Raw genomic sequence first — 144179 nt, 5'->3', positions numbered from 1 at the left:
AAATCTCCGTCAGTGAGTCATCTGCCTGCCAAGAAACACCATTCTCTCACCCACGCAGGAGAGGCAACTCTTGCTGAGACCAAAGGGACATCTCTCTCCAGAGGATCAAAACTACACATCAAACCCAGTGCTCTCTGTTGGTATTTATTCCTGACAGCTGCAACCAAACCATACCTGTGGCCTACCTTTCATAACAGATGTCCTCTCTGTCTTCAGCTTACGGAAATATTTCCAAAGCAGATGCCAGCAGTGTGCTGGTGCCAAAGCTTCATGTTTGCAAAGCTGTAAAGGGATGAGAAGAAAGCAGCCTCCTGGGAAGCAAAGGCCACTTGGGCTCACTTTGTTTTCTGAGGAGAGAAGAGTGAGTTTCAGGGAGGGAGGGGCCTCAGTGTGAGCCCCCCCTCCCCATTGCAGCGTCTGCTTGTTGGAAAGGTTCAGACCAAGTTACGACTATACTTCTACATTAGTGGACTTTGTTAACCAAAGCAGAGAGTCTGCCCAAGTGTCTAATGCCAGATTTAGAGGTAGTGTGTTCATCTGCAAGGCAACTTTGCTCTCTATTTGAAAGGATTCTGCCACTTTCATCTGTGCACAGGGAGTCTGGGAGGCCTTCCCAATACGTTTGGGTGTTACTCAGTAGCTGAGCTGTTTTAAATTATAGCTAAAGAGTACAACTCTTGGCTTCTTCTTCTCCTTCTTCTTCTTCCTCAATTGAGAAAATAGAATCTGGCCCCAAATCACTTGATACAGAATCTCTGGAGGGTCTGAGCTGGGTAGGAGACCTATTTGTCTGTAAAAATGGAGGAAATGACTTGCCTGTACCACAGTCAGGCTCATTAGGGCCGTTCTGCACCTCTGTACTACTACAGAATTTCAAAGTAGGATTTTCTGAGTGAGCCAAGACATCCCACTAGCCTGGCTTCAGCTCCATTGCTGTGATAAAATAACTCAACAAGAAGCAGCTTAGCGGAGAAAAGAGTTTTTCTTTTCAGCTCACATTTCCAGATTATCACGGAGAAATGTACCATGGGGATTATTATGAAGTCAAGGCAGCAATTTCAGAGAGTCCTGTAACACTAACAGTTAAGGATAGAGAAATGAATGCACGCATCCCCAAGGCCTAGAAAATGGTGCTGTCCTTGACACTAACCAAGGACATTTGTTGGCCACCTCCAAAGATACAGGGACATGAAGCAATTCTACCACCCCTTATCAGGTTTGGAGTCAAGTATTTTCAGCAGGTGTTCAATCCTTTTCATGCATCTAGTATTTTCATCAAATCAGTATCTTTAGTATGCCTGAAAAACAGACTTTAGAACATTTCCATTTAAAGTCTCCATCCCACCCCATCCTCAAGGTTCTTCATGACCAACAATATAAACTATGCCAATACTTGGTTTTAGAGCTCCACACTCTTCGTTATCTCTATCATCTAATTATCATCCAACTATCACTGTTATTTTTGTCCTAGAGTCGATGCTCCTTATAGTTGGCTCATATGGTTATTATTTGGCATTTTAAGTCTTCTTTACAATTTTTTTAATTGAAAAAAAAATTTAGAGAGAGAGTCCAGGCTGACCTTGAACTTGTTATAAAGCCGAGGATTAGCCCTTTTAATCCTCGTGTGCCATGGGGCAGGTGTGCACCATTACACCCAGGGTCAAGCTGGAGATCAAACTCAGAGTTTGGTATATGTGAAACACCCCCCAGCCAGCATTTCTTAATTCCTTATTAAGAGTCGGTCATCTTTATAAAGAGCATTGTGAGAGTTTGGGGTGATGATTTCTTAGCAGTAAAGACTTAGCACTGGGTCCTCCAAAAGCTGTCTTTTATGTTACACATATTCTTCAAAGTATTGCCGCCAGGTACAGAATTCAAAACTGAGTTTTTTTACATTAGTAGCTTATTTTACTATTTTTATGGTCCATAAATCACTTTCAATTTCTAGAGATTATGTAATTTACATAACTAATATGGAGGGAAACTTTCTATACATATGTATTCTATATATACACATATAAGTGGATAATACTTTAATATATTTCAGAATTGTAAGTTGGGATAGTCTACATGAAGTCACTTTCTGTCTGGTAATTGACCCCTCAGTGACACTCACCTCATCAAACTGACCTTTGAAAATGATGACGGGGTTCAAAACTTTCCAATACCTTGTATCCTCACTGAAAGCCAAAGCCAGCTTAGCATGCTGGGGCACAGAACATCGGGAATCTCATCATCTGGTGAGGTTTCCGGCTGAAAAACTGTGAGTTTGAAGCCAGACTGGGTTACATAGTTGAGACTCGGCTTTTCAAAATCAGAAGTCGCTGCTGTAGCCCCCCATGCCCATTCTATGCCCATCCGACTCCTGTCTATTTCACCTTCTGCCGTCTTCCTCATCTTTCTAAGATGACTGAGAGTCTGGTGGAATCACAATCCTGAGGATGAGTCCCCAGTTTTGTGGATCACTGAAAGGTGAGTCTTGTTGGTTCATCTCCTTTGCTGTCTGTCTGTTGTCATGATTTTATATTGTTACCAGATCCATGCGCATGATCCTGAACCACAGTGAGGCACATGTCTTCTGTCTTCTACAATAATTTTGCATTTTGGTTTTGTTGATATTTTTATCAAGTGATACATGGTAGCTCATTATGATAATAACCTAAAAGACTGAGAATTCTTGGGATGTTAGTTTGTAAATATAAGTTATGTCATTGTAAACCCTTTGTTGTTAAGCTGTACCCTGTTTTTGTGATTACCAGAGGGTATAAGCTTGTTGTTGCTACTTCACACATTCTTTCCATTGATCTGGAAACAGATGTGTTGTCTGTCTTCTCTGTTGTGACTTCTCTGTCATCCAGTTTCACCACTGTAATTAAGTGACCACAATTGTTAAGCGGATTGCCTATATAATTATCATTCCTAAGACTGTATTTTATGAATGAATCTTGACTTAGCAGCAAACTTCATAAGGAACTTTTTTCCTTTTTGTTTATCTCTATGCCGCTTAAAGCTAATATCTCATGTGTTTCCATTAGCTAACATTTAAAACATGAATATAAGAGCTTTGTCCAAGTCTTACAACTGGAAATATTCAATGTTTACATTGATACATCCAGATTTTAATCACATACACCATCAGACCAGAGCAAGGACAGATGTGTGGATCCTTACTGTCGAGCTTGCTCTCCACTGGCTTTCTCCTCTCTTATACCATTAGGACTCCCAGCTTAAGGACTGGTACCAGCTACACTGGGACGCAGCTTCCAGTGTCACAGTCAAGATGATCCCCAAAGGCCAACCTGAGCTAGAAAATGCCTCCTTAAGAATCTCTTCAAGGGGAGGAGGACCTCCCCCATCAGTAGACTTAGAGAGGGACAAGAAGGAGATGAAGGAGGGAGGGTGGGATTGGGAGGGAATGAAGGAGGGGACACAAAATAAACAATAAAAAATAATAAAGAAAAATATGACTTTACATTTTTTATCCTTTTTGAAGTTAGGCGCTGTCACTGTCCTACTTAGTTTAGTCAGCTTGACACAGCCTAGAATCATCTGAGAAAGGAGTCTCAATTGAAGAATTGCCCAGATCAAACATGCCCTGAAGGTATGTCTGTGGTGAGCTGTCTTGATTGCTAATGGATATAGGCGGGCCCAGGCCACTCTAGGTGATGCCATTCTTTGGGCAGGTGATGCTGGGATGTATAACCAAGCTCCAAGCTTGTTCAGCTTAAGCCTGGGTGTGAGCCAGCAAAAAAACATTCCTCCACAGTTTCTGCTTCAAATTCCTACTTGAGTTTCCCCTGACTTCCCTCAATGATGGACTGCAATCTTTAAGTTACAATAAACTCTTTTCTCTCTCTAAAAAAAAAAAAATAATCTCTTCTAGGTGATTCTAGGTTGTGTCAAGTTCACAGTTAAAACTCATTAGCACAGGCAGGAAACATGGAACAATGTCTGGGTGGAGGCAGGAGAACTTCAGAACTATTTCATAGAGTCAGGAGAGGTAGAACAAAGGACTGGGCCTCCATGGCCCAAGAGGATCACACCCTTATACAGGGAAGGCCTTCGTTAGGGTTAAGGCAGCCTTCTCTTTTGGCCAGGGATCTCAGTGGAGAAAAGATCTTCAAATGCTGCCTGATGTCTGGGACCCCATCTCTGCCTACCTTCACTTGACACAACATTGTGCTCAGTTTAGGGATTTCTGACTCTGTGACTGGATTTTTTTTCCTCAAAATCCACTTAGAGAAAGAAAAGAACAGACTCCTGTAACTTGTCCTCTGACCTCTGTGTGTGTGTGATGTGTGTGTGTGTGTGTGTGTGTGTGTGTGCATGCGTGTGTGAGGTGTGTGATACACTCCTATCCTACAGCAAGAAATAAGTGTTGTTTTTAAATAAAACTATAAAATTTTACTAAAATTACATTTTCTGCATGAAATCCATCACAAGTAAAGAATTCACGGGTGGGAAAGATTATCCACTCATTTCAAAGATTATGACTGTGAGTGAAAAAATAGTGTCTGTCTTTCTTGTTGTGTGTGTGTGTGTTTGTTTGTTTGTTTTGAGAAGGGGTTTCTCTGTGTAGCCCTGGCTGTCCTGGACTTGTAGACCAGGCTGGCCTTGAACTCACAGGGATCTGCTTGCCTCTGCCTCCCAGAGTGCTAGGATTACAGGCGTGTGCCACCACGTGCCCAGCCTCACTAATCTTAAGTAAGAATAAACACACACTTTTATTATGTTGATGGAGTCATCTTAGTACTTTTAAACTTCAGAACATTTCTGTCTTGAAATGAAGATCAAAGACTCCAGTTAGGCAAGAGTGGAGTAATTTGAACTCTCAAGGCCTGTACAGATGCATGCCCATGTAATCCTCTGAGCAAACACCTCTCCTTTGACAGTGTTTGGGCAATAACTCCCATAAGGCCAGAGGGGGAATCTATGCTTATGAAATGTCATAACTTTACGACAACTGCTGCCTTGGAGTTTCTAACATGAAAATTCTCTCTGAACAAACCCTATTCTCAAAGAGAGTAGATGCATTGTTAAAATTATAACTTTGAACAAAGGAACATCCATTTGGAAAGCGTTCCTCTATTCCACTATGATCCTCTAGAAGAGGAAGAAGAAGACAATAGACAAAGGAAACCTTTATTGTCTGAGTAGTTCTCACTCCAGTGCTAAGACTTTCTAAACAGTGGCAAGGGGAAACAATCAACGAACATATCAGACTATGTACCCACAAGGAAGAAACATAAATTAACAAAAATAACAGAACATCTCCACTGAAACAAAAGCAACAACTTTGTTCAAGGTAATCCACTGTGTTGCCTCCTAAAAACACAATGATATGCTAATAGAAAGGTAGGGATATCTTGAGATGAATCTTAAGGAAAATGTTTGAACTTAGCTTATGCTTGTTATTGTTCTTAAGATAACAGAATCAAGAAGAGATGTGTGAGGAGACTATGATCAAGGTTCATCCAGTTAGACTGTTTTAGATGAATTGAATCCCTTGCCCAAAATGTTCTGAAGACATACCTTCTAGTCCAGTGTGACTACATTTGGCAATAAGGTGTCAGTAGACATAATCCAATTGTAATGAGATCAAAGTTCAGTGATATTGGTGCTTTTATAAGAAGGGGAAACAGAGACATGGGCTCAGAGAGAATACCAGGGGACAAGAAGTAGACTGTAGTCACATGTCTGCAAACAAAGAATTGCCAAGAATTGTGACCACCATCAGAATATAAGAAGAACAATTCTTGGTCTGAGGATGGCACTGAGCTGACAGAGTGTTTGCCTAGTGTGTAAGAAGCCCTAGGTTGGATGCCTAGCATTGCATAAACTCATCATGGCGGAGCACGGCTGCAACCCCAGCAGTTGGGAGCTGGAGGCAGGAAGATGCAGAAAGATTCTTCCCACCCTTGCTGGTGCCTATTTTGGATTCACAACCTTTAGATCTAAGAGATAGTGGGTCTTTGGTGCTTTGAGATCCCTGGTGTATGGCTCTAGGCACTCTCTTCTATCCATAAGGACCCTGGCTCCTGGGAGAAGAACACCATGGGAGAAGCCAGAGCCAGGGTCTCTGCCATGTGCCTGGCTGTGCTGGAAGAAGCTGGAGCTCATGTAAGTCTGGCTTGGTAACCTTTCCTAAAGTGACGAGGATGATGGGGTCTGGGAGACCTTGATCTCTTCTGGGCACAGCTGAGCAGTGGGCAGAGGTGATAGATGTTGCAGGAGCCGGGGTCTGTAACAGTAGCAGCAATCTTGTACTTCAAATGAAAGTGGGGAGTGGCCCGGGAGACAGGAGAAACGGAAGGGAGAGGTGGTGCCTAATCTGTGCCTGGTACAGCCCTTACTTCCGATCTTCTGTTTCTCTTGGTGTTCGGCAGCTTGAAACCTCTTCCTAGTCCCCCCACCCCATTGTTGCATCTTTTATTCTTACCCAGATGCCTTTTTCTTCTCTTGTGTTACACGCAAAATTAAATTTTATTTTACAAACTTTTTTACAGTCTTTGCTAAGTATATCTAGTTTAAAAAAATAATAAAAGAATATATTCCAGAATAGTTTTAGTTGAGCAGCAAACTTAGGCTAAACGTAGAATTCCCATTCACCCTCCACCACACATTCACACACAGGGAGTCTTCCCTGTGCGTCACGCATCAAGAGTGTCACATTTTTAACAAGATCTTCTTTACTTTTATTTTGTGTGTATCACTATTTGCACACCACATGCATGCACTACCTGAAGAGGCCAGAGAGGGCATTGGATCCCCGGAACCTTGAGGTACGGTCAATCGTGAGCCATCATGTGGCTTCTAGAGATGGAACAAGGATCCTCTGCAAGAGCAGCAAGAGCTCCTAACCCCGCTGAGGCATTCCTCAAGCCCCCCCCCCCCCCGAGCAGCACATCTGTTACAAACTCACGGCCGTGCCATCACCCAAGGTCACTGATCCACGTTAGCACTGCGTTTGCTTTTGGCCGTGCCTGCTGGGATGGTCAGTGTTAGAGGCCAGCTTGACAGGGTCTGGAATGGCCATGGCCATAGGCCTTGGACAGTGTCTATGGGGGATTTTCTAAATTAGGTGAATTGAGGTGAAAAAGCCTACTGTAAATGCGGGCGGTGCCATTCCACGGGCTGGGGGTTCCCCCGCTCAATGAAAAGGAGTCAGCCAGCCAAGCCCCAGCTTTAGGTCTCTCTGCCTCCTAGCTGAAGCTGCAATGTGACCGGGCGCCTAACATTCCGGCCGCCATGCCTTCCCGGCCATGGTGGCTGCATCCTTAAGCCACAGGTCACAATAAACCGCTCCTCCTCCTCATCTTGCTTATATTGGGTATTTTGTCAAAGCACAGGAAAAAGTAACTTGACACTCCTGCTCGGCGCACACTACACACACAGTCATTATTACTAAGCTACAGAGAACAGTCCTCCTCCTCACTCCGCCTCTTCAACTCCCTTCCCCATCTGATGGTAGAAAACCAGCAATTTTTCTCTTCCAGAAGGTGAAATGGCAGGAACTCCACACTAACATTGCCTCTTCAGACTGGCTACTTTCACCAGCAAATGTACAACAGCCTGTCCTCTGTGTGTTCCCCTGGTCCCATCCTTCCTTTCTCCTTAGAATGACATAATTGTTCGTGGGAATCAATGGATAGCACAGCATGTGTCATATGTATTGCAGATTGTATGTAACCACGACCTGTGACTGTCCTCTCATTCCTGAGCAATTTTACGGGCCTGACTACCCTGTAGTTTCTTGGCCCTGATGTTTTTTATTGATATCCTTTCTCCTGTTAGGCTTTCTTGTGCCTCTGTCTCTGCCCGTTAGGCAATCGGCCTCCCTCACCACCCAACTAGTGTAACAATTAGGGGCCCGGGTTCTTCATCTGCATTCACTGCTCAGAGTGCTCCCCATGGCTTGTCTCTTAGGCTGTTTATTGAATCTCCTTGTGCTTCCTTGTCCGAAGTTCTAACATCATCTCCTTTCCGCATAAGGCTGTATTATTGGATTGTTCTTCAGGACCTACAAAAGACAACAGAGACCCTGGCTCCATCCATCTTCTATGTCTCACTGACAGACCTCTGCTAGGAGGTCAAAAATTGCTTAATTTTTCTCCCAAATGCTAAATGCCAAATGCTGATGTCTCCCCGAGATTTCTAAAAATAGCTAGGGGCCTGTAATATTATCACCTATAAACAAATAATTTATCCAAGTGTGTGTTACCACCTAGCAATGTGTGAACTAAAGAAAGGGATAAAGAACTCATCTTGTCCTTTAAAACATTAAAGAACAAATGGGTTTCAGATTAAATTTCCTTGTGAGAGAAAGACTAACCATAAAAAATTAATTTATTGAAAAGAAAGAGTTAATGAGCCTAAACATAAGCAAGAATTTCCCAGGCTTTTGCTGAACATCAGAAACTAATTGCAGCCCATTTCTATGTCTTGCAGACACGGCCCAGGTGTTTACATCAAATCAATAATGAGAGAATGTCATTTAGATCGCATCACCGTCTCCCACTGGAGCTCTGACAGCACTGGCTTCAGGAAGAAGAGCTGTCTGAGGTCTCTGCAGCTGGAAAGTCTCCTCAAAATATGTCTGAGTGAAGGAGCTCGACAAATAAACAGCCACAGAGAGTGTTCCGTGAGTGGCATCCTGCTCCGAGACTACAGATCAACTCAATTGACGCATCAGCATCTGCCCTGCACCTTGGCGACAAAACGGAACTGAATCCTAATTGTCTAATTTACTGGAGAAGGCTATTAAAGGGCCTCTCCAGAGTGTAGGATTCTGAGGATCTGGCGAATAAAACTGTTTAGCCTCTGGAAGCAATATATGATAGGGGCCTAGTAGGGTACTGGCATCCAAAAGCTCTTGCTGACTCCTAGGTGCAGGGTTCAAGCTCTTTTCCAAAAGCCTGTTCACAAAAATGGCGTAAAGAAATGGGAAGCATACCTTGACGTTCGAAAGACAGTTAGATCTCCCCACAGAGAGCACGCCCATCTGCGACAGGAAGCTTATTGAGAGACTATGCTAATGTGTGGACTGTTGAGGGTACAGTGGCGTGAGCAGCACATCCCTCAGATGAACTTAGAGGGCAGAGGGAGAGGACGGTAAATGCGTGTATCTAAAAGGGAGGACGAATCAAGTAGGTAGCAAGAGCGTTACTGTTTGGCAGGGGTGGGAGTGTGGTGTGTTTAGAGAAGAGAGCTTGACAGGGTAGTGATCTGGGAGGAATCTTTGAAGGTAGTGATGGGTGCGCTTAATGAACTTCTGTTATCAAAGTCAAACACACCTTCCCAGGGAATGAAATCCGTCATTTCAGAGGCTGTTGTGGAAGCCGGAGGAGTATCGTAGCATTGAACGGAAGTTGATTTTGAGTCATCCTATCTGAGCCAAACACATGTAGAGATGGAATGACTTATAGTACGTGTGGTGAAATTTGAAGGGACTCGGGAAAATCTTTCTTCTCTAACTCTCAAACACTGTATAGGACCAGACAGACAGCTCAGCTCCACCTCTGCTAGGGTTCTGACCAACTAGACTTTCATTCACACCACAGGTGGACTTGGATTAAGACCACCCAAGTCTTCCTAAGGACATGGAGCAGGCGACTAGCAGTCCTAGGCCCTGCATGAATTAGCTTATGCATCCTTAACATTCTCTAGTATATAGCTAACATAAGGTAAACTGAGGTAGTAGAGGGTCTCACAAGGCTACAATGGGGCACAAAAGATAAATTTGTCTATGAGAAACATAGAATTAGGGAGAATGTATGGACTTCTATGACAGGAATTTTATTCCACAGTTTGAGAGAGAGAACAAAGACAGGTTATTGGGATGGACAGGGAAAAGCCTAAGAGACCTCGGAAGAGGACTGTGCTCGTGGACTGATGGGTGGATAGCAGAAGCAAACTGCAGCCACCTACAACTTTTTCTGTAGTCACCTCTACAAATGTATACTGTAGTAGCCCCTGCTCTTCATCTGTGGTCTGACTTACCAGTTTTCACGAGACTATAAGGTCACCCGTGTTCCGAAGATACTAAGTGGAAATCCCAGGACTAGTGCCTGAATTTTACACTGTGCACTAGGAGCTGGTGAGATGGCTTGGCAGGCAAAGGTACCCGCTACATCAGCCTGATGACCTGAGTGTGGTTCCTGGAACCCTCTGTAAAGGTGGAAAGAGAGAACCAACTCCACCAAGCTGTCCGGTCTCCACAGGTGAACCGTGGCATGCCTCTACCTACTAATTATAGATCAAACAAAAATATTTTTAAAAGTTAATTGCACACTACTCTTCACAGCAGAAAAAAGCCTCACGGCATCCTACTCTGCCGTGTTCAGGGTATGAGCAGGGACCTTACTTGTCCAATGTATTCTTGCTGTATTCACTACCCACCTGGTGATCACAGTTACCGGATCAACGGTGGCTGCATCTGTGTTGTATAGGGATCAGTACTACCTGTGGTTTCATAAATCCACTGAAGGTCTTAGAATATTCCCACAGGAGATGGGGGACTGTCGCATGGAGGTCTAAATCAGGCTATAAGGAATGGCATGATTTGGTATTTGCAATAGTAGTAGTATTTGGGTGTCATGGCCTCCAGCTTGCTAATGTACCTGAAAAAGATGGTGGACTTCTGATATGTCTGCCTCCGTCTCTATAGATATGTGCCACCATGTCTGATTTTAGGTTGTCTTAGGGACAAATCAAGCACTGCATACATACATTCATGCTAGGCAGACACTACCAATTGAGCCGAATCTTTTAGCTAACTTTTCCCCTTCAGGCTTAAGATTTCAGTATTGTGTGATTAACAGAATTCCACAGCTAATATCCAGAAGCTTCCAAGTGGGGATCTCATGTCTTCTAGGCTATCTCCAAACCTGTACCGTAAAGCTTATAAAATATGATCCTTCCGGAACCTTACCAGCACTCTTACATGAATCATATCTCTGATCTTTGATGTCTGATTATCTGCCAAGTTAGTGTGACCATTGGAGAAAATAAAGGCGAAACTTAAAAGCCAGTATCGATATAGCTACAGGGCTGGGGCTCCTCTGGTGAGGGCTCAAGCAGGCTGGAGGTAGTTTTGGCCTTCCTTGCCCTGCATCCAGTAAAGCACTCACATTTCCTAACCATCAATGAAGAGACAGCGTGGTCTAACCAGATCCTCAGCCCATCACATGCCCAGACAGCCTTGGAGCTATCGCTTCACCCTTCAGGTTCAGGGTCTGTTTTTGGAAAAACAGCGTGGGAAGCTCAGACGCCCCAGGCTTCTCTGTATACATCACGTGCAAAGCCCACAGGAAGGACCATAGAGCAGCCAGGCACAAGGAAATTGTTACTTTAATCAAAGGGACTTACTTCTCCAAACAGCATCAACCATTATCCATCTAAAAACGAGAGCACCTATTTAACTGAGAACTCTCTCTGTTTAGAGATCACTTAGAGCCTTAAATTCTCTCTCTCACTTTCCCCCCAGTCTCTGGAAGCTGCTCCCCCATGCTGCTCGTCTGAGATAAACTCTCAGAGGCTCCACGCAGCGTTCATTGTCTGTGGCCGGCTTACTTCCCTTCTGCTGCTTCGATTAAACACCCTGGCCATGAGCAGCTTGTGAGGGCAAAGTGTGTGTTTCAGCTTACCATTCCGGTTTACCGTCCATCCTGAGGAGAAGAGGAGGAAGAGGAGGCAGAAACGTAAGCAACCAGTCATGTCGCATCCACAATCAGTGGCAGAGAGAGACAGACACACCAATATTGCTGGCTTCCCTGTTTCTATCTTGCTCCTGTTCTGTATGATTCCAGCTCCTCTGGCTAGGGAATGATGCCACCCACCCTAGGCTGAGCCTTTCTACTCAATTAACAGTCAAGACAGTACTCCACAGACATGCCCACAGGCCAGTCTGATAAAGACAATCACTCAATTGAGGCTCCCTGGGGTGCTGATCCCAGGTTGTGTCAAGTTGAGTTAAATTTCACTATGCAGACATGTACGGTATAATGCTACACAGCCATAAAAAGAATTGAGTAAGATCGTTTGTTTGACAAATATCTCCACTTTGACATCTATATGTTGGGGTTTGGGAATAACCCACACTGACCACTTGGACACCAGCCTCAGAATGATGAAAGTTCATTGAACGCTGAGGAAAGACTGATTGGTCAGTGACACAAGCCAACTCAGGAGCCAAACTGTGACACTGGTCTGTTTCTAAGGCAGGCTTTTTATAAAAAAACAAAACTTAACCAGGTAACCAGGTGTAAAAAGCAAGGTATAACCCTAATTACATCATTTTGACTAACTAAACAAAGCATCTTAAGATGACTGACCAGGATATAGGGTAGGGGAGTTGGGGACTTTCCAGTTCCCCACCGTTCTGGGAGAAAGGGACATAGCAGGGCATTGTGATTTTGTTTAAGTAAAACATATATCATTAATTCAAGCAGAACATTCAGTAAGTATTAAATTGTAAATAAAAGGCTATTCAAGTCCTCAGGGAGTCAGACCCTGAGAACTTGAAATTAATTTCACCTTATGATCAAAATGGTGACTTAAGAACAAAATGGCTGTGGTTATGCTCATTTATCCTAGGTAGTAAGGCCTCACCATGTCTCAGTATTGGTGTGCCTTGATCCATCTACAGCCACCCCCATTTTTTTAAACACCTGTCATTCTCAACAACATGGAGAGAAGTTGGCTCACTTCCATAGAGGTCCCATGGAGCTAGTCTCCTTTTCCCTGTTCCAGACACTGCTGTTCCAGTCCACTGGGCTGGATAAACCAGAGAAAAAAAGAAGCCGAGCTTCGTCGAAAGGTGGCTTTCATGTCTGTGGATGACACCCCTGGAATAGTAGTTAGGTTGCCTTTGCTATTTCTGGTTGAACCAATAAAGTCTGAACCCTAAAAAAAAAAAAAAAAAAAAAAAAAAAAAAAAGCCGAGCTTCAACCGAGGGCTCAACTATAGAAGATAATGGTGATGGGAAGGCAAAGGCAATCACTCAGGGACAGTCAGAGATACAAAACCATGGGGTGAAGTCGGTGGGGGAGGGTCGCTGAACCCTGCTGGAGCCTTTTAAAAGTCATACTAGTATATATACATTATACAGAGTGACGAGTTTCTTGATGGCTTTTTTTTTATTCAAGTATAACCTGTACTTTAACAGTCCCCAGAAGCTCAAGGGCCACTCTACCCCATTACCCTCTCCTTTTCCATCCCACTCATCCCTCCATCCTCCTCAAAAGTCTAACTACCCTTGAACTTCAAGAAGGGTTTGTGTTCTTCAAAGCTGAACATTTTATCTATCTCCAAAATCTTGTTTGTTTCCTTGTTTGCTTCTTTGTCCGTTTGTTTTTAGACAGGGTCTTGCAGTATAGCCCAACCTGGCCTGGAACTCACTTACAAAACACAAGCTGGCTTCAAGCTACAGGTGATCCTTCTGCCTCTGTCTCCCAAGGGCTTGGATTGCAGGCGTGCACCGCCATCCAGGGTCCCATGCTGGTCCACAGGAGCCTTTATCTATTTTGATTCTTTCCTTATGATAGAAACCTCTGTCCCTGACCGAATGAGGCTAACGGGAAGGCACGGCTGGGTGGAGAGTATGAACATCAGGAGGTACTGTGTGGAGGAAGCATGGGAAAGGGGAATAGAGGTGGAAGTGGAGCAAGCTATATGAGGCACGTGGTACAGCCTCCTGGGAACGCACCGTTTGAGATCTTGAGTAACAGCAATGGACTCCCAGTCTCTGCATCCTGGAACTTGGGGTGGTTTAAATTTTCTTCTTGAGTCTTTCTGTTTTCTGAGGAAGCAGTCATTTTGAATCTAGAGATAGAATAAATTGTTGTTTATCAAAAATAGAAAAAATAATATATTTATCTATTTCCTGTTACCATGGATGAACAGCACAGATTGAATAATTTATAAAGAATAAAGCTGTATTTGGCTCACAGTTCTGAGGGCTGGGAAGTCATTGGATATGTTGCTGGCATCTGACGAGGGTCTTCGGAGGCATCACAGCATAGCTGATAGGGTCCCATGAAAAGAGCTCTGAGAGTTCAGTACTTCCTCTGCCATCTTATGTAACCAATAATGCCGGTCTCACGGCTTCATCTAATACTGATCACTTTCCCACTGGCTTAATTCTGAATAACGTTGGGATTCAGACCCAGAACAAGCAGCTGAGGTGCCTATTTAACGTACAAAAGTGGACCTGGTCTCCAGGTTCTCCCAGCATCCCTCAGTGCCTACGTTATCAGCCCAGGGGTTGGGCTTCCTCTCCCCCCCCAAGAGGCTCTTCAATATATAATCAAGACTTTTGGGGTCTCTCTCTCTGAATTTCTCTCGCTTTCTCTTCCCCTTCCCCTCTATCTCCTCCTGCATGGAGACTTCTATGGCTTCATTCCTTGGGACCCAGCAACCTGCTTAAGAGCAGCCCCAATAAACCTGCCTTTATACTTTAATTTGGCTTGAACTGGCCATTTTGTAGGCAAAGAATACCTACCAAATACTATTAACTTTTAACTAAGTTTCAACATGAATTTTAGAGGACTAAAACACACCCTCGCCAAGGCTACAGAAAATTGCCCAATACCTTTGGAAAAACAGAAGAAGCAAACAAAAGTAGTAAGTGTACTCTGTGTATCAAGTGAAATGTATAAAACTCTAGAGCAGGAGAACCCACAAAATAATTTGACGCTATCAGGTGATTCCTGATGCGTAGAGGCTAGCCCGAGGAGGCAGCAGCTTGAGCTGAGGCTTGAGGTCTGGGAAGGTACTCTTCCTGGAGTGGGGACCATCAGCACGGTCCTCCCATCGTTGACCTTGACAGTCAATTTGACAGGATTTAGAATCACCTAGAAGGCAAACCTTCGGGAGCATCTGTGACAGTACCTCTGGGGAAGTTTGTCTGAGGCACCTGAATGGGAGTGAATAAAAAGGAGGAAACTCAGTAACAGTGTCCGTTCCTCCCTGTTTCCTGGCTGTGGACTCATTGTGACCATCTTCCCTGAAATCCCACTGCTGTGACTTCTTCATCATGGTGGACTATACCATTAAACCCTTCGTCCCTTAAATTGTTCTTGTCGGGTATTGTATCCGTAGTGAGAAAAATACCTAGTGCTGGCCCCTGGGGTGGCTCTGGGGTGAAGGCCATGGCTTTCTACACTGGGAAATTCTCAGGCTTTGTACTTCTTTCTGAAGATACCCCATCTGAGCCACAGTCCTCCAGCCTGCAGCTCTACTTCTAAATCGTGTCTGGGCTGCAGGAATTGTCCTGCTGCCTTAAGGACTGCCAGGGCCCTTTCCTCTTTGCAGTGTCTGCAGGGAAAAACACAAACATTTGAGAACATGCTAAAGGTCCAGGGCCAAAACCCGCTCCACATGGTGGTCCAATGATGATCCTGGAGCAGACTGCCTTCATTTTGTCACTTACTGATCAGGACAAGCTCGTGGAAGGAGAGGTTACTCACATCTGGAGGTGCTATTCGCATGTCTCCTAGGATGACCAGGAGGCTGTTGCTGTTGGTTTGTCAAAGGTCAATCTCTACAAAGGGGTATAAGCCTATTCTCTGTCCAGGTGTTCTGCATAGAAGCTGTGTACCAGATCACCCCCAGAGCCCTGTGCCCAGCAGCTATCTTTGCCACTACCAGTTTCCCAAAAGTATACACACTGAGATTGAAAGATTTCCCCGTGGATATAACCTAGAACCCCTGCTCAGATGGAGCCCGTGGCAGCTCAGTATCCAAGTGGATTCCCTAGTAAGGGGAACAGGGACTGTCTCTGACATGAACTCAGTGGCTGGCTCTTTGACCTCTCCACCCCCAAGGGAAGAGCAGCTTTGCCAGAGGAGGACATTGCAGCCTGTCTGAAGAGACCTGATAAGCTAAGGTCAGATGGAAGGGGAGGAGGACCTCCCCTATCAGTGGACTTAGAGAGGGGCAGAGAAGAGGGAGGGAGGATGGGATTGGGAGGGATTGAGGGAGGAAGCTACAGCTGGGATACAAAGTAAATAAGCTGTAATTAATATAAAAAATAAAAATTTAATGAAAGAAAGAAAGAAAGAAAGAAAGAAAGAAAGAAAGAAAGAAAGAAAGAAAGAAAGAAAGAAAGATTTCCCAAGAGACTCTCAGATGGTTTTTAGTGTACAGGCAATTCAGCTTGCCTGCCTTCAGGAACCTAGAGTCTTCATACGGTGTATTTGGGATAAAAGGTCCTACCCACCACCCCAGCTCTCTGGATCTCTCTGTTCTCCCTCTGTCTCCATGTTCTCTCCCTCTATCCTTCTCTTCCCCCCCCCTCTCTCTCTCTGCTCCTTCTCTCCCCCCTCACTCATGGGTGCCCCCTTTGTCTCCCTTCCTATCCTTCCTTTCTCTACCCTCACAGCCTACTCACTCTATTCCTTCCCCAGCTCCCCTCTCCCTTTCCTCCTTTATACCAGATTGGGGGGGGGAGGGGTTACACTTGGCATGGACCACCATGGTGTCCCCACTGCCCCATTATACAGCATGGTTAAAATACCCCAAACCATGACAGAATGATCCTCGGGTGTGAATATAGGTGAGCATCGGAAGAGAAGCCTGAGGCGCTGTTACAGAGAAAGGATCTAGCCATTGAAGATTGCTACACATTCATGGCCGGCACCACATATAAAACTGTCCACATTAACTAGAAGAATTGCAAGTTTATTTGATAATATCAATTATCTTGCTTTCTGGTTTAATCATAAAAATAAAGACTCACTCATGCTTAGAGATAGGGGATGAACCAAAATATTTCTTTAACTGCATTTTTAAATCCCACGCAACACTGTAGTGTTAGCATTTACAGCCAAAGAGCAGAACTAATTAAATTTACCAAAAGTAAGATGTATGCAGATAAGGGCAAGAATAAAAGGAAAATTGGCCCAGTAGATTGAGCTCCCGTCTTTTTCCAGGTGTGGTGCCATAAACATTTGATCCCACCACTGTGAAGGCAGAATCAGGGGTATTATTGTGAGTTCAAAGCTACAGGGCTACACAGTGAAACCCTGCCTCAAAAAGAAAAGAAAAAGGAAGAGCGCTGCCGTACCTCCTCTCTCTAATGAAGCCTGGGTCCCTGGGATCGTAGACAGTCTAGGTTAAGGATGTAGAAGCTCTGCCTGTGCCCACGTAAGGGAGGTCAGGGATAACAACTGTGTCTTAGTTAGGGTTTCCGTTGCTGTGAAGAGACGCCATGACCACGGCAACTCGCACAAAGGAAAACATTGAATTGGGGCTGCCTTACAGTTTAGAGGTTTAGTTCTTTATCTTTACGTCGGGAAGCACGGTGGCACGCAGGCAGACACGGTGCTGGAGCAGTAGCTGAGAATGCTACATCTTGATCCACAGGCAGCAGGAAGAGACAGTGAGCCGCCAGGCCTGGCTTAAGCTTCTGGGAGATCAAAGCTCCCCCCACCCACCCATGACACACTTCCTCCAAAAAGGCCATACCTACTCCAACAAGGCCAAACCTCTAAAACGTGGGTTTACAGGGGCCATTTTTATTCAAACCACCACAACCTGTAACCCCCATGCCTCAACACATCCCAGGACCAGAGTATGATAGCTTATCTCACATATCTACAGCTATCTGCCCATTGAGGAGGACTTCTGATGTCTTCTGACACCCCTCGTGTGCTCATAGGATTCTCAACGTAGGTGTCATTGCTGTCACCGTTTTTTTTTTTTTGTTGTTGTTGTTGTTGTTGTTGTTGTTGTTTTTATTGCTAAATGAATGCTAAAAATGATGACATGTCTGGATGCCATGGACCAAAGAAATATAAATCATTGATTGTGTCTGCTTCAGCCTCTGCTATTCTAATCCCTGGGCTGGGACCTCTGAGCCTGAACAACAGTGTATCAATCAATGTTCTCCAGAGAAACAAAGCCTAAAAGATGGGCAGACAGATGGACATGTGATTGGTAACAGACAGACAGATAGGTGATAATGAGAGACAGCTAATAGACAGGTAGAACTCTGTTATGTAGAAATGGTTGCTCAGACTGTGGAAGCTGAGAAGTTCCACATTCTGCCATTTGCAAGCTGGAAACACAGAGAGGTGATAGTGTGGTTCAAGCTCAAATACAGAAGTCTGCAGACCAGAAGAACAGATGGAATCCTCTATCACTCCCAGTTCAACGACTTATGAACCAGAAGTCGGTAATGGATGTTACAGTTCAAGGAAAGGAGGATCTGAATATCCAACTCAAAGAGGGAAGGTGGGAGTTAGGAAATGAGTCAGAGGGACAGAGAGAAGGGGGCGGGGGCTGGGAAGATGACACCTGGGTGGGAGTGGAGCATCTTCAACTCAGTCCACAAATCTGAAAGCTAATCTTTTTTTGGAAACACTTCTGTAGACACACTCCACTCTTAGCCAGATAATTGTGAACACCTGTTAGTTAAGTTTACACTAAAAACAAACCCATCAAACAGTCTCAGTAACCACGGGGCTTGGCACTGCGCAGTTCCAGTTCCCAGGAGCACAGTGGGAATTTAGGCATTGTACGTCTTCCAGGGAGAGAAGAATTTGTGTCAAGATGGGGACATCTGGTTAGAGACAAAACCCAGCCAGGCTAGATGCGCCAAGGATAAAGCAGGTCATGATAACAAGTGCGAGAGAAAATAACAGTAAGGGCTAGGGAGAGGGCTCGCTGGGGAAAGGCTCTGCCACCAATCCTGCTGAGGACTGGAGCGTAATCCCTGAGAGTGTACCAGCACACACACACACACACACACACACACACACACAGAAGAGAGAGAGAGAGAGAGAGAGAGAGAGAGAGAGAGAGAGAGAGAGGGAGAGGGAGCCCTTTGAGAAGCTGCTATAGGCCAAAGTCCATGCTGTGGATTTGTGTCTTACTTCATACCTAAAAGCACTTTTTCAGGAAGATATTTACACACAAAGGTGCTGGGGTCGAGGCTATTAAGTGATGAGGATTTGATTCAAACTCACAGCAGCGATATTCTTTCCTTCTGAAGACATCGCCTCTTTTGAGTACAAAATTGAGAACAAAAAAAAAAATTGTCGGTGAAATGGATATTCAACATGCCCTACATTTGCATCTCACTGACGTAAGGTCTGCGACAGGACCAGGAGGGAATGGTCCCCTCTGACTTGGTCTTGCCGGGATCTTAACTCAACTGTGTTAGCCTGTACCTCCGCTTTGAAGTCCGAAGATGTGAGGTGAGCGTGCAGGACCCGAGGGGGATGCTTCCATTTCCGCATTGTGCGTCCCAGGATGGGAGGAATTGGCAGCACATCGTGTTAGCCAGAGCCTTCCAGACAGCCTCGCATCTCAGGGCCAGCAAAACCCAAGCTCCCGCTGGCCAGAAGCATCACGGCTGACCTTGAGCTCGCTGTGGTTGAGTGGGGGGAACGTACACCATATGCTCTAGTTCCTCCCTGGACGTTAGTCAATTGAAGCTTGAGGGGACGGCAAAGGCAGCCGAGCCTCGGATCCAGGCGGAAGAATTACTCCACATTTGTTCCCACACAGCGCACGGTTACCAAGGAAAAAGCAAGCAAAGAGTAGCTGCCCAGTCGGCTCTGGGGGAAGTGTCTGCTCCTCTCTTGGACATTTCTTGCTGCATTTAAATTTCACTCCATTGTTGTTGTGCTGTGTTGTGTCGGTTTTCTTCCCCCTTTGTTTTGTTGGCACTTGAAGTGCCAACTTCTATGCAAGCATGGTTTAAAAGTAATTTGATTTTGTAACGTCATAATATAAAGATGGCCATTGAGGAAAAATATTGAAAAGAAAAGGAAAAAAAACGCCACCATTCAGAGATTATCTTTGAATATCTGTATTCCAAGATCTGTTGTGAGTGCATTTAAATCTACTGAACTGGCAACGAGGCTGCACCTTAGAGTTCGTGTAATTCCAACCATCATTCAAATTCTCAAAAGTGCACCATCCATGCCTCCGTCCTTCCAAAGAACAGCTGTGTTCCAAATCCACAAATACCGACTTTACCCTAAAGAGGCAGACGATTTGTTCCTCCAGGAAGCTGTGCTGGGTGTGAGGAAGACAGCTTTCGGTGCAGCTGATGAAACACGAGCTCAGTCCCCAGGATGCATGTGGAAAGCCAGGCGTGGTTGCTCTCATTTGCTATCCCAATGCTGAGCAGGTAGAGACACGTGCATCTCTGGTGCTGGCTGGCTGGCCAGCCTACCCTAGCCAGAAAAGTCCAGGTCAATGAGAGACCCTGCTGCAAAAATCAAGGTGGATCACAGCTGAGGAACGACGCCTGAGATTGACATCTGGCAGGCACTCATGCACACACACACACACACACACACACACATGAGAGAGAGAGAGAGAGAGAGAGAGAGAGAGAGAGAGAGAGCATATAGCAGAAACGTAACAGAGCAAGTACTTCAGAGAAGAAAACCCATCCGTCCATTTTTTTTACATGCAACAGTTCCTTCCTGTACTTCACTCATGATCAACAGCAACCATATGGTTCAAAAGATTTGTATAATTATACCCCATCTCGTTAAAGGAATGTTATTTTAAGAAACCATGGCTTCACATAATTTATTTAAATTTTTATTTGCATGTGTGTGCGCATGCGTGTCTGCAAGTGCACGCATTCGGCCTGCATGCTCTTCTTCATATGTTCCCTCATTATATAGGTCTCAGGGATCAAACTTAGGTGGTCAGGCTTGATTGCAGGCACCGTTACTGGCTGAGCCATGTCAGTGGACTGATTTTACACATTACACACGTAAATGAAATTGTGCTGAAGAATTTCAGTCCTTTGTGGAGTTCAAGCACCAGCACCGACTTCCTCACCGCATGAGCCTGTTTGCCAGTGAATGGCACAGGGAGTGACTTAGAGAAATGATGCCGTCTCTACAACATTCTCTCAGAAGCCCGTCGGCACAGTTCCTTCTCTCGTAGTGGCACCTGAGCAGACTCTCCACGAAGAGCAGACTCTCCGTGAAGAGCAGACTCTCCGTGAAGAGCAGACTCAGGAAGGAGTTCCCTCCTGAGGGCCACTTACCTTCAGAGTACCCTTCAGTGGACGCTCTCCCTTCCTTTCATTGCCATGGTGGAATTGAGGACATTCCGTGATGCATGGCGACATGGCATAACAAACTTCCTAATATTTGTCATTTATTCTACTATTTGGGCATTCTAATGCTCGTATCTCCTGTCAGATAAGCACATTTCGGTTTAGTTGGTTCACATATTTTCCAGTTACTATCTCAGCTGCTTTTACTGGAACAGGAAACCGATGACATATGATCTCCAACAACACAGAACTTTTTACCTTTGTCTGTTCAGTCAGAAACCTCAGAGCAACACGTGAAATGTTTATAAGCCACTTTTAAGTTTTATGAGGCCCTAGATTCTGTATGACATGCAACCTGTACACCTTTTTTTCTCGTGGTTAGGTTAACACAGGTTCTTAAATGACCTATCAATGCTGATAGCTTCGTACTTAACAAGAAAACACTGTAGATGTAATAAAAAGAAAGGGCCGTTACTAACGTGTAAGCAAGGTACTGGGGGAGGTGGCTAAGTGAGTAAGAGCACTTATTGTTCAAGCAGAAGGACCTTTGTTTTCAAACCCCCAAGATAGTCATAAAAAGCTAGTTGTAGCCTCACTTGAACCTGTGACCTCTGAGCTGTGGGGAGCAGAGACAGGATTGTGTGGCTTCCATAATCGCCAGCCTAACTCCAGATTCAGTGAGAGACACTGCCTCAAAGCAGTGAGGTGGACAGTGATAGGTAGGCACTTCCTCACACAAGTGTTCACAAAGAACACACACACACAGAGGAGAGAGAAGACAATGGAAAAAAATCATCACTAGTCATACTTTGAATGGTCTTAAGTCTTCAAACTGAAAAGTGTCACCGATGACTGGGAATGAGTGACCCATGAAAGTGCCCCTGCCAGTCCTCTGTGCTGGGGAATGCAGGTTTTCCCTCCTTTATAGGAGAGTCGGACAATGAGCATCTGACATAAGCTACAAACTGGAGCTTGAGTATCATTGCACATTAAGTGTTTAAGTCTTAATTCCTTCATTTTCAATTATTTTAATAGGTTTTATTGTAAAGGTACTTTTAGATTTACATGAAAATCCAGAAATTATTATGGAGAATTCTTGTATCCCACAGTATTATCTTTGATCATTACTTAGTCACTATAATTAATAGACCAATATTGTACTGTTATTTTTAGCTACATTAATTTTTCTTAAAATATTTTAAACAAAAATTGAATAGAAATATAAAAGCTTTTTCCTGCCTGTATTATAATAGGTTTCCACCTTACCGTTGATATAATATACTAAAACTGCGAATCCCAGAATGCACTGCTGATAAGACCCTCTGTTGCTTTCCTTGACCTTCCTATATGCACTTGGAATTTCTCTTATTGTTTTCACCATCTCCTCATCTCCTTCTGGAAATGCTAGGGTGTTTCATCTTGGCCTGAACATAGCAGAGTAATGGGCTGGAAGTAGGTGGGATAGGAACAGAATCCTACGTTTTCTGTCTGCCTTGTTTTAGCATTGCTTTGAGTCATGGTCTCTGAGCCAAGGAATGTTTGTTTAAAAGGTACTAAGCCCCCCCACCCCCATCTCTGTTTTCATGAGCCAGTCCTGGGTTTTCCATGGATTAGAGTACAGAGGATTGCTTTCATTCATGTTCCATCTACTGTGTAATTAGCGCCCCTCTTCTGGCATTCTGGCATTGAGCTGTCAGTCCTCATTTGTAAGTGGTTTTGCTGTGACTCTGCGGTCATCTCAGGGAGGTGTTGGGAAGTGCTTTCTGGGAGCTGATTGCCAGGTTGCTTAGTACCAGAAGTCTCTTTGGCTTACTGTGGAAATTCCCCAGCTAGCTCTGCTGGAGATGAAGAGAGCCTAATGAGATAGAGGAACTGGGTGGCTGACAAGAAGACTGGGCCAGAACAAATGTGTTGTAAGAAACAAAACAGACATAGAGTAGCCAAAATGACACCACACAAAATGAACCGTCTTCCCATTGAGGAAAAGGTCAGCGCGTTGGTTTTTCTGTAAGGAGCTGGAACATTCCTCACAGAACCATGGGATACCTCAGCCAGGATGAGCAGTGGGCTTCTCGGAGGTCTGGATCTGCTCTGGATGACTCTAAGGAGGTGCTACGTCTATGCAGCTTTGTTCTAGAGTGGATTTTGTGTAGCAGAGGGGACAGTTTGTTGAAGAAGCATCTTAATTAGTCTTTAGAAGATGAGAGCAGCGTGAAGAAGTGGAAGTAACGTGTTCTGTGACACTTTGTGTTTTGAGTCACAGGGAAGATGAATTACTCTTGCTGTAGTTTTAGCTCACAAAGTGGCAAAATTCTTTCCCTCTTGCTGAGGACACCACACACTTTAGATACAGGATGTGAGGGAAGCAAGATCCATCCGAGCTAGAAGCTTCCTCGCTGAGAACTCACTCTCAGTTTCAAAGAAGCCATGTATGTTGCCAATGGAGAAAAGCAGTAAAGAGCTCCACCCAACCATAACATCAAAAAATTTCAAGATGGCCAGCACGACATGATATTCCGAAAGCGGTCATAGATCAAACGTGAAGTGCATGCTCAGCACTGGAAAGTGGGAACCTGTGTGTGTGTGTGTGTGTGTGTGTGTGTGTGTGTGTGTGTGTGTAGAAATCGTAAACCATCAATCTTCCCGATGTTTCCATCCTTCCAGATGCCTTTCACAAGCATTTGTACAAGTGGCTAGAGGTGGGAGGCAGAAATCCTCTCAGCCTAAACCATGAAGAAGATGAAGGTCACAGGGGCCCCCTAAAAGCTGGGGAGTCCATTCCTGTGAACTCAGCCCAGCACTGCAGCTCTGCTGACAGCCAATCAAGCGCATCTTGGGTCAGCATAACTTTACCTCCAAACTGAATAAGCTTCATCCTAACCTTCCCACATGCAGCATGTCCCCTGGAGGTGGAGGAGGACCAAGGGGTTTGCTGTTACTGTTACCCTTTGAAACAAGTCCTTCCTTGACTGATTCCAAAATGCCTATGCGTGAGGACGCACTTGACACACAGACACAGACACAGACACACAGACACACACACACACACACACACACACACACACACACACTCCAGTCTCATTGTCTTCATACTCTGATATGCTAGTTTCTGGAAAGATTCATTTTGTTCCCTGAAAGCATCATTCCCTGCCAGGCTCCCTACGGAGAGTGGGAATGCCCATTACACATAAGAGGGATTACCTGGAAATTACTTTGCTTATTTATTACCTTGACTAATGGCCGATTTACCTAAACATTTGTACTTAAACTTAGTCATTTTAAATCATTTTAAGAGCATATCTGAACTGATTTGTTACTTACAATAATTTTAATCAATCACTTTAAGATTCAATTACTTATAGTTCTCCTAGAAATTGCCCACATAATATGGACTTTCTATTTTCCCATGCCTGGAGGTTCTTAGGCTCTTGGAAGTGAAGTCCTATCAAAACTTGTGTCACGTTTGTCCCGTTGCTTCTCGAAGATGCCTTCCTAATTTCTACCATTTGCACCTGTGCCCTTCATGTTTATTAATGAAATTAACACACGTTCACAATTCATTCTATTTACAAAGTACTGACGTTTTGACAAGGAGAATGATGATGGTGCAAATTGGATGGGCCAGAGCTTTTTTGAGCAACATATTTTTTTCTCCAGCAGCTTGATTGTTACAATCAAGTTGGAGTGGCTGAGGAGATGGCTCCTTGGTTAAGCATTTACCATGGCAAGCATGAGGACCAGAGTTCAGATCTACAGGACCTGTTTAAATGCCAGGGTGTCATGGCCAGTCTGCCTGCAACTCCAGCCTCAGAAAACAGAGACCAAGGGTGACCCCAGAGCAGGCTATCTAGATGAGCCATATTGGTAATTCTGGGTCTTATAGAGAGACCCTGCCTCGTTGAATGAGGTGGAAGAGGGATCAAAGACGACCCCCAACATCAACCTCAGGCTTCAATGCACATGCTCCCTCACACACACACACATGCAAGTGTGTATGTAACACACACACACATGCACGCACACAGTGAAAAAAGAAAAGTAATAGTAATGGCAACAAAAGATCCTGAAATGCAAAACATTTTCCAAGTGTGTGTCCTTTTAGAAAAGCTAGTAATGTCCTTCTGGTTTTCCTGTGCCCTTTTATATATATTTAAAACATTTGAAAATCTCCATGACGTTCCACCTTCCATCTTTGCCTTCCTTTCAACCCTGAATACGGTTTCTGAATACTGTCTATTGTTTCCACACAGTCTCTGTTGTTCATACATCTATCGCTCTCTCTTTTGCGCTTTTCTAGTCCTTGAATTACTTATGTGCTGTTATGGCTTTGTTTTGCTGTTTATACTATTGTATTCACGATTACAACAAGAACTACGGTTTCCACATGACTGAATTTTGATAAGTGCAAGTATTGTATAGCAAGACTCTCCAGTTCATTTTCTTCTGAAATGAAAGCTTGGGCGTCCCATATGAATTTGTGGTTACATTTTAATATAGTAGTTTTACTAATTCTTGAGAATTTCATATAGTCATATAATGTGTTTTGATCGTATTCATTCTTCTGACTCCTTCAGTTCCTTCAAAGTTTTACCCATACCCTCTCAACTTCTTTTTTTAATAACCCACCAAGTTCAATTTGTGTTGTGCACATATTCTTGGAAATGGTAACATCCAAAGGAGCATAGGGTGCTTAACCCACCAGGGATTACATTCTTTTAAAAAAATTATACATGTATATGTATATGTATATGTAGATAGATAGATAGATAGATAGATAGATAGATAGATAGATAGATTAAACATATATAGAGACTCTTACTCTCTGTAGTGGTTTGAATGAAAATGCCCCTACTGCTATACTTCCATAGCTACATAGGAAGTGGCCCTATTAGGAGGTGTGGCCTTGTTGGAGAAAGTGGTCACTGGAGGAGGGCTTTGAGGTCTCAGATGTTCAAGCCATGCCCAGTGTGGCACTCTCTTCCTGCTGCCTGCCAATCTGGATGTAGAACTCTCAGCTCCTTCTCCAGCACCATATCTGCCTACAGGCCCACCATACTCCCTGATATGGCAATAATGGACTAAACCTCTGGACTGTAAGCCAGCCCCAATTAAACATTTTTCTTTGTAAGTGTTGCTATGGCCATGGCATCTCTTCACAGCAATGGAAACCCTAACTGAAACACTCTCCCAGAAACCATTAGCTGTCGGTAGCTCTTCAGTAGGGATGGAAACTCATGAGCCTTTCTCACTCCATGCAATACTGACTGGCTTGCTCTTGTGCAGGTCTTATGAAGGCAGCCATGGCTGCTGTGAGTTCCTGAGTGCAGTGTTCCTGCCATGTTAATAAGACACCACTTTTTTCTCTGCTACTTCCCAACCTCTGGCTCTTAAAATCTTTTTCCCCCTTTTCCACGAAAGTCCCTGAGCTTTGGGGGGAAGAAGAAGGTGTGATACAGATGGCCTTTTTGTGGATGGCCACTCCATAGGTAATTATTCACTGTATTTTGGCCATTTGTGAAGTTCTGTGCATAACCACCATCCGCTGCACAAGAAAAGTTCTCATATAGGGTCTGAGAGCTGAACTAATCTATGCATACAGAGATATAAAATTAGAGGGCAATTTGATACAGTGTCCAAGCTAGCAAAATAACAGTAGCTGGTCTACCCTTGTGGCCTATGAACTCCCAACCATTGGTTCTTGGTCAGAATTTCAGTACCAAGCATGAATTCCATTCTGTAGAGTAGGCCTTAATTCTAACCATGTAGTTGGTTACCTACATAACATTTGTTACACCATTGCAACTATTTGAATCTTGCTCAACTGATCATTAATATAGCCCACAGGGTTCACCGATGGGTAAGATTATTGATTAATTCCCACCCTCGGCAACCTACGTAACACCTTCCAGAATATGGAAGCACCCAAGAGGCAAGAAGCTTCCTGGCCAGTATCCTCTTCTTTTATCCGTGTTCCGCTGCTGTGATCTTTTCACTTATACAGTCTTAACATCAAGTTATACTGGGCAAGTAAGAACAACATCAAAGGTATGGATTGTTTAGGGGGTTCTCCAGGGCACCCGTAACTGACATACTCAAGCAGAGGTACCCTACAACTGACACCTCTGCTTTCTGAGCAGAACATTGCCCATACGGGCTTGCAGAGACTAGAGCTGCAGTCATGGAGCCTGTATGGTTCTGCACTAGGTCCTCTGCAAGTATATTACAGTTTGTTAGCTTGGTGTTCTTATGGGACTCCTCACAGTGTGTGTTTGTGTGTGGGAGGAGGGGGTCTCTGACTCTTTTGCTTGCCCTTGGAACCCTTTTCCTCCTTTTGGTTTGCCTCACTCAGCCCTGATATTAGGGTCTTTGTGTACTCTTATTGTAACTTGTTATGCCGTGTTTGGTTGATATCCCTGAGAAGCCTGCTCTTCTCTGAAGAAAAACTGAGGAGGAGTGGATCTGGGGGAGGGAATGGGAAGAGGGGAGGATGGGGAGACTCTGGCCAGGATGTATTGTATGAAAGGAGAATTTTAAAAAAAGGACATAGAATGGATGAAATAAATTACCCCCATTCCCTACGAAAAAGGGGGGAAAAAGATTTTTACTTTGGAGCTGTTAAAATAGCCTTGTGAAATACCAATTTTTCTTCAAGGGCATCAGCATTGTATCATTATTTCTTAAAGTCACAACTCTAATGGTTATAAAAGATTGTGAAGTGGTGAGAAGGTATTAGAGTGTAACTCCATCACCCACAGTCCTGCAGTCCGGCCACTGCTGAGTACCCTAGCCTTGACAGATGCTCGGAACACACTTCACTGTCATTTAAATGGAAGGGTTGTGGTTCCCCCAGATAGTAGAATCTGTAAGAACGAAGAGCAAAGCCGTTTATCGATCGGTTGGTTCCAGTCTAGCAGTGAAGAAGCAGGTCTGGCTGCTCAGAGCTACATCAGCGCTGATCTGGAGATAAAGGTTAATTAGACAGGAGCTTATCTTGGGCTCTGGAGATGCCCGTTGTGAAGCCAGTACTGTTGACAGGGTACGGGCTTGAAGTCTCCAGGTGCCCTGGAGCTAATACAAAGACTTCAGACTAGACACCTGTGTCTGGAGCGCAGGCTCCAAAGCTTTCTGACTTCAAATCTCTGGTCAATATGCAGCCTCATCCAGCTGAGAAGAGAACCTAGGTTCAGTTGGGAAAACAACCCCAGGTCACTTTGCATGTGACATAAGTGTGCCCTTAATTTCTCGCATGCAGAAACATTCAAAATCAATTCTAGAGGGGATAAAACAAATCCAATACATAGAGCTATATTTTACACTTGATACTGGAGTGATTATAGCAACACGAATTGGAAGGGTCTTAGTACCAAGGTTTTAATTTACAAAATGTCTTGAGTAAGTTCATTTCCCATGGCTGTGTAAACAGGCTATAACGATCCTGGCTTCATAAAACACCCCAAATGTATTTCCCCAGCCCTTATACAGTAAAGAATCCCAACGCTGATGTCACTGCACTAAAATGATACAGCAGAGTGATTGTGGGAGCCCAATCCCAGTTGATACACCTACAACGCAGCCCATAAACCTAAGTCTCAGGGAAAAGTGTGGAACAAAGGGCAGAAGGATTATAAGAGCCAGAGGACCAGACACCTGATGAAAGACAGGATCTCCTAGACGTGACAGGGAAGCCACACCCATGAAATCTCAACAACGTGGCTGCCTACATAACACCTGCATAAGAACACCAATTGACATGCCAACATGAATGGAGAAATATCTGGGTGAAGAGTTATGGGCGACTGAAGAGGTCATCCTCTAACTAGACGGTCCACCTAGTGGAGCGATGGGAACACCAACCCATCCACAAAAACCTGACCCAAAATTTACCTTGACTACAAGATGTGCAGGTATAAAAATACCACGGAGACTGAGGGAATGTCCAACCGATGTCTGGCCCAACCTGAAACTCACCCCATGGGAGAGAGCCAACCCCTGACACTACAAAGGATACTCTGCTAGTCTTGCAGAAGGGATCTTAGCACAACTGTCCTCTGAGAGGCCCCACCCAGTACCAGATTGAAACAGATGTTGAAACTCACAGCCAAACACTGGGTGGAGCACAGCAAGTCTTGAGGAAGAGTGGAAAGAAGGATAGAAGGACCAGGAGGGAACAGGAGCTCCACAAGAAAACCAACAGAGCCAACTAACCAGGGCCCAGAGGGGCTTGCAGAGACTAAAGCATCAATCGAGAACCAGGTATGGACTGAACCTAGGCTCGCTATACAGATGTAGCTGAAGGGCATCTCTGTCATCACGTAGGTTCCCCAGTAAGGGGAGAGAGGGCTGTCTGTGACATGGACTCTGTTGCCTGCTTTTCGAGAACTTCCCCTGCCAAGGCCGCCTCACCAGCTCCACACCCCCCCTCCACACACACCACATACAATCAATGCTAAATGGGCTCAGGAGGTTCATATATATGCATGTATGAAGCAACAATAATCAGAGGGTATGAATTTGAGAGGCACAGAGTTGGAACACAGGAGGAGTTAGAGGAGGTGGGGGGAAGGGTAGAAATGAAACAATACAGTAATGCCAGCAGTCCCCATCCCTGACTACGGATCCTGATTCATGCCCCAGACTCTTGCAAGTCACCAGCAGAACCCGTTTCCTTGCTGTTGGCGTGAGGGTGGGAAAATAATATTCCAGTGTCCTTGCCGGGTGTGGGTGAATTTTCAGCATCACGAGGCCACCCATGTTTCTTGGTTTGTGGTCTCCTTCTAAAAGCAGTGGTGTGGGGAGCCCTTCCCACCCTCTGATCTCACATATGACCCACTATTTTTTTTTCTCTTCTACTGCATCTCTGCTCCACTTTCAGAAATTTCTCTCTATTCCAAGAGCCCAAGGAATTAAATCTGGCTGACCCAGATGATTTGGGATTATGTCCTCATATCAGAGTCTGTAACTTAAAGACATTTACAAGATTCCATCTGCCACTTGATATCATGTGTGTGTGCACACATGCGCAAGTGGGGGGAGATATATGCCATTTATGTACAGATGCCCATGGAGACTAGAAAGGGGCAGAGAGAGAGAGACAGACAGACAAACAGACAGAGACAGACACACACACACACAGAGAAAGAGAGAGAGAGAGAGAGAGAAATCTTAGAGGGAGAAAGCTGAAACTGAGATTCCGCATCCAAGGTTACTTCTAAGGCATTTGTGAGGTAGGGGTCAGTCCTTGAACTTATGCCCTTTTGTTCACTCCTGGTGGTGAAAGGACGCGGCTCACCTTAAGACAGATAATACACTCAAGCTCTCACATGAAGGGCCTTGGATGTCACACTAAAGACTTGCTCCTCAGTCTTCTACATCAGAGATATTAAAAGCTCCTGTGATCTGACCTGTGTATAAAATATATTTAAAAACAAAACAAAAAATAATCTTAGAAGTTGGGGCTAGAGAGATGGCTCAGAGGTTAAGAGCACTGACTGCTTTTCCTAAGGTTCTGAGTTCAATTCCCAGCACCCACAGGATGGCTCACAACCATCTACAATGAGATCTGGTGCCCTCTTCTAGCGTACAGGTGTACATGCAGGCAGAACACTGTATACAAAATAAATAAATCTTTTTTTTAATCTTGAAAGTGACTCCCAGAATACCTCAGAAGATCCCTGTGTTCCTTGGCACATCATTCATGCCTGTGGTCTCAAACTGAGATGCTACTTGGCTTCTCAGGAATCAAAGACGAAAGCTCTTTCTAATCCTTGACTAGAAGACTGAAATCATTCATCTGCGGAGCACCTTTATCACTTAATGGCGTCTTCCTTGGCGGGGAGGTGGGAGAGTCTCCGGGAAGCACAGTTGGCATTCTGAAGGATACTTCCCCTGTGTTTCATCTTATGGTTGGCTAAGTGCCAATCAAATGTGTGCATACTCAAGAGTGCTCCAAGAGGGTTTGTAGTGCTGTTGATGGCTTGGTCACACGATCATGATGTGGCCTCTGAGTTACATTTCCTGTCCTCTCTTTTTTTTAAAGTTTTTTTAAATTAATTTTTTTATTTATTCATTTTGTATCCCAGCTGTAGCCCCCTTCCTCATCCCCTCCCAATCTTTACCTCTCTCTTCTCCTCCCATCCCCCTCTCCCAGTCCACTGATAGAGGAGGTCCTCCTCCCCTTCCCTTTGACCCTAGCCTGTCAGGTCTCATCAGTACTGGCTGCATTGTCCTCCTCTGTGGCTTGGTAAAACTGCCCTAATCCTCAGGGCAAGGTGGTCAAAGAGCCAGCCACTGAGTTCATGTCAGAGACAGTCCCTGTTCCCATTACTAGAGAGCCCACTTAGACGCTGAGCTACCATGGACTACATCTGTGCAGGGGTTCTAGGTTATCTCCATGCATGGTCCTTGGTTGGAGTATCAGCCTCAGAAAAGACCTCCGGGCCCAGATTTTTTGGTTCTGTTGTTCTCCTTGTGGAGCTCCAGTCCCCTCTAGGTCTTTCTCTCTCCCCCTTCTTTCATAAGATTCCCTGCACTGTCCTCTTAACATCCATTTGCTTGTATAAAGTCTAAGAACTTATACTAGCCAACCAGGGTTTTATGAGATTAATGAGAATGTGTATGCATCTCTTAGCATGCTGCTGAACGAACACCTGACCGGTAAACACTATTCCCATTAGTAGACTGTTTCTATAGTCGAGAAGCCCCTCGTAATGTCCTCGCAGTGTCCCAGCTTACAGTACATCCTTAGCAATTTGTTCTAAGAAAATGAACCGTGACAAGCACCTCCTGCAGTAAAGGAGCCTTTGAGCTTTGGGAATTGCTCTGTGCTAAAACACAAATGCTCTGGGATTTGTTTTCCTTGTATGTGCAGTTAATCAGTGCTATGGAGAAAAAAACAGTGGACTTCATCAACTCTTGTTAGCAGTGAAGTCAGAAGTCTAAGAGGAAGGCCAAAATCCTTGGGCAGACATATCCAGTTCTCCGAGCCAGAAAATTTGACTCAGCAGAGGATATTTCATAGCATGTGGTTAGATCATTTTTATTATGCTTCTTCCCTGGTCCAGGTGCTTCTTTCCAGCTTTTCTGGTTAATTGTGGGACTTATTTACATGGTATGCTTAGGAGATCTCTCAAATACCATCATGGCTGCCAAGCGCATCCCTCCTGGAAATGGCTGACATTGAACATCTGTGTTCAAAGTTGAGTGGCAATTATCTTCAGGGGGCAATGCTGGGATCTGGTGATCTACACTCTGTCATCGGAAATCTTGACATGACTATTGACCTCTCTGTGTAAAAGCCATGTCTTCTCGTTTCCCTGGAGGACAGGGAAGCAACAGGGAACTGCCCGTGTGCCTGAACTCCTGCCCTACATGAGACACTCAACATGTGTTCAGTTCTGTCAGAGGCTAATTTGCACAGCATCTACAGCTCATCATTTTGATGCCCTGAGGTGCTTCTCTGGTGGGGGGGGGGCATTACTTTCATTATAAACATTTTCAAATCATTAGCCAAATGTTACTTGTTCCCAGAGGGTCACTGGGTAAGTCGGAACTGTGCTTTGGAAATGAGGATGGAGTGGAATGAGTAAGGTTTCAAGCTTCAGCAAAACCTATAGCTTCAAGCAAAAACACACAAATCAAAAACAAAAAGAGCCCCCCCCCGAAACAAAATAAAACAAAACAAAACAGTTTTGAGAACATCCCTCCCCCTGCCCTTCTGCTAGCTATCGTTTTTGAATGAAAGTGTTCCTGAATGAGAACATGGCTCACTGAGTTTTCCAGGGTATTTCTTTCCTGGTTGGGTAAACCATTTTCCATGAGCATCTTCACAATAGATCCACAATGATCACCAAGTTTCTCTAACATAGTCAAAGCAGAAAGAGCCATGAACAACAGTACATCTGGCATCTTAAAGCAAAGAACATCTCACACTTCCCTGCCTTAGTGTCTCTGTACTCCTAAGCAACCTGCAAACTGGAGCAATAGATTAACTGAAACTATCTTCGGTATTTCAGAAAGACAAAATGATGAAGACTTTTGAAAACAGAATTTTCTGGAATTATTCATTCCATTGGTGTGGAAACTGAAGGTAATTATAACCCCCTCTTCATTCCAGAAGGGGTTATTAGAAGGATTCAAGGTCAATGAACTAGGCATGGAAAAAAACAAAAGATATAATATGGCGCTGTGCTTTCTTATAAGCTCACTGAAAGTTTGAAATTATTTTGGTTAAACAACTCTAATGGCAACAGAAGACTTCCTCATAATATATCGCAGGAAAAAAAAGTAAATTCCATCACTAGCTCTCTTCATTTGGGCTGGTATCATAGCTGGCTCATCAGGAACTGGAATGGTCCATTCTAAATGGTTTCTGTTTTGAATGGATAAAATGTCACACTGATACACACCCTATCAGGTAGTTAAATTTTCACAATAATGTGGCCAGAAGAGTAGATGTTAGTAGCAGAATCTGTGGCTGAAGACATTAGAGCCAGTGCCCCTGGCAGATGGTCACAGACAAGATTCAACTTGCGGTTATTGAATAAGCAAAGCACGGGCTCTGCTTCCTCATTAGGCACAGAGGAGCAAAGGCCTACAAGTAGATCTCCATCACAGAACCATCTGGAGGCAAAAGCACATCAGTAAAGCAGATCTGTGTCCAGTAAAACACAGCAAAGCATTCCACAGGAGACTGTAGTCTGGAACAGGAAAAGTGTCCTGTTTTGTTCAGCCTAAGAGAAGGGCAAGCACATCAGATACTTCTTTCTTTCAGAGCAAAACTTCAAGTAAGACAGTTTCTTTTCTACCTCAGGGCACATCTTTTTATCAAAGCCATCTGAGGGTGTCTTTCCATTACACTGCTGGTTAATGAGAAGGAGCCGTTCCTGGTACCCTAGAAATCAGCCACTGACGTCTATTGCCTTAGGGACGTACAGAGTGACTTTGTCTCGGGACAGCACGTGCTGTTACTGAGCATCCTCCACATACCCTAATGTTAAATTCACAGCAGTCGTTACTCCGCCGCCTTCTGTGGTATCAGACTGTTAACCTGACAGCTCTGCAACTAGTCTGTCCTGCGAGGACTGAGGTGGGGCTGGAAGGGTCATTCCTGAGAGTGAGTGGCACCTTCTGACAGGCATCCCAGATACAAAGAGGTCAGACTAGAAAGCAGAGGTGCCTGTTGCCTGCCTGCCTTCACCTCTTGCTAATGAGTGCGTCTATCCTACAGTTGCTGCGGCTGCAGCTACCATCCTGCAATGATGTCAAACTCCAAATTCGCCAGCCTTCTAGTGTCAACTGAAGATGAGCAACTCTCCAGGGATCTTCCAGATCTTCAGCACTGGAGTGATGCTGCTGACATATTTGGGGACTGAGCAGCTGCGAGGTTCTGAGCTTTTGACAGTGTGCAGGCAGGCAGCCTTCGTGGGACAATCCAGCCTCTACGGTAGCATGAAACCATTCTAGGAAAGCCCCCTTTTTGATTAATGTGTGTTTTATCAGGTCCTAGACTCTTGTGAATTCTTAGCGCCCACGAGCCTCAGTAAAGAGGCCAATTCTTCAGGGCTCTCTGTACTCAAGTAAGAAGCAGATAATGCATTCATTAGGTTCTCCATTTTCGATTCCTAATTAGTGTGACAATGGCCACACTCCCTGCTGGGGACTCACAGGGAGCTTATTTGGAGGCTCTCGAACAACCCTAATCAGCGCCATCTCAACACATTAAGTGACATTTTCAAGGAAGAGATGTGCTAGGAAGCACACGTGGCTTTGAACACCCTTTAAAAACCTCCTTGCACATCTTTTTTTTTTTCCTATTCTTTCCATGTAGAAAAACAAAATTAAATGTCATCACATCAATTAACAATCATCTGGCAGGTCCATAGAAAATGACATTTTCAAGGATGCCAGTCAGCCTGGGACCTCCTGGGAGGCTGCCCTCCTAGCAGGTGTCCTCCCCACCCTTCCTTCCCAGGAGGACGTTTATGGCTGCTAATCAACTTCCTGCTCTGTAACTGACTGAGCACTGTGAATGCCATAATGAGCCCCTTCTTACTGGCTGAAAGAAGTCAAGGTAAAGAGCAAAAGGTAAGCACAGAAAACACAATCTAGAGATCCCACTGCCGTACTTGGGGTTCCTATAATTTGGGATCTCAAAAGAAACAGCCTAGAGACATCTTAGAGGGAGAGCATGTGTGTGTGTGTGTGTGTGTGTGTGTGTGTGTGTGTGTGTGTGTGTATGTGTGTAGATTTTCCCCTCAAAACATGAGTTAGAATCATCCCATTGCAGCCTTGTAGGTTAGGCAGAAATAAATTAATTCTTGACGCAAACTGTCTCTCGGAAACATGACGAAACCGGTGACTTTTAATGAACTCTTAATACGGAGCTCTGCTGTAGAGGCATCCGGCCATTACCACTGAGGGTACTGCCATCTCGTACTCCAGTGACACAGCTGCAACACTCTCCCATAAGCAATACGTTGAAGTACTTGAAATGTATCAATTAATTCGCTCTTTCTTACTAAAATTTAACTCCGAGAATAAAAAAAAAAATCAATTAAAAGCTGCAATAATTACACAATTGCAAGTCATGAGCTGTTTAATCATTCATGATCGTTCCGGCCAATGAGTGTGCTAAATGAAATGAAAGCTAAATGAAATGGTGTATTTCTGTGAGGCTTTTAGGACAGCTCTACCGCTTCCCGTCTACCAAGAAGTTGTTCTGAAATTGGGCGTGGAAAAGTTATGGAGCAATAGGGATTAGTGTCCTATTCTACATGTATGTGTATAAAAGATGCATTGAACCGATCACAAATATTTCAGTCGGTAATCTCTAAGCACTTACTGCTTTAATAATAGCTAGAACGCCAGAATGTCACTTCTTCCAAACCTCTGAGGTAGAGCTCTAGGGGTAGTTTGGCAATTAGGATCACTTGCTGCTCTCGCAGGAACCTGAGTTCAGTTCCCAGCACCCATGCCAGGTGACCTGCAACCTGTAACTTCAGCTCCAGGGGCTACGGTTCCTGGACTTACCAGTCGTTATGAGAACAGTTCAAATGTATCATCCGGGATCCAGTGAGATGTCTCAGTTGTAAAGAAGCTCGCCCCTAGTCCCAGTGACTTGAATGTGACCCTTAAGACCCAGCTGGTAGAAGGAGAACCAACTCCCCAAAGTTGCCCTCTGACCTCCACACAGGCACTGAGGCCCTTACATACTTGCACTTCAACACAATACACACATACACGTACACACACGTTATTTAAGTTTTGTTTCAAAACATGTAGTTTACTGCTGGCAGCATCTTTTTCTTTAGAAAAAAAAAAAAAGAAAAGAAAGCATTCCTGTTTTCTAAAGGGATGTTAAACCTTCCATCCTGCAGGTTCATTAAGGTAAAGAAGGAAACAACTCAGACAGTTCAGTGATCCCTGAAACTGACAGGATAACACTCTGCCTCTTCCTCCCCAAGCTTCTAGAGAGGAAACATTGCCGAGAGACACTCTGAGACAAGCTCCGCTGCCAGGAGGGCTTCAGCAGCCTAGGAGAAGCAAAGGCTACCCTATCGTTTGGAAAGGACGAGTCCCAAGTTGTCCAGCTGCCTGCAGGCTGAGCAGTGTTCTTCCCAGGCTCCCCTGGGTGATCTGTCACCCATGATAGGGTGGGCTTTTGATGGGCAGCCATCTTTGCATTATTATGGCTTCTCTAAGTAGTCCCTCACCCCGCCCACAGTCCTGTAAGTAACCCCAGTAACTCATTGGCTCACCAAGCTGTACATTTTTGCTTGCTTGTTGCTCCCCTATCTGAGATAAGTAGATGTTTGTTTACAAAAAGTGGAGGTATGAACACAACACTTCGTCGTCGAAGTGAGGGATAAACGGTTTGACTTTCCAAGAAGATCCCGTTTACAAGGAGTAGAAGCAGAATTGGAGCCCATGTTTATTTTATTCCCAAATATTGCCCTCTGTGTCACACCATATCCTGGTATTGTTGTTCCCATAAATAGATAAAATTTCCTTCCAAGTTACTTATCTCTAAGAGAAGACAGCATCACATGCTTTAGAAAATAAAGCATTGCTTTCTGTAGAAAGCAAAAAAAAAAAAAAATGAAGATAATAAAAATAGCTTCAATCATATTCTGAGATAAACATCCTAATATTTTGCAAATATTCTTCCAATTTTCTGTTTCAATGTCCGCTGAACTAGGAAAATGAAACCGCCATCTGCTTCAGACGGGAGACTGAAAAAGAAAATAGAATGCATTGTGTCTGCTAAATCAGGTCCCTACACATATAAAGCAATTTCCAAAATTTAGCCAAATGTTTAGTTTGCAGAGGGGTGCTTGGAAATGTGCTCTGTGGAAAGAGCAGGAGGGGGCAGAATTCTTATGCACAAGAAAATGAGAGTGTTTTGTTTTTTGTTTTTGGTTCCTGGGAGAAAAGGGAGCAGGAAAAAAAGCAGAGAGGAGAGGCAGAAAAGCCAAAGGGCTTTGAAAATAGGAATGTTTAATTTTCTTCTAAAACTGGGAATCTTTAGGGTTTTGTGCTGTTGTTTTGTTTTGTTTTTTGTTTTGTTTTGTTTTGTTTTAAAGTCATTTGTGGTTTGAAATGTCGCTCTCTGGCTCCCATGATGTGACACAGAAAGGCTTAGACAGCAAGGAAAGAGGTCTTTCCATTGAGCCTGTGACAGAACTGATGAGAAATGACAGCAAAGCGTGGAACATGGAATATGGCTGTTAGAAGAGGCAGCAGTCGGGACCACGGAAGACAGCTACCCAGAGACCCAGAGACACTGAAGTCATCAGATCTCAGCGGGATGCTCAATGAAAGGGCTGCTTGAGCTTCTTTCTGAATTTTAAAAGAAAAACTAACATTATTTATTCTATAAAAAGAATAAGCTGTGATTTGCTTATCTGCCACTATTTCACCCATTTAGATTACCTCTGGGACCCAGCAATTATCCAAGCACTACCAGGCAATATTTGATATTATAAGGATATAATTATTTATTTTTAAAATCGGGAGCTCACCCACCCAAAAGGGTAAACTGTGATTTTTAAATTAAACTGACACATATTGTACTTTTTAAGACTATAGATCTATGAAGCTCCCAACTGATGAGAATCTAAACTGAAATGCCATCTATGGAAATTGTTGGGGTTTAAAGCAAAGCCTACATACAGCCCCACATTCCAGCCCTGAGCACCGACTCCAGAGAAATTGGCCTGTGTTAATATCCAAGGACTGATGTGTCCCTTCAGACTTCCTTCTTGCCATTTACAAGAAAATGAATCTTTCCCATTCCATTGATGATGAGGAAAGAATGAGTGCTCTGATTTACAGACAGACTTTGGTGTGTGAAGGGAATCTGCTGATTCAACTTGAAGGTCAGAATAAGAGTCTAGCTAAAGGCTAAGGGCCAAACATCCAAGAACCAGGCAGCAGTGTGCAGGAAAGTCATCTTCCCACCTGGTAGCTGCGCTTGGAGTCATGTCCAAGGTCAGGGTGTCAGCATTCTTGCAATACAAACCTTAATGTAGTCACAGTCACGGTATATGGACCTGTGAGTGGCTTTAAGAAATAACACGTTCTGCAAGCAAGACATTTCCAGAAATTGGTGGTGCCAATATGTGATTTTTGTGCCCTGCTGTAGATGCCATAAAGATCCTGGTATGATTCGAGTGCCACCCAATAATAATGCTGTGAGTTCCAACGCCTGCATGGGAACAGGTCTGACAATCTAAAAAACCAAATGAGAAGCCGGGAAGGAAAACAAGCAAGGAAATTTACTTTGGGAAACAGGAAAAAAAGACACAAAAAAACTACACATAAAAATCCCACCAGGGTCATCAGGGACAGTATTTACACAGTGACAATGTTGCATGTGCTTGAGTCCAAGTCTAAGCAAGACTCACAGAAGTTCTGCTGTGAGAAGATGTATGTGTGTGTGTGAAAGAGAGAGAGAGACAGAGAGAGACAGAGAGAATTTGTAAGGACACTGACTCCTCAGCTTCCCTTGTAAGAAATTAAAAAATAATATCAAGAAGACAGAAAACTGAAGTTTTCTGCTACATTAGACCCCAACTATTGTTTTTAAAATAAAATAACAATACAAACTCAGAAGCCAGATGCTGGGTGAAAGTCTGCTAGCTCAGAGAAGCAAAGAAAGCACCCCACTGACCTTCCTACTCAGCCAGTGTCCCAGAAGGAACAAGCCCTTTCTCTTCCTCCACACTGTCTTAAATACCCTTCAACTCAAGGTCCCTCCTTTCTACTTCCGGTGCATCTCTCTATCCAACCTCCAGACTTCCTCTCACTCTCTATGTTTCTTTTTTTTCCCATGTTCACTTCTGGTCAGTTTGGTTGCTGTGCCTCTTGATTTAAGGTTAACTTCATTTAATCCTGTTTACAGAAAGCTCTTAGATTAAAGGTGTGTGCTAGGACTGAGCCACACCACAGTACTTGGTTACATTAAGCAGAAAGCTTTAAGATCAAAGACTGAGCCCATACCACAAACAGGTTTTTACAGTTCACAATCTCAGGGTTCACAACAGGATCAAATATCCTGCAACACCTAACATCCCCACCCTCCAAAAAACAAACAAACAAACAAAAAACCCTTTGATTTAAAAAAAATTAATAATAGTAATAGAGGGACAGCAAAATGGCTCAACAGATAAAAGTACACATACTGGAAATGAGACCACAGCCACCTTGGAAGACAAAAATCTGTCTTTGCTGGGATAAGAGGCTGCATTAATTCAGAGACCCTGGAGTGAGCAATACCTCTCTGGGGTGTTGTTGCTTTTGTTGTTATTAGTGTTGGGGAGCACGTGCTACAGAATATGTATAGAAGTCAGAGGACAATTTGGGGAGCTAGTTCTCTTCTGCCTTTTGCTGTTGTAGTAGTTCGTTTTGAGACAGGGTTTTCCCATGTACTACTCGCTGTCCTGGAATTTGCTCTGTAGACGAGGCTGGCCTCAAACTCAGGGATTAAAGTGCACCACCATTGCCTGGCTATCTCTTGCCTTTATATGGGTCCCAGGACTTGAATTCAGGTCTTTGGATTTGCTCCACAAGGACCTCTATCTTCTGAGCCAGCCCACTGAGCCCTTTTGCACCTGTCTCTTCATCTTTACGTCTACAGTGGTGAGTGACAGTTTCACTGAAGGCTACTCAGGCCATGTGCACCAGCAGCACATGGGAAACAGCTCACCCTCACAGCTACTACAAAAGAACTGGCACTGTGGAGCTATAGTCCTCACCTCCATGAAGATTCATCAAACCCTCAAGATCGGGGGCTTCACCTGTTAAGTGGAACACTACATATGATTCGCCCACCTTAATTAAAGGGCCCAACCCTTCTCCCTTCCGGTCCTGCTCCACAATCCAAGATGACCTAACTATGAGCTACTCATCTGCAACATGCCAAGGGACCTACCCCTCCCCATCTCTTTAAAACTTCTAAGGGGGAACCCCCACACTGCCTCGGGGGCATGGACTCTGCTCTGAGCCCTCACTATGCTGTGTCTTCCCATGGCATTAATAACTTTCTAATAAATCTCTTCTCCCAAAGGACAGTGTCCCTCTTAAACCTCGAAAGCTAAGACTTTTAGATGAGTTAGTGGGGTGCGGAATCTTCGGCACGCTCTTCCCATACCCTCCCCTGGGAGTGTGATGTCATCAGTATCCATAGCTTCATGGAGGAAGATTCTGTGACATCCGTAGAAAGTAGGGGTACAGGAAGTGCTTAGAGAGGGGAGTACAAATGGCTAATAATGAGGAAAGATGCCTCTAGGCATAGAATTGTCTTTCTGTACAAGTCAGCATCTGGACAATTCACCTACCACCCCCAGGTTTGGGGAGGTACAACCAAACACAGGTTCTGTAGTTGAGGCAGGATCATGGTTCTCTGCTACTAAAAAGGTTAAGGAAGTTAATCTCATCTTTGGGCCTTGGGTGCTTCACCTATAAAGTAGAACGAGGGTGTCTGTGTTGTTGTGTGGTTAGCATATAAGTGTTCAGAACAGTACACAGTAGATGATCAAGGATTGGCCTTGGGGCTTATTTTACAATAGTTCCCAGTACCAATTGGGAAGCCTTGAGCTATGTGGATCCAAAAGGACTCAATGTCCTCCTTCTGGGGCACAGTTGTCAACCATAGCACCCACTCATTTGGCCATGGTTCTTAGTCCCTAGAAAGCAGAGAAAGAGTGAAATTCTACAGTGACTCTGTAAGAATTTTTCATTTTCCTTCACCATGAAACTACCTCGTGATGTGGAGCAAGTAGGGACAACCATCCTGGGTGAAATGAAAACTGTTCAGATAAAAACTTGTATGCAAACATCTGTGGAGAATTCCGCTCATATTAATCCCAAACTGGATGCAACACAGGTGTGCCTATCTTCCAGTGGGTAACTATTTTAGCCAAAATGTCACAAGTCCACAGAGTCTCAACACAGAGCAAGTAATGAAGAAAACATGAAATAAACCACTTGAAACTGGGCCTTGCACAAAAGCTGACCATGGGAGACTGCACAGCCATGGTTCCACCTACATGCTGTATCACTTGTTTTATTGGTTCAGAATCACTGACAAAAGCCACTCAGGGAAGAGAGGGATTATTTTGGCTCTCAGTTCCAGGACACCATCCATTCATGGCAGCTTAGGCAGGGGATAGATAGTTACACTATGCAGTTAAGAAGCAGAGAGAGATGACTTCCAGTGCTAGGCTCCATCTCGTCTTGTCATTCAGCCAGAGACTTCAGCTCGTGCTGCCCGCATTCAGAGTGAATCTCCCCACCACAATTCACCCATTCTAGAAGTCCTCCTCTACCCCACCACTGCACGCCAGGAAGTATGTTGTCATGGTGACTCTCCACCTTTCCCACATCAGGTTGACAATCAAGACTAATAGTCGCATGTCGGATTATTTAAAAGACAAAACTGTAGAAATGGAGAGCAAATTAGCAAGGGATTAAAGATCGGTTGGGGACAGCCAGGAAGTTGAGTGTGGCCATAAAAGGGTAACTTGGGAGGCCCACAAGGTGGTGGGGCTCTCCACCACTTTCAGTGTAGCCATGTTGGTAGCTCTGGCTCAGTATTTAATATCCTTTTGAAGGATGGTATACTAGAGAAAACAGAAAAGGGCACTGAATCACTTTGTATTAATCATTGCAACTGTCTGTGACTCTACAGAAACTCAAAAACTCAAACTATGAAGTTTAATTTTAATATAAACCTCTCCCCAGTGATTTTAGTATGCAACCAAGGCTGAGTTGGCCTGACCTGATGACCTCTCCTTACCCACAGACTTTTGCATGTAATTCCTTCTCTCTGCTTGGATTCCACGGACTGCCTTTTGAGTCACTTTCACCAATATCTTAAACTTCCCTGCTTCCCTGTCTTTGTTTGTTTGTTTGTTTATTTGTTTATTTTAGGTGCACAAGTATTTTGTCTGCATGTATATGTGAATCACATGTGTGTCTGGTACCTGAGGAGGTGAGAAGATAGAGTCAGATGGAAATGGAGTTACAGATTGTTCTGAGCTCCCATGTGGGTGCTAGAAATCAAACTCAGGTACTTTGCAGTAGAAACTGTCCATATGTATATATTTTTTTCATACAGTATATTTTGGTCATGTATTTCCCCCATCCCAAAATGCTCTTAACTGCAGAACTATCTCTCCAGCCTCACGCATCTTTATTTTTAAGGGCAGTCTCATAAACAGCATGTAAAATACTAACAGTTTTTTTAAATCCACTTTGACAGTATATCCATATTAAGAGTTTTATCTGCCAATCTCAACAAAATGAATAATTAGAGTAAAATCTTCCAATTTACCCAGTTCTCGGTTTTTGTCCTTCATCCCTTTGGGGTTTTCTTTCTTTCTTGGAGTACTTAATTACTTTCATTATCCTATCTTCCCTCCCCTAGCCTATTAATTGTATATTCTTTTGATGTCTACCCTGAAGGATATAATGTGTGTCCTTAATTTAACAGACTGATAGATATTTACATGTTTATCATTTATTTAAATTAAAAGGTCTTGAAACTTTGTCTCAGTTTACCACAACCTTGCCTTTCTGTACTGTTGATACTGTATTTTATTTTGCATATAGTCAAAGCCCATAAGACATTATTAATTAGTCTCCTATAGTAAATATTCATTTATAAGTACCTGCGTAGTAAATGCTCTTTATTCCTCCTCAGTTTTCAAAAACATCTACCGAGAAAGCATGAGGACAAGATAATTTTTTTCTTTCAAAACATTCTGTGTTTATGTCTATGTCTGGGTGTGCCTCTGTGTGTGCATGTGTGTGCATGCGTGTGTGTGTCTGTGTGTGTGTCTGGTGTATGCAGGTAAGTGTGTAAGTACACATACCTGTGTGCATACATTCAGAAGACAAAGCAAGAGGCCAGTTGTCTTGTTCTGTTTCTCTCTGCCTGTTGCCTTGAGACAGGGTATCTCATGAACTGGGTGCCTAGACTGTGTTGGGGGTTCAGGAATGTGTCGACATGCCGGCACTTTACAAAAATGTTAGGAGTTAGAACTCAGGTCCTACGCTCCTCATGCCAACAGCACAATCATTCTTACCCACTGAGCCATCTTCCTGGCTTGGTGGGGGGGAGGGCGTCTCTTCCCAGTGTGGTCGCTAGTGACAGGATTGTGTTGTCCCTGGCATTGTTCATCTGAACTGCGCTTTGCCGCCATTCTTGTGAGGCGTTTGACTTTGTACAATGCCCTGTGGGCAGTTCTTCCCTTCAGTGTGGACAAGTCATTCTCTTTCCTCCTGGCTGGAGCTGTGGGGGTTGAAAAATCTTCAAGATGTAGATATCGCTGCTCTGTCTTCTACTGGCATTTCCTCTGTCCTTGACCTCCAACAGTTTTGCTGTTGGTGGTCGGTGGGTTGGTTGCCCTCATCAAGTTTCACCAATTAGGGGACCCTGTCAGCTTGTTCATCATGAGATACTGCCTCTGCCCTATTGTCCTCCTTTCCGTATGACATACCCATCATGCTTTGCACCTGTGCTCTTTGCACCTTGCCCTATGCCATCATCTTTTTTTCCTTTCTCCCAAGCTTTTGCCTCTCACAATTTCAGTCTAGACATTTTATATTGGCCAATTATCTACTTCTCTTCTCAGATATGACTAATCTGCTTTAAACTCACTATTCAGTTTCTAATTTCAGTTGCAGTATTTTTAAGTTCCAAATTCCCTTATAGGTCTTGTTCTCTAGCAAAATATTCCATCTCTCTGCTTGAATATATTAGTCATGATTACTATAAAATCATGCCTGATTTTTATTTTAATGCCTTAATCCCTTAGTTAGGGTCTCTCTTGCTGTGAGGAGGCACCACGACCACGGCAACTCTTATAAAGGAAACCGTTTTATTGGGGCTGGCTTACAGGTCCAGAGGTTTAGTCCATTTTTGTCATGGCAGGAAGCATGGCAGAGCACAGGTAGGCATGGGACTGGAGAAGGAGCTGAGAAGTCTGCATCTGAACTGGCAGGCTGCAGTAAAAGGGTGAGGCACAGGGCCTGGCTTGGGCATCTGAAACCTCAAAGACCACCCCTGGTGACACTCTTCCTCCAACAAGGACGTATCTATCCCAGTGAAGCCATTCCTATGAGCCTGTGGGGGCCATTTTTATTCCAACCACCACACCTAGGTTTTCTGTTAACTATCTCCCATTTTTCAGATGTACTGTTCTGTGTTTATATATTTTGTTTATTCTTGTTGTTCTTATCTTACGATTGTTGTGTGTGTGTGTGTGTGTGTGTGTGTGTGTGTGTGTTTGCTGAACACTGGGCTCTGGTTGATCTTTCTGTACTTTGAGAATTATCTCATCATCTTCTGACAGTTAGATGGGAGAGATCACCTCCATCTAAGCAGGGATTGGGATGATTCAAGGTTCCTTTTGAGTTGGTCCTCTTCCAGTCTGTTCTCCCTCTTCTAAAAAGCAGCTTCATCCTTTGGAGTCTCTGGACATCCAGGGCCTGTGCCTTCTAGAAGAGGAGCCCAGATTTCTGCTGTCTCCACTGCTCAGACCTTCAGCTCTGCCTCATCTTGGACCTGTTCTCTGAGTGCTTTCCTGTTCCAGATCTGCCTTCCCTTTTCAGAGTTTTTCTGCTCCAGCTCTTTTTTTTTTCTTTGTAATAACACCACCCCCTATATTTAGCTGGTATAATTCTTAAATGAGTATTTCAATGGCTGAATATAACTAACCTTCAATATATCTTTCTTTTAATGGAGACCTTCGCCCTGCTTTGCTTTGTTAGATGACACTGGGAGAATCATGTTCTATGAGATAGAAAGAGGGGGTGGGTTTGCTCTAACTCAAATATTTTATGACTACATTCTAGAGATCTAGTAATTCCGCTGTGGTGACTAAGTTTCAACAGATAAGGAAAAGGTTGGCATCAGTTAATATCAATATTTTCCAAAGTATTTGAAAGAATTCCTAAAGCACTAGTTATTAAATAAAGTTATGAGCGTGCCATAGCCTCAGTGCTTTCAATTCTTCATGGCTAGCCACTGACCAAAAATATTAAAGAGAAAATTCCAGAGGTCAACAATTTCTATGTTTTCAACTGCACACTGTTCTGAGTAACACGATGAAATTCCACGTCACCCCTCCTGCCCTGCCCAGGAAATGCACCACCCTTTCTTCCAGCGTGTCCATCCTGTATACACTACCCTTCAACCGACTGGGCACTAAGTTATCAAGCCAACTATTGCTCTGTCTCTGTGCATTTAAAGAACCTGTGTTTTACTCAGTAACGGCCCAGAAACACAAGAGTAAGTGGTGCTGGCAATTCCATATATGGTGCAAAGAACCCACTGGAAAGGTAAACAATTAAGGACTAAGGTAATTAAAGGAGTACGTCGACTTTGCTAAGACTTGTGGTAGGAATCACTGTTTGTCAGTGAAACTTATAAGAAGGGGGGAACAGCATTAGTTTTGCTGTTGAGCTTTCAAGTGAAAAAAGAAAAAGTTATGGTCAAGGCAGAAATGTTTGGTTAGATGGAAAGGTTTATGATAAGAGGAGAGCAGAGAACACATGCTCTGGCTGATGACATGGAACCGAGAGACAACAGTAAGCTATCCACTGGGAGAGAGAGATGATTATGTGGGTACACGAAGAGGTTTGGGCCAAGAAACATAAATAGTATTAAAGAGACTAAACCTTCCAGGAAAATAGCTCCTCCCACATCTCAGCCAAGTTGGTGGGTTAGGAAGAAAAAACGGCACTCAAAGCAAGTCCCCAGGCCCTTCCGGAGAAACCAACCCAACTGAACCTCCATCCACGAACAAGTGAAGGAGGCTGAGGAAAAGGCTCTGTTGGTAAAAGATTTACTGCACAAGCCCGGGGACCTGAGTTCAGATCCCCAGCACATACATAAAAAGCCAGGCATTGTGATGAGCACCTGTAGTCCCCGTGCTGGGGATATGGAGACAGATAGCTCCCTGGAGCTTACTAGCCAGCACACCTAGCCAGGTTGGTGCATTCCAGGTTTCAGAGAAAGACTTCTCTCAAAAAAAATGTGTATGTGGCATTTGAAGTATATATTTTGAAAAATACATTGAACACATACTATAGAACTTATAGTGTGTACATCCGTATATACTAATTATGCCCTATTGCTTTCATTTCTCTGTGGAGCCCTAATATCTGTCTGTCTATGAAGCCCATGAAACTGGCATCATTTTTTTATGGCAAGTTTCGTTGTTTAAGTGGAAGTAAAATAACAAGTCATTGGCTTACACATAAGGCAAACAGAATTCTAATTAACCTGAAAATAGGCCCTTGATTTGTGGAAGAGAGCTGTGATTAACAGGACACTTAGCAGTTGACCGATCGACAGAGCAATGAAGAAGGGCATCGCACTGGAAAGAGACCATCTCACAAGGCATGGTAACAGCTCTTCTCCTTGACTAGGTGGAGGAGAATTTAGACACGCAACAGTTGAGAACTTCATGCGTAAAGGTGACCATGATGTTTCCAAGGCGAGATATGTAGAGACGGCAGAATCTAGACTTCCTCACAAGTGGTCCAAGCTGTCATCTTATTAGTCTTTCACTGTAGAAAATGATGCTTGAGAGCGAAGGGCAGAAATTAGCAGTCACCTTCTAGGCGCATGGGAAATATTGGTAAAAAAGCAAAGCAAAAAATGCATGTCTAGTGACTAACCTCATGTGGGAATGTTCCCATGGAGGGACTTCCCACACTCTTACGTTCTCTTAAATGGGGATGTCAGCTTCTTTCCCAGGAATCTGTTCCTGGGGGAGTTGGTTCGCTGAGTCTGTTTCGACATCACCATTTTCCAATAAGACGTGCATAAAGAAAGGCTCTGAAGGCCTCATGGGATAATTGTAAAGCATTAAAGAATATCAGGTAGCCTATAAATGAAAGCTACTCAGTGCTGCCAAACACTTACTAGGCTAAGGGGCTTAGGACCCATGATACTTGTAAAGGTGTAAATGATCAGTAAAATCATCAGCAACTTTCCTATTATTTTTTTATCTGCCCATAAAATGTAATATCTTTGCTGTTTATCAAAGATTGCTAACTCTTAGTATGACTGCACTTACTTATGCCATTAAACACAAGGAAATTGTGATTGGTGTCCTGTTTTCCCTACTGTCACAATCCCTGACTTTCCTAAACACATTCACAGACCCTTTCATTTCAGTTATGCTCAATTTTTTTTTTTGAGACAAGATTTTTTTTTTTTTGCATCACCTTGGCAGTCCTAGAACTAGAACTAACTCTGCAAACCAGGCTGGCCTCGAAACTCATAGAGATCCACCTGCCTCTGTCTCTCAAGCGCTGGGGTTAAAGGCGCACACCACCACCACCTGGCCACAAAAACTCTCATCTTAAATTCACACTAACATCCCACTGAAAGTTCAGGTGTGACTCAAAGAACAAATCCACTCAGGACGCAGCCACCTGAGGATCTGTTCAGCTCCAAAGTTCAGCGTCCACCTCAAATAGGACTGAGAGTCCTGTTCTAGTGGCGTCTTAAGTAAAGTTAAAAGAGATGGACTTCAGTCAGGCACGCTGGGCTGACACTGGACTAAGACTGAGACAAGGTATCCCAGCCGTAGTCCACCTCCGACACCCACTGACCCGTGAGAGGGGTCACCTCTCTGCCTAAGGCTGGGACAGAAATGCTGATACAGATCCAGGGTGCCATGGGCCATTCTTCATGATGCCTGGGTCCTTCACAATAGATCCTTCTTTCTTTTCTAGTTCTGTTTCTTCCCCCTCTTGTCTGCCATGCCTCCTCTCTTCTCTCACTGCCTTTCTTCTCCTTGGATTTCAGTCTCACTTCCCACTGCCCTAGCGTGCTCAGTAACAACGGATTTCTTGTTCTTTCCTCCTGCCTTTGCCCTTCTGCAAAGACACGACCAAGCTTTCCACGTTTCCAAAATGCAAACGCACAGTGGGAATGTGATAATGCCAACTCCACATGAGTTCTAACAACTCCTTGCTCAAGGTTTAGTAAGAATGAAGATGTAGCAAGGGAGCAAAAGAAGCTTGCTTAAATCAAAACCATTCACAGATGGAAGAATATGAATAAAATCATTACGTATACAAAGGTCTCATATTTGTGTGAACTTCGAGATCTCAGCAGATATCTGGGACATTGATTTGGGATCAAACTAAATAAGCTGCCCGTCGGGCCTGACCTCTGGCAGAGCTCATGTTAGCGTTAGAGAGAGGAGTAGAATGGAGTGTGTGAGCACCAGTTTTCCATAACAAAGAGTTAGAGCTTTGTGCTTCAAATGATCCCACTAAGAAAAGGAAGAATGTTTCTTTTCGTCAATCATATATCCGGAAGGAACATTGGGCCAAGAATGTGGAAAGATGTCCGACAGCCTAGAAATTAAAAAGATGATTCAATTAGAAAATGGACAGTGAAACTAAATATGCAATCTCCAAAAATACATGCGAATAAATGACCACCAACTTTCATTTTAGAAAATGTTGTACATCGTTAGTCATCAGGGAATGAAAATAAAAAATGAGACAATGAGACCAGGTATGGTAGTACCCACCTTTTAATCCCAGCAGTCCTGAAGCAGAGGCAGGTGGATTTGTGAGTTTGAGGCCAACTGGGCTACAAGGTCCAGGGAAGCCAGGGAAACACAGCGAGAGCCTATCTCAAAGGGAGGAAGGATAAACAATGAGGAAAATACCAGTTTCTATGTTAAAAAACAAATCAAGTGAGCAGGGGAGATAGCAGCTGCTAAAAGCCTGAGTTCTATTACCTACTTCCAAAAGTTGTCCTCTGACCTCTACATACGTGTCTTGGTGTGCTATGAACCACATTCACACACACACACACACACACACACACACACACACACACACACACCAGTAATAAATTAAAAACTAAAAAGCATAAAAAGCATTTTTTTAGCTGTTTGGCCAATAATTTTATTGTCTTTATGAAAAAAAAATCTTCATATACATATACAATTTAGCTTTCAGCAGCCCATTCCTGAGCTGTGAAGAAGCTTGCTGTCTCTTGAGCAACCCAATCTTTCTACTGGGCAAGGGACATTTTGGGACGGTTTCACCTCTTTTTTTTCAGTTCTCTCTTGAGTTTCTTCTCATAGACTGAATCATCTCGGATAGCAGCACGAGCTTTCTTGTACGTCTCCTCCATCATGTCTGCAATTATGTTGCTCTTTATGTACTGAGAGAACACTTTTTTGAATGCATCTTCACCTTCCTCCATTAGGTACCACATGTAGTCTGCAACATCCTGACCCATGATGTCCTTCCAATGTACTTCTGCTTTGAACTCCTTGCTTTCAGAGTCACAACCAGGGAATCGTTTGGTACTATGCGGGACAGACAAGCCTCCATCCATAGCTCCCTTCAGGGCCCCCAAAAACATTATTGGCAGTTGTAGTTTGTGCAAGACCTGCATGCAAATAGCTAGTGAAGGCCCCAGGCTGATCATCAATGCTTTCCACCTTGTATTCATCTCCAGTCCCCTCCGCTTGGCCTTCATAGATCTTGTTCATGACAAACCTATTGAGAAGCCTGTGGGCCAGCAGCAGGCCAATAGGCTGCAGCATAATTGGTCAGGCCAACTTTCACACAGTATTTTGGCAGTTCGTGTGCATAGGCTGTGAAGACCACCATATCCCCTTCCTATGGGCATAAGCAATCTGGCAGATGATGTGTCTGTTAGTCTCATGGACTACCAAATACTACCTGTATTTGGGTGTGTTGTACTTATTTTTGTCATGGATCACTAGTCATTTCCCAGCATAGTAGTCAGTTTTACCCTCTCGCCACCTTCTAAATCTCACTTGGTATCTAAAGTAGGCCTTCATCTTGACTACTTTCATGAACCCCATCCTGCAGAACAGACACCCATAACCATGGCTTCTCGCAGACCTGCAGGCCCAGCCAAATGCCTGGTGAGAGCTACTTTAAAAAGGAAGGACTTACTCAAGCTCACCATTTGAGGGACAGTCCACCAGGGCGGGGGTTGAGGGAAGCATGATAGTAGGGTAGCTCCCGGCTATGGTTGAGGGAATATAAGCCTGCTTGCTCATATCTGGGCAGGTCAGAGCTAATTCTACATGGAAGCTAATTCCATCTGCATGGATAACAAAAGAGCTGAGCAGTCCACAGTGTACAGATTCATGCGTGACCCTTAGATAATCATTCAACCGTTTCGTCTCCCTCTAGCTCCCCCTTCACTAGACCAAGATCTTTGCGGAAGGTCTATCTATCGATGTAAGAGCCTGAAGGACTCTGAAGGACTCCCAAGTCCTCTTATACCCTGGGTGTGAGTTTGGAGACACAGAATCCCATCGGGTAGCCTGGTGACACACATCCCCTCTGCTGTTATTAGCATTTCACATTTCAGCAACTCCAAGTTCAAGAGCAGACACAAGTGAGAGAGAGAGAGAGAGAGAGAGAGAGAGAGAGAGAGAGAGGGGAAGCCAGAGGGAGATTCCACCTCCAATTAGTTTAACCCTCAGGGAGCCCCTATCTTTCCCAGAACTTCCCGTCAGACCCCTCTGCTCTGTGACCCAGCCAATGGCTCCCTCTGATATGTTCCACACGAGGGTTGGATGACTGTTTTTTTCCAGTCTCTGGGGGTACATCATGTTTCCCCTCTGGGGGCTCTCAAGTGACAATGAACAGAAATATTTATTTACAGACTTTGCCCCCACAAAGAAAACACAGCAGTAAGTGCCCGGGGACACTGTGCTTTGGAAAGTTCTTCAGTACCCGCTGGTCTGGTTGTGATTGGACTTTCACGGACCCTTTACAGATCATCAAGCCAAGATAAGGGAGATAAGGTTCAAGTCTATATTTGGAGCCTATGATCTGACTTTTGAAAGGCATTTGCATAGCAACAGCTGTTTTAATAATCTTTTAAAATAATATATCCATTAAAACAATTAGAGGCAGGAATTAAATGTTTTGATCCAATTTTACATATCAGATTCAGCTCTAATTCCAGCTCTCCCTCAGAAGAACCATCTTTATAGCCTTAAAAAAAATCCTATTTCATCTCAGGTTCTCCAGCTCAGGACACCATGAAGGAATTAATCACACCCTAGTTAGAGAGAACAAGTGACTGGAGAGGTGGCTCCGTGGTAAGAGAGCTCACTGCTCATATCAGCCAGGCGTTTGTTGCTATGATAAACACCAAGACCAAAATCTCCCCGGAGAAGAAAGGATTTATTTAACTTACAGTCCATGCTCCTGGGAAGCCAGGGAAGGAACTCAAGCAGAGGGCCACGGGAAAATGACTGCTTACTACCTTGTTTTCCATGTTTTTTTAAAAAGATATGTATACAACCCAGGACCACCTGCCCACAATGAGCTGTGCCCTCCCACATCAATCATCAGCCAAGAGAATGCCCCGCAAAATTTGAACATATGCCATTCTGATGGAGGCATTTCTCAAATGATTTCCCAGATAACCCTAGCTAGCGTTCGGTTGACAAAAGTCAACCAGCACACTGTTTTTCTAGAGGACCTGAACTGGGTTCTTAGTGGCCACATCAGGCAGCTCACAAATGTGTGTTACTCCAGCTTTAGGGACATCCAACTCCTCTGGCCTCCACAAGCACCAAACGGGCTGTGGGATTCTAAAAGCCAAGGAAGCAAGCCTTGGGAGAAGAGGAACATTCAAGCCACCCAGCCTAGTTCTGGGATTACCACACCATGGACATACGCAAGCAAATCTTTCCTGAAGTCGAGTGATGGACAAATAAATCTTGAAAACCTCGATGATTAGGAATTTTGTTTGCTCCTTTGTTTTTGTCATCTTGATACAGAGTCATCTGGGAAGAGGAAACCTCGATGAATAGATTTCTTGCATCAGATTGCTCTATGGGCAAGCCTGGGAGGTGGAGGGGTCTTTTTCCTTAATTAAGATTGATGCGGGAGGGTCCATCTTCCTGTGCGTGGTATTAGTCCCTGGCAAGACATACTGGGTGTCTGAGAAAGCAGATTGATAAACCGTGGGGAGTAAGCCAGTAAGCAGCACTCCTTCATGCCTGTTTCACTTTCTGCTTCCAAGCTCCGGCCTTGATTACCTGACTTTCTTTCGTGGTGGACTGTAAGCTATAAGCTGAAAGAAGCTTTTTCCTCCCCAAGTTGCTTTTGCTTATGTAACGCAAAGCATAGTCAATGTGTTTCTTCATAGAATGTGTTGTGAGGTCCAAGTTCAACCCAGCATGCCCCTGGTTCCATTCGATGAGTGATCTGCCAGATTAGAGGAAACCCTACATACACATACAGACACATATTTTATAATTAAAGGTAATTTTTAGATTTAAGGCAGTCACTGGCATGTTCCATAGGCCAAAGCAGCTGTATGTAAAGCCCACGGTCTCAATTTGCCCCCTGTGTGTGCATAGGTTTCCTGAAACCACATTTGATAAAGTTTTGCTTTTTTAAGCTAAGATTTCATGCAGTGCCGTGAGCTTTGTGCCAGCCCAAGGCAGAAGGTGCGTGAAGTGTGGCTATCCCACAGTTGACAGCAATGGGTCAGTGGATTCAGAAGGGGACAGTCTGATCTCCCCGCCCTGCCTGCCATATTCTGAGCTCCTCACCCACCTTTGACCTGGTTCTTAATCTACTGACACCATTAACTGCAGAAATGATTTTACAGTTCTGCCCTTTCATTCTCTACACTATTCTGATAACTTGAAATACGGTATGTGGGGAGAGATGGAATCAGTGTTTAATCCTTAATTCCTTCATTCCAGTTTTCAGTTCTGTGGTATTTTTTTTTTTTTTTTTTTTTGCCTTAGTTCTTTTCAATAGTATCCAATGAGTTGTTTTCTTTTTAGGGATTACTTGGCTTTTGTGAAATCAATGGGTTTTAGCAATTGCATCTCTTATTGTTAGTACCATTTACATGGCCTCCACTTTGGCTACCAGGAACACTTTGCGGTTTGGTTTTATTTTAAATATGTACTGTGTCTTTCAGAGCTTTCATAATAAAATGGAACATTCCAGAGTCTGAATTCCAGGGTCTTCTCCACAGCTGAGTACAACTGATTTTCTAGGGCCTTGCTTCTAGACAAGACACCACTATCTCCACAGCAGGTGCTTACTGACTGGGGATCATCGGTAGTTTAATTTGCTTTATTGATAGTTATTTTATTTACGTGTCTGTGTGCATGTGGGTTCCCACTGAGGTCAGAAGAGAGTGGCCTATCCCACAGATCTGGAGCTACACCTGACATGGATACTAGGATCCAAATTCTGGTCCTCCTCAAGAACAGCCATCCCTTGTGACTCATAACCACCGAGCCACCTCTCTGCTACCTGTTATTTCTCTTCTTTTAGCCTTTTCACTGGATAAATCTAAAAAGTCAGTATCTTTGATTTTTAAAAGGTTCATGCTAATATTTTTATTGAGATATGAAAGTTTTTTATGTATTCTTTAATTTTCATACTGGATCGATTTTCCTATACTTGAAATGTTGCTTTCAAACACTATAATCATAATTATTTGTTTACATTTTTTCTAATAATGAGCTTGTGAAGAGTATTTAATATTATTTGTTTCTATGTCTCTTTATTAGATACCTCATTACAAATGTGCACTCAAATATCTAATTTGAAAATCACTTAGATAATTCTTTTCACTATATGGTTTTATTCTTGTTAGCATTCATTTTTGAATTGTTTTCTTGTACGTGTGGGTTCTTTTTTCAGATGGTTTTTAAGTTTGCAATAGATTTGTAGTCTTTTGAACCTAAAAAAAAAATACATGTAAAAGGACAGATTTAAAGTTTCATTCAAGTGTTCTCAAGTCACCTGCAGGTTTTCTTACTGTTCAGTTTCTCTTTTTACACGTGCAGTGCTGTAATTTGGTTGTGGAGTATATATACCTCCCCCCAGCCCCACCCCCCAACTTTTGGGGTTTATGGGTCAACCCCAGTTGGGGCTACTGAGGTGTGATTGTATCATGAAGGCTCTAACTGATGATGTCACAGTCGAATGGGCTATTGAGAAAGGGGAACTAGGAATGAGGAAGCCAACGCTAGAAATGTGTCTTCAGAAATAAACTTAGTCCCTGGCCTTCTCTGTCTCTCTCCTCACGAGAAACCTCCTCTGACCCATTCTCCCCCCACCATTGTGGTCTGCCTTCCCACAGACCCACAGCAATGAAGCTGCAGACTTAAAGCCTCTGGAACTGGGAGCCAAAAGAAACCTTGATCCTCCCTGGGGTGATTTCCTCAGGTATCTTGTCACAGGGACAAAAGTAGCTTAAATGACGAACGAACATGTTTGTATCTTCTTTTTCCACTCAAAAGATATCCTAGAGGTTGACTTCTTTACCTTGTATTTTTCATCCGTGAATCTTAGACAATACCTTATATTTGCTTATAGAAAGTGTCTTTAATTCTTTTTTTATATAGTTGTGCAGTTTTTCCTTTTCTGACAATGTCATGTATGTTTGGTTGGCTTAATCATTTATGTTCAAACTTTTGGTGCTACTAATGTCACCATAATGTGCAGCCTCATACACTGATGACTTCATAGCTTATCCTTGTAATGGATTCTTGGAAGTGGATTTGTGAATCAACTGAACAGCACCTATGATGCTTTGCTAGAGCCTGCCAAAGTCCCCTTCCCCAGAGCTCATGACTATGCAGCAGGCTCACAGCAGTCTTAGACAGACAGATAGTCAGTGATAGACAGATAGCAGTGTGTGTCTCTTAAAGCTTGCTACACACCTTGTTGAAAGCATTTGGGCTTTTCTGTCTTCTTGACGGGAAGTGTGGTCTCATTAATTTCTTCCTTTCGTTTACTGCGTTTTCTCTTTCGTTTGTCTTTGAATCTCACCTATCCCTGGGTGGCCTTAACCTGGAGATGTAGGTAACGATCAACTTGAACTTCCTCCATCCTGCTTCCACCTCCTAAGAGCTGGGATTTCAGGGATGTGCCCTGTACCTGGTTAATCCAACCTAAGCCTTCCTGCATGATAAGCATGCGCTCTACCAACGGAGCTGCGTCCCAGAACTTCCTGTCACTTCTTATGAGTAAGGCTGAATGTTATTTATATCTTTATGCTAAATGCCCTTTTTCCTATGACTTCTATTTACACTGCTTACAGTTTTCTGGAAGTTCTCCTGAGGAGTCTAGTTGTACTTAACCCCCAGACTTTATCATACCTCAGACCAGGAAGTACATGGACAAACCATTCCATGCTTTGTGCTTTTCTACTGTGTTACCCAAAAAGACCCAAACATAGGCGTGTTTAAATTGCACAGCTGTCTCCAACACCGAAATATCTGTGGTATAAAATGTCTGTTCTATTAAGTTCCAGTCTCTCGGCAGCTCTAAGAAGGGAATATTGCAATTACCTCAATAAGAAGTTAAGGAAATTAACTTGTAGAAATATTAAATAACAGACCCGAGATTGCACAGCTAGTCAAAGACAGAGCCAAGACTCCACCCATTTCTGCCTGTGTGAAATCCCACACTGCTCATTACTAGTCATTGCCTGTGTTTTCTGCTCCGTTACTATTTTAAACTTCATTTGATAGCCTCAATGCTTTTTATACTTTTAAGATCATGTGACATCTCATTTCTCCAACTACATTTTAGGCTCTACAATGAGCTGTTTTACATAAACATTTCCCAGGTTCTATCTTTAGACTCTTTACAGGGTGTAAACATATACTATACTATAAGCACACATTGCTTCTTCCTGTTTCACTAAGTCTACATATAAATTTCCATTAGTGTGTGTGCGTAGTCAGGGTGTGGCTTGTCTATGTGTGTAAAGTGGTGGATAGAACAGGTAGCTTTAGAATGGTAGGGCTGGACAAACGGCTCAGTCAGTGAAGTGCTTGCCCTGCAAACACAAGGGCCTGGATTCAGCCTCCAGAAACCATGTGAAAAGCTGAGGGTGGTGGCCAGCGGTTGTGATCCCAGAGCTGGGGAGGCTGAGTCAGGTGGACTGATGGGGCTCTGTGACCAACAAGCCTTGTTTAGTTGGCAAGTTCCAGGCAAGTAAGGGACCCATCTCAAAAAACAAACAAACAAAACAAAAACAAAGAACCAATGGGTAGCACTGCTGAGGAAAGGTAGGTGAAATTGACCTCTGACCTCTGCGTGCACACGTAGCAACACACACACACACACACACACACACACACACACTTTTTTCTTAAAGAGTTGTAGCAAGTAAGGCTGAAGAAGAACAAACTAATGAGAATTTATCCAGTATTAAGCCTGGGTTTCAAAAGGTTAGATTTGACAACTCTCCTGTCTCAGTTAGGGTTTCTATTGCTGTGACGAAATGCCGTGACCAAAAGCAACTTATGAAGAAAAGGATTTATTTCACTCACAGTTCCATGTGACATTCATCATCAAAAGCAGTGAGGAGAAGAGCTCAAGTCACAGAGGAGTGCTCCTTCCTGGCTTGTTCTCGTGGCTTGCTCAGCCTGCTTTCTTCTAGAACCCAGCACCACCAGCCTCTTTCCTGCCAGTCCCACCCTCCACCCCTCACTCCATTTCCCCCCTCTCTTTCTCCTCAGAGAAGTGGAGTCACCCCCGCCCCGTGAGTACCAACCCACCCTGGCACATTAAGTCACAGCATGAGGTCAGACAAGGCAGCCCAACTAGGAGAAAGGGATCCCAATGCAGGCAACAGAGGTAGAGCCAGCCCGTGCTCTAATTGTTAGGGGCCCCACATGAAGACCAAGCTGCACATCCTCTACATATGAGTAGAGAGACCAGGTCCAGCCCATGCATGCTCTTTGGTTGGTGGTTCAAATCTCTGGGCGCTCCCATGGGCCCAGGTTGGTTGACTCTGTAGGTCTTCTTGTGCTGTCCTTGACCCCTCCAGTTCCCTCAATCCTTCCTCCCACTCTTTCAAGACTCCCCAAGCTCCGTCTACTGATTGGATGTAGAAACCCAGTGATAGAGAGGGATGTGATACCCATAAGATATCATTTTGCTCCACTTCAACAGTTAACGAAACTTTTGAGAAATTAAATAGGTAGATCCCCACCGAAGAGAAATTTGAACTGCGATTTGCTTAAAGTATGTATTTGACACGTAATGACATTTAATGTCAGAAGTCAATGATCACGCAGGAGTCACGCTTCCAAGGTAAACTAAAAGAGCAAAAGAACAGCATTTTGACACCAATGTATAATTTGATGTATACAGCACTGTTCAGACCAAAAAGCCTGCCTTCTGTTGGTGCAAGTCTCCTGAACCCTGGGCCTGCACCACCTCACTTCCCCTCTACTGCAAATACTGAATTGAAGCTTCTGGAAACACCTGAGAACGCCTGGTTGAGTCTATGACAAATTGAAGTAAGAAAATGCTGTGATCCCAGTTTGTTGCGTTCAGAGACAGGAGCGCAGGGTATCATTCAGGGTGATCAAAGTAAGAGCAGGAAAGGATATCCAGTCATGATCCCACCTCAGGGACTGTGTGCTTCTTAGCCTTTTAGTGAGCGTGCTGCTCCCTGAGATGATGGTAATCCTGCCTCCTTTAGCCCCTTCAAATCTATTACAGTCAGGGAGGCTTTCTCCAGCTTGTCCACTCACTGTGACTTCTCCCTGGCAACGGGCCTCTATTTCTTGCTTGATGGTGATTTTTTTTTTTTTTTAATGTACCATGAACACATCTACCCTCATTCCCTCCCTAGGCTGCCCTTAATACATTTTCCTCCCAAATTCACATCCTCATTTTGTTTTTGTTTTTGTTAATTTGTGTGTGTGTGTGTGTGTGTGTGTGCGCGCGCGCGCGCGCGCGCGCGAGCACGAGCACGAGCACACGCATTCTGTGTGAGTGTGGGTGTCCTCAAAGGGAAGAAGAGGGCATCAGATTCTCTGGGGTTAGAGATACAGGTGGTTATGAGTCGCCTGGCGTAGGAACTGGGAATTGAACTCGGGTCCTCTGGAAGAGCAGCCAGAGCTCTCAACCACTGAGCCATCTCTCCAACCCCTCCTGTCCTCTTTCTTTAGTGTTGACTTTTTATCCTTGATTCCATCTACCACACTGTGCTCTTTATTGTGGTTTTGTTTTTGTTTTGTCTTACTTATTGTCTATCTACTCCACTGGAATGCAAATCCAAGTCCAGAGGCAGCAAGACTGTTCTCCAGTCTGCACTGCTAAGAGACTGATCGCATCGAGTTCCTGACGCCTCCTAGTTACCTGACGAAGTATTTGAAGTGGACATATGGATGGATGAGCCAACCGGATTACGTTAGAGGCACAAAGAGAAGTTCATAGAAAACAATACAGTGAGAGCTGAAGAGATTGTTAAGAGCGCGGACTACTCTTCCAGAAGAGCGCGGACTACTCTTCCAGAAGACCTAAATACAGTTCCCAGCACCCAAGTGAGAGCTCACAACTGCCAGTAACTTCAACTCCAGTGCATCCGGAGCCCTGTTGCCTCCACCAATAAACACTCACAGAGACACACAAGCACATACATGCACATACATACACATAAATAAAAATAAATTTTAAACATAATAGAATGATAAATTTAGTCTAACTAGAACTAGAAACTGAAAAAGATTACAGAGGGTAATATTATCGGTCAGACTAACTCAGAAGCTATCCTGCATATCAAATCTCTCAGTAAAAACTGTCTTTTTTCTGTCCTGGTTGTTAGTCAACCATGGAAGAGTTGCAGCACCTGGTCACATGTTAGATCACAGAAATATTCAATACATTCCAAGAGTTTTTTAAAACTTATACTAATGATACTGAAACTACTGTACCAAATGTTATAACCCAGGGGGAAAAAAACAATAACTAATAGAGAAGTGAAAATATCCTCCCACAAATAAATTATGAGAGAAAGCTGCAGTTCTCCGTTATTTACAAAACTGAATGTGGTGGTTGGCACTCATAACCCCAGGCTGCCACAGCAAAACCGAGCGTCAGAAGAGGCAGACAAAAATAAATAAATAAACTGATAGGTAAATACTCAGGATAAGGCAGTTCAAAGCTTCAGAGTCTCAAAGAAACATGAGGGGAAACTGAAAGTTTGTTTTATCATTAGTAATCCTTCCTTCCTTCCTTCCTTCCTTCCTTCCTTCCTTCCTTCCTTCTTTTCTTCCTTCCTTCCTTCCTACCTTCTTTCCTTCCTTCCTGAGCCCTTGGTGAAGAGTATAGAGTCAGCAGCACGGGTTAGCAAAGTGGTTGAGTTGACAGGTTTAAAGAGGCTGCTCATCTTGCAAGAGGTGAAGCCAGAGGTAAATCCAAGCTCAAGCTCAAGCTCTTTGAAAACTAAGCACAGGCAAGACATTTCTGGCATGTCTACAGGAAAGAGAAAGTAAAAAAACGCAAAAGAACGTTACAATTCTGTAACCAAAAAGGAGAACGTGGCTAAATTCAGAGTCACAAGTGACCCCAAGATGCTCACATCTTCTGTCACACTTGTCCAGGATTTCCCACAGGCACGCACCTGGCTTTCCGGTTTCACTTGGTTCTCTGCAGAGGGCAGTGACATTGCAGATAAGGTGAAACGTGCAGGAGAAATTCAGCTTCGGCAGCTGTCTAACTAAAAGTACCCATCTCTCACCAAACTAACTAAACGTTTTTATGAAAAAGTGAGAGTTTATGGCCAATTGCAAAATATATGATTTTCCAAAGTATTAGGAACAAGATAGAAATAAAAAATTGCATAAAAACAAAATATTCAAGTACACTGGAAAAATATTTGTGAAAACTATTTGAAGAACCATAAAGCTTTATTGAGGTATGCAAGTAGATGTGAATAACCAGAGAAAAAAGCCAAATTGTTTATAGATAAAATTATTCACTGTGCCAAGATTTTCCTTTGCCCCAACTTGATTTATTTTATCTAATTTCAACACACTATGGAAAATAATTTCTAAAGTTTTTTTTTCAATCCTTCTGGAAGAAAAACTTTATGAGTTAGCTATAATAAATTTGAGCCAGAGAGAAATCCTTCTAGAATATTCTATTTTTGTCTACAATATAAAAGTGGTGCCCACTAAAATAGCAGCAAAGCAAGGTTAGAAATATTGATTAATGGAGCAGAAAGGCAATCCAAGAACAGGACTATGGAACAAAACCACATCGTGTGTTAAAGGCATGTCAGACAGCTCGGTGTGGGAAGTTGACTATTCAACTTTAGCATGAAGGCTGGCGGGATGGCTCAGTGTGTAAGCATGCTTACAGAAAAGGCAGAGAGCCTGAGCATCAAACATGATGTAAATGCCAGGGATGGCTGCACATAGTGTCATCCCAGCACCGTGGGCCAGCGGTGGAGACAGGCAGACCCCTGAAGCGCCCTATCCAGTCAGCATAACTGGAATAGCAAACTTTGGGTTCAGTGAGAAACGCTGCCTCAAAACAGTAAGGAGAGGAAGACACCAGGCCTCCTCGGACCTCTACATGTGAATGCACTGCATATCTACACACACACATACACGCGCGCACACGCACACACAGAGGGGGAGGGGGAGGAAGAGAAGAGTATAAAAACAACTAGTCACAGTGGTATCACACCCCTTTGATCCCAGCGCTTGGGAGGCAGAGGCAGGTGCATCTCTGTGAGTTGGAGGCCAGCCTGGTCTACAGAACTAGTTCCAGAAACAGCCAAGGCTACACAGAGAAATCCTTTCTTAAAAATCCAAAACAAGGGGGCTGGAGAGATAGCTCAGAGGTTAAGAGCACTGGTTGTTCTTTCAAAGAGCCTGACTTCAATTACATGGTGGCTCATAACCATCTATAATGAGATCTGGTGCCCTCTTCTGACCGGCTGGATCACATGCATGCAGAATACTGTATAAATAATAAATAAATATCTCTTTTTAAAAAAGAAAGAAAGAAAACCCAAATCAAATAAACAAACAAACAAAAAAAACCTTAAAATCACAAATAACTTAAAATCAGTAGCCTACCTCAAACCATGCATCCAAATTAGCACCCTACAGATTATGTCCACATATAATAATTAAATGTAGGGCAGGAATAGCATGCAGAAGAATCAGAAGGAAGGCTAGATCAGTATTTAGGCAATTTCCTGGTAGCAGAAAACTTTCCCATGAGTATCTGAATGGCAAAGGCCTTAAAGGGAGGCAGCAATCTACCCCACTGTGTGAGAATATTAAATATGGGTGCCTGAAAACAGCAAAGATATAGAGAAAATGGGGCATGTGCCTTTCAAATCTACTCCGAAAGCCAAAACTTCACAACATTAAGAGAAAGAGAATAAGGACAAGAGAACCAAGCCCAGAGCTTAATAAGTAAGAAGTATTAACGGAGAGTTCTCAAAGGGACATGATGCTAAAAACTGCGTTTAGTGCACTTAACACTGTAATAACAAAAAACGTGAATCAGAGCAATGGAATTCCGTTCCCAGAATCTATTTTTTTTTTTTTTAAATGATGGTTCCCTAGATAGTAAAGAAAGTAAAAGAGTTTTGCTCAAGAAAATTAGGGAAAGAGGAAGTAAAGAAGATGGAGGGGGAAAGACAGGATACCATTGTCCCTCTCAAGCAAGCCGGGAGATTTGTGCCCATTGCGTGTGGAACACTTCTGAACTTATAAGGAAGCGCCTTCAATCAACAGCTGCTGACAAAGAAAACAATAGCTGTGCTCCTGACGACAGGTGATGTTTGCCTAAAGCCAGGCAGTGACCAGAAGGAAGTGTAGGGATACGCTCTTGGGAAAGCCAGTAGTCCTTTGGCAGCCTGAATGTTTAACTCTGGGCTGGAGAACGTGGACGGTCTAAGAGGTGTGATGACTCTTGGGAACTTTCAGAAAAGAGGAATGGAGAGAAGCTACCATGACAGTAATTCAGCGGGCACTGTGTACCCAGAAGCCATGACTGAGCGCTCAGAGTCCCTGAGCTAGAACAGAATCACTTCCCGCAACATGTGTTGGTAGAAGGGAGGAGCAAATTAAGTGTATAAAGGGAGTCTCGTTCCTTTCCCAGAGACCAAAGGAGCTGGGGATCCCAACCTGAGACCAGACAGTAGAAACGAACAGAACTAGGTAACAGACACAGTGGTTTATTTGCCCAATACTTACCTGCTCGTGACAGCAAGAACCGGGTGTCTTCCTGCAGAAGGAGCTGCCTGGGCAGTGCACATGGTTAGGGACTGAGATGAAGGACCTCATCGTCACAGAGAACTACTTAGGACAAGTGACACTGGAGTACCACACACATCCAACTTCTTGTCGTCTGGATCCTCCAATTCTGTCAGACTTCAGTGGCTTGGCAGCAGCCAACCAAATGTATGCGAGACCCCGGATCTCTTCCTGATTCATGTGGGAAGCTGCTTGGATCAAATCTGAAGGCTGCATCTAACACAGAGGTTCTCAACCTGTGAGTCGTGACCCCTCGATGGTCGAACGACCTTTCCACAGGGGTAGCCTAAGACCATCTGCATCTCAGATATCTACATTATGATTCATAAGAGTAGCAAAATTACAGTTATGGAATAGCAATGAAATAATTTTTATGGTTGGGGGTCACCACGACATGAAGAACTGTATTAAGGGGGTCATAGTGTTAGGAAGGTTGAGAATCACTGACTCAGAGGAATATGCGTTATAAAACAAAACAAAACAAAAAAAGTGTTATCATACGACTAACAAGTTAGAAAAACTCTTGGAATAGCTGAAAATGTAGGTCATTGATTTTCATGTATGTTGTTAATTAAAGCCATTAAGTTGATCCACTAAGTATTTTTTTTTAAAGAGTAGTGCATTGATTATCACTGAAGTCTAAGACAAATTGTCACTGGTAATGAAAAGATCCTAAGTAGAAGGCAATTGCCAGCTTTTAAAATAACTGGAGGCTTGATCGAAAGGAACCTGTGAGTGTAAGATTGACTGAAGGGGGTTTTAAGAAAGTAGGAACAAATGCCAATACACATTCAGCCCACACAATAGAAGCCAGGCAAGTTGGGAGCTGAGTCAGCGCTTGGAAAAGAGCAGGTGCGCTAGCGTTTATTGTCAGTGTGACAATCTAAAGTCACCTGGAAAATAGACCTCTGAGCATCCTTAGGAGCTAATTATTGCATAAGTGAGGTGGGAAGACACACCCACAGTGGGTGGGGCCATGCCCTGATGGAATCTGAGACTGGAATCAGGACGGTGATTGTCGTGGAAGACTATGTCCAGGCTGGACAGAAGGCCAGGGACCCCTCCCCACTGACTAACTTTCTGCACCTTCCATGGAGAAAACGAACTACCTCCTTGTCTTTGTTCTCTTCCTCCTCGTTCTCCTCCTCCTCTTTCTCTATTTCCTATTTCCTCCTCTCCCTTCTTCTTTTGAGGCGAATTCGATGCTTCTACAAATATTGCCACCTCTGTCTGACTTAGATCTGGACAAACCTCGATTTCAAAAGGTTTCCGTGTGCCTTATGGATTGTCTAATATGAGGCAAGACACCCCAGCCTTCATCTCCTCTTTCTGCAGTGGGGGTCAGTACAACCACCCCAGGTAGGCTTTAAGGCTCAAACCCGATCAAGGATTCAATAAACAGCAAAGTGGCCGATAAGGAGCCGGACACGTGGTTACTATTGCCTGCCCTTTATACCTTCCTGCTTCTCTCCGTGTCCCTAGCAATAAAATCCAGCGACCTTCTGGGCTGTAGGGAGGGCCCACTCACAAGGAAAGACTTCAATACCTGCAATGGGTCTAGCGTATTTTAAACTCAAAACACTATCTGAACAAAGCCCAGGCCCTTGACTGGCTGTGCTCCTAAAGCTCTTGGCAGTGGCTGTCGTAGTGACCAGGGCAACTGTTCTTTCCATAGTTTGAGAGGACCAGGCCTCCTTCCTTGTGGTAGTCATGAAACCTCCCTTTTTGCAACGAAACACTGTGAGGGTGACTCCCCTGGGAGACAAAGCGTGCATGAGTAAATATTCAATGCTTCTTTTTGTTAAAACAAAAACAAAACAAAACAAAAACAAAAACACAGCAACAACTGCTTTTAATCAGTTCTATTTTATGATCAATCACATATTGTTTATTCATGAGAGGGGGGTTGCCCCTCTGGGGGGAGGGAAACACTAGCAGCAGATTGAATTTAAAGCACCAGAGACAATGTGACAAGATATAAATAGTTATATGCTAAGCTACAGATGACTTATTAATTCTGTGGGCCGATTCTGTGCTATGGCCTCGTTTCCCCAATGAAAGTTGTGGATGAAGATATTAACAAAGAGAAATTTCAACTGGCGGTATCAGTGGACAGATAGCTCAATTTGAAACCATTTCTTGGGAATGCATAAACAGCCATTAATAGCCGTTGAGTCTTGGCCACACACTCAGCCTTTGACAGGCTAGCTTAACAGAGCTCAGCGCCTTGCCGGGGGGACCTACATAAACATGAGATTACAACTAAATCTGCACTCAGTGAATATCTATTAATGCCTTGGGGAGCAGATAAGGAATGATTACCTAAGAGTTAATGAGTATTCCCTTTAAATGGGTTCACGAGTTAAAGGAGCGTGCGGAGGTGAAATAGGACGGCTGTAGGCTCTCCGGGTTGCACGCACTGTGAATCTCCAAGAGCATGAGCATGCAATATTGCCCAAGCTTGCTAGATGAATGGAATCTTTCTTCTTGGAGAATTTTAATGAAAACCACATTGAGAAATGCGGGGAATGGAGATAAAGCATTAAAAAACAAATGGAAACAAACCAATGTGAAATAAGATAAATATGGCTTACTTGTGTTCATACAGATACACGTGTGTGTGTTCTCTCAACAACATGCTTTTACCCCATAAATTCCAGCAGCAGGAGAATAGCTTCCCTTGCAGGTTGCACCACGCTAGAGTCTTTGCATGACCTCAGTATGCCAGCCGTTAGCATTAAAGGAAGCAATTGGCATTGGTGCTTGCAAAGCTATAAACAACCCAAGACCCCTCATCACCATGGCAACCTTATCCCTAATTACCAACTGTAACAGCTATGGTTGCAGAAGCCTCTTTTGTGCAAATGTGTCTTTTTGCAGAACTCTTGCTGCAGCTCCCAAAGTAAAAACAGCACGAGCACCACCTGCTGGTCACATCCTTGTACTGCGTGAGCTCCCTGTGAATTCTCGGACCCAAAGCCAAAGGGGCAAAGACCAATTTCAGTCTCCAGAAAAGGGGTGTTGGCTCGGAGCGGGTGACTATGTGGAATTTTCACGAAAATAAATGTCCGTTTTTTATCTTCATAAAATACGAGTCCTAAAAACAGTGACAAATATTCAAAGCATGATAGAAAGCTGAGGGAGGGGAAAGAATTAGAATGTGAAAACAGGAGTGGTATAGCTGGGTCTTGAGGTAGAGCTATTCCCAATTGTCTGAGAAATTGCCAGATTGATTTCCAAAGTGGTTGTACAAGTTTGCACTCCCACCTTCAATGGAGGAGGGTCCCCCTTTCTCCACATCCTCATCAGCATGTGCTGTCACTTGAGTTTTTGACCTTAGCCATTCTGATGAGTGTAAGATGGAATCACAGAGTCCTTGTGATTTGCATTTCCCTGATGACTAAGGACTTTGAGCATTTCTTTAAGACTCAGCTATACCACTCCTGGGCATATCCTCGAAAGACGCTCCACCATACAGCAAGGACATTTGCTCACCTGTGTTCATAACAGCTTTATTCATAATTACCAGAATCTGGAAACAACCTAGAGGGAGCCTCAGCTTAAGAATAGATACAGAAATTGTGGTATATTTACACAATGGAATACTACTCAGTTTTTTAAAAAAAAGCAAAGAAACAGTGAAATATGCAGGCAAATGGATGGATCTAGAAAAGATCATCCTGAGTGAGGTAACCCAGAACCAGAAAGATGCACATGGTATATACTCACTTATAAGCGGATATTAGCCATATAATACAATATAACCATACCACAATCCACAGACCTAAAGAAGCTAAACAACAAGGAGGGCCCTAGGAAAGATGTATAATTCTCGTTCAGAAAGGCAAATAGAATAGACACCAGAAGCAGTTTAAGAGAGGGAACAGGATAGAAGCCTACCATAGAAAGACTCCACCCAGCAGAGATCAAAGCAGATGCTAAGACTCATGGGGAAACTTTGGGCAGAGCACAGGGAGTCTTAGGGAAGACTGGGGGCACAGAAGGACCTTGAGGGGATAGGAGCTCCATAAGAAGACCAACAGAGCTAGCAAATCTGGACCGGGGGGGGGGGTCTTCAGAGACTGATGCGCCAACCAAGGACCATGCATGGAGAGGACCTAGACCACCTGCTCATATGTAGTCCATAGGCGGCTCAATCTCCATGTGGGTTCCCTAGTAAGGGGAGCAGGTGTTGTCACTGACATGGACTCTGTTGCCAGTTCATTGATCACCTCCTCCTGGGGAGGGCCCTTGCCAGGCCAGAGAGGAAGAGGATGCAGGCAGTCTTAATGAGACTTGATAGGCTGGGGTCAGATGGTAGGGGAAAAGGGCTCCCTTTCTGAGGACTAGGGGAGAAGGATAGGGGGAAAAGGGAAGGAGTATGGGACCAGGAGGAGATAAGGGAGGAGGCTATAATAGGGGTGTAAAGTGAATAAATTATTAAAAAAATAAAAATTAAAAAAGTGAATTAAAAAAAGAATGTAAAAACATCCACGTTTTTGGTCTTAAGAAATTAATTTTATTCCGTGTGGACTCCTGGCATAGACTGCTTTAAATGCATTCAGTACTGTGAGCTTGCTTTAAGATGAAAGTGTAGGAGCTCAGTGTGGGGCCCGCATCTGCAATCCCTGCCCTCTGCAGCCTGAGACAGGAGAAACTTACATTGGAAGCCAGAGTGGCTATGTAGGGAGTTCCACATTATCCTACGTAGCAAGACCCTATTGCCTAAATTTAAATGAAAAAAAAAGAGTTAGAAAGCTGGTGAGTGTGACTATAAGATGTAGGAGCTACCACAGAGGGCCTCTGAAAGACTCTACCCATCAGGGTATGAAAGCAGATGCTGAAGCTCATAGCTAAACTTTGGGCGGAGTGCAGGGAATCTTATGAAAGAAGGGGGAGATAGAAAGACCTGGAGAGGACACAAGATCCACAAGGAGAGCAACAGAACCAACAAATCTGGGCCCAGGGGTCTTTTCTGAGACTGATACTCCAAACAAAGACCATGCATGGAGATAACCTAGAACCCCTGCTCAGATGTAGCCCATGACAGTTCAGTGTCCAAATGGGTTCCCTAGTAATGGGAACAGGAACTGTCTCTGACATGAACTCACTGGCTGGCTCTTTGATCACCTCCACGAGAGGTGGAGTCCAGTCCACAGAAGAAGACAATGAAGCCAGTCCTGATGAGACCTGATAGACTAGGGTCAGATGGTAGGTAAGGAGGACCTCCCCTATCATTGGACTGGGGGAGAGGCATAGGAGAAGAAGAGGGAGGGAGCATGGGATTGGGAGGGGAGGTGGAGGGGGCTACAGCTGGGATACAAAGTGAATACACTGAAATTAATAAAAATAAAATAGCTGGAGAGATGGCTCAGTGGTAAAGAGCACTGGCTGCTCTTCCAGAGGACCTGGGTTCAGTTCTCAGCACCCACATGGCAGCTCACAAACGTTTGTAACTCTTGCCTCAGAGAATTAGAGCACTTCACACATGCAGGCAAAACACCAGTGTACATAAAATAAAAATTAAAAAATAATAAAAAAATTTTTAAAGATTAGAAAAAAAAAAGATATGAAGATTCACTGACACGGACCAGCTTAGGGAAATTAGAAGTCAGAGCTCAAAGCCCTGGGGGTAGAGGGGTGCATACTTGTTCTCTTGGGATAAAGTTCTGTCATCTATAGCAAAAGGATACTAATAACACGTCATATATTCTGCTTATTTTATTATTAACTTTTTTCTCCTGTTTCCTCTGTAGTCAAAGCATTTCAGAGTTTGTATTACATGTTGGCTAAAATTGTTCTTTTTGTATTTGATTCTTAGTCATGTCAGAATTCTGTGCATCTCATTTTCCTTTGGTTCTCTGTAATATCAGCATCTCCCTGTTCCCTTTTTCCTCCTCTCGGGCCAAGTTGTGTCTGCTTTCTTATTATCCTTTGTCTTAGATTTGAGCCACGGTTTCTTGAATTTACACAGTAGACCCTATTGACAGTGGCTTCCTTTTTTATGATAATTACCATTTCTCTCAGCAGTAGCATGCATTCCTGTGCAACTGAGTGTAATGAGTGCCGCTCTTTGGTGCTTTGATCTTTTTTCACAATTCTTATGGGTTGAGGGGGGTATTGTTTGGGAGTTTAGGGGGACCAGTTCTCACTCTGTCACACAGGCTGACCTGGAACTTGTGATCTTCTGTCCCCAGCCTTCTGGGTGCTGGGATCACAGAGGCACATGGGTGCATCAGGCCTCTGGGATTACAAACAGGCACACACACAAAGAGAGAGAGATGTAGGGCAGGGAGAAAGAGAAGGAGGGGAGGGAGATGAGATGGGGACGAGAAGAGAGAGAGGGAGAAAGAGAGAGAGAGAGAGAGAGAGAGAGAGAGAGAGAGTGGTGGCATTAGGCCTCTGTGCAGGTTTTCCCTTTTTTTACACATCCTTGAACAAGGACAGTTTTTGTGCCCTGAGGTGGAAAATTCTCCCTCAACCCTTTTCAGTGCCCTTGAGCGTCTGAAGAGTGAGCTTCACAGGCCATCAGCTGCAAGAGCGATGGCCACAATGAGCCCAGCCACCCAATGATGCACACAGCCTAAATGACCGAAAATGAAGGGTGGGGGTGGGTATAACCACAAGGAAAAAAAAAAAAAAAGAGCCCTGGAGTAATCCCAGAGGCGAACCCTCCTGAGGCATCAGCTGTGATATTCAGCACACAGTTCATCCAGCAGATCCTGTCCTCCTTTCAAAGGTTAGTGTTCCCAGAAGGCTGCCTGAAGCCTTTTCCTTATTTTGGTTTGGTTGTTTTTTTTGTGTTTTTTTTTTTTTCATTTTGCTACGAATCTCCCCCCTCCCCCCCCCACCTCCTCCCCACACCTTGTTCCCCTTGGCTTTCTGGCACAAACTTTCTTAAGCTGAGGAAGGTCTGGCCAATCATCAGGGCCCCAGTGAAGTGAAGGGTACTCTGAGCTCCCAGTGGGGAGCCACCTAGGAACCTTGAACGGGACACAAGAAAGAGCCACAGCCCATGAGGTTTCTCATGGGAAGGAAATACGACCTTCGCTTGCCTTTATCATTGGTTTAATTTTATTCAAATAGATTGTTTTGGTTAGTATATGAAGCAGTTCTCACTATGAGATCCTCAGACATACTTTGTGTTAATCCTTGTCCTGATCCCTCTTAGGCCCATTTCCTACCCTCTTCCCCTAGCCCTTCCTTCCTTCCCTCATCTCTTACTCTCTCCTCTCACCTCCTTCTCAGCAGTTCCCCTTCCTCATATATATATATATATATATATATATATATATATATATATATATTCTGTTGCCCTTTTCATTTCCTCCACCCTAATCCTCCATTAATATCTTTCCTCCCTCTTGTGGTCCCCATTCTAGTCTCGTGACCCATATACACGCCCATAAGCTGAGACACACATATAAAAGTTATGAGGTCTCTCTGGGCCTGACATGCTCTCCCACTTATGATAATAATTTATAGCTCCATCTATTTCCAGCAAGTGTCGTGGTTTCACTTTTCTTTATGCCGTAATAAAATTCTGTTGTGTGTGAACCAGGTCTTCATCGTCTGCCCCTCTCCTGATGGGCGTAGAGGCTGAATCTATGCCATGACTATTGTGAGCAGGGCAGTGATGAACACAAAGGAGCCTGCATCTCTGGGAGAACACAGAGTCCTCCTGGCGATACTAAATTGGATGCTAGAATTTACCAAAAGGGTCTATTAGAGCATTTGACCTGCCCTGGCCTTGGGGAGACAGGAAGGACAAGTGGAGAAATTGCCACCAAGTTCTCGGGTGACTATGATGACAACCTGTGACAACCTACAAACACAACTCTCACCTTGGATGGGACAGAGAGTTCACTCTGGAGCCAAAAGAATGAGCACAGCCCCAGGTACGGAGATTTGGGCCAGCTCAAATTCCATGTTCCAATGTCGTAAGGGTTCTATGGAGTTTTTAGAGTAGCTTGAGGCACTTCTCACATGCATCGGTGGAAACATTAGGTGGATGAGTTAAAGCAAAGCAGGGATGTCTTTGATGGTCTAAAAAGGTAATAAATTTGGGAACTGGAGAGATGTCCCAGCAGCTTAAGCACACTAGCTGCTCTTCCGGTGGACCTGGGTTCAATTTCCTGCACTACGTGACAACTCACAACTGCCTGGAACTCCAGGTCTAGGGGTCCAGCACCCTCACACAGACATACATGCAGGCAAAACACCAATGCACATAAAGTAAAAAAAAATAAAATAAATGACTCAAAAGAAGGCTAATACATTTCAAAGGTTATATATAGGTGTGTGTGTGTGTGTGTGTGTGTGTGTGTGTGTGTGTGTGTGTCACAAAGGTGTTGGATGACACACAGAGATAAGCAAGGAATGGCTATCTACGGGGCTAAAAATATCCTAAGAAAATTATAGTTAGTCCCTGGACCCGCAACACTACAAGTCCTCCCCAGTCGTTGAAGTTCTGCTCAGCTAACCTGCCTTGTAGATGGTCACTGGAAGGTGGGGTTCCTGCAACTTTCTTTCCAAGGTGGGGGAGGGGAGAAAAGAGGCTAAATTCCAGCCAACCTCACAGGCACACAGTAGGCACTTATTTGTATCATCCTCTGGCACCTGGCATGAAATTCATTTTGTTGTTTTGTTTTGTTTTCTTTTCTTTTTTTTCATGTTTTATTTATTTTTTAATTTTTTTATCATTATTATTTTACACTTTATTCACTTTGTATCCCCCCTCCCTCCTCCCCTACCGATCCCACCCTCCCTCCCCCTTCTTCATGCATGCCCCTCCCCAAGTCCACTGATAGGGGAGGTCCTCCTCTCCTTCCTTCTGATCTTAGTCTATCAGATCTCATCTGGAGTGGCTGTATTGTCATCTTCTGTGGCCTGGTAAGGCTGCTCCCCCCTCAGGGGGAGGTGATTAAAGAGCAGGCCAATCAGATTATGTCAGAGGCAGTCCCTCTTTCCATTACTATGGAACTCACTTAGACACTAAACTGCCATGGACTACATCTGCGCAGGGGTTCTAGGTTATCTCCATGCCTGGTACTTGGTTGGAGCATGAGTCTCTGGGAAGACCCCTGTGTTCAAACCTTCTAGTTCTGTTGCTCTCCTTGTGGGGTTCCTGTCCTCTCCATAACCTACTATTTCCCACTTCTTACATAACATTCCATGCACTCTGCCCAACAGTTGGCCATAAAGTCTCAGCATCTGCTTTGATAGTCTGCAGGGCAGAGCCTTTCAGAGGCCCGCTGTGGCAGGTTCCTAGGTTGTTTCCTGCTTGCCACATCCCTACCTCCTTGTTTTGTTTTCAAGACAGGATTTCTCTATGAATCCTTGGCTGTCCTGGACTCACAGAGATCCTCCTGCCTCTGCCTTCCAGAGTGCTGGGGTTACAGGTATGCGTCACCACACCAGCTGAGATGCAATTTTTAAATTATATAATTTCCCTTTGGTTTTTTTTTTATAAAGCATAAATCTCAAATAAACACCACATGTAACACTTTTAGAAACTCAATCAAGTAAGGCATATCACTGCTAACCTATGGAGAAGACACATAAATAGATCAAGGAAAAAGTGTGACAATCTCATAACCAATAAATTTAGAAGCAATTTTCTCCTTCCCTAAGGCAGATGTATTCCAAAGTCTTAATTAACTTCTTAAATTTATCTTTCCTCTGGAACCTTATTTTTCTTTTTATTAAATTTATTCTTAAATGTACTCTATTTATGCCATTTCTTCCCTCCCTCCTCTTTCCTCTAACCCCTCCTATATCATTGTCCTCTCCCTCACAAATCTATGGTCTCTTTCTCTCTCTCTCTCTCTCTCTCTCTCTCTCTCTCTCTCTCTCTCTCTCTTACACACACACACACACACACACACACCTCTGGATCTGCTTCTCTCTTTCTCTTCCATGCCTCGTGCTCATACAATTCTCTGAGCCCTCTGGCAGAAGCCTGAGATGATGTACTCTTACAGAGAAGCCCTTTAGTACTGTATTGGTGAATGGCTAGACCTATGGAACCATGTGATGGGCCCAGTGGTGGACAGCTTAGTTACTGTTGATGAAGTCCAAATTCTCTAGTCTGATGTTCAGGGTCCTTCCAAGCAGAAAGCATCCATGTTTATCTGCCAGCTTCATGGTTCCCATAGTCCACTTATTCTCCCTAACATCCTTTTTGCTCAACACATCGGCCATCCAAGAACTTTGCCTAGGGTCCACACATACCATTGCTTTTGCTCACATCATACATCTCCTGCAAAACCCCACTGGCTAGCCTAACTGCTGGGCTAGCCTCCTTGTGCTACCTCAGCTCAAATGTCATCCCAACCCTGAAGGAGGATACCCACCTCCATGCCTTCTGCAAATAACAATAAAATAAGGTGCACACAACGGAAGAAGACTCAGAAGTTGACCTCTGGCTTTCGTTCACTCATATACGTGAACACATACCTGTGCACACACAGGGACATATCAGAGGCATACACCACACACACACACACACACACACACACACACACAAAGGAAAGAGAGAGAGGGAGAGTAGAAGGGAGAGAGATAGAAAGAGAGAGCATCTTCAATTAGCCATGTCCATGCTGACCCCTTCCTATGCAGCTCTCTCTCTCACATCTCCCTCCTTACAGTATCAACGTGTCATCTACACCAGAAACCTGTGGCCTTTGTCTTCACACCATCCCCACTGCCTCACCCTACCTGGTCCCTGTGCCTTTTCTACCCAGCTGCCCAGCTTCTGATCATGGCTTCCTCCTCTTTGCTGTGGTGCTCACCCACCCGGCTCTGACCTTCTCTCAGCACTCACAGCATCATCCCATACTCCTTCCCCTCCTGACCAGAGCAAAAGTCCTGGGACCTATGACCCTTTCGGTTGTTCCTCCTAAGACCCACTGGAGAGCCCTGTGGCTCTTGACTGGGATCAGTGGGGAGACACATTTCAGGGTGTGTCTATTACCCAAGGGGAGAAGACCCTCCCTAAGTGAGCGGCTTCTTCTGGAAACTCCCCTGCCTTCGCCTCATGCAAGTCAGTAACTTCATCCTGAGGTGGTGGCTGCTCCAGCTACTCCAGCTACTCCTGTTGTCCCTCACCAACATCAGACCAGGCCCTGTCTGGAAAGCCAACCTAATAAATCCTCCCATAATATGTATTCATTCTTTTGACTCTAGAGGAGTCTGACTATTCCACAGCATACCTTTCTTTTAGGGTCACTTCACATTCTTTATGCCAGGAGGCCCTCTTAGCACTTTGACGATTGCTACTATGTGTCAGAGCATTTCTTTTTTTGTTTGTGTGGTTGCTTGGGGTTTTTTTTCCCCTTTGCTTTTCAAGACAGAGTTTCTCTGTGTAGCACTGGCTGTCCTGGAACTCTCTTTGGAGACCAGGCTGGCTTCAGACTCAGAGATCCCACCTGCCTCTGTCTCTGAATGCCGAGATCAAAAGCGTATGCCACCACCACCCAGCTATCAGAGCACTTCTTTAGGATAGATCCTAGAAGCCAAATTCATAGAGAGAGAAAAACTTGACAATGAGCATGAGACTTTAAGACCAAATGGCTTTCCAAAAGGGCCAGCCCCGCTTGGATTCACATGGAGTGAAACTGGGCATCTCATATTGGGGCTGATCAGAGGGCATCCATACCCAGTGACTAGAACTGGGAGTATTTGTGAATCTTATATACAAGTTGTTACTGGAAGTTCCTGGACAGTTCTCCTGAAGGAAAATGATAAGGAATACTTCTGCATCTAGGACTTCATCTTGAGGAAGAAGAAGCAGACTTTGGAGACATTCTTGAAAGTAGTAGCAACCGTCACCAGCTTGGGGATCTTTGCACTGGGTGCTATGCTAAGTCTGTATACAAGACTCTTTTTAAGTATCCTCCGATTCTTTCAAAGATACACTTACCATTTTAAAATGTATATTCAATCTCCGTGTGATTGTTACATATATCCTATAGTTTCTAATATTTATTGCCGCTTGTGTTTTGTAGTAGTTTGGTACAATTCCAGAAATGAAGGGGTTTTTGTTGTTGTTGTTGTTGTTTGTTTGTTTGTTTGTTTGCTGAAAAGAATGTCATCGTTAGATGGAATATTCTTATGTGACTCTTATCTCTATTGAATCTACAGTGTAAAGTAATTCTGAAGTTTCCTGTTGGGTTTTGCCTGTATGACCAATACATTGTTGATAGAGAGCTATCAAAGTCACCCACTATTATTGCATATAGGCCTCTCTGTCCCATTAGGTTTACTAGAACTTTCTCTTTGTGTGTGGTTACATTAGCATTCATTTTGCATGTATCTATAATCGTAGTATCTTCTTGATGTTCAGTCCCTTTACTCTGTGCAGTGACCTTCTTTGTCTTTTCTGATGACTTTTGAAAAGTCTGCTATGACAGAAATGAATGTTGCTGTGCCTGCTTGTTTGTGAGTTCCATTTGTTCATAATATCACTTTCCCACCCTTTTCTTTCAATCTTGCATGCACCTCTGCTAGTGAGGTGTGTTTCTTGCAGGCAGCCAATCATTGGGTCTTATGATAATAAGTGAGATTGTGGCTTCTAATTGGAGAAATACGATCATTTACACTGAATGATACAATCAAGAGCTATGTATTGATTCCTCTCAATTTGTTATTTCTCTAATCAATTCCTTCTTACCTTTTATTTGCATATTTATTGGGTTCACATTGGAATGTCTTCTCTTGTTTTGTGGTCCTGCTTCTCTACTTCCTTTGCTTAGGACTCTTTTTAATATCTTCACAGAGGTGGGTTGAATGAACTATGGTGACATACATTCATCTCGGAAGGTGCTTATCCTTCAGTTCCACTTAAGAACAACTTTGCTGGATACAGAAATCCAGACATGGCAGTTATTTCCTTTCAGAGTCTACAATAAATACATCACCCCAGACTCCCGATCTTTAGAGTTTCCATAAAGAAACTCTGCTGTTGTTCTGGATGGGGTCATCTTTACAAGTAAAGCTTTCCCACAGTTTTCAATAACCTTTCTTCATTGATTACTGTTGACTTTTAAACTATAATATGGTCATATTTGCTTAGGATTATAAATGTCCCTCACACAACACCTTTCCTTAGATTTTGGAAATTTTCTGCTTCAACACTGTGCACTGTGTTGGTGCTTGAGCTTCCTGCTCTCTCTATGGATTTCACAAGAGCAAAGGAATTTCTCCTAGATCAGGAAGATGTGTGGCTATGCGCTGTCCTTAGTCCTCTAGTCTTGTCAATAATATACAGTATGATTTGCTAGAATCACCACCAATTAGGCCTTGGTACGTTATCAGACTCTAGATCTCTCTGATACAGATGAGAGATTTCCTAAACTCATGATGACACTTCTCCATTGTAAAATAAAAGAGGGGGAGATTTTGGAAGGTCCTGCTGTTTGAGGTTGCAGTCCTCCCAGTCTGGGTAGCCTTTCTGAGTTCAACACCAGAAGGAGGACTCCCTCTCCCCAGAAGGGCCTCTTTGCTTGACCTCATCTGGAAAGTGTCTACAGGCATAGATGTCTCTAACCACATCTGATATATGGCCTTTGGCACAGTTCCCTGCTAGCTCTCCCCTCCCTAAGCCTATAGGATAATCAAGTACTCTGTTCTTGTTCGTGTGATAGGAGCATGGTGCCAAATGCAAATCAAGCATCCTTGGAATTCTTAGTTCCAACCAATTATGTACACCTATCCTGGAAGCCCTCCACCCTCTCTCTAGGGACTATTAAGTTCATCCCAAATAAAGTTGAACTATCTCACTAAAGTGGTTCATGGATGCTGTGTTGTCATGCTCACGGCCTTCAGAGACCTGTGCCCTGCCTCTTCTCCTCCTGCTCTCATGGGAAGGGGGCCAACAGCCCTCCAGGGAAGAGGAGACTCAAAGTTTCTTGTAGGTAGGGTATCTACTCCTTTCCATGTTTCTCTCTGCTGTTGCTTTGTGGATGGATGCCCAGGAGTGTGCCTCCACCCCTCCTCTTACTCGTGCCCACTTGAAGCTGTTTTCCCTGCCTTAGGGTTTTAATCTCCTGTATCTTTGGATTCCAGTACTCACTAAAGTTTGATCAGAGGAGGGCTGTGAACTGAGCAAGATATCTTAATTCTTAGTGGGAAAGCTGTTTCTATGTACAATAATTTAGGCTCGGCCTCAGGAAATCATGAACAGTTTTCTAATTTATATTTGGGAGTTGAATGGGATGCCCCTTGTTGCTCCTCTATGGTTCTCAGACTCCAGTCATTCAAAGAAAGCATTGCATTCTCTCCTTGCTTTAACCAAACTGTTGCTTCAGAATTGTGGAGTGCTCTCCTTGGAAAGCCACTGACTGCGGGCCTCAGAACCACATGCTTCTCATAAACTCAGCCTCCATTAGCTCCGTCACCTCCTGCCACATCTGGCTTGTGTCTACTCTTACTGCAAGAATTGCCTACTGGTAGCCTGGACTTGGAGGAAGTTCCATGCTGCTCACATCAGTAGTGTGTTCAGTTTTTCCTGTCAAGGGCTAGGGATTGGTGAGGACACAGGCTGTCCGGGAGATGAACTTCAGCTCCTCCTCCATAATCCTGATCAGTCACCTCCAATCTTTGGTGTATGTCTTCATGTTTGTGCAAATGTGCACACGTGCGTGTTGGAGGCCAGAGGTCAGCATGAGGTGTTTTCTTCCGTTGCTCCCTAACTACCTTTTCATTTGTTTGTTTGCTTGTTTGTTTTTTGGGACAAGGTTTCTCTGTGTAGCCTTGCCTATCCTGGACTCAATTTTTAGACCAGGCTAGCCTCAAACTCACATTGATCCACTTGTCTCTGCCTCCCTGAGTGCTGAGATTAAAGGCATGTGCCACTGTGTCTGGCTCCTAACTTACTTTTTGAGACAGAGTCTCCAACTGAATTTGCAACTCACCAGTTTGGCTAGTTAGCAAGCTTCAGAGAACTCCCTATTTCCGAACCCCAGCACCGTGAGTGCTGGGAATCCAAAATCGGGTCCTCATGTTTACAGATCCAGAAACTGAGCCATCTACCAAGGCTATCAGCCAGCTCTACAGGGGGCTTTAGGAAAAGGCTACACAAATGAAGCTGTCATGTGAGTCTTTTCTTATCCTTACCTCTCATCTATATTTAGGTTTTAGGTCATCTCGATGGTCATAATCCCAGCTTAGCTAAACCACTGCTGGGTACACAAAGATTCATAAACCTGGTAGTGTATAATATGTGAGATTAGGCAAGTGTGTATATCAAAGCATGCAAAACTAGAATCTCTGGCAGGGTAGAAGAACACATTATCTGAGCTGAGTTTAAAGGGACAGTTAGGAACCAAGCAAGGAGAGGAAGAACAACCCAAATAAGGGAGAAGCCTATGGAAGAACAAGACCATAGAATGAAGGGCAACTGTCTAAGTATGGGGAGGGGAGAGGATGGAGGGAGCTAGCTCCCAGCCTTCAGTCCACAGAAGAAGATGAAGAAGCTGATGGAGTTAATTTGTAAGCTGAGGACCTGAAGGCTATTCTCTTGTCTCTGTTTGCCCAGAAGAAGCTCTATCTGTTGTATTGGCTACAGCTTTCCTTCCACACTAGCAATTATAGCAGCTTCCTAAAGCCCTTAGGTAGCCAGGACTACCTGACCCTGTCTCCAAGCTCATTCCAAACCAGCAACTTCAAAGGGTTTTGATTGTCAATCTTAGAAAGAAATGTGTTCTGTGCTAGGCCTTAGAAATAGACCACCAAAAGAAAAACTGACAATTTCCAGGAAAACATACCTGAAAAATTAATTTTGATGTGCTGTTTTCTGTTCTACCAGAAAGAGAGGGAAGGAGGGAGGGAGGAAGAGAGGGAAGGAGAAAAGAGATACCAAAAAAGCCAAAAAATAAAAAGTAAAATACCCGAAGACTCAAACTGGAATACATTAACTTCTTGGAGTCTGACACAATGATTTGTGATGCCCTCTGCCTCCGTTAAGGATGAACTCCCAAGAGCCCTGGCACCTCATCCAAATGGCTAGCCTTAAAAAATCAAGTGATGTTATAAAAATTACTACTAATGAGAAAGTGAGCTGCCCTGCTCTTATCTATCCAAATAGACCATACACAGATGTTCCAGAAGAGGCGTGAGGTAACTTTTTTTTAACTGCAAGAAAGGATCCTTTCCATATAAGGATACCCTTTCTCTAGGGATCTCTTCCTTATAAGGATCTCTTCCTGTAAGGATCCCTTCTATAAGGACCCCTTTCCTATAAGGATCTCTTCCTATAAGGATCCCTTGCCATAAGGGGTGATTCTTTCTCTGAGAATTTGCTCACTGTGCATCTGTCCATAGCATTTATTTTTATGTCAGTTCTGAGCAGAAAATACTCCTCCCCCCCTCCAAATCCTGTGGCTCTTCATTCCTAGCATGACAGAAGGAGAAAGAGAGAAAAAAGAAGACTGAGTGGGACCACAAAGTTGGTCTCACCATCCAATGAGTCACAACTCAGTCTGAGAAACCCTGACTGGGGCCTTGCAGCCTAGTTTAGATGCAGCAGAAAGCAGTACTGTGAGGTGGCTAAAAATACAGACTTTGGGGACAAGCTGCGAATTCAAGCCCTCTTCTCCCACTTAACTATGTGTGGGAATTTGGGCAAGCTACTTATACTTTCTGTGCCTCAGTTTCTTGTCTGAATTAATGGGATGTCAGCAGCAACTTTCTCCCACAGTTGTTACAAAGATTAAACGAGGTCTTCTACGTGTGAAAGTCTAGAAAACAGGCATCTAAGAGCTGCTGCCTAGAAGTTTGAGCTTCCGCAACATCATCACCACCATCACCGCTACCATAACTCCCCACCACAACCACCACCATCATCACCATCACCACCACTATCCTCCTCCTCCTCCTCCTCTTCCTCTTCACTACTACCACCATCATCATCATCACCATCACCTTCACCGCCACTATCACCACTACCACTGCTACCATCATTATTATTACCACTACCACCCCTTCCACCATCACCACCACTTTTGGTCCTCCAGATGGTCTACCATAAACTGAAGCTCACTTACAGCAGCATTGCCAGGAGAAGACTAAGGCGACACTAAAGAGTTTATTTGAGGATCTGAACAAATCCACACTGTGTTTAAGGGGGGATGTTGGCAATGCCCTGGGATACGGTTCGTGCAGACTCCGCCCGACTCTACCCCACTGCTGCTTGTAAGAGTGTCAGAAGAACTGTCCTCTGCCACCCTGGTCCGGTGTCCTAGAGAACACGGCCCTTCCGCTTTCTTCTAATAGAGAGTACAATTCCTCGCTGAAAGTCCGTGATCCGTCTAGATCACCCTTGCTGAGGGTTTCTGCTATGTCAGAATGCTGCATTTCCCCCACACAAGTCGTATATTTAAACTCCACCCCACAGTAAATACTATCAAGAGAGGAGCCTGGAGGAGGCTCCATCCCCTCACAAAAGGGATGAATGCCACAAGAGGACATGGCAAGAAGTGCCACGTGTTTTCTTAGCAGAAGGTAACCTTTCACCAGAAACCTTGACCTTAGCCTTCCCACCTGGAGAACTGTAAGCAGTAAATCCTATTGTCCGTAGAGCACCCCATCTAAGGTATTGTGTTACAGCAGCTACATAGGCTAAGAATTTCCTTTTAACGCTGAATCCTTGGGACTGTAACAGGATGTGAGCTTATAGACAGGAAAAGCGCCGTTTTCTCTCGCATCATTTCAGCATGCTCCATCCACTAAGGGACGGCCCACAAAAGGGGTTTAGAAGGAGAGAGAAAAGCAAACCTCTGATATCATTTCCAGTATCTAGCACAAACGAACCCTCCTCACCCAGTGCATCAGATACATAGACAGAAAACTTATAAGACACCTGCTGTCAGATAGGTGGGAAGCCAGATTTCCAGACCGTTCTGCACATTCGCGAAGAGCACATTCAGGAAATTAAAAACCAGAAACTGGAGACTTGAAGTAAATGTTTCATTGGTCATGATGATCAAAAGATGACAATGAACACACACACTCACACAGACCTTATCCCACCTGCTGCAGGGGCAGGTCTCACTCCCTCCGGATGGGCTTGTCCTGCTGGCCCTGAAGCCACTGCCCTACCAGGACTCTGCCCTTCACTCTGAACTTCTGTCCTGGTTCTCATCTTTTCTCCACTCGGAACCTGGAGGCCGGATGTCCAGGCAGAGCCGTGAAAAACGGGGGCCTTGGCCCAAGTCTGCAGTCAGTGGACAGTGTCGCAATGTCCGTGGGCTCTTCTCCACCTCCTTTTCCACACTCTCTCCTTCTGTCCCCTCTCCCACCCCATCATTGTTCCCCAGAAACAAATAGGATGGCTTCACTGGTCATTCTTTACATGTACAAACACCAAAAGCAGAGGAAACGCCCCCTTGGCCACCCCCCTCCCCCCAAATCCCAGTGCTGGGAGAGCAGCCAGAGGCCGAGGCTGCTGGAACCAGGTTGCTGCTGGAGCTGTCCGGCTGTCCTGGAAACTTTCTTGGCCTCAGGGCTTTACCTGGAGGCCTCTTCCTTCAGCTCCTTATTTTTCCGCACCTCCTCTGCGTGCTTGTCCTGGGAAGGAAGGGAGGGACAAGGCCAGGTCACACAAGGCTGCCAGGGAAGACCAAAGGACAGGAGAATGGAACACAAAGGATGGTCACCACAGGCAGAGCAGAGCTGTCAGTGAAGGTATCCTGAGAGGCGTGGAAGGAGGCAAGTAAGACGCGGGCCGCGGGGAGTGTAAGCCTGCAATCACACAGAGCTCCTGGACTCGTGATTCCCCACAGCCTGCAGGGGATCCACCTCACAGTGACTCTAAGACACCCCAGGCTCTCTTTACCTCCACTGGTCATTCTGACACTTGGAGTGGTCACTTGACTCAAGTAAATATAAAGAGCCACTTGGGATAGCCAGTTTAGGAGGAATGGGGAAAAAATCAGCCCGTTGCCAGCACCCTTGGAACAGTACAGATCTGTTACTTCCCTCCTATCTCTTTAGTGTCATCTTAACAGGAAGCCTGAAGGAGGAGGACTGTCAAGTCACAGAACTGACAGAGAACTGTTGGGAAATAGTGCTTCACTCCGGACAGTGTTAGAAGACAACCTTCCTTTGCTCCGTAATGCAATTCAGCCAGAAGACTGGGCCTGCCTTCCCACCCCCAGCCAACTGCCTGACTTTAACTGTCTTACTTAACCAGGCCTCAAGTTCTTGGATCTTTCCAGAGGGACTAGAATAAGCAGCTAGCTCACCTTCAACACTCTGTGACAAGTGTCCACCCTCGGGACCATGTCACACCAGCTCACTAGACAACTATCTGGGTCCTTGTAGACCAGGAGCATTTTTGTGTTTTCCTTGATTGTGTTTCCCAGCCCTTACTGTGGTACATGGTTCTGGACAGGTGCTCAATGAGCCCCCTACCAGATCCTGCTGTTTCACATCTGGAACATGGATTAACATGGAATAAATTCACCCAAGTTCCTAAGATACATCTTCATCTACAAGTTTAGCCCTCTACTGATCTCTGACTTCAGAAATGTCCACAGGTTGAAAGCAAGAGGCAGTATGTCTGGTTCTCAAATGCTGCTGTATATCACATGATCTGGAATCCACAGTCCTCAGACCTTGCCCCTAGAGGGCCAGGCAGTAAATCTGGGCTAGGGTTTTTACTCCTAAAAGTTTTGGTCCTATCCCACACAAGAGCTAGTATTGTTGATATTGAAGCTGTCCCTGGTTCATGGACTGAGATGAGGGGAAAAACCCACACGCCTGGCTCTCAACCTTGCCTCCTGCCTCCTCCAGTGAGTAATTGTGAGCAGAGATCAAGGCTTCAGATGAAAAAAAAAAGTCCTCTCAGATGTCTGATCTGGCATCTTGATCCTTAGCATCTACTTGATGTGCACAGCTGTCATTCCAAATTCAACCTTGTCAATCTATCTCTCCCTCCCCCTCTGTATTCAAGCGAGTTGCCATGGCAGAGACCCGGGTTTCTGGCCTCCACTTGCTTGGTTTCCAGAAACCCCTTGCTGATGAAAGGCTAGTGAGACAATATTGGGATGTTCTCTTTGAGACAGGCAAGAGAGCAGCCACTTGGACAAGAGGTCAAGGCTAGCTCTACTGCTTGTGTGCCGTGGGAATCACAGCAAATCATTTAACCTCTGGAATGGTTTCCCCATCTGAACTAAGAATGACACTTGTCCTGTTCACCTCCAAAGAATGTGATGACCATATAATGATAAAATTAAAGCAATTTATTAAAAAATAATCTTCAAGTGTTTTGATACAATCTAGCTTTCCAAGATGCTTTAGGTTTAGTAAGCCCATAACTCTCCCATCCAAACTGCAGTTCTTCAAGCATTTGCTTTGGGGTCGTGGCTATGGTCTTGCTGGACCAGTGCCTACCTTGTATGCACAAAGCCATGGGATCAATCCCCAGAACTGCATAAAATAGGCGTGGTGGCACACCCCTGTAATCCCCGCACTTGGAGGTGAAAGCAAAAGGATCAGGATTTCAAGACTATCCTTATCTACATAACCAGTTTGAGACCAGTCTGGGATACATGAGACCCGGCATCCAAAAAGAAAAGGTGATCTTAATCGTCCCTGCAGTATCTCTTATTAACTGGAGAAGCCCAAAGTCACACTCAGATTGTGTCCTTCCCCTAAGGCACTCGGTGGAGAGAAAAGTCTTGCTGTCCTCTGTGAAACGGAACATCAGAGCATGTAGCTGCCACCTACAGGCCAGCCTCGGAGCCTGTGCAGCTCACACCCCTGGGTGAAGCTAGATCTTTCTAGCAACTGTTGCCAAAGGCCTGAGGTTCTAAGTGGGTAGGCGGGAGGGAAGAAGGACCAGGCTGCTCACCATGGGACGAGGCCACCGTTCGGTCCCGGGAGTCACCGCGCAGCAGGCGGCTCCTGGAAATAAAACACAGAGCTAAAGCTTCCCAGGAGCTGCAGGAGAAACGGAGGCAGCCTGGGACTTGGGGAATGAGGCCAGCATGTCTTCCAAAGAACAACAAGGAGGATCACACCTCTCATGTGTAAGTGACATCTGGGTTATCGGCAAAGGCAAAAACCTACTTCTCTCTGACCCTTATAAGGAGCTGTGAGGGGGAATGGGAGGGACCCTGTATCCTGCTTGATTGGAAGCTGAGCTTGTGCCCCTAACTCAAAGCCATGCTGAGGTTAGCATCTTTCATTATGCCAAGTCTGCCCATCCAAGGATGAAGCCAGAAATGTGCAGACATATGTTTCTCCCTAGATACTTGCATTGGACAGGCATTCTCTAAGAAAAAAAGGAAAATAATAATAATAAAAAAAAAAAGAGTGTGAGCAAGCCCCTGAGACAGTGAGAAATTTCTAGTGTTGTAAAACTCTAGAAAAATCCCAGGGCTACCCAAAGTTTGGTATGAGCTTCTTGCCTATGACTTCCCAGATTGTCCCCTTAGAAATGATGAGGACCCTGCCCGACAGAAACATTTCCATTCCTGCAGAGGCTGCTTCTTCGAGAGTGATGTGTAGGTCACACGTACTTGCCACAGAAAGAACCTCCTGCCAATCCAGGACCACTTACCTTCTCTTGCAGCCGCTCCAACATGGCGGCCAGGTGGGCCTCCCGGTTCTCCTTATTGGACTCCATCTTCTGTGCCAGCTTCTCTTTGGCCATCTTGATGAAGTTGTTGTTTTCCTCGATAGCTTTCTGGATCACCTCTCGCTCGTGCTCTCGTTTCTCTGCGAGGTGCTTCAGGAGCTCGGCTTCCTGGTACTAGGGTAGCACCAGAGAGAGAAAGACCCTTGAGGGTGGATTTCTACCATCACGGCTTAACAGTGCCACACCCAGATGAGTTCACCCCTGAACCTGTTCCTGCGGCCCAGAAGCAGAAAGCAATGACACTGGACCACCTGCAAAGCTTCCCATCATCTTTGACTTTACTAGCTCTTTTCTAAATAGCTTTGGAACCTTTTTCTTCCCCCTCATATTCCTCATTCAATCTTCCACTCACTCATTCACAAATACTAGGTGATCTTATATTAACTTCAAGGCCCTCACAACTCCAGACCACCTGGGAAGGGAGAGAATTAGCCTAGTAGAAATAAGCACGCATATTAATAAATAAGTGAAACCCAGAGTTGCATGTGATAAAAGCCTTGAAGGTGAAGGAAGGGACCACAGAATTAAATGGAGAATGTTTTCTTTCTTTTTCTTTTCTTTTCTTTTTTCTTTCTTTTTTTTTCTTTTCTTTTTTTTTTTTTTGCTTGAAAGATGAAGAAGTGCTCACATTAAAATGGCATCTAAGTTGAGATACTAATCAACGGGGGAAAAAGGAAACTGAATACAAAGCCATCTCCGAGAAGCCTGTAACACGTTAGCCATAAACCAAACTGGAATTTCACCCAGTGCACATTCACGGTCTTGTTTATCTCCCTCAGGTAGTGTCTTGGTCTATGCCAGTGGTTCTTAACATATAGGTTGCAACCGCTTTGGGGGGGCACATATCAGATACTTACATCATGATTAATTTCAGTAGCAAAATTACAGTTACGGAGTAGCAACAAAAATAATGTTATGGTTGGGAGTCACCACAACATGAGGAACTGTACTAAAGGGTCGCAGCATTAGGATGGCTGAGAACCATCGGTCTATGCCCAGCACTCAGGAGGTGCAGTCTAAGTATTCATAGTTTCACTGTGCCCTTAACCGGTTCAGGGGCACCACCTCACTCCTCTGACTCCTTCCTGCTCACAGTGGGATGGATGGAAAAAAATATGAGGTGGTGCTGACCTTCCTTCGCTCCTCCGCTGCTTCTAGCTTCTTCTGGATCTCTTCTAATGATGGGTCTCGCCGCCGGGGGAGGGAGGCATTAAACTCGGGCACCCCGTCGAAGGAGGGTGGCTTGAGGATGACTTCAAAGGACTGGCCCGAGGTGCACTTGTTCAGCTCTATGACTTCCATGTCGGAGATGACACACCAGTTCAGGTCCACTGTGTCTGCTGTGGAGGGCAGAGGTGGAGCTGCTCACCCGCCGAGGAGCAGCTGGGGCCCCAACAAGCATGCACACATGCACACAGACACAGGGGACCTGGGCCTCCCGGGGCACACCAGTGACTAGGGGTCTCCAGTCCTGAACACTGGACCGTAAGGTCAGTGACGGAGTAAGGTTTGGGAATCCCTGGGCCGGGATCCCAGGAACTATGATTTGTGACAACAGCTGCAGCAACTCCAGCTGCCGTTGCTCCTCACTGGTGACAGACATCGGTACATTTCACCCACCGCCCGCCACCAGCCCCTTCTTGCCCTGTCCCTCTGACGGCCTGTGGACCTCTCCCCTGGCTCCCGCCTACCCTGTTCTCTTCTTTCTCTCCAGTCAGCACTGCCTTTCCGCTGGCTTTGACCTTTCCTCCTACACTGTCTCCCACACCAGCCTAAATGGAAAAAACAGTCTCAGGTCATCCAAACACCCATCTTTCTCATTAACAGACCAAACCCATCCCTTCCTTGCAAACAGAAATGAAGAGATGACCTATCTGTGACACTCTTTGTGAGAGTGTGGCCACCCAGGGTCTGGGGACTCTGACAGCACCGCTGTCACCATCTAGGCCAGAAGTGTTCTTTCCACCTCGGGGCTGTCTGGGAGCATCTCTCTCTGTCCCTAGAAGCCCTGCTGAACACACCAAGTTCTCTTTTCTGTTCTGTGTCTCCATGGGCATAATCTCAGAGCCTCTGTCTGGCTTGTTCTTGCATCTCCTGTGGTGTCAATTTATTCAAGGGATATGCAAAAGAGACTTTAAAAGCAAGTGCTCCAGAAGGGCCCCGACAGCTGCCTGGCACCACAGGCCACATCCCCTGGTCCCAGACACCTCAGGCTCTGGGAAAGAAGACACACCATGACCAGGACAGTTTTATGAGATGGGGGCCAATGAGGGAGTAACCCACAAACACAGGACACAGAAGCCTCCACCCTTTCCTTTCCCAGCCGAGCCCCCACTCACCTTCATATTTGTAGGACGATTTATTCAGGGGATCGGACAGGAAGCAGGAGCAGAACAGAGACACCAGTGGGAGCTCCTTCATCTTCTCCTTGTAGGCTACAAGAGAGTGATCCAGTGACGATGGGGCCACCAGTCCCAGTAACCAACACTTTCACGAGTCAGCCCAGGCTTTCTGGCTCTAAAGTACCCATGCCCGAACCAACTCAGGATTGAAATTTGACCTTCCAACTCACCCAACTGACCCCATCCTTCAGTCAGAACCAAATGCTAAGTACCCTCAAGTAAAGACCCCAAGTGGCAGTGCCCTGACCCTGGGCACCATCTCCTTCTTATACTCCCACCCAAGGATAAACCAGGACTTTGATTCGAGGTTGGAGGAAACCTATACTTCATTCTGCTGAAAGTACTTGACATTGTTCCGTTTTACTCTTCATGTAGTCCAGCTCCACTCTAGAGGAGGTCAGGCTGGGAGTCTTCTCAGATCTTCCCATCACAGGAATTAAGCCAGGGGGTGGTTGTCCACAGAGCAGAAATGTACCCCTGGCACCACCGCGTCTCTCTGGAGGTCACAGGTCATCATGGTGGCCTCTGCCAGCCCTCCCCCACTGCACCATGTTTAATGCACAGTATGAAAGACTCCCTCAGTACATACATAGGCCAGGGCTCATTTTCTCTTACAAAACTGAAATCATGATTTTAACACTATTATAGATACATTATTTTAAAATTTAAAGAATACACACATGAGCAAATGAGGAGGAGGAATTCAGTTATGATCCCACCTACTTCCCAGAAATGCCTTTGCCTCCTTGCTTCTCCACCCTTTCCTTATACGTATCTGTAAGTGCACATACATTAAGAGAGCTGGGGAGCTGGTAAGATGTTTGCCTTGAAAGAACAAGTTCTGATCCTCCACACTCACATGTGAAATCCACTGGGGAGGCAAGAACAGGAAGATCCCTGGCACTCACTGGCCAGTCAGCTTAACCTTAGCAACATACCTCAGGCCAAGGAGAGGCCCTCTGGCCTCTACATGCATTTGAACACATATGGATGTCACACACATACATGTGTGTCCCACATACACATGAACCTTAGTACATATGAACACACAAAGACAGACAGAGAGAGAGAGAGAGAGAGAGAGAGAGAGAGAGAGAGAGAAATGGCTTGTGTTATGGTGTCCATCACCAAAAGGCACAGGCACCTACCTGCGAGGGTCATGTTGGCTGGAATCTGGTGGCTGAATTGACCAAAGTCACAGGGAGTGTTTATCAGCAGCTCAGAACTCAGATCACAACCCTAAGAAAGAAAGAATAGTTCACACTGACAGGTTTGAACATAAAGATGGTCTTTTTAAGCACCAAGGAAATCTTGGGGATACTGCATCTGCTATGATCTACAGGTCCTCTCCTCTCCGGCTTTCACTCTCCCCTTCTCCCTCCTCTACATCTTCCAGGCAGATTCAGTTCATACACCAAGGAGCCTTTCACAACTGACTTGAAGCATAATAATATGGGTTCCCCCAACTTCATCCCTTAGGGGTGTATCCTCCTATGCACTATAATAACTCGACTTAAGGTCAGGGTGAAGGTGAGAGGCAAATTCTCAGTAGAAATTGTCTGGAAATGTTTATAAATTAAATCGCTGTATGAACTTCTCCACCCCAGACATCTTTCCAGCCAACTCTGACATGAGGTGAGTAGGAGACGGACAGGAGACATAAAGCCCCTTATGAGATACCCTCCTGCTTCTCCATCCCCCCCACAATCTTCCATTTCTTGCTGCCTTGAGTCCACTGAAAATGACCCTGGACCATGAAAGGAGGCACACGCTGAAGTATGAAGTATACTATCATAATAACTGTTAGTGCAGAGACATACATGGGCACATGGGAACATCTTGGGACTGGAGCACGAGGCTGAGGGATCCAGGGAGACCCTGAGATGAGCCTTAAAAGATGAGGCAGAGAGGGAATTGGCCAAGTGGACCCTGCACAGAAGCACAGAGGTGAGAGAGCTATGGCCATGAGGATTGTTCTTAAGCTGGTTGGAGCTGAACCTGAATATGGCAAGAGAGGAGAGGGCAAGAAGAGAGATAGGAAGGTCAAGGAAGGAGCCTGTGTGAATGCCTGGGACATGAGAGGGGACAGGGCTCCACTGAGAGCTAGTGGTGAGTGCTTGGCATGGAGACCACTTGGCATGTGGCCACCTTTGATGGTCACTGTGCCAGCAGAGAGTGAGGAGAGCCAGGATGTTACTATTCCTTCCTCCTCAGGAGACATGGCGACTTGAGGTCCTTTTCTTTAGATAGCGAGTGTGTCTACCCTTCTAGGGGGTAAGGTCCGTGTAGACAGGAGGTCTGAAAACTAGACCAGTGCAAAGTTGATGCTAGGTGCCATCTCACCCTGTCGCTGGTCATGTTGCACACCTAAACCTTGTGCTTCCGGTCTTCGCTCTGTACCGAGCTGCACTTGTAAAACTGGACAAGTTCTGCCCAGCATCCAGCATCCAGGAAACACCCTTCCCAGAGCTCCTGCTTCAGGGTTCCCCTCGCCAGCCCTGCAAATGAGGATTATGCCCCTGTCTCTCAAGACTAACAGAGAGTGAGCACAAACTTGAAGCGAGACCCAGCTGCCCTTAGAGGGCTCTGTTCTCCGTTCTCGAGGCAAGGACCCTGCCAGATCCTTCTCCTGCCAGCACAATAGGCCTTTTCTCAATGGTGTCAGGCTGGTCCTGATGGTACCAGTGAGTTCGTGAATATGGAGACAGGCCTGGTGCCTGAGGACAAAGTCTTTGATCATGAGACCAGCATTCATTTAGGTCCAGAGTTATGGGAAAGTGGGGTGACTTGGTGAAAAACTTTGGCCAGAGGAGGCAGAGACCTGGGACCTTGCATGATGGTCAGAGGGAGAAGCGGGAACAGAGAGAAGAGGAAGAAAACACACACCTGATATGAGGGATGAACAGGTGTGGCAATGGGGGGAGGGATCTGTCCTCAGCCTGGGCTGGAGTGACAAGACCCTATACACATGAAACACTTTCAGCTTTCTCCCAGTTCATCTTCACACGAGCCTGAGTTGTGCAGACAAGGCAAGCGCCATCGTCTCTCTGCATTCAGATGGAGAATCTGAGACTCAAAGGCATTAAGATAACCTGCTTAAGGTCAGAAAGCACTAAAGTGGTCAGCCTGAGTCCAGAGCCAGACCTTCTGAATTATAAGCTCTTCTCTAGTGGCAAATGGAGGAGCGAAATGCCTGCTACTTGTCCCTCATGGTCCCAAAGATTTAAAAAAAGCCAGTCTAGGCTGGAGGTGGGAGGGAATTTATTTTTTTTTCAAATATGTATATAAGTACTTTCCATATGTGAAAACCTGGGCTATGAGTCATGGTGACACAGAGAATGTTGGAGACACTAAGAAGGAAGACCAGGGCAGAGAACAGGGGAGGTGACAGAGTAAGTAGGAACTTGTCTCAAATCTCAGAGCTGTGATGTTTGAGCCTGCACAGTTAAAACTTGGAGTCACAGAACATTCACTGCATTACACACTCACCCCAAGTTTCACAGTTGCCTTTTGGAAGGGCAGAAATGCTCTTCCGTCAGGAGGATAAGGTGAGAAGTCCAAGCCCATTCAGTAACCTGAGCTGAACAAGGAATATGCACATAGCTGAACATTATGAATGCCGTGTTAGGTAAAGAAAGGACCATTGCAGACTTGATTGATGGCTTCAAGATGAGAGCGTCCCTGACTACCCAAGTGAGAACAGAGGCAGAGATCAAAATGATGCAGCCGCAAGCCAAGGAATGCCTACCTATACAAGAAGCTGGAAGATACAATTGAGGATTCTCCCTAGAGTCTTTGAATAAGTTGATTTTGAATTTGAGTCCTCCTGCTCTGTGGTGAAGTATATGTCAGCCTTAATACTCGTAGTACATGACAAACCCAAGGTTCAAATCTATGATTCTACATCTCAACAGCTAGTTTTTATACATTGTCTGCTTTGTTCTTCAATATACTCTATGTACATGTATGTCTCCAGAGATACAGGGGACCCTTTAAAACTCCCATGTTGACATGTCATTTCTATTGTAGTCAAGACCCATGAGGCACTTTGAGAAAGGTTACAGAAGATACCATAGGCAAAGCTTTCTGGAAAGCACAGCAATTCAAAGTGACTTTAAGCCCCTGGGGGTGGCAGTCACAGTAGGAAACCTGGCTTTCCCTATGATTATTAGCTTGTGGTATCAGTGCTTGCTGGCAGCTAGTCAAATGCACCTCCCTCAGCCCTCTGCCTGTGGCATGGCTCCTGCTCAGTAGCTATGGCCATGTCATCATGTCATAACAACACAGAGCCTAGAGGTAGGGCCTGCTGGGTGTGCCTACAGCTGTGAGAAAGAGAAGTAGGAACTGTTACACCACGGGTCAGAGCACAGAATGCTAGAACTCATGAAGGCAGGAGGAAGAGGCAATGGTGGCCAGCAGAAGAGCAAGGCTGAGTTAACCTATCAGGACGAGATGCTGCCCAAGACATCAAGTTGTTGAGCATTGGAAGGCAGTCCCCCATGCTAAGCACACACCAGGCCCATCCCAAACCTCTTGCCATGCTTGCTGTTAAGGCAGAGACCAATCCCAGCCTTTGAGCAGCAAAAGCTGACTGCACACCAAACCCTAGAGGTCAATATAACAGTCACTCAACAGTCACTGCAGAATAACAAGGGCTCAGGATGATGCCCGAGCTTTTAAGGAGCATGACACAAACTGGTTGGTCGAAAGTAAGACACCACCTGACCACCTAATTCCCATCTGCAGAAACTGAGCCAGGATGACAGATGCCGAGAGGACTCGACGTGTCTGCTGTCAAAAATCAAGATGACAGAGTTATGCAACTTGGGCTCCCTGTGCCTAGAACCATGCAGAAGCTTTGGAACTCAGCAGTGCTGAAGTGTGAGCTGTGCATATTCAGGCACGGGGAGGAGGGGGGCTCATTGGGCTACACGCAGACTGTCTTGAACACCAGAACAGAAACAGAAGGATGGCAGACAGACACCTCCACACCAGTGAAGGAATTTATACCTATTCTGGTTTCAAGCCATTGTCATCTTTTCAATGAGAACAGAGGTGGATGGCTGATGCTCCAGAAGAGTTGAAGCTCTATCTCAACTTACTTGAAGTTCAGCAAAGTTGAGCTGATTGTGCCAAGTTGCATAGCTCATGAGTGCTGAGCTGAGAGTTGAGTCTATATGAGTTTCATGGGCAGTCTGCGTCTGTTTTCAGGGTCTAGCGTTATTGCCAAGAAATGTGTCCAGTGGTACTATCTTAGGGAAGAAGACTAGAAGAGGTAACTAGAAGCCATGGCAAAGTTCAAAGAATCTGGGACACGCCAAGACTAAGTCACACTCTAGAGTCACTCCCAGCACTATTATCCCATTTATAAACCGATCCTTGCACAATGTCAGCACGTAAGGGGCTGTGTATGGAAACACAAATAATCGCACTTTTCCGTTGTTGGATTAAAACACTAGCATAGTTAATAACTGATATCGGGCACCCAAGCAACCAGGCAACCAAGAACACAATCGGACATGGCAAATGAAGCAGGTTAGGTGGGCGTGGTTGCTAGCGAACAGGCAGAAAGAAGCAATGCTGTTGACTGGAGGGGGGCCTTCTATTTCTAGCAGGAAGAAAGAGGAAAAGATGGCTAGATTGAAAAGGTAGAGCCCTTCCTATGACATCAGAGACAAGGCAAACAGGCAATCACAGGGCTGATAGCTCCCCGTGAGGAGCAGATGAGCCCTCCCTGTGGCAGCTAGAGAAGACCTGTTGTGTTTGATGAAAAGAAGCCAGGGAGCCCCAAGGCTCTGCAGTGTAACCTGACTACCCACATCGCTCCCACCCAAGATGTCAGTCCTGTGCTCACTGGAGAGGTTTCACAGAAAGCTGTTGGCACAGGAGGAACCAAAATGTAAGGTTCTGGGTTCTATTACGTGAGCCTTCCCTCTTTGTCCTGGGCTCTTTCCATCTTCTTGAATGGTACAACAGCACAGGTTGGGGGTCTGCAGAGCTGCCCTCAGTACAGAAAACAGTGCCCAGAAGAAATGCCAGTTTAGAGTACTGCGGCAGGACTGAGGCTCTCAGCTTTCCGGGGTCAGTTAGTGACCCAGAACCAGAGCAGTGTTCTGAGTACTCCAGTGAGACCTACCCCATCTGTGTCCAACCCCTGAGTGTCTCAAAGGGGCCACACAGTGGACAGAGTGGGCAAGTACTTTGTCGCTGTGGGAAATGCCCAGCTATTGCTATTGAGCTGTTCGGAAGCCCACGTGGAGTATTTTGAAGGGATCAGCAGTTAATGCACGTCCGAGTGGTTTAAATAGAGCTGTGTCTGGCAAGGGTTCTAGAAGACAAATATAGGGACTCTGGCTCAGAGTCAAGATGGGAATTTCGTAGGCGTGGGCGTAATGAATTCTAGCCTAGCTCCTCTAACCACAAGAAAGAGGCCATTCCAGGCTGGCAGTACTCTATGCCCTGATGCCATTTGCTGCCCTAGTGACTTCAATGTCACACATCTTCACTTCAGGCTGAAGTCATGTTTCCACAGAAGGACAACCTTGCTAATTTCCTGTTGTCTCAAGGCTCTGGTTGGCAGTGTGTGTTTTATTTGCGTTTAAAAACCAAGAGGAGATAATTTATTATTTTTTTTCGGGAATGTGGTTTTTATTTTTTCCACACTATTTATTGGATATTGAATGTCGGGGCAAACCCTTAGGTACTGGAATAGCCACGGGTAAATTGAGAGTTGGAGGAAACCTGAGAATGGGAGGGCCTCTGGGAGTTCTGCTGGGGCTCTTCCAGCCTCTGGTGGGTCCACACAGAACCTGTGTCCTCAAGAAAGGAAGGGTGACGGCACCACCAAGGATGGACAAGAAGGACGTGCAGAGGGGACCTGGCTGACAACGGTTGCTGGCTTCAGGAACTGTCACTGTTGAATCACCCGTTGAATGCTTCCAAGGGCTCCAGCAAGAAGTGATGCCAGACCCATGGTCAAGAACTCCTAGAGAGCACACAGCAGACATTGGAAGGTGTGCTCCCAGGACACTTGCCCTGCTATCAGCAGAGCCCTGGAAACCCGAGTCTGCAAAGGCAAGATGGGGCTGGGGAGCCACAACCGGAAAACTTACAACCCCAAATAGTGTACTGTGATGGGACAGCTTGGACTATTTTTATTCCCAGTTCAATACATACAGAGAAATCACTGTCATTCAGGCGTGCTAGCTGGAGTGTGACCCAGACACAGGGTAAGGCCCTGGGGTCAAGGGCACTTGCAGGCATCTGGGTGTGTGGAGAACATGCATGGCTTCACTCCTAAGAGCAGCAACGCACATGTTCAGGCGTGTGCATGGTTCATCACATTTCCCAGTACACCTAGACATACCCCTTCATACATGGCTCCACACGACATTAATGTTACATGTCAGGAACACCTATCACAGAGACTCAGTCGCTCCTGAAATCTGCTACTTTGTCCTATCAGCATTTCCCTCTAGGACTGTTATCCCCTCCCCCTCACTTTATCTCATAGCTATAATCCTTTCACCCTTCCGGAGTCCTGCAATACAGGTACCAGACATCCATTTTCCAGGTGACCACCTGTGGGAGTGGCAAGGAACAAGCAAACAAGAAAATACCCTCCGCTGCCACTTTTTTAAAAGCTTTTTTTTTTTTTTTTTTAGCATTTAGACTTTTACATTCTAGTCCCAACAGGAAGAAGGGCTCCATAGAGATCTATGCGCCCACCCCCACACATATGTCCCTCCCACCCTAACCCCTACACACGCACATTGCCTCCTTGGCCTTCTCATCCAACAAAATCAAACCCAGTCATCTCTTCCTTCCATCACAGCTGGATGACCCCTCCTATGAGGTAGTCCTACTGTCTGAAGTTGGCTATGGAAGGCTGAGGAAATGAACAGATCTGAAGGGCAGAAGCCTGGCTGTGGCTGGCCTGATTCCACAAGGAAGGATCCAGGCCAGAAGGGTGTGGAACTGAGCACTGAGTTTCTGTGGATTGTTGGAGGATTGGGTCTCAAAGTCCTGGTCAAGTGGAACACAAAGACAGGATCTTTGTGTTTCAGGGAGAAAAACTATGGTTTTCTTTGGTGATGGTCTTGATCTTTCAATACCCAGGTAAACACTAAACCTAGAACCTTGTGCTTGGTTGACAGCCACTGAGCCACATCCTTAAGTCTCCATCCCTCTTGCTTGTTTTAAATATCAACCAACCCAGTTCCCTCCTACAAAGCAAATGTGGTTTATGAGGATGATTACTAAGACCTTAAGTTCACCTTTTCTTTTCTTTTCTTTTCTTTTCTTTTCTTTTCTTTTCTTTTCCTTTCCTTTCCTTCCTTCCTTTCTTTCTTTTTTTCTTTTCTTCTCTTTCTTTTTTTGCCAAATTGAAATCTAAATAGTCATCATCCATCCAAACAGAAGCAGAAGACACTCCACCTCCCAGTTTTCTTCCATCTTACCTGCAGAAAACACATTCCAAGAGGTTCCTTGGCTGTCTGGAACCCTCTATACACCATCCCCCACTTCCACACATGTATATTCTAGCTGAACTCTCTATACATCATGCCCCACTGCCATCCCTGCATACTTAGAATAAAGTAGAGGCTATACAGAAGGCACAATTAAAGACCAACAACAGTAATTATTAAATAAAACAATAATGACATCATATTGGTAAAAGTTACTTAAAAGTCCTGAGTTGCCTTTTTTTTTTTTTTTCTTATAAAAATTCCCAAGTAATGGATCTTGGGTAGCTGAGACAAAGGAAGGCAGAACCATGAACAAGGAGGCAATTGTGGTATGTCTGTTCAGCAATGTGCTAGGTATAGGTACCGTAGAGTCAAACTTCTTCAGAACATGGTATGCCCTGGATAAACATCCTATCTAGTTCAGTGAGACTGAGATTCCATTATAGCTTTGGGTCACTTAACTGGTACTGGCAGTGCGGACACATCGTTTGCAGCAAGGATGAAACCAAAGAACATCACACCAAGTAAAATAAGCCAGAAAAGCACGTGTGATTCCATTGCTAGATGAGGCACCTAACAAAGCCACATTCAGAGCAGAAAGCAGAGTGAGGGTTGTCAGTCTGGGGCAACGGCAATGAGGACTGGGTGTTTTAAGAGGTCCCTTGCCTCAAATCTGCAAGAGGAAAAGATTTCTTCATATTGCATAGACAGCATTGTCCACTTAAAATAATGGAAATGGTCATTTTCATGTTGATTACATTTTACTACAATTAAAAATTTTAAACTGAAAAAAAGAAATATTCAGCCTAATGAATTTTTCATAAATGTGTAGATTTGGGGCTGGAAGAGAGAAGCAGAAGTCACTTAACCCAATGATTCTCAACTATTTATTGACAGGAATCCACAATAAAGGCTAAATTTTATGTCATGATCCAGCATATGAATGCCACAGCATGAACACACATGTATATTTGGCTAGCAACACATATATACACAAATATATACCTGGGTAAAAATATAGAACTAAAAAGGCACAAGAAATACTAGCCATTATATGAGGTGTGTTCTTTCTTTTTCTTTTTCTTTTTCTTTTTACCTACTCTGTCCTGTTCTAATTTTATTTTTAAAATATCAATTACATTCTACAAAATTGATTTCATTATCTACTAGTTAAATTTCAGCCTGCAGTTCAAAAGCCCTGGTTTGGAATAACCTCCACACTAGCACAAAGATTAGGTCTAATGTCTCTTTGCTGGGTGGTCATCCAGCCTCCCCCCAAATGCCATCAGTGATGGAGATCTCACTTCCCACAAGGTAGCAGGCTCTTTGATGGATCCAACTAGCAGGTAAAGCTCCCAAGTACTTCCCAGTTGTTCCAGATGTGGCTGGGTGGAGCTGGGGAAAAGAAGCCTGGGACCAGCCAGAGGCATCTCTGCAGCTTGCAAGGGACCAAGAACATAGCTCCATCCGCAAGCAGGAGCAAGGTGGGCTGGAGGCAAGGGCAGAGGGCTGGGAGTCTGTGGCCACCTTGTGGCTCTATGCATTGACCTGCCCCCTGCCTTTGCTTCCCTCAAATCGCTATCATTATTTCCACATCTGGTGCATGATCTCATCACCCAAGCACCCATGTGAAGAGCTCTCCTCCCCGAGGGACCTTAGGGGAGGCAGATTCCCCCATACTCCATCTCCACCCTTCACCCCTCAGAACTCCAGCAGACCATCACTCGGTCATCCCATCTGCTGCCCTGTTGGTGTTGGGACATGGGGTATCCCTGCCTGGGGTCTTCAGTCAGGGTGACCGACCCATCCTCTAAGGCATTCCCAGGAACTGTCCAGGTTGGGGACAATGAGGTTCCTCCACACCTGACTGTTCCTGGGAGACGTAAAACAAAGACAGCACTGCCACGTGGGCACACAGGTATCCACTGGACAGCAAAGCTCTGGGCCTCTGGATGAAAAAAAAATGCTAAAACTCCTGACTGGGGCGGTGGGCTGAGCATGAAGGGGGCTAGCTGTGACTGGTCAAGGATCGGAGAACCTGGGTGTGGCAGTCCTGAAAGCTTGCATCCTCTGCCTTAAGCCACAGAGCCAGTTAGAATTAGGCTGACCTCAGGGTGGGGCGGGGCAAGTGAGAGGGGATGATCTCACTGTATCCTTAGGGCCGGGAGAAAAAGTAAGACTGCACAGAGCTAGAGGAGGAAGAAAAGACCGTGCCGAGAAACAAAAACAACCACAGGAAGAATAAATGAAAATGTCAGAAACAGAGCTTCTTCAGCTAGAATGGGGTCTTCAGTCAAAGTAGCCCCCAGAGGAAGCTGAGCTCCAGTAAACCTTTCTTTCTCAAAAGCAGAACATTTTTTTTAAATGCAGAAATAACTCAGCATGAACCTCCAACATGTCCCCCTCATTTGAAACAAAAATGATGCCCCGAGCCCACCAACACCCCTCTTCAAGCGCCATCATTTTGCCTTACCCTGCTTCCCCCCAGGATTTGACAAAGTTTAATCTGCTGAGCGAAACCAAAGGCTACACAATAGACACCAGACCCTTCGTTCCTCCCTCCGCTGTGGCTGCTGTTTTGTTTCTTCCTTTTGTCTGAAAAGCCCTCCGATTGTCCGCATCTCAGTTCCACTTACCTGCAGTCCGGATTCCAAAGCGAGCTGTTCTCTTCTCACTCCTTCAATTAGTGGTACCCTGGGCTTCTCTCAACATCAGCACCACTGCTGGGCTCTCGCCATGACATCACCTCCGAGCTCCCTGATTGGCTAACAGTGGGTTGCTTGGCAATTGGACAGTCTCCTCTGGTGGAGCAGGGATTGCCTGAGTGAGTAACTCTTAGCAGGCTGGGGAGTGGAGGATGATGTAAGACAAAGAACCTGCTCCCCCCTCCCACACCCTGTTGCCTGTGGGGCTGGGGAAGCAGAGGGGAGCGAGCAGGGCCAGGAGGCAAGAGAGGGTGTGGTAGGTGGAGGTGTAGGCACAGCTTTCTAGCTAGGGGAAGAATGAATGATTCGAAGAATCATTAGCTCCTCGGATCTGGGGGAGAGAGAATGTGGAATCTAGAAGAGCAATAGGAAAAGCATATGAACCCTAAAAATAGCCCCCTGAGGACTTGGTGCCTGTTCCCAGCTCTGGTCAGAAGAGCTGGCACATGCAGGGCATGGTTTAGATGGCAGGGGAAAGCTGCAGAAACCCCAGGTCGAGGCGCTGGGGCGGCACCTCACATAGGCATCCCAGGAATGCAGGGTTTCCCTCCAGCCTCCCTCAAAAACGTGTTGCACAGTCTCTCTTGCAGAATCTACCTAGCACTAACGTGTCTTCACAGCCCACTCGGTGAGCCTGAGCCAATCAGAGGGAGCCACAGGTAGGAAATCAAACTGGAGAACATTTCACCAGGGGCACTCCTAAATGTGGTGGAGTCCCGTGGGGCGGAGATGGGTCCCTAGCGGTAGCATTCCTCAGGGACTGAGAGGACCCTCTGTATGGATTCATCAGCTGTCCACACATTGCCTGTCAGCTGCAGACAGCAGGCACAGTGGGAAGGAAAAATGCCCTGTGGAGCAAGACATATTCTCCGAGTGCCTCTCCTCCAGAAGCCCCTTTCGGTGCATTCTCTGTCCTCTGAACTACCTCCCAGCTTTGCATCGCCCCCTTTTCTTAGAAGCCGTGTAGCATTTGTAAAATATGCAAAATGTAAAGATCACTCTTGACTACTGGAAAGGATATAGCTTAGTAGTGTCATGCAGCCACCCTGTAAAGGTGGCCACCACGCAGCTTCATGAGAGAGGGATCTTTCATCCCTCCTAACTTTCATCCATAACTTCAAACCATAAATCCACTTTCCCTCAACCTCTGTCTCCTGCACCGCTCAATAAAGATGCCTGTCCTGCATGCTCAGTGTAAGTGAACCGTGTTCCTCCAGCCACATGTTTTAAGATTTTTGAGGCTCATCTTTTCTAAGGAAGGTTTGGAAGGTTTGATTGACTTCGGGCGGTGGGGGAGGGGGTGCTCATTCGCTACTAGACTGAGAACACACATATCACCTTGAATCCAGCCCAGGCTTTGAAATGAGGATTTCTTTTTTCCTTTTTGATTGTTGTTGTTTGAGACATGGTCTTGCAGCATAGCCCTGGTTAGCCTATGTAGACCAGGCTGTAGACCAGGCTGGCCTTGAACTCATAGAGATCCACCTGCCTCTTCCCCCCTCTTATAAGTGCTAAGATGAAAGGCATGCGCTACCACACCCAATTTTGAGGTGAGTTTTTAACAGCAAGAGAATTTCATGATGTGGTGGCTGTCACGTACATGTCACATGTTCTCTGCATAGAGGGTCTTGGAGACTCAGCAGAGACATTCACCCTTCATCTGCACACTCCCCACACACACACACACAGCCATAATACATGGATTGGTTTCTCTCTGTCCAGCACCCTCTGTTATTCAGCAAGAGTCTCTTGTGGACAGACATTTCCAAACCCCCAACTTCACACCAGGAGAAGCCAGCCTTAGGATGCTCGGGAGTGTCACGGTTGAGAAGGACTTAGCCTGCCTTTTGGTTTCAGAACACATCTGGCTGTCCTTTCAGACATCATCCTCAGCAGTGCGGCTGGGGAGGGATGCCATTCTGACTGAAATACGGTGAGTGCTGCCACATGGCCACCAGCTGAGGACCCGCCGGTGTTTCCAGCCCGGACTCAGAGGACTGGGGTCCAAATTTCAGCAAAGCCCCAAAATGAGGCTGCGCGGCTATCGAGAGCGTGCACGCCCCTCCCCCAGCCTGCCCTTACCAGCCTGAGGAGTCTGGAACTTCACACACAGATTGGCTAGCTCTGGAAAGGGAGGGAGGGAAAGCAAAGAGAGTGGGTTGCCATGACGATGGCAGCCAATCAGCTATCTACCGCTGTTAAGAGAGGGAAGGGTAGTCTGACCCGCCCTGCCTTGTGAAAAAGGGTGGAGCGGAGGAAAGGATAGGATGAAAAGAGACAGGCCAGCAGTACCCAAGGCAGAAAATAGTGGTGGAGAAGGGAAGTTGGTGGAGAAAGGAGAAGAGTTGTTCCTTCTCTAGAATTACCTAGCTATTGCTTGAGTGACAGACTATGATGACCACACACACACACACACACACACACACACACACACACACCGCAGTCACTCTGCAAGGGACTTACTCACACCATTTATAACAAAGACACTTCAAGGCCCCCCCGATCTGAATTTTGAGGCACAAAATAGGAAGAGAGAAAGGTAAGCCAGGCAGGGCCACTGTTGGCAGGCTTGGGAGTCTTAGCGAATGGCTGAGTCCCATGGTTTCTTTGAGGTGATACAGAAGGATAAACAAGTGGAAAGGCACGACTACTCTGGGAAAATATACTACGCATCAAGCCCCCGAAAAAGCCAAGGTCACAAAAGAGATCAGCAAGGTCGGAGCTAGGAGGTCAGCAGGGAGAGACTGAGGCCAGGGACAGATGCAGAGGGCCAGGTGGAGACTGTGCCATCTAACACCTTTCCAGCAGGTCGCGAGAGGCTGGCACCATCTTGCCAAGCCAGCTTCAGAGTGGGCCAAGGTGATAGTGACCAGCGCTCAGATGTGGCCCCTGGAGCCCAGACCAGAGTTCCTGGGGCCCACGAGGTATACACCTGCACCATGGCCTCTGCGGTGGTACAGCTCAGGCTGTACAGTAACAAGGACACTCAGCCCTCAGATCTCCCTCACCTGCTGCCTGACCGTACCACGGACAGCCAGGTAATTTATTTCTAATCAGGAATCCCGGGCAAGACGGCTCTTAGTGAAATTACTCACAGCCCTCGGGGTGGAAGAAGAATGGCCAGTCACCTCTGTCTGTACCTGGGGCAGTCCTGCTGAGGGTCAACCTCTGGAGCGTCACAGAAACTCGAACCTCTTTTGACCCTCAGGAAATAGGATCTTAGCTTGCCATGAGAATTCCCTAAGTGCAAAAACCTTGTGTTCACCTGGCTTGGACCAATGCGATATCTAAAACCCCACCTTGGAAGTGGGTGGTCCCTTTCTTTCTTTGCTTATGAGGAGGCTGAGGTCTGAGGGTTTCTTTGTGTAGACTTCGTGGGGCTGAATGTTGTCAGTGAGTTTCACGGTGTGAATAACAACATGTACATATGATGTCATTGTTAAATGTGAACGATTGTCTCACTGCTCTGACTCACCAGCCCTTGTGACACTCAAAATTCTTTCCCAGCCGGCAGACACATGGATAAACTCAGCTCATTCACCTTTAAGCTTCATGGGGTGGCGGGAGCCATTGGTTTGTGCTGACTGTTGGATTTGTAAACTAAGTCAGGAGAGCCGTTCGGGTTTGTAACAGAAGCAGATTGTGTTTATAAGATCTGCTCTTCACATGGAAGCTAAGACCCGCGTGTCACTGAGAACAGCACCTGGCACAGAGAACGGCCTCAGCAAGGGACAGCTCTTGGAGTGTCCTTACATGTAGAGCACACAAGTGAGCACAGGTGTCCATGGAGGCTGGGAGAAAGTATTGGATCCCTTGAAGCTGGAGTTAAGGATGGTTGTCAACTGCCTGATGTGGGTGCTAGGAATCGAGCCATGATACTCTGTAACAGAAAATTTCTTAACTGGTGAGCAATCTCTCCAACCCTTCATTGTAACCGTAATGAAACAGCTAAAGCTGATGAGCATTTTGCTACATGCCTGTAACTCCAGCTAGGATGGAGGAGGCTGAGACAGTAAGATGTTCAGCTTGAGGATGACCTGGGCTAAGCAGAGAGACTCTGCCTCAAAGCAAACAAACTAACCAATAAAATAAGTAAATAACAGCTTAAAGATACCAAATGCAGCTGGGCTTGGTGGCACACACCTCTAATCCCAGCACTCAGGGAAGCAGAAGCAGGTGGATCACTGAGAGTTCAAGGCCAGCCTGGTCTACAAGGCTACACAGAGAAACCCTGTCTCAAAAAACAAAACAAAACAAAAACAAGCAAACAAACAAAAGAATCAAGCCCAGGTAAGAACGCAGAGACTAAATCACTCATGCACTGCTACCGGAAAAGTAAAACTATACAACTGATTCAGAAAACAGTTTGGTTGTTTCTTAAATAAACATACGTTAGCCAGAGGTTCAAACAATTGCACTCTTGAACATTATTCCCAGAGGACGGAAAGTCATAGTCTTGCAAAAATCTGTGTACAATATGCTTGGAAGTTTGCTGTCTGTTTGTCTTGTAACAGTGGAAATAAGATGTCTCTCAATAGGTGAATGGGGAAAGTGTGGCCTAGTCATCCCTTGGAATACTATTCAGCAATAAACATGAATAGACTCTTGGTACAGCTTGAGTGGATCTTTAGAGAATGATTCTGAGTGAGAGGAAAAAGCAACCTCAAAAGGTCACAAACTGTATGATTCCATTTATAAAACAGTCACAAAACGACAAGATTGAGGAAGTAGAAATAAAAGATTGGCAGGTAGGAATGGTGATGGTGGAAAAAGAAATCTTTATGGATCCAGCAACTTTTCGTCTTGATGGTGGTGATCATTTTGAAAGCTGACACAGACGGTAAATGGCAAGAACTGCGAGTACACCCTAAAATGATGTCAGTTTCCTGGTTTTGACACGGTGCTGCCGAAACAGAAGTTGTAGTTATTGGAACTGAGGGCAGGCAAGGTGGACCTTCCTCTGCTTTATCTGAACATTTTTCTGAATCTGTGTCCCAGAATTTAAAGTTACTAAAGAAAGAGATAGTAAAGGAGAGAAAAGGAAAGAAAATGACTCAGAACTGTTTCATAGAACCAGCAGAGGGATCCACTCAAGAAATCAGTCAGGGACTGGGATGCGGCTCAGTGGGCTGGACGTGCGTGAGGCCCTGGGCACCATTCTGAGCATGGCATACACCAGCTTATTGGTGGCATAGGCCTGCAATCCCAGCCAGCACTCAGGAGGTGGAGGCAGGAGAATCGGAAGCTCAAGGTGATCCTTAGCTACACAGAATGTTTGAAGCCAGCCTGGGCTATGTGAGAGCCTATCTCAAGGAAGGAAGGAAGGAAAGAAGGAAAGAGGAAGGGAGGGAGGAAAGAGAAATAACAGACATCTCTTTCTCTCCCCCAAGTTGCTGGCATTCTTTTTTCTTCCTGCAGATCATCCTCTCTGCTGCCTAATGTTCTAGGCTGCTTTGGCGCTGACAGCCTCAGTGTTGGACCACAGAGAGAAATCTTCCAATCCAGTTTAAACTCAGGAAAAGCAAGTCAACGGGTCCCGCCCAGCCCAGGAGTCCACATCTCACCCGTGGCTATATGGCCACCTGTACAAACACACCTGTGTAATTCCGTCACCAGCTCCCATTACAGAAGAGTGCTCCTAGCTAGCTGCTTTTCCATCGCTGCATGCGACAAAATGCCAGGGCCAAAGCAGCTGGCAGAAGAATGTGCTTATTTAGGCTGATGGTTCCAGAAGAATAAGAGTCCATCCTGATGGAGAATCATGGCAGCAAGCAGCAGGAGCAGGAAGCTGAGGGCACACGTCTTGAAAGCGCAAAGAGCAGAGAGCAGACTTGGAACCTTCAAAGTCTGGCCCTAGTGGTGTGTTTCTTCAGACAAGACAACTCCCACACCTCCCCAGACAGTGGCACTAACTGGGAACTAAGTGTTCAAACATCTAAGGCATGGGCGTGGGGGGTGGGGGTCACATTTCTCATTCACTCCACCGTGAGAGGCTCCACCGTGAGAGGTGAGGCCCTGATCTCAGTTTCTGGGGAAATGGCAATGGCCCACGGCCTGGCGCCCACCGGGAGCAGACCAGTGGGGAAAAGCCTGGGCATAGCTACAGGGATGGCACACAGGAACCTGAAGCTAGGATAGTGAGGGTTGGTCCTCCTGGAAGCGCAAACCACGTCAGGCTCAACCCTTGACAGAGCTCAGAGCATAATGACGAACCCCACCGGACCTGGAGCTGTTTCCTTGGTTGGCCAGTAGCATCATTCAGGGTTAATGCAGGGATCTCTTCTTGCCCGTGGTCCCCCGGGGCCATCGTGGGAGGACCTTGGGAAGATTGACTGTGTTCACAGAAGCCTTCTGAGGGAAGATGGCAGCCTCCAGGCTTCGGCCTACATCTTGCCTGTGGGCATTAGCCTACCTTAAAAAAAAAAATCCTGTTCTCCAGGCTAACGTTTTTCTCACAGCACAATGCCTAGAAAAATCTTACTTGGCAGTCCATCAATTTAACTTAGAGAGGCCACCTTAGCTGAAAGGAATCTCTCCATGGCTGTTTAAGCTGTGCTTGTGGGTCTCAGCTTTTTGACAGAAAGCCGGAGGGCTGGGTCCATGTCTGCATAATGCGTTTTGCCCTAGGGCAGCAGTGGAGAGGTTCTCTGTCAATCTTGTTAGTGACGTGGAGCACCCCAAGCTGACTTGAAGTGTGCTGAAGTCTTGGCTGGGTGTCAGGCCCCACCCTCACCCAGCACCAAAGACGAAACTGAAGAAACTGGGAAGGCACAGGTTTCCCCAGCTCCGCTGCCCCTGCCCCTATGTCCTTGTTCCAGTTGCTAGAGCCTCACTGTTTCGTAAGTGGTATGCCAAATTTAGTTCTCGATGTAGGTTGCTGCAAGGTGTCACTGCCGCAGTTCAGCCGGTCCTGTGATTAACTTCCAGAACAGACTCCGAGTGGTCCCCCATCCTATACCTTCAGTAGGAGGAGCATCAGGAGCAGGCTTGCATAACCGACCTGATTTTCCTATCCATTTTAGCCTGTCAGCCTCAGACTAGATACCTCTCTTGAGCACCTTGCTGGAGCCCCAGGGAGACTCCAGCAGAGCCTGACTTCTCTGTCGCAGCTGCAAAGTAGCCTAGGTTCTAAAGCCAGCAGGCACCACTGCAGCAGCTGTGTGTCATTGGCAGACACCTTCCGTTGCCGCCATGATGGGATCCTGCCGTCCCCGAACCCCTGACATGGGTCAGCTGTGAGGTTATGTGCAGCTTGATTTCCTGACGGCAGGCTGGGTCTCATTTGGAGCTCATTCTGCTATCAGTGAGCCAGAAGCTACTCCAAACCACTGGAAACTAAAGCAAGAAATTCATTTAAGTTTAGAGAAGTGTCACCAAACAGAACGTGGAGATCTACCCCGCCCCTCCCTCTTCAGTCTCTTGCTTGTGTAACCCCTCCCCCATTCTGCATTTGCCCCATCCTGGAACTACATTTAAAAGGCCCCTCTATCCCAATTGCAAAATTTCTAGGCTAGAGAACCTGCCCAGCTTAGTTCAGGACAAGGATATGTTTTGGTGAGAGAATGTCCTGGCTCTGCGGGGATGGGGGGAGGGGTGCGTGTGATGAAGAGCTGCTGAATTCCCAGGAGTGTGCTCCGTCAGTGCTCATTCACAGAAGGTCATCGAACACAAGGCCATTGCTGTGGGCACAGCACTTGACTTCAGCTGGGCCAAACAGAGCAAGACAGGTAGACACAAGAGTGACGGCTTTCGCTGTCTGCTGGTTAAACAGAGAGTTGCTTCTGGCCCACAGCAAGGCCTCCGGGAAATGGCACCCTGAGAAATGCCAGAACTGGCAACTGACATGTGGTTGGGGTAGGACGTGAGGGGAAGCCTTTCTCGGCCATCTATTTCTATGTGCTGTATGCTTCTCTTTGAGGGGAACATTCTAGAACTCATGAGCTGGAGTCATTTCTGGGGTGACCTTGGTGCATTCCCTCCCTGACTTGCTCAGAACCTCAGAGAGATCAGTGGGTAAGAGGCCATCTTGAAACCCTTCCTGGCAGGTGTGTACAATCCAGGGAGCATGAACTACACACATCCCAAGGTAGCTACGGATGTGGCCCAGTACATTCGTAGACGACAACATCACATTGCAATGTTAAAAGGTTAGAAGACGCTGCTAGCGTAAAGGTTTACAGACAGTAGGACCCAGAAGAACATGAAGATAGACTGCAAATAAGTATGCAAGAGAAATGCACACAACCCTCCTGGTGGTTATTGAAAAGCCACTTTGATCTCCTTCCATCTTCCTGTTCTTCAGTTTAGGGTCTTTCCCACTCTGCTCAAAGGGTGCGAAACCAGTTTAGAGCAATGATGCCAACCCGGTGATTAAGCATGATCATCTTAAAAATGCTTATGCTGCTTATGAAAAACTAATTTGTACCTAAAACCCAAAGGAAATTAGAAACGTCTGCATGCAGAAAGCCGATGCATTTTCATAAGCTAGCAAAATAAATAAGGCATTAACAGAAAACCAGAGACAGGGACGTTAGAGATGGGATGAGAGAGGAGCCTACATGGGTGTGCATTGGATCCTCTGCATATATGTTATGGCTGTATAGTTTGGTGTACTTGTGGTACTCCCAACTGTGGGAGAGGGGGGGGTGTCTGTGACTCTTTTGCCTACTCCTGGGACCCTTTTTCTCCTATTGGGTTACCTTGTCCAGCCTCAAGGCAACCCAGACTAGGGTTTATGCCTAGTGTTATTGTATCTTCTTGTTGTGCTGTGTTCAGCTGCTAGCCCTGGGAGGCCTGCTTTTTTTTTTTTTTTCCTTAAGGGAAATGGAAGAGGAGTGGATCTTGGGGAGAGAGGAGTGGAGTGGAGGAAGCTGGGAGAGTGTGGTGGGGATGTATTTTATGAGAGAAGGATAGATAGATAGATAGATAGATAGATAGATAGATAGATAGATAGATAATTATATAAACAGAACACAAAGTTCTGACAGCTGAGGGGTCCGCAGTGTGCAAGCCGGAAGATCAGTCTTTAGGGAGGCCAGAGAACCAGGGAAGGGGAGGAGAAGTCCCACTCTGAGTCAGTATGTAAATCCGAGGCCAGAGAGGGAAAGCTCCAATGTCCACAGACAGGAAAAGATGGATGTCCTAGCTCAAGGAGAGAGAAGGAATCCACTGTCCTCACCTTGGGCTCTCAACACACTGGCAAGAGCAGGTCTTCTCCACTCAATCTACACTCGCTGCTCTGCCCGCCCTATGTACCGAGAGCCTACAACCTGTCTGCAGAGAGATCCTGTGCCCCCCAAAGGTGCCTCAGTGCTTCCTGCTGCCCACATCCAAGCACACCGCCACTCCTCGTGACCAGGCTGATGTCCTCTGCCTCTCTAGCCAGCTCCGGCTCCTCCTTGAATTCCCAGAGCACAATGTCATCTCCTGGGAGACACCTCCTCTCACGCAGTAAACAGTCGTCTCACCCATTTCCCAAAGCTCATGAGGGCGATAGGGATAAACAACCTGTAAAGGTGGCACCTTTTAAAATGGAACCCACAGGGAAGTCAGGGTTCCTAAACGTCAGGACTCTCAGTGATAAAGCACTGATGTGACAGATGAGAGCAGAGCAAGACTTTGAATAAGAAGAGGGGGTCACTATTGTATGCACTTTGCAAAATTGTGCAGCTTTGCACATTTTCATAAAAAATATGAATTATTCTTATTTATCTAAGGGCAGTGATACACTGCTTGGGGGGGGTTAAGGAAGGTAGGTTTCCATGAGTTCAAGTCCAGCCTGGGCTACATAGTGAGACCCTGTCTCAAAACCAGACAATCAAAAGACTGTTGATTTTGCTTTCTGGTTTTTTGTTTGTTTGTTTGTTTGTTTTGTTTTTTAAGTGACATATATTTGTCACAAAATCTTCTAATTTTGTTACCAAATTAGAAGATTAAAGTCATTCACAATTCCAGTTCTCAGTGATCTGCCCACAAGCAGAAAGCAAGGGTCAACAAAGAGAAAGCTGGCACAAGGGGTCACCAGCCCCAGATTGTTCCTGATAGGACAGAGGCACACAGAAGAATGACATCTGGGTGCAGACATACAACTCCCTGCTGTGACTAAGAATCTGGCTCCCTCCTAAGCTTCCTCCCCACCACTTTCTGGCTTTTGTGCATATTTGTGGGGGGCGCACACATGTATGTGTGGGTACATATGAGTGTCTGTGTGTTTGGAGGCCAGTGGACAACCTTGGGTGTCATTGTTTCCTTGAGACAGGGTCTCTTTTTTTATCAGGAACTTGCCAAGTAGGCTTTACTGGTTGGTCAAGGAGCCCCCAGTGATCTTTATTCACCTCCCTAGCACTGGGATTATAATATATAACAACAGCCATCTTTTTTTTGATGTGAATTCTGGGTAGCCAACTGGGCTCCATGTGCATTCAAGGTAAGTACTGCGCTGTCTCTCCAGTCTTGATGGCTTTTCGGATATTAAAAGCAATATCTAAAGTAAACTCTGAAATAAACTCAAACCTAGTTGCTGATTTTTGTTGTTTTGTGGTGTGTGTGTGTGTGTGTGTGTGTGTGTGTGTGTTTCGAGACAGGGTTTCTCTGTGTAGACCTGGTTGTCCTGGAGCTTACTCTGTAGACCAGGCTGGCCTTGAGTTGAGTAATCCACCTGCCTCTGCCTCCTGAGCGCTTGCTTCCACCTCCCACCTGGCCCTGGTTGCTGTTTTTAAACAGTGCAGAATCTGCTTCACTATTCACTGTTTTCAGCTAGGAATGAAATTAGCTCATAATTGCCTTTTCTTACTACAACCCTCACAGGTATTGCTCTGTAATGAAAGTTTCATGGAGCTGGAGAGTGCTGCTTATGTTTTCCACTAAAAATAAAGACAACAATCCCAAAGCCACAAAGAATATAAATGCTGTCCAAATTTCTAGAAGGGAAGGAAGCATGAAAAAACTGTTGTTTCAGTGGAGTGGGGGTGGGGGTGGGGAATGAGACAAAGGTACATGAGCATGACAGCAAGGTACGGTTTACATTTACCTACTTAAGAAGTCTGTTTGGGGCTGGGCAGGAAGCTCAGGAGCTCAGGGCCCTCACTGCAGAGAAGGGGGGTTCAGTTCCCAGCATTCACACAGCAGGTAGGCCACAGCTGTCTATAGTTACTACAGTTCCAGGGGACCTGATGTCCTCTTCTGGCCTCCACAGGCACCTCACATACACGTGGTGCAGACATACGCATGCGGGTAAAACACTCATGCACATAAACACGAGTCTTTAAAACTCTTCCGCTGGCCAAGGTGTCACACGCCTGTAACCACAAGTTAAGTTCAAGGTCGATCTGAGCAACTTCACAGACACTATCTCAAAATGACACAGAAAAGGGCTGGCAGTGGTACAGCATTTGCCCCGCTCGCTATTTGGAAGGCCCTGCACTCTCCTTCCTTCCCTGGACCTCCACTCCCACCCCCCACCCAATTCCAAACAAGGAAAACAGGTTAGATGGAATTCCACAAAGAAACTGCAACAATTACAGCAAGCAGAAATTACATAAGATGACATTTTCTACTTCAATGAAAACAACAAAATACTGCTTAACTAGAAGATTACAGTCATAAAGGAAAAACAAAACAAAACGAAACAAAACCCACAGACCAAAACTTAGAAGAAACAGCCAGCTAGGAATAAAACAGACACACCCAGCAAACTATGAAAGGTCAGAAGGAGCCATACAAGCAGAAGCTGAGATAGGAATCTGACACAGTATGATGTCACCGAGCTTATCTGCTGTGACTGTTATGACAGAGAGCCCAAAGTGACTCGATGAAAAGAAACAACTCCCAGATTTGATTGATATGTGCGGGACAGATACTTGTAGCTTTATTTGTAATAATAAGTAAGTATTAGAAGTCGTTTCTCTCAAAGACAAAGTGACCACAGAAGCGAGGACAGGATCATTCCATCCACTGGGATAGCAAATGGGCTTTGAAAAAGAACATAGTAGCTATATATGTATTGAGACATAATCTCTAAGAGACGCTGTGTTGTTCTTTTTAAGCAAAATAAAAATATTTATAATCTTTGCTATTTTGTGGATTACAAAAATGGATGTGTTTATTTTCAGGTCTTACTTAGGCTCTATATCGTGATAAAACAGCACAACCATAATAACCATAAGGAGAGAAGAGTTTATTTTGCTTACACTTCCACATCACAGTTTGCCTTGAAAGGAAGTCAGGGCAGGAACTCAAGACAGAAATCTGGAGGTAGGAAGTGAAGCAGAGACTATGGAGAGGTGTTGCTTTCTGGCTTGCTGTCATGGCTTGCTCACCAACCTGCTTTCTTGTAGTACCCAGGACACCAGGCCAAGAGTGGCACCCGACAGACACAGCTCAGAGTGCGCTGGGCCCTCCCACATCAATCACAGACCAACGAAATGCATCATAAGCTTGCCCACAGGCCAATCTACTGGGAGTATTTTCTAAACTGAGGTTCTCTCTTCCAAAATGACTCTAGCTTGTGCCAAGTTGACATAAAACTTAACAGCACAGTATCTCTGGAAAAATCTGCAATAAACCAGTAGTAATGGTTGTTATTGTCAGAATAAGCAACTAAACATGCAGGAGCCAGGGGGCTCTTCCCACCGTTCTCCTCTTTAATATTCTCTTTGTACACAGTAATACTAATTTAAAATTTTTGTTAAGGAGATTTAATAAGCTCTTAACTCAAACCTTAGTTACTTTAACAAAAAAAAATTAAATAAAACTTAAAATTGTAGTAAGAAACTAATTGAATTGATTAATAACCACGGAGGATATTTTAAAAGTGTCTGCAGAGTAACAGCAAGGATGGCTATGGTCCTTTAAATGTCCCAGGAACAGGCTACATGTGCTGTGTGACACAGAGAAAAATAGAAGAGACTGCTTAGGTGCCCTGTAACGACACGGGACATTGGAACAAAAGCCTGAGAGCAAGGACAGCCTAACAGAAATCAACCCAGCAACTTAGGTACACATGAAAAAAATAAAGACTCAAGAAAAGATTAGTAAGTTACAGCCACCCTGACTGATAAAAAAGTGGGCAAAGGGTGAAGATAATCCAGAGAATTATTAGGAGGCTGACAGATCCTCAAAAACATACACGAGATTATCAAAGATAATTTTAAATTTGATTATAATGGAGAGAATTAGAGGTGCCCATAAATTGTAAAATTTTGCAAAGCAATCTGGTAACAAGTGCTTCTTTTTTTTTTCTTTCTCTCTCTTTCTCTCTCTCTCTCTCTCTCTCTCTTTCTTTCTTATGCCTGGGATCTAACTTAGGACCTTGCTTAACTTAAAACTTGCCCATGCTGGGTAAGCGCTGGGTTCCCAGCTCATGGCAACAAGAATTTCCGTCTTTGGCAAGTTTGTCTTCTAGGAATTTATTCTAAAGGAGTAACTGGATATGTGTCCTACAGTGCAATGCACACACAACTGTGTTCACTGCAGCCTACTTTATAACACTCACCCTGACATGTAAAAATAAATCATCACATACATGGCTCAGTTCTTTGCAGCAAGTAACATGGACACATTGACAGTGCATTTTTATATGCTGGGAAGTGGTGTGTGAACCCACGGAATGTCCATTTTGCATCCACTAACTACTATGGTTAATAATATTACTCTGGATTATCCTTTCTACAATCTTCTGAATAAACATACTTTTATGCCTTCACATACACACACACACAAACACACACCCTGCCAAACTTTGGCACTGTGCTGGTCTCCTCTGCAAGAAGAGTTAATTAACTCCTAACTAATTCCAGCCTGGGAGGGGCACTGACTTCAGATTGGGTGATGATGACATCATGACAGTAGCTGTAGCCAATAATGGCGTCCCTGCTCACTAAGCCCTCATCCCGGGGTGAGGCCTCTGGGCCCCATCAATAGCTGTAAACGTGACCCGAGGCGGTTCCGCTCGCTCTCCTGGCCTCGGATTCTTGAACGTCAGCTCAGCGGGGCTGCCTCGAGTTTTTTTCAGGTGCATCCGTCCTGGGGCTGCTTCTTTTGTTTTCCCTCCTAGCCCGATCTGGGGAGCTCTGCAGTGGACCCGCCCCTCTGGCTGGTGTCCAGGCTGTTCCCTCACAGCTGTCTCAAGGCCACCTGCCACCCTCCAATCTCCGAGTCCCACACTCTAGTTTTTAGTTCTGGTTTCTTTTTCCGGCCCAAAGTGTAATGATTTCTCAGCTTAGAACACAATGGCCAAGCAAAGTAGAGGAAGAGGAGAGAACCTGGATCCAACAGATCCAGGATGTCCGTGTGTGGCAATGCTACAGTGAGCTCATTGCTGGGTATGCTAAATAAATAGATAATTAAATCGAAAAAAATAAAAAAAAGCAAAAATCTATTACAACAGTTTTCTCTATCCCCTTCAATCCCAATTTATCTCGTAGCCCACGGACTATTGTACATTTACTTCAATCAAACAACCAATTTTTCTTGACTTGAAATGTTCTTAGTTTTTATAAGTGGTCTCATAATATTCCAGAATAAGGAATAATTTAACAATTCTTCTGCTCTTGGATATTTCATTATTTTTGACTCTTCCCTGTTTTAAATCTGTAATGAACAAGAATGCATCTTTTGTGCAAAGCTAAATGTTCCCTTTGATACAATCATAACGAAGTGACCATTTTCCTAAAATATTTTGTGGACCTTTTCATATTATTTCCAGTTAAATTAAAATCACCCTTTTGGTTTCAAAACCTCTAGGCATTTAGCACTATGTCTACTTGTTCTAAAAATACGTTGTTTTAAATCATTCCAGTAAGGTTTTGTAGTTGCTTTAGAATTAAATCCAGCAAGGCATGGTGGGGCTCCCCTGTGATACTAGCTTCCTGGGAGATTGGCAGGGAGATTGTAAGTTCAAGGCCAGCCTGGGAAATGTTGGAGACTCTTACCCAAAGTAAAAAAAAAAAAAAAAAAAATAAAGACAAGGGCTGAGGATATAGTTTGGGGATGCAGCCCTCCACAGTGTGCATGAGGCTTTAAGCGAAGTGGTTACTGTTTTGCTGCTGGGATGAAACACAATGACCAATAGCAACTTAGAGAAGACAGTTTCTTTTTGTCTTATGACGCCAGAGGAAGAGTCCACAGGAGCTGGGAGGCATGGCATCAGGCGGGCATGGTGGCAAGAGCAGGAAGCTTGCTGATCATACTGTCTGCACACAGGAAGGAGAGGGGGAAAACAGGACACTGGACAAGGCTATAAACCCGCAAAGCCTTCCTCCAGCGATGCAAGGCTCCATCTCCTAAAGTTTCCATACCCTTCCCAAGCAGCATCATCAACACTGGCTGGTGGGGGATGGGGTTGGGGGGATGGCAGTTTTTTTATTCAAACCATCACACTAAGTTTAATCCTCAGTAACACACACACACACACACGTTTAAGGAAAACTTAAGATACTGTTCATTTTTAGTTGCTATTTTCATATGCTCTTACTTCTATTATATTTTCTGATAGAAAAGGTGTTGACAGTTTTTGGAATAAGCTAGTAAGGGTGATGTCATCCCATGAGCCTTCAGGACACTGAGATCATCAAGGTCCCTGAAAATGGTGACAGTGAACTTGAACGATGGACAGCACTGCTATTAGAGACGGTGGTTACAGAAGCCTCACTGTAACCTGTGCCAGCACCTAGCGAGAGCTGAAGGCCAATCAGGAACCGCACACAGCTGTTTACAGGAGAATGACGGAGAGTCTCGGGCCATGGGCGTCATCAGGGCACTGCAAATGCAAGCCCTGAACAAATGAGACACCTGACCAGAAGAAAGGCCAGGTGTTTACAAATGGAAGCCATTTGGCTCCCTTTCCCAGTCCTGAGGTAGGTGGCTCTCTTCAGGTGAGTCTCAGGATTGGAGGGAATTACCATACAAGCAAACTCGTGGTAGATGTCTGGGCTTGCCATGTATGTTTTGGTGTTTTTCAATAAAAACTAATTTCGTATTTCATTTCATCCTTATTTCTTGTCTGAAATTATTTTGTTTCTTGTTTCTTGGGTGTTTTTTTTTGTTTTGTTTTGTTTTTGTTTTTTTTTTTTTTTTTTTTTGGTTTGTTGTTGTTTTTTCAAGACAAGGTTTCTCTGTGTAGCCGTGGCTGTTCTGGATTTGCTTTGTAGATCAGACCGGCCTTGAACTCACAGAGATCCTCCTGCCTCTGCCTCCATGAATGCTGGAATTACAGGTGTGCATCTCTCTCTCTCTCTCTCTCTCTCTCTCTCTCTCTCTCTCTCTCTCTCTCTTTGCTTGGGTCTGTATTATGAAGAACCAGACTTCTCGCTATGGTGGTTCATCAATCATTTATTTTGAAAATGAAACTTAAAGCAAATGGTTATAGTACTTTTATATCTAATATAAGAATCTTTAAAAAATATTTTCTTTCAAGTGTCTGAGTGTTTGCCTGAATACATGTATATACATGCCATTTGTACCTTGTACCCACAGAAGCCAAAGAGGGTGCTGCATCTCACTGGAAATGGAGTAGGAAATAATTGTGAGCCACCCTGCGTATGCTGGAAGTCAGATCTGGGTCCTCTGCAAGAGCACTAAGAACTCTTAACCCCTAAGCCCCATCTCTCCAGCCCCAAGTATAAGTTTTTAACTAAGAAGTTGGCCCAGAAGCTGGATGGATGGCTCAGGGGTTAAGAGCACTTATTGCTCGTGCAGAGAGAAGATCTACAGTCTTGTTCCCAGCCCCCGACACAGTGGCTCACAGTCACCTGGAACTCCTATTCCAAAGGATCTCCCCCCAGCAGGCTTTGCATGTTTACGGCACACAGACAAACAAAAACAAAATGCATGTAGATAAAAATGAAAAACAGAATTCTGTCTTATTTCTTGGGCAGGATCTCATACTGTAACCCAGGCTAGCTCGGAACCCATGGCAACATTCTTGCCTCAGTCTCCCAAGCACTGGGATTACCAGCATGAGCCACGAACATGTTTAATCTATGTGCTGGCATTTTAGTTTGTGATCCTGTATTAGCTTTAGGTCTTGGTGTATGGATTTTCTCTTCTATTTTTTCCCCCTATTTTGGAAGCTGTGTTTTAAAGAAATAAAACAAACCTAAGGGACTTGCTTGATTTTTTCTCCCCCCCCCCCACCTTGTTTGCTGTTGTTTTGAGATGGACGTCTGTTCTGTATCCCAGGCTGGCCCTTGAATTCAAGAGCCTTCTTCAGCCTCCTGAATTCTGGGACAAGCAGTAAGCAACACCATGCCCAGCTTCCAGGTGCCCTATTATTCCCGTGAAATAACCTTTCAAGGGCCAGAGGAGCGGCTCAGTGGGTACATATACTTGAGTAGAACGGATGACCTGTGGGTCCAAAGGGTGGCAGGGGAGAACTGACTCCTGGGATTGTCCTCTGACTTCCCCAAGTCTTGTGGCAGGCGCCCAGGCAGACACATGCTCAGTAAATAAACGCTAATTTTTTTAAACTCCAGACTCAGAACCTTGACATTTATGCTTGTTTTTCTGCCATTGCCCCTCTGGGAAACCAAACTGGTTTGCATTCATTTTCATGTAAATAATTTTCATCCCCGTGTTTCTCTTGAAATGCTGTTCTAGATGTTGGTAGAATTTGTTTTGTGGCCTAAAATTCAAAATACATGCCCTGGTCTGTTGGAATGTGATAAGCAACCTGCAATGTGTCATTTTAGTTCCAAGTCCTTTTCTTTCTTTCCTTTTTTTTTTTTTTTTTTTTTTTGTGGGTTCTAAATTAAACTTCCATTTTCCACTCTCCATTTTATCCTATGTTTGGTTTCTTTCCCTCTCTCTGGCCATGTTACTGGAGCTGCCTTCGACATTTCTTCCTCAGTTTCCCCTAGTCTTCTGCCTGTCTATTCTGGAGGTCTTTTGTGGGTGTCAGGGACGTAGGGGTTCGTTCTTATGTTTTCTTACCGATTTCACTGGCTTCCTTCCCATTGTAGCCTCCGGTCCTTTGCTCTCTCTGCTCTTGCTTATGGAGGACACCCAAGCTGCCTCAGGGTGCTTCTGGGCCTCCCAGACAGACACCTGAGGTCTCCCTTAGCTGAGGCTTCACTCTGCTGTAGCTAACAGAGGTAAGGCATTTTGAGAGGCTAGGGACTGGAACATCAGTCAGCTTTAAGTGTCCAGCTCATTAGTTTTTCAGGAAGGGTAGCCTATAGCAATGCCTAGGCATATATTGGGGAGGCAGTCAGTACTGACTCAGCCCCGTATGTGCCATGCTTTGGTTTCTTGTGGGGACATTGTTCATGTTTCACCTCTCTTCATGGGGCTCCACTGCCACAGGCTGAGAGGTGGTGAGAGTACAGAATCATTGTGTACTCCTAAAAAATGAGTCAGGTGGAGCCCAGCTACCCAGCCCTGTCTCTTCCCTATGTACCTTCATGTTCCTCTGGGTCCCCATTGTTCCCAGACTGTCTGTTCTCCAAACTGAATTATGCAAATACCAGCCAGCCCGGTATCCATGGAAACCACATCTCCTGCATTCCTCAGCCTGTTCTCTGGCAGAGGAGACCCACCCAAGTGACAACCACAAACAAGGACAAATGGCAGGAAGGCTTCCCTAAGCCCTGGGCTGTAGGTCTCAGTCATCTTCACAGCCCTCTGTGTGGCTGCTGAGAGCGAGTGACAAGGCACAGCAGGTGAGGGTTTTTCTTCTGGAAACTTGGGAGACTTTGTGATCCTAGTGTCTCCTCACTAACAATGGTCTTTGTCCAATCCGAACAGCCCCACTACTGTGAAGACAGCCCCCTCAGTGGGCAGGAGGCAGCGTCTGGTGTTATCAGTCAGCTCACGCGCTCACAAGCCATCGCAGAAATGACAGCACAACCTTATCCCACATGACCCACCAACTTTGTGCACAGATGGTCAAGCTCTGCTCCCCTTTCTCCTTTTGCTATGCCTGAAACACGGTACAGTCTTTCCCCTCTGGGTACAGAACAAAAGCCAAGCCTCCAGTGAGTGAGTGCCACGCCCAGGTTCTTGAATTAGCGGTCTCTTCTGCTGGAAGGACACAGGTTCTTGGTGGTGACAGCTACGGGTCATAAGGCATTAGCACTAGAAATTACCTGGTTTTTAAAAAAATAAAAATAAAAATGATACAAGTGTCCCAAGTTTGCCTGAGATTATGGCTGCAGCCAAGTCAGATAACAGCAAATTTAACTGCTCCGTATGCAGCAAACTCTTCAGTGCCGCACACATTTGTTCACCTTCAATCTCATAACCAGGGGCTAGAAAGCCTGCTTGGGAGAATGCTCGCCACCAAAGCACAAGGACCTGGGTCAATCCCCAGCACAGGCATAAAAAGCAAGGCTTGGGAGGTGAGCTCCTAATCCCAGTGCTGGGAAGAGACAGCCAGGTCCCTGGGGCTCACTGGCCAGGCAGCTTCCACTAACCAGTAAGCCCCAGGTCCCAGTGAGACTTGTCTCCAAAACCAAGATGGACAGCCTCTGAGGAATGGCACTTGGGCATGCTGTACACACACACACCAGCTCAGACCTGCCATAAATCCTGGGGGTGAAGGAATGCTACCCCTTTTTTACTTGACCAAACTGAGGCAAAGAGAAATCATTCTCCTGCGGTCTGACAGCAGTTGAGGCAGAACCTGAACCCAGTCATCCAGCCCAATTCCATATCCTAGTCTCTGGACTCCTTTGTGGGGACTGGAATTGAAACCCATTTTTGAAGGTCTCAGGTTCAAAAGGCTTTAGCTTTTTAAAACTCTTAAGGTGTGTTATTGAGGCAAAAGGGTGGAATCTACTAGTTGAATTTTGTATGAAACCATATAGAACAAACCTTCCCTACAGAGAAGGAATATACCCACTTATCTTAGTAGCATTCTTCACTTTGAGCTTTCTGCTCCTGGTTGGATTCAGGGCAGGACAATCTTCTCTTGGCACTCTTTAAGTTACAGGGCATGCTATGTGCCTACAGAAGACAGTAATCAACAGAGCATGAGCCACACAGAAAACCTCTGGGAAGACTTAGGAGAAAATGGATACTAGGGATTGCCTGGGAGAATCAGTATGCTGTGAGACAGTTGTAGCATCCTGTACCTTTGAAGTTACAGCCCTGTAACCACATAGACACATCCTTGAGAGGCTTGTGTTTTCATACGCTGCGCCGCATGGCTGGATGTTTAACTTTGGACCCTGTATTTATTAGAACCTAACAGCTTCTGCAGTTCCTGAAGTGTTGTGAACTTCCTGTGGCAGTAGGGCTTACATGTGGGGCGCCATCCTAACGAGGCACTGACTCTCCACCTCCACGCTACATCCGCCATCTGCCTGTCTCTGCGTCCTGAATGCTGAGTCCAAAGGCATCAGCCACCACAACAGGCTTGATGCCAGGTGACATGTCTGAAGGTTACACCAAGTTTTACCCAGCTAGAGTCACAAAACCTTGGTTACGCAGGCAGGGTCCAGGCAATGGGACCTCCGAACACAGCACTGTGAAATTCACCCAGGATTGGGTATGGAGCCGCTTAGGGTGACCAATGGGACACGGAAGGATGGCTCCTCTAGCAACCACACAGGATGAGTTCACAAGGGGAGAGTGAACAGGTGCCGCCTTTAGCATTAATGAAAAAGAGAACAAGAAGGTAGGAGAGCGTTGGAAAGAATTTAGTTTTGGACAAGGGCTTGTCAACAGGACAACTGCCCCAACCCTGAACCAAAATACAGGTGTTGTATGGGCTTTAGGGCAACGCCCAAGATCTTGAGGATAAGCAATAAAAGGAAAAACACAAATGTGCTGGATATCACAATTTTAAACTTCTACACTCTAAGGGCCATGAAGACACTACATGGAGCTGGAGAGACCCTTCCAAAAAGCAACCTAGTTCATTTCCTAGCACCCACATTAGGCAGCTCCAGGGGACTGGCTACCCTCTTCTGGCCTCTATACACATACACACAGAAATATGCATATAAATACATTTTAAAAATTACTTATTTATGCTTCTGTATGGGGGTACAGGCACACATGCATGCAGGTACCAGAGTCAAATCCCCTAGATCTGGAATTACAAGTGGTTGTGAGGCACCCAACAGAGGTGCTGGGAATTGACTTCTCATTCCTGGAAGAGCAGCAAGTGCTCTTAACCTCTGACCCATCTCTATCCAATTAAAAAAAAAAAGGCAATAAAAAGACAATTCAATGAATTAGGAGGAAAGTTTTTATAAGTCATTTATCTGACAAAGGAACTTTTATCTAGAATGCATAATGAACTTGTAAAACTTCATAATAAAAGGACACACAACCCAATGGGCAAGGACTCTGAAGTCTCTGAGGCAGATACACAGCAAACATGAGAAAAGATGCTCCACTATCAGCTGTCAGCGAGGGCAACTAAGGCCACATGAGACACGCTCCATCCTTGCCAGGATGGCCATCAGAGGGCAGACAGTGCTGACAAGAATGCATTACAGCCCAGCCTCACCTGCTGCCAGTAGGAGTAGCAGCAGTACATTCTTAGAAACAGCTTGGCCAGTCCCCAAAGGGTTTAAAATAATTATCATATGACCTGGAAAAGAGACTGCAAGGTATATGACAATCAAAAAAGAAGAGTCCACACAAAACTTGCACACAAATTTCATAGCAGCAGTACTCAGAATAGCTAAAAAGAAGCTGCAACAAGCCAAATTTCCATCAACTAACAAATTAAACAGTACATTCACTGCACACAATGAAATCTTACAGTGGGAAGGAGCGAGTCAGGTACAAGTTACAACAGGAATTTGTGTTTACAAAAGCAATGAAAGAAACATAGCAATTGTGAGTTAAGTAAAATTTTCCTAAAAGAATCTAGGTCATTGAAATGACCCTATTTAAAAAGAATTAAGATGAAAATAAAAAATATTTTAAAAGTTTCTTACAGAGAATCTGAACATGCCACACCGGGCATAGCCTTTTGCACCTGCTTGGAAACCATGGTGCCCAACCATCTGACCCATGCTGGCTTGCCAACACTGTCCCCGCTCCCAGCCTGGCCTGCACCAGTGTTCCTTTCATGTCCTCACTTGCTAGATAATCAATGCATATGACCCATTTATATGTAATTAGTGGGCAAGTGGCATGATTTAAAACAACAATCTTATGTAATGAGGGGTGCAGGCTGAAATTGGGATGCCAGGTCCCAGCTCAGTAATGTGTCCCTGATTATGACAATGCACTTGGGACTTGGCTAGCTGGCAGTCAGCTCCATCTATAGGCATGACTGAGAAAGAAAAGGTGGAGGCGTACACAAAGGGTAAAACCTGGCAAACAGAACAAAAACAAGTGGGCTGAGGCCAATGAGGACGAGGGCAGCAAGGGAGGGGCTCTCCCGTCCCAGGATGCCAGGTTCCAACCTGGGGCCTCCCGGACCAACAGTTCTGGCTGACACAGCATACCCTGTGAGGCCCCTTCTTGTAACTTCTTGTGACTTTCAAGGACTACTGTCAATTCACAGAAGTGGAAAAAGAAGCCCAGAGAAGGGGCAAAAACTTTTTTAAAAAACTATTCTAGAACCTTTGGACGGAGTCAGAGGAAACTTTCAAAGCATGAATTGACCAAGCAGGGCCAATGCCATGCCAACAGGAAGCTTTCCTTCAGAATGAGAAGCAGAGCTTGGGCTCCTGCCTGAGCCCAGCCATCTTCTCACTCACTGCATTCTGCTGCTTTGGCCTCTTTGCCACAGACTTGAAACTTGCCAATCCTTAGCCACTAACGAAAGCCCTAGACTGCTTTTTCTGTGACACCCACTAACTCTGAGCTGTATTCCAGAGCACCCCACACCCTAGTTTCTAGTCAGTGCTGGAATAACTGGGGAACTCTTGGGGCGTCAGACCAACTGCCAAAGACATGCTGCTCAGTTAGGCCAGCCAATCCCTTGCTTGTCCCACTGGGATAGGAGAGTCTGGGTAAAGGCTTTGCCCACTCCTATCTCAACTAATCCTAGGGCTTCCCTGTATGGCCTAACAAGGCCCTCTTCTGGGAAACATAAACAACAAAATGACTCAACAAGAGGCATCTCCTGATAGGCTGGCCTAAAAGTCTCTAAAAATAGTTACAACTATATTATAATGTCCATCCTACAAGAAAACATTATCACCAGCAATTCCAGGACAAAGGAAAACAGGAAACCCATATCCTGAAGGTGCCTTGACTCTAGACAGAGCCGAGGCTCAGCCAAACATCTCCTGGGTGGCTCTTAACTTTGGGCAGAAAAAGGACCAAAAAACAAAGCCAGAGGCATAGGAGGACTTGGAGCTACAGAAAAGGTAAGACAGGATGGAGGACGCTGCGTGAGTGTCAGTGGTGGGCTACAGAAAGATTCTGGGACAGAACAGGCCCGCAGCCCAGTGTCCAGCAGACTCCAGCAGCTCAGATGTCCAGCTCTTCCTTGATGGAGACACGCAGGTGGCAGATGCGCATAGGCTCTGGGGGACCATCGCCCCGAGAGGCCCCCAGGTAGAAGTAGGGCCTCACCTCCCCGAAGTGGGCATGGAAGGTGTACAGGTGGCAGTGGCGCTCCGAGTCATAGAAGGACAGCTCACCCTCCTCACACTCCAGCTCCACACGCAGGCGGCGCGGCATAGCCTGCACCAGAGGGGCTGTGGCTGTGTCTGAAGTCATGCAGTGGTCTCCATCCACACCCTGCGTGCGGCACAGGTACCAGAAGCCCGAGCGTGTGTCATGGTAGCAGCTGTGTGAGTGGCCTTCACCACCGACATCAGCCTGAGCCTGCGCCTGCGCGTGGGCCTGCACCCGCACCACACCCACTCGCCAGCTCGGCAGGCCACCCACATCCACCTCCCAAGAGTGGGAGCCCTTCGAGAAAACTTGAGAGCCCAGCAGGCAGGGTGCTGAGGAGAAGCGCTCTGGATTCTCCACCTGCACACGGTAGCCATGGTTGATGACACTCGTGAGGTCATCAGCCACTTTGAGCCAGCCGGCAGCTGTATTGGGATCCAAGCTGAAGGGCACTAGGGACAGAGAAAGAAGGAGAGAGTCAGCAAACTGGACATACCTCTTCTGCCAGGCTGGCTGAGGTCCCACCTGCCCCAGTGCATGCAGGGAGCTGCCGTGGACTGCTGGGGTAATATGGGTCAAACTACTCCACTACCTTCCCCGGGAAAAGCTACATGTAAGACCCAAGCCCCAGTACCTCGGGATGTAACCTTATTTAGAAATGGATTAGATACAGAGACATGTGGGAGAGAAACGTCACATGACCAACCAAGGCAGAGGCCAGTTTGGCAGTCACAAGCCAAGGGTACCCAAGCAATGCCAGCAAATACCAGAATCTATGTCTGAGGGACATGGTTTTACACATTTCTTGGCAAAGAGGTTTTAGCCTCCAAAATGGTGGGAACAGCATTTGGTCATTTAAGCCAATTTGTGGTCCTCTGTTACAGTAGCCAGGGGAGACTAACACAGGCAGGGACTAGGAAGCTGGAAGGTTCACACACTCCCACGACACCTAAGAAGATCAAGTAACATTCCCCTGGGCCACTGCCATTTCTGGGTATAAAACCAGGGCACACTGGCAGGAGAGAGTTGGAGTGACCTTGGGGAAGGTGACCTGAAGTGGGTCTTCCATCATGAATGCTGGTTATGAATACAGAAAGAGTGTTAGCCTCTGTCAAGTAGGGCAGAACAGGGAGGACCAGCGGCCTTGGGCCTGCCTGGGAGGGCTTGCAGGGAGACCAGGTGAGAAGCTTGGCCGGATTTCTGCAGCACAGAACAGTCTGCATTTGCCTGGAGCATCTTCCAGCAGGTCCTTACCAGACTCAACAGACCCAAGCATCTTCTTCCAGACACGGTACTGCAGGGACTCCAGATACTTGCATGCATCCATAAGCAGGCCAGGCTGGAGAGGAGCGGGCTCCACGGTACAAAAGAGCCTGGGAAAGGAAGACTGGGCATCAGATGGGGCTGGGGCCAGGGTCCCCTGGCCAAGTTTACTACAAATAGGCAACAGGACTTGTTCCCTTCCTTCAGACCTAAGCTTCCTGGCTGTCTGTCCCAAGGCAAACCTGGATGGGGCCAGAAGCCACTGGGCTGCCACAGCCCTTCAGGGTTCAGCAGGAAGAAGTCTCAACCCTGAACAACTGGGAGGTTCTCCAACCTTAGCTGCCATTCTCAGGCATAGAAATCACACTTAAAGTCATGTGGTCCAAGCTGGAAGGGCCCTAACGGTGCTCTGACCTTTGCCCAGTGCCTGCAAACTGGGAACTCATCACAGCCCGGAGCACATACTCCCATCTTCAGGCAGGACACACTCTTCCTTACCCATCCTGGAAAAGCCCAACAAGCATCCACCACAGCAGTGTATGCCAAGGCTCTCAGAGGCAGGAAGCTGGCCAAAAACTGAGCCTGCTGATGACTGAGAAACACGGAGGTATGTGTTCGGTGCTGTAAATCCCCATGGAGAGTATCGACCCTCTATGTTCCAAAACAACTCTGTCTCCATGCCAACCAGAACTGAAACGCCTGTAAAGAGCTCCCTTGGCTGGCCTCTCCCACTCCCTCTGGAATGCACCCAGCTGGAAGCAATACCTGTCCAGCCTTCAGCCACTGGAGAGTATAGCCCTGACTTTCTGTCTGCTCACCCCCACCCTACCCCATCAGGTCTGGTAACTTACCGGCGTTTTCGGCTCTTGTGTTTCTGGGGAAAAAAAAAAAAAGCATAGACACAGATTAAGAGAAGGCCACTAAGAAATATAGGACATTTCTGACCAGCAGTTGTCAGGTGCCCCACATTCAAGGATGAGCAGACCTGACATGACTCCGCTGTCATACACCCCATGAGGATCTCGAGATTCGGTGTCACCCTTGTCCCAGGTGCCAGGGTGAGGATGCAACAGTGAGAGACCTTGCTCAGTATATAGGAAGCTCAGGGCCACCTTTGCTACAATGTAGAAATGACCCTCAAGTTCATATGGAGTTTTAGGAAGCGATGAATAGCAAAGGCAACTCTGAAAAACAACCACGTTGGAGGACTCATACTCCCCAATTTCAAACTTGCTACAAAAGCTACAGTGATGGACATGATGGTCCAATGAGGATAGAACTGACTATCTAGATAATGTCTGAGTTTCTACAGGGGACCAAGGTCAATTGATAAAACAAACTATCTTCTCAGCAAATGATGTAGGTATAACCAAACAGCAACACAGCAAAGAAGCCTCTGCCTTGTGAGATTAAAAAACAAAAAATTAGGTCTTATTTAAGAGCTAAGACTTATACTGCGAGAAGATAAAACGGAACAGACCAAGGCCCCGTACCTTCTCCACAGAACCCTCCTCCTCAAAAAAACACACCACAAAAAAAGAAAAGATAAAGGATAAAGGGTTGGGCATGTGCTTCAGTAAGAGTACAGCCTGGCACATTCCCATTACAAAGCCAAGGCTATGTATCCAGCATCACAAACAGAGGGAGGGAGTGAGGGAGGTGGGGAAAGACTGGGAGAGACAGGGAGGGGAGAAAAAGAATACCAAGATAAAAAACCAAAAAAGACAAAAAAACAGGGACCAGCAGCTAAATGGCTCAGAAGGTTAAGGCGCTTTCTGTCAAGCCTAACTCTGGGACCCACATACTAAAGACTGACTGCCATAAACTGTTCTTTGACTTCCACACAGGCTTTGCAACGTGGACCAGAGTGGTGGTTTAAATGAAAATGACGCCCATAGGCCCACTGGGAGGGGCATCATTGCAGGTGTGGCCATGTTGGAGTAGGAGTGGCATGCTGGAGGAAGTGTGTCACAGGGGCTAGGCTTTGAGGTTTCAGAAGTTCAAGTCAGACCCACTTGTTTACTCTCTCTCCGCTGCCTGTAGATGCAGACAGAGAACTCTCAGCTACCTCTCCAGCACTATGTCTGTGCGCTGGCCTGCTTCCTGCCACAAAGGCAAGGAACTAAAGCTCTGAACTATAAGCTAGCCCCAACTGGATGTTTTCCTTTATAAGAGTTGCCATGGTCATGGTGTCTCTCATTGCAATAGAAACCCTAACTAACTCACCTATCTACAATAAATAAATAAAAAATGTAATATATTTTTAAAGTTTAAATTATTACAAAATTTCATTTAGGGGTAGGGAGAGAACCAAGCAACCACCAACCAAAAAGCAGCAAGAGCTAGTAAAGGGTGGCGGTGGGGATGGAAGGATATCCAGTTGCCAAGCTGTGCTCTGGCACAAACCATGCCAGTGAGGTCCTCCTCCATCACAGAAGACTGCTAGATGGGGCCAGTGGTCTGAGCTTCTGGCCCCTGACCCTGACCCACCCTCAGTTCAGAGGCTGGGCCTCTTACCATGAGGAAGGTCATGTCATCTTCCTTCATCTCCATCTGCAGACGCTCAATCTCACGAGCCAGCGCCTCGGTCTGCTCTGCCAGCTGTTTCATCTTCTCCTCAGCCAGCAGGTGCTTCTTTCTGCTCTCTTCCTTCATGGCATCCAGGGTGGCCTGTTCCTCCACCCTCAGGAAATCTCGGAGCTTGTCAAACTCATCCCGGATGCGGCCCTCCAGCCAAGTTGTCTGCACCTGCACCCCAGGGAGAAGCCAGCAAGGTCAGGTGTGCGTGGGGGTTCAGGTTGCCCTTAGCTGGGGACCACTTTCAGCACAGCAACTCAACACTCTAGGTGTGATATGAGGAACCTTAAAGGTAAAGATCAGGGTACCTCTACAAGTCCAGACTCAAATGGGGACATGAACAGTTGTTTGATAATTTCAAAGATGCAATTACTGCATATAAATGGCAGCCTATCCTCCCCCATCAGCGTTCTCTTTTTCAGGTGCCCCAGAAGTCCTAAAACAGAAGCGAATGATAAATTTCTACAAGTTATCTGCCTTCAAAGCCCAAGGCCTTGAATGTGTCTAAGTGAGAGGCAGAAGGCCAGGTGAGTTTCACCTGTGGAGTGGGGATACTGACAGACACGGTGCATTCTGGAGATCAGACAGGATAGCTGATGAGTGTACAGGGGTTGGAGGGATGGCGTGATCTCTAACGAGCCCTAGGTCACCACTGCTTTGACTGTGAGCTGGAGATGTGTGACAGAAGTTATCTTTACCTCAGCGCAGATGATGGTGGCAGCTTCTTGGTCCACTCCTGTGCCTACTGTCCTGGCCATGCCCTTCACCAGTGTCAGAGCAGCCCCACTGATACCCATGAAACCCCAGCTGAGGCCAGGTCTGAGCTGGCCAAAGCCAGGGACTCATCCTCCCTCACCTCAGTCCTCCCATACTTCCTACCTGGCCCAGCACCCACTCACCTCATTGTGCTTGGCGATGGCCTCATAGGTGCGTCTCAGGGCCCAGAAAGACTTGGCTTTCTCTCGCAGCACATGCTCCATGTTCTTGCACTTGGCCTAATGTAGGAAACACAGACACAAGTTAGCACTGGGGGCCAGGCAGTGAAACCAGCACACCCGCTCACTGTGGAGTCCAATCACGAGCCAGGGAAACCAGTATGTTCCAAGTGCTGTGGGCACAGCTGGAAGCTCAGCATAGCCTCAACCTTGAACTGCACGTTTCCTACTTTGGAAGGCACCTGGTACAGGTGGGGAACAAGGCTCAGGGGTTCTGGAGATGGACCTGTTAAGGTGTTATTTTTATAAAAATTGTGTTTGTTTCACAGTTTCTCTCTTAACTTGGCTATCACACAAATAATTGAGACTCTATTATTTTAACAAGTTTCACAGCACAAGAACTGAACAGTTATTAATCTATTTTTAACCCCAAAAGGTTATCTGCTTTTCTCCCAGCATACATCTCAAAGATCTTACACTTTGTAGCTTTTCTTGCTCCAGCTCCTCTCTTGATGTCTCTTGGACCTCTGCCTGTGGCTGAATCCCTTACTTCCTCTTCTAACTCCGCTTCCATGGCTAGCAGGAAGTACAGCCCCCCCCCACTAAAGTATGGGCTGTAAGCTGCTTTATTAGCATATGAGAGGACAATTTGGGAGCAGTGTTTACACAACATTGAGACAGGAGATTCTCAGAACAAGGACTGCAACAAGGTATGAGGGGTACAGAAATCAGCATTTGAATTACACACTAATTTTTTGCCTACACGGATCTCTGCCCAGCTGGTCACAGTATAGCAAAGAACAGACAGCGCTGCTTACAGCTGCTCCTGGAACCCCAAAGCTGTGAGGATACCATCAAGACGGCATGGCCATCTCGCTCTGGAATTTTCCAAACTGGGCTTGTCTACGGCCACTATGAAAAGGGTTGACAATGTGGATGGTTCCAGTCATTTCCTAAGAGGCAAAATATTCAAATGAGGTTTCACTTAAACATGCCTCCACAACCCAGCTTCTTCTTTACTGTTTCTGGGACCCCAGGAAACACCTCCATTAGCAAACTCATGCCTTTTTTTCCCCATTTGTTTTATTTCCTGACACAAGGTCTTACTCCAGAGCACAGGCTGGGCTAAACTCACTGTGCAACCAAGCTGTCCAGAACTCACAGTGATCCTTCTGCCAAGTGGTAAGGTCACAGGCATAGGCAATCACACCCAAGTAGTCCTTCCTACTTTTAATATTTTCAAGTGTTCTTCTTTTGAGGGTACAGATGTATGCGGTGGCAGGGGTACGCCCACATGCTCTTGAAGGCTGGGAAAATAGGTAGTGTCCCAACGGATCACTCCCTACAACAATCTGTCATTTTTTTCTTCTATTTTCAAGATTATAGTTATCATCTCCCCCACTTCCCTTTCTTCTCTCCAAACCTTTCTTGCTTGCCTTCAGATTCATAGTCTTTTTGTTACCCCATGCATTTATTATTTATATAAATGTAACATTCCTAAATAAACCTGCTCAGTCTGTGTTTGTGGCTGTGTTTTTCATGAGTGAACACTGGTGCGCTCTTTCCTCAGGAAGAATTACTCCCATCCCCACCTGCATTGGTTGCCTGTAGTTTTTGTATGGGGTTGAGGCTTCGTGTCTTTCCTCCATCCATTTGGAGTCTCCATTGCTGTTGCCCCATTCAGTTCATGTTTAGGCAGTCATGTTGGTGAGGCATGGGGGTCACTCTGACATTCCAAAATGGATGGGGTGAAGACATGAAGGTGATGTCAGGAGACAGGCTCACTGCAAATTCACTGATCATCTGACTCTTCCTCAATGTCTCCTAAATATTGTCTACCGTAGTCTCGAGACAAAGTCTCTCACTGAATCTAAGGCTAGGCCAGTGCCAGAAAATCCTAAGGATCTCTCTATTTCTGGCCCCCAACAGAGATAAAGTTCAGATAATCATGTGGTCTCACTTTTTATGTGGGTTCTGGGGATTTAAACTTGAGGCAAACACCTACCCACTGAGCCATCTCCCTAGCGTCCTGCTTAATTTTTAAAAATAAAACCACTTTATTCTAATTAACACAAACATACACAATATTAGTTTAAGAAAGGTGCTCAAACATTTGACAGTGTCAATGCTTTCTTTCTGAGATTTCTATTTTATGTGTGGGGGGTTTTGTCTGTACGTGTGTCTGTGAACTGCATGTATGCCTGGTGCCCAGTGGCTGGCAGAAGATGTCAGATCCCTTGGAACTGGAGTTACAGATTGTTGTAGTTGCCATGCAGGTACTGGGAACCAGAACTCAGTTGCGCTACAAGGGCAGCTACTGATGCATATCTCTATCCTTTCAATGCTTTTAAATTTTTAATTGTTGCTGCTAAGATGGAATTCTGAGAAGCAGAAGTTGGGTTCCTTCTGCTTTTTGTATCCAAGGCCTATTAATTTCTCTCCATTTTTATCTTTTTCTTTCCACATTCCATGAACGTGCTATAGACTCCTTCAGAAAAATCTACCAGTAACAATCCTAATATTAATTACAAATGGCTACTGTCATTTACTTTGAGTCAGCACTAATCAACAAACTATGCGTCACTTAATCATCATGACATTAGCTCTTATCAGATAAGTATATTACAGTACATTTTTGAGAAGGGACTCTGAAGTGCACAGGGAAAGGACCCTGTTCTCTCCAAGTGTATGAACCTGTATCTGGATGGCTAACTAGGTTGTTGCTCAAAAGAAAACAAAAGAAGAAGTCATATAACAGATCTTTGTCAAGGACATGGATTTAATTTCCACAATGTAAAAACCCCAAAACTAATCTCCCAGCCAGAATTACATTGGTCTCAGTTTTCCTGAGACAGTTGGTCAAATTCTTTTGGTTACTGCTTGTACAAGGAACTTTGTCCATATGCACATAGGCATAGCATAGCTAAGCCATATTCCTAGGATAGTTTTTCTTTGAGAGGAAATCTGGGGCGTGGAGAGGAGTCGGCCAGTAAAGTGGATGTCTGTTGGGAAACCCTGCTGCTAAGGTTGTAGTCCACCATGACCAGAAAGGCCTGAACTTAGCAATAAATGGAGGACTCCCTTTTGTCAGTGGGGCTTTTTCTTCTCTGCCTGCACTCATCTGCAGAGTGTCCCTAGGCACAGATGTCTCTAACCACATCTGGAATATGACCTTTGACATAGTTCCCTGCAAAAAATGTTCTCCCCGCTGCTACCCACAAGGTAATTAGGTACCCCTTTATATGATAGGACCATGTTGTCAATTGCAAATAAAGCATTCCTGGCACTTCAAGCTGCAGCCAATGGTGCCCATCTACCCTGGGAACCCTCCAACCATTCCTCAAGAACAACACAGCCTTTGTTTACCCTGAATAAAGTTAAGCAGCCTCACTCAAGCTGATCCCAGAAGGTCATTTCCATCCTACTCCTGGCCTTCTGAACCCTAGGCCCCACCCCACACCTCTGTTCCCTTTGTCTTCCAGGGACCTGTGGCCAAGGGTCCTGGGGTGGGGATACAAGAACCTCAGTTCTGATCCCCAGCATCCACACACCTGTAACCACAGCCCTAGATCCCTGGAGTTCAATGGCCAACAGATCCAGCTCAATCAACGAGTTCCAGATCTAGTGTGTCCTGTTGTCAAAATGTAAAGGCAAAGAGATCAAGGAAAGACTACCATCTACCTCTGCCAACCCCAGCCCAGAACACATACATACACCAAATCCCCACCCCCACACACCGAAGAGTTGTGTACTCTATCCAAACCTGAGAACACTGTACTTGAGGACTTCCTAACGTCCCTCTGATTTGATCAGCTATGACATGTTCCAAAATGTTGTTGGCCCTTCCATCAGGTCCCACTATGTTAGGACGAAGTCCCAGCTCATTAACATCCCTGACTGTCCACGAATGGGTCTGCATGGCAGCAGTGACAGAAGACCCAACACACACAGCCTTTATTGCTTTTGCTGGGCCGTGACCCACATCACAACTAAAGGAAAGAGTTCTTCATTTTGCTCAGTTTCAGAAGTATCAGTTGGGTCCATCACAGGGTTGGGGATGGCAGCGCAAAGGTGGGCAAGAAGCAGAAAAAGGGGGATACAAGACACAGCTCCCAAGGGCACTTCCCACAAACTCCTTTTTGGGCCCCACCTAATTTACCACATCCAAAAGAGGCCATCAGATGATGACCCTGTGAAAGGATTCACTCACTGACCAGGTCAGGGTCTCCCTTTTGGAACACTTTCAGACACTCCAGGAGTTGTACTTTACTGTCACAGTTAAGATTAACCACCATACTGCTTCAAGGTTTCTGTGAATGTCAAATTTTGTGAACACTTCCGGGCATCTAGCACAGAGTAAATCCTCAAAGACTGTTGCCACTGGATTATCACACGGTGGCCAAAAGGTCTTTCTAAGCACCCATCTCTGGGATGCTGGAGGGTCCCCAGGGGACCAAGCTTAGTATGACAATCTCACAACCCTTACCTAGTCTTCCTATTATGCCTGTTCCCTTAACAACCCACACCCGCACCCAACCACACAGAACCTGCTTATCTAACTGCCTCACCAACTCCTCTGAAATGTCAAATCCGGAGAAGTGTTCTAGTTTGCTGTTGCCATGACGATCAAAATGCAACTCTAGTTAGAAACGGTTTATTATAGCTTATACTTCCAGGTCACACTCAATCACTGAGGATCGTCAGGGCAGGAAATCAAGCGAGAACGAACGCAGAATTATGGAAATCAGGGAGGTGTGCTGTTTTCCGGCTCGCTCCAAGGCTCATGCTCAGTTAGCTTTCTTATACTAGCCAGGACCTGTAATGGGCCCTCCCACACTGATCTCCAAACTAGACAATCTCTCAGACTGGCTGATCTATTCTGGTCAGCCCCTCAATTCAGATTCCCTGAGATGACCCTAGGTTGTGTCAAAATGAAATTAAGTAAGAAGAGGGGCTGTCTCATAGAGCCAAGTAGCCACAATACCTAGAACAGTCTAGGTATTATACAAAGGAGCATACAAAGGAGTCTGAATAGGCCGTACTGCATCAGGCTGAGCACAGCTCGTGCACTCCTGGGATCTTTCAGACCAGCCCACTCCCTGCTCTTTAAGATTCACACCAAGCACCCAGTGGCCTCACACCACCATTCTAAAATGAGAATAAGACGTGGGCCTCCATATCTAAGCTTTCTCTCTTCTAGAACCTTCTATATGCTGCTGCATCTTCTTGCAAAAACCTCCCCTAGGCTCCTTCACCTGGTTAATGCCTCTACATCCTTCAGATTTTTGCTATAAGCTCCCTGAGAGTAGGAATTATTATTACCATCGATCTCATGTCCCCACTGTCCCTGGAACCTCCCAGTACAAGGCACCCAGCAAGAACAGAAGGCTGTCTTCAGCTGATGCTTTACCCCATTCTGGGGACTCTACTGGAGCTAATCTGTACCTTTGCCAGCCCTGGGGAATTCATTCGAACCAGCACCAAGCCTTCAGGCTGTCGACTTCAGCTATGCCAAACAGAGACCTAGAACTTTGCTAGCGGAAGTGGGAACAAGCACTGCTTTGGACCACTGCTGAGAAAATGTGATGAGGAACAGGCAGGAAGATGGCATCCGGCCTACACCCCCGCCCCCACGCGAAGATGCAAAGACGCCGGCCGATTCTCTATAAAGACGTTTCATAAACTGGAGAAGGGGCGTCTTGGGGAGCAGCCCGCTGAAGATGAACTCTTGCAGTACCTCCTCGTCATCACTATGTCAGGCTTCCTGGCAGCTAACCTCGGCCCTCCCAACTGTAGGCCTGACCCCATGTATTATGAAACAAATTTAGCTGTTTCACAGCTTTGAAAAGCAAGTCGCCAGAGAGTAACGCGGACATTTCAGAAACCCGTTTAAAAAGTCAGCTGAAACGCCAGTCTGAGTGCTTTGTAAAGCAATGAAGCATGCACATCTAAGCAAGTGGCTCAAATTGTTTTCCAAAAGCCTGACCTTGTTTACTTAAGAAAATTTTTTTCTTGTTTTAGAACAAAGACTTTTCACTGGGCCTGGTGACACAGACCTGAAGTCTTGGCCACTCACAAGGCCGAGGCAAACAGAAGGCAAGTTCAAGGCTGGCATGGCTAATTTAAGCGGTTGGCGCAAAATCAAAACTAGGCTGGGGAAGCAGCTGCGTGGTAAAGTCCTTGCCTGGAATGTACGAAGGCCTAGCTGGATCTCCTGCGGCACCGACACCCACCCTTCCCCGCTACTTTTGCTGTGTCAGCTGCTCTCGGTTTAATTATAGTCACTGGAAGTCCAGATGTTACAAAAAGAGAAATCGGAGTAAGGCAGCAGGCCGGCGCCATAGACCTTTCCTAAGCCGCGGGGGCCCGCTGGGCTGGGGAAAAAGCTCAAGGCCTCAGAACACTAGCTAGCCTGGCCTTCTCTGCTAAACCAACCGTACGGCACACTCTAGCATTGTTCGGACGGGCCTGGACCGCGCGCGGGCGGGCAAGATGGTGTCTAGGCCAGGGAAAAGGGAAGAGGGGAGGGGGAGAGGGAGGGGCGAAGGGGAAAGAAAGGAGGGGCAACCCCGGGGGTCCCCAGGGCGGGCAGGCGCGGCGCTCACCCGAAAGTCCTGCGCAGTGTCCTTGATGGGCTGCACGCGATGCTCCTGGTGCCGGGCGTCGGCCTGGCAGGCACAGCACAGCAGCTCCTTGTCCTCCAGGCAAAAGAGCGTGAGCGGGGCGCGGTGCGCACGGCAGGGGCGCGGGGACCGGCGACCCGTCCAGCGCGCGCCCTCGGCCTCCTCGCGCAGCAGGGTCTCCACCAGGTTGTTGAGCGTGTGGTTGGTGCGCAACTCCCCGGGCGCCGCTCGTTCCTTGCACACCGGGCACGAGGGCGTCGTCTGCACCTCCCAGCAGCTGCTCACACACCGGCGGCAGAAGTTGTGGCCACAGCGCAGCGTCACCGCGTCGCGGAACGGGTCGTAGCACACGGCGCACAGCAGCTCCTCTTTGAAGGAGCGCGAAGGCCCCGGCGACACGGAAGGGCCCGGCTCCATCGCAGGAGCAGCCGCCGCCGTGGTCACCACGGACGCCTTCATGCCTACCCCGCGGGCGTTGTCCCCGCTCATCGCCGCGGAAAGCGACTACGGCTCGGACCAGTCACGACGGGGCTTTGAGCTGGCCGGCCCGCCCACTTCCGGCATGCGCGGGGTCTCCCGGAAGAGGCGTGGTCCGCAATCTCGGCTCCGCTCCCAGGCGACCCACGTAGGTCCCCGCGCGGAAGGATCTCTCGGTGGGGTTCCCGTTGTGAAAGGAGCGGCGAAGCCGGGGGCCGCCATCCTTACGCAGTTCCCCAAGTCGCAGGCTCCCGGTAGAGATGGGGGTGGACCTCGTTTTTCACCTCCTTAGGCCCCCAGATGGCATCCGAACCGGGGTTCAAAGCAGTGGCTGTGTCATGGAGCCCTAGGGAGGGTTTCTCAAAAACCTTCGCACCGTTCGTCCGCTGACTTTGGCCGGCCTAACTGCGGCGTCGAGGTGGCAGGAAGACCGGACAAGTCGTGCATCCTGCCTAGTGTGGATAAATGGGTTCAGTGTGTAAAATGGTGGTCTCCGTTCTAAGGGGGTGTGGCATGCTCCTGGCATCAGGCAGAACTCCATTAAAGCCAGGATCAGAAAGTCGTGGTGCTTATGCTTGTAATCTCAACACTTGTGGGAGGCCCAAAAGGGAGGCTCAGGAGTTCGAGGCCAGCCTGGGTTACACAGGGACACTTAAAAAAAAAAAATCCATGCTGGATTCTTGCCAAGAATGGCAGGCTGCATGTTCCAACTGCGCCTGCCTGTTTCAGTGTGATATTTGTAGCCTTCCGCTGTTGAATATCTTTCACGGGATGAGCTGCCATTCCGGCTTCTGTAGAAAAATGACACCTATGTGGAGGTAGTGTCGACGGCCTTTTTCTGACAGTTTCTTTTCGAGACGCTGCTGAACATCCTTGAATAGCTAAAAGAGGCAGAAACAATGTCTTTTCCGGTGAAAGTCTGGCCAGCTACTCCCCGTTATCAAAGATTACGGTTCGCTGAGCTCAGGCTTTCTCTCCTGAGGAGGACACTGATCTCTGCTAGTGAATATGGTCCTTGCCCCGACCCTAGTCATTCGCGTGCAAGGAGGGGAAAATGTCAAGTACTTAACAGCCCTTACACGTTTCTTTCCACACTCTGCAATAGTCCTTTCTCCTGGGATTGACACCGTTAACTGGTATTGTCTTCAGCCCTTTCTCCCGGGGCCCGACACCATTAATTCGTATTGTCTTCAGAAAGTCTGTTGGAGACCCACAAACCCCTCCTGCTCTTCCACAGTCAGTTACCCAGGAGCCGGTTTTAGTTTGTTCTAGTCCGGTTCTTTTCGGTGCTGGGGATGGAGCCCAGAGGATTTGGGTGAGTGCTGTTCCCCTCAGACTACATTCTTCAGCCCTTGATTTGCTAAAACAAGATCACTGGCATTTGTAATCCTCTGGTTTTAGCCTCTGGGTGCCAAGATTATAGACATTTATTTCCCAAAGGTTTCTAGATAAGCTTACTCCCCTGGGGAGGCAGAGTTGTGGGGACAACAGACAGACACCAACACTTTTGTATATTCACAGGATGGGGGGGAGGGGGTTGTCTCAAGTACCACTCAAGTTTGTGAGCCACTGTTCTGTAGCCACTCACCTGACAAGCTGTCAGCTGTTCAAAATTAACGTTAGAACTTGAAAAAGCCCTGTACAGCAAGCACCTCTTGAGAAATCTTTGATTTTTCTTGCAATTATTTTGTTATTTATTGGGGACAAGGTGGGGTACACTCATGCTACAGCATTTCTGTAGAGCTCAGAGGACTTGTAGGATCTGGTTCTCTCTTTTCACCATGTGGGCCCTAAGAATCAAGCTCAGGTCCTTAGGCTTAGTGGCAAATGCCACCTGCTGAGCCAACTCAACAGCCTTAATTTCTTTCTTTTTAGTGCCCCTAAAGGTACAGATTTCTGTTTATTTTCTGTTGCCTTATGATGCATTTATAAAGGCAATGGGAAGATTTTTAAAAAAATCTTAATAAAGTATCTTCAAACAATTAAGGTACTTTTTATTATTTCATTTCATGTGTAGAGGTGTTTTGTTTCCTGTATGTGTGTGCAACGCCTGTGTGCCTCATGCCTGGAAGGGCATCAGATCCCCTGGAACTGGAATCACACATGATTATGAGTTGTTGTGGGTGCTGGGAATCAAATCTCAGGTCTTCTGGAAGAGCAGCCGGTGATTTTAACTACTGAGCAATCTCCTCAGCCCCCAAAACATTCTCATTATCTCTCATTTCTCTAGGGGTGACTTAAACCCACAGTCTCTGGCTTAGGAAGCCAGTGTCTTGCCTTAGCTATTAGGCCATTGCGGCAGACCCTCATTTTCATATCTATGAGTGCCAGTTGTAATGCTCTATGAATTATGTTTGTGCTTATCTCATTTTCTTTATTTTGTTGTATATTCCCCACCACCAACTCTGAGGAGAGTCACAAATCAACACAGAGTGAAAAATTGCTTATGTAGCCCTGGCTTGGTGTGAATTCACTGTAGACCAGGCTGCCTGAAACTAACAGATATGCACCTATCTCTGCCTCCCAGGAGCTGGGATGAAAAGCATGCACTACCACAGCAAGCTAACAGAGCTGACTTCACTGTAACACAAAAGTGAACATCAAGCCCAAGAGGTCTGTCGTCCTTTTGGAACTATGAAGGGGCCTGGTTCTAAGCTGTGGAATGAGCAGGGGTACACCGTGGAGTGTGTGGTTTTACTTTCCTTGTCTTACTTTTTCTCCACTGTATTAAGAAAGATGGAATTGATTGCTTCAAGTTCCTACCAAGCCAAACATTCTGGAATTGTCTTATTCTTTGCAAGATTTCAGGAAGAGAATGGTTCATATTGATCTAGAGAAAAATAAGTCTTGCTTAACTATAAGCCAAGGAGGCACCAATTTTCTACGTATTTGATTCTGAGGCACTTGCTGAATGTCCTGTCCTCCATTCTAGCTAAGCTACTGACATAGTTCCCACTGCTTCTGTCTTCTCCCTGCATAAACACCAAGCTAGGCACTGCAGATTGCCAAACCCCACGGGATCATAGAAAGCGTTCTTTGTAAATGTTGGGCTAGATAAACAGTGACTAGGCGCTAAAACAAAAAGGCAGTGTTTGGGTCTGTTTCCTATTCCTCTTGCTAGAACCGCAGACAAGATGGTGTTTATAAAGAATAGTGTTTCTGGAGGTGGGGAAGTTCAAGAGTCGGGTTCCAGACTTCCTGCTGCGTCATGGTGAGACAGAGAGCATCACGCGGCCATACAGGCAAGTGTGCCAGCTCAGTCCTCCCTTCCTCTTATAAAGCCACTGGTGTTGTTATAGGAGCTTGATGCTGGTTAACTTTGTCATCTTGACACAAGCTGGAGTCATGTGGAAAGAGGGAACCTGAATGGAGAGAACATCTCCATGAGGTTGTCCTGTGGGCAGCTTTGTGGGAGCATCTTCCTGATTAATGATTGATACGTGAGGGCCCACTGCATTGTTTGCTGTGCGGCCCTGAGCAGGTGGCCCTGGATTGTGTAAACAAGCAATCTGAGCAAGCCAGTACGCAGCACCCTCCATGATACCTTTTTCAGTTCTTGCCTCCAGGTTCCTGCCTTGAATTCTCCGGCCTTGGCTTCCCTCAATAGACATTGACCCAGGAGATATAACCTAAATAAACCCTTTCCTCACCAGATTGCCTTTGGCCGTGGTCTTTATCAGAGGAATAGAAAGTAAATAAGGACAGGGCTCCACTCTCGGGACCTCATTCTAAGAACCTCCTAAAAGCCTCATTTCAAATATGAAATTCGGGAAGGAGTTTCCAAGGCATAAACTTTTGGATATTCGCTGAAACCCTACCAAGAAGGAATGCACGCCTCCCTCCCTCTTTCTCTCTTTCTTTCTGTTTAAGGCAGTGAACAAGAAATAAAGGCAAGGACTGTTCTATTGCTGTCTACCAGGACAGCACTTTACATACTAGTGTTTAAGTAGCACAAGTAAATAAAGAGAAAAGGCTAATGCTGATCACTGGTGTGGCTCTGTTGATATCAAGTGACAAAGTATAACAGGCAGGAGAAGGTCAGTTCGGCAGGAGAGTCACTTATAGTATCTTTAGACACGAGCAGCCAGAGCTGCAGGCCCAAAAGAGCTTGTTTATCAGTTGCCAGGGAAACCTGAAAGGAAAGCAGAGTGGCCCAAGGCTTTCAGTGAAAGCTCCATGGCTTAGACCTTCTTCTCTAAAGCCTAGAGCCTGGATAGGTGCGTGAAGGGTAATGCAGGGAGGTTGTCCCTAACAAGTAATGTGCAAAGCAAGTGACCAAGGGTAGGAAACCACCTGTCTCTGGGTTGATTGGGCTGCAGACATCTTTGATGAACCCTGTCATGTGTATCACTTATGACACTTTAAACCGTAAAGAGACACAAGCCCCCAAGGCTACTTATGAAGTTGGCCTCAGACTATCTTTCTGATCTTCCTTGTGGCTTTGAAAAGTGGCTGGGCCAGCATCACACTTCGTGCCCGGTAGAAGTCAATATTGAGACACGGCCCAAACACATGCTAAGAAACCCTTCTTAAAACCTTCCAGTAGACTTCCTCAAAGCTTATGGATCTGTGAGGCATGGTAACACAACCTTTTAATCCCAACACTCAGAGACAGGTAGATCTCTGTGAGCTGAAGTCCAGCCAGGACTATAGAGTAAGACCCTGTCTCAAAAACAAAGACATGAACAACAACAACAAAAACAAAACAAAAAAAACCCTAATTTGTCTATGATGGAACGAAGCCAATCAGAACTGATCCAACTGATCCAACTGATCCAATTCACATAGTAGGGAGGAATCGTCTCCAGATACATTTCAACCTCTGCTTTTTCTACAAGAGGGGAAATCTCACCACTGGACCAGTTAAGTACAGATTCAGGACAACCGTCACCATTTACAAACTTAGAGATTTCACATAAAACATTAGATTCCTACCTCTGCCTTTTGCACTAGAAAGTTGTAATTGTATACTGCACATAATGTCAAAAGAATTAGCGATGCATTTGGGCGTGTTTAGTATTTTTCATTGCTGTGCAAGCACTGTGCTGAACCCATTACCCATACCGCTTTTCATCTACACGTTAACCAAGACTCCACATTCTGCTTCCTGGAAACCCCACTGCACTTTTGTCTCTGTGTACTTGAGTACTCTAGATACCTTTCGTACACGGATGGATGCACACCAGGTTTGCCTTTCTGTTGTTGACTTTTTTTCAGCTACCGTGAAACAGCTCACACACTGAGATGGATGATGACCGAGCAGGGCACCTGGAAGAGCAGCCCCCAAGGACACCTCAAGGTCTGTCCCTGCTGTGGTCCGTTTCATCGTTTCCTCTTTTTAATATTAAGTCCCCACACACACTTTCTGTTAATCCTCTTGTCCATCACTGAAAGTTATGTTGCTTCCACTTCCTAGCTGCTCCTATCGATGTTACTGGGAGTGCAAATGTCCAGAGACCTCTTTGAGACACTGTTTTGTGTTCCTCTGAGTACATGCCCAGGAGTGGAATTATTAGCTCATTTACTAGCACATATCTTATATTTCTGAGTGGTCACCACACTGTTTTCTCATGGCTACCATATTATTTTCCCTTCTTAAGAACAGCACAAAAGTATTCTGATTGGTCATACCCATTCCATGTCAGCACTTTTAGTTCCTAGGTTATTTTTATTTATTTTTATATGTCACCATAGGCATCCTAATGGGTACCAGATGGGGGATTGTTTGGTTTTCCTAACCATCAGTGATGCTGTCCATCTTTCTGTGTTTGTTACTATTTAAATATTTCCTTTATAGAGAATTCAAACCTTTTGCTCTTTTTGGGGGGATAACACCTGATAATGTAGCTCAAACTAGTATGTAAAGTGCTGTCCTGGTTTTGTAGTGTAGCCTAAACTGGCCTCATGCTCCTAATCCTCCTATCCCATAAGTGCTAGATAACAGGAACACGTCATCACACCCGGTCTGCCCATTTGTCAGCTGGATTATTGGGCTTTTAGTTCATTTATAAGAGTTCATTATATATTTTAGATATTAGCCCCCTTTTATCAGGTATATGCCTTGCAAATACTTCCTCCTACTCTCTGGGCCATCATTTTACTCTATTGATTTTGTCCTTTGGCTCACACGCAGTATTAAGTTTGTTTAGCCCAAATACTTTTTTACTTTTATTGCTTCTGTACTCAGTATTGTGACCAACCCAATGCCAGGAAATGTTTGCTCTTTTCTTCCCTCGTAGTTCTCTGTTTATTTGTTTTGAGTTACATATGATATAAGGAAGTACACTAATTCATGCTTTTATGTGTGGCTATTGAATTTCTTCAACATTATTTGTCAAAGTTATGAGCCTATCTTCATTGTGTAGTTTTACCACACTTGTTAAAACTCATTTGACTGTACACGCATGGATTAATTTCTGGATGCCATCTTTGTAGTAAGTCTTAAAATCTGGAAGTGGAAAGTTTAGACCTTGTTCTTTTTTAAATTGTTTTGACTATTTGAGATCCCTTGTGATTCTACATACGCGTTTGGTTGGGCTTTTAAAAATTGTGCATAAATGTTACCAGGATTAAATCTTTGCTGAATATTTGACATTGCATCTTCGATGTTTTTCAAAGTTTGTCAATATTCCTATTTTACAAAGAAATCAAAGCTGAGAATGTTGCTTCTCATGAATACACAGAACGAAATGGCAGAGGTATGTTCAGGTCACTTCAAAATTTGCTGGAAATTCTGTCCTAGTCTCAAGCCAAAATTAATTTAATGATTTTTCTCAAAATGAAACTCAAGTCAACAGCTCAAATGGAAATTTTAAAAATCAAAATTCTATCAATACAATTCAACTATCATATCTCCAAAAGAGAATAAAACCATGTACAGTGAAATACTACCATTCATGACCTATATTAATCTTGAACTTAAGCACAGACAGCATGCACAATGCAAAGTTGTATGTTCAGAATCAAGGTTGCAATAAAGCACGTGGTGTAACGGTGAATGCTGCTAGAAACATGCCTGATTTGTTACATGTTTAATCTGAGGTTTTAGTCACTGATTATTATTGCCATTTTTTTTTTGTGACCCCGTATTTCATTAAGCAATGTCATATAGAGTCATGGCCCACAGTTTAAGAAGCTGAGCACCAGAATACCCCAGTCATGCCCATGGTTTCAAACACAGCCCAAAGTTTATTGCCAAAAGGGGAGCCAGGGGTTCCAAAGAAGTATGAGTGCCAGCAAGTGCTAAAGGGAGAATACGGGGTGTGTGGGGGAGCTGCTGGGTAAGAGCAAGCACCACCTGCTTCAGGCTGGGATGCTTAGACAGTTGCAGCTATTCCAAGATGATCAAGACAGCTCAGAGACTTCCAAGGACATTTGTGGGTGAGAAGCCTCATCTGTGACATCCTTGGAATACAATTATCAGGATAACAAAGGAGGAACTCTGTTCTGGGAGGAAAAAAAAAAAAAAAACACCAAAAAGCAAAACAAAACGAAGAGCTTGAGAACTCAGGAGAGGGTTGATGACACAGCTGGGTGTGGGGGGGGGAGCAAAGAGAAGCAAAGAGGCACACAAAAAATCATCCCAGGTCCCCAGCATGGAAATCACCTACACTAGACAGCCTTGGTAATCCCAATCTTGCACATCTCTGAGTACACTGGGGGATTTGTCTTGAAGGTGACACTCAGGACAGGCTAGCATTAGATAAGAAATCTTTTCAGTCACACATCATATCTCTGATAGCAAACCCAGGGGTGGGTTTCGGGGGACATCTTGAAAGAGAGCCTTTTGTTGAAGACTGAGCCACCCTGCATGTGTGAAAACAAGGAACAGTCAGTCACACATCTTAGAATTTGGGGATACTTGTCTCTGGGTGGGCAGTGACTGTGTGAAACAGTTATGGATAGCAGAGAGCCTGCCGTGGACTGAGAAGTCCAGGTGGCAGGAGACTCACTGCTGTGAAGGGCGTGGTGGTTGGTGGCTCGTCGTGAGAAACGCCATCATCTGAAGATTGTGATGGAGATAGACAGCCTTACTCCATGGCCAGTGGATGGCTCGGCCTCCAAAGTTGCCTCTCTGCTGGTGATTTTCTGTGAGCACCCAGAACCTGGAAACACTGGTCTACAGGAGTGTCTGACTTCTGCATCCTCCTTTTTCCTGTGAGATGTTAATTGCAGGTTCTGCTGAGCCTGGACCTCCATGTCAGGTATTGATACAATTTGCTTCCTCTAGTCTCCATTAAACTCAAGGGAAATTCCTGGATTGCTAGTTACCGCAGCGAGGTACAGTAAATGGGGACTCTGGAGCAAGAGTGAGCCTGCCAAATCCACAAAACTAACTGTGTCCAGGAACAGCTTCTGATATGTGTCTATTCAAACATATAACTCTCACCTCAAAAGAGAGAAGAGTGGCCATAGCTCAGGAACACGTATCAAATTTACCATAATAACAGTTCTGTGAAGGTTTCGTAATAGCAGAACAACAGCAACAACAAAAGAAGTCATTAATCAAAGCGCTTTTCAAATACGCTTCAAGCATCAAGTTTGAGGGGTTAAAGTGGAATTGTCAGCTGTCAGCCTTATACAGTATCTGACAGTATGCATAGCCTTTTGCTTGGTGAGAGCTTGTGCTCTGTTAAATGAATACATTTGAAAAGGTTCCACCTGTTAGTAACGAGCATGTTCCATCAGACATAGAGAGGGTAGGAAATGGACATTTAGGGGCCTAAAGGTAGCATAAGATGAAATTGTAAGGAGGCAACGTTCCAGTCCCTCCATGGTCACTGAAGCTCTAGTCAGTCAATCAACCTTGCAGGAAGGAGGTTCAATATAAACTGTGGTTTCCCCTAGGAACCTTTCTTCACGTGTGCCTAGAATGGACTATCCTTACGTGAAGGGACAGACAGACCTTTGACAAGAGGCCTCAGCCCAAACCAGACGCAGCAGAAAAGACAAGAGACTCCAACTTCAACTCACCATCCCCTCCACCTCACAGATGCCAAAATCAAAGGACTCAAAAGGAAAACACACTAATTATTGTCATTAAAAAAAAAACAACCTTTATTTCTTTTCCTCAGTTTTTTGTCTTTACTGAGCAGACTTTTAGTATCTTTTATTTTTATAAGCATGTGTTTTTAGTTTTCCTCCTTCTGTTGAGCTAATTTGCATAATTTGTATTATTTTGAATCTGCTTATCTCTTGCTCTTTTCATTTCCTCTTGCTGACTTGATTTTTCTTACTCCTCCCCAATCCCCTTTTCTGGTTCCTTTCTCTCTCTCTCTCTCTTATTCCTGTTGTGTTCCTCTAAATTAGTTTGCCATTTTATTTTCTGACATTTTTGGTGATATGGTAATTGGCAACAATCAAGTACAATCATTTTTCTAAGCCTTGGTTGGGTTGACACTGTGGCTTTCACAGCATTTTCTCCCCTTTAAGCGTCTAAGTGGTCTTGAAGATTGAGCCTCAGTAGAAAGTTGCTTACTAAGCAGACCTTCAAAATAAAACAAAAAAAAAACCCACAACACCCCAAACTGGAAGATATCCATCCTAGCTGATGCACAAATCACAGCACAGAAACACAAGCATGTAAAATCAATGCAATAAACGCCTCCAAAAGATCACAGTTCCTTAATAACTCTGTCTAAAGAGACTGAGATGATTAAAGCAATGTACAAAGGATTCTAAAGTCTAATGATAAGGGACCAGAAAGATGGCTCAGTTTTTAAGATTGATAATGTTTTTGCAGAGGACCTGAGTTCAGTTCCCAGCACCCACAGCAGATGGCTCATACCTGCTTATAACTCTAGTTCCAGCGGATCTAATGCCCCTCCACAGGCACTACATGCACTTATACATATCACATACATACAGATACATATAATTTTAAAAATTAAAGCTTCTAAAACAATCTAATTAACTGTAAAACAATGCTTTCAAAGAAGATACAAAAGAAAAGAGAATGAAGTAAAATGTCAGTTCAGGCTTGGATAAGAAAGTCAACAGCACCGATAAAAACAAAACACTTGAAACATGTTGGAAAATTTAAAAGTTCAATAAATCAAATTCAAAACAAACTGGATATAATCAATATGTAAAATCAAGTAAAAAAGTTATCAAGGACTGAAGAAATAGTCAGGGATATATTATAATCAAATATCAGTGAAGAGAAGATAGCAAGAATGTGTTGTCACATTCAAGAACTCTGGGCATCATCAAATATACCAACCCCTAGAGACTGAGAAGGAGTCATAAACTGAAGGCATAGAATATTTATTTCATGAAAGTTTATGCTAAAGTCTAAGGAAAAGGTGGGGGGCATTTAAGCAAAAAAGGCATTTAGGACCCTAATAGACATGACTAGAAAGGAAGCCGTTCCTGATAAAATGCTAGGACTAAAGATCAAAGAAACAATATCACAAGATGCTACAGAGAATTTAAAAAGCAACTTCATCAGACTATCTAACCTCTTAGCAGAAACCCTAAAAGCCAGGAAAATATGGAATGATATACTTCAAGCCCTAAAAGTAAATAACTGTCAACAAAGATCAATTAAATTCAGAAAAAATGATCTTTAAAAATTGATGGGGAAACAAAGATGTCCCAAGCTAAGCATAAAGTGAAGTGATTTGTGACCACTGAGCCAACACTTCAGAAGACATGAAAGAGTCCCATATCCAGAGAAAGAAGAATTGTAAACACAAGAGTCATGAAGGAGTAGGCTTTGTATAGAAAGAGATGAGCAATTGAGAACTAGGAAAAGATCAGCCATTTCCAGTTCAGCAAATCAGCAAATCCCTAGAGTGAATAGTGGAGAAAGAAAAGAACAAACAATATTTGAACTAACTAGGAAAACTGCCAATAAAATTATAAGAACGAGAAAGTTCCTTTTAATAATAGCCCTAATATAAATGATCTTAACTCTTCAA

At 45.3% G+C, this 144179-nt stretch overlaps 2 protein-coding genes and 1 pseudogene across 6 annotated transcripts; all 3 read right to left on the bottom strand.

Moving 5' to 3' along the window:
• Positions 1-49518: 49518 nt before the first annotated feature.
• LOC110559339 (large ribosomal subunit protein uL18-like) lies at positions 49519-50410 on the bottom strand (annotated as a pseudogene).
• A 30175-nt stretch (positions 50411-80585) lies between these two features.
• Positions 80586-97938, bottom strand: Stmn4 (stathmin 4). 4 transcript variants are annotated; one of them, XM_060391361.1, is made up of 8 exons: positions 97785-97938; positions 87829-87919; positions 86618-86713; positions 85970-86050; positions 85410-85618; positions 84201-84392; positions 83490-83542; positions 80586-81202 (listed from the first exon to the last, which is right to left on the bottom strand). In XM_060391361.1, the coding sequence occupies exons 2-7, from the start codon at positions 87839-87841 to the stop codon at positions 83522-83524; spliced, it is 612 nt and encodes a 203-aa protein (XP_060247344.1). In that variant the 5' UTR covers positions 87842-87919; positions 97785-97938; the 3' UTR covers positions 80586-81202; positions 83490-83521. The 4 variants fall into 4 exon arrangements, with proteins under 4 accessions (XP_060247344.1, XP_021510322.1, XP_060247345.1 ...); XM_021654647.2 differs by lacking the exon at positions 83490-83542; XM_060391362.1 differs by lacking the exon at positions 85970-86050.
• A 21087-nt stretch (positions 97939-119025) lies between these two features.
• On the bottom strand, positions 119026-133325 carry Trim35 (tripartite motif containing 35). 2 transcript variants are annotated; one of them, XM_021654638.2, is made up of 6 exons: positions 132763-133321; positions 126122-126217; positions 125163-125393; positions 123497-123519; positions 122637-122755; positions 119026-121834 (listed from the first exon to the last, which is right to left on the bottom strand). In XM_021654638.2, exons 1-6 carry the CDS (start codon positions 133267-133269, stop codon positions 121233-121235), a joined length of 1578 nt encoding a protein of 525 aa, XP_021510313.1. In that variant the 5' UTR covers positions 133270-133321; the 3' UTR covers positions 119026-121232. The 2 variants fall into 2 exon arrangements, with proteins under 2 accessions (XP_021510313.1, XP_060247343.1); XM_060391360.1 differs by lacking the exons at positions 119026-121834; positions 123497-123519 and having other exon boundaries at positions 122638-122755; positions 132763-133325.
• Positions 133326-144179: the final 10854 nt, after the last annotated feature.

This window comes from Meriones unguiculatus, chromosome 9 (assembly GCF_030254825.1).
Source record: "Meriones unguiculatus strain TT.TT164.6M chromosome 9, Bangor_MerUng_6.1, whole genome shotgun sequence".
NCBI classification, from domain to species: Eukaryota; Metazoa; Chordata; class Mammalia; order Rodentia; family Muridae; genus Meriones; species Meriones unguiculatus.
Note: the sequence above shows the minus strand (reverse complement) of the source record. Positions and strands in the feature narration are given on the sequence as shown.

Excerpts from the sequence above, each read along its gene's own strand:
- Trim35 (XM_021654638.2), bottom strand. The coding sequence starts at position 133,269 with ATGAGCGGGGACAACGCCCGCGGGGTAGGCATGAAGGCGTCCGTGGTG. Across the intron at positions 125,394-126,121 it reads CCATCGCCAAGCACAATGAG|GTGCAGACAACTTGGCTGGA; the intron begins GTGAGTGGGTGC and ends CCTGGGGTGCAG. Across the intron at positions 121,835-122,636 it reads GCTTGGGTCTGTTGAGTCTG|TGCCCTTCAGCTTGGATCCC; the intron begins GTAAGGACCTGC and ends CTCTGTCCCTAG.
- Stmn4 (XM_021654647.2), bottom strand. Across the intron at positions 85,619-85,969 it reads GAGAGAAAGAAGAGAACAGG|CAGACACAGTGGACCTGAAC; the intron begins GTAGGCGGGAGC and ends TGCCCTCCACAG. Across the intron at positions 81,203-84,200 it reads TGGAGCGGCTGCAAGAGAAG|GACAAGCACGCAGAGGAGGT; the intron begins GTAAGTGGTCCT and ends CTTCCTTCCCAG.